The sequence below is a fragment of the Zeugodacus cucurbitae genome, chromosome 3 (genome assembly GCF_028554725.1).
Source record: "Zeugodacus cucurbitae isolate PBARC_wt_2022May chromosome 3, idZeuCucr1.2, whole genome shotgun sequence".
NCBI lineage: Eukaryota > Metazoa > Arthropoda > Insecta > Diptera > Tephritidae > Zeugodacus > Zeugodacus cucurbitae.
This window is the reverse complement of record NC_071668.1, coordinates 15,884,032-16,028,210: the sequence shown is the minus strand read 5'-3', so window position 1 is coordinate 16,028,210 and position 144,179 is coordinate 15,884,032. Positions and strand designations below refer to the sequence as shown.

Below are 144,179 nucleotides of genomic sequence, written 5' to 3'. Positions count from 1 at the left end.
GGATGTTTTTGAAAGCATAAACTATCGAAAAAAATCGATCGTGTATAGCCCCTTTAAAAAAAGCGACAGACATTACTTTGTTTGTCGATTAAGTAGAAGAAACACAGTATCTACTTACATATTTTTGTTTTAGATTTTTGATTCCTTCTTTTTTCAGAAACTACTGAACTTAGAGAATCACAAACCTTTCTGTTAAAAATACCATGAGGATGGTCCTATCATTCAAATTTCAAAGTTCAGCAACATTTTAAGTTTTTCAATCATTTTTTATTAATTGTCAATACTCTTGGGACTATATAACTCAACTATCATTAAGATAGTAGATAGATAGTTAAGTCACAGTGGTTTTAAGTTTAGAACTGACAAAGTTTGTAAAGACGACTAAAGACGACGTGATATGGAATCACGACAGTAGCAAAATGAGAGGTTGTCGTGTGCTCTTTTCAGATTCTTTACATACATACATATATTTAATAGATATTAGGAATATTTGCACTTATAATTTATCATTCTCGTTACATAATATATATTCAAAGGCGGTGGAAAAGGCAAGTACTTCTGAGAAGATTTGGTTATATTATCGATATTGTAAGACTGAACAATATGCCGTTGATTCTGTTACATCTGTCCTATATCAAGATCTTCGGTGTCTATCATATACTGGCTAGACATCTGTGCTAACTCCTCGCATAGCATGAGCTTTCCCCTCGAGAAACTTTTCCTAACTAAGGAGTGCATTTATCTCGACAAAAGCTTATCAAAGAATCCACCTGCTTTTCGATATAAGATTTCTGCTTACACAGCACTCTCTTAAAAGCAATGTCCCCATTTTTCTCTCACTATATTTTAATATAGGTAATCCGATTAACGTGATAACTAAGACAGCTCAGAACTACTTTGAAATATTAGTTTCGAACCACTGAATAACTGTAAAACAACAAATGGTCACTCGAGGAGCGCAAACTATAAATTAGTGTCGCACTTCCACCGCAATATTTACGCATAATCCGGTAGTAAGATATTTTCAGAAAATTTTATAAAATAAAATAAATGAATAAAAACACCACAAGATCATTTTGCCTCCACAGCAATTATTAGCAATAAACAAAAACAACAACAAAAACAACAGAACATTCACTCACACAGCTCCTCGTATGTCCCCGGTATGCGTTGCTTGGACGTGAGGCCATTTTTTCTTGTTCTTGTTTTCAGTTCATTCTTTCTTTTTGTTTTTGTGGTGGTATTTTAATTTGCGGCCCTTCAACAGAGGCAGCAGATATGAGATATGAAAACGCACTTGTCGCGCATATGAACGCGCCAACGGGCCAACAGTTCGGTTACATCGATCCGTTGAGAGCCGACAGACAGCTCACCCCCCGCATTTGTTAAAAATAAAATCACTCGCAGTAACTTCGGCGCGAATGTGCGCTAGTGCTTTGCTTTCTGTGTATTTATGGATATGTAGATATGTACGAGTGCTCCACACATGTTTATGCTGCTCAAGATGCGGAAATGTTTCCAGACAAAAATTTTTTGGTCAAATGCCAAATCAATCTGAGAAGGAGAAGCAGAAGCAGAAGCAGAAGGAGTCGCAGACCGTCGTCTACAAAGGCACACGAGTATATTGTTGAGTGTATGTAGTACGTAGGAGCATACGAAAGGCAATAAATTCCGTGCAACAACAGCAAAAACAACATTAATAATAACCCAAAACATTTGTATGACTAGCAGCAACAACGGCAACAACAACAGCTACTACAAATAACACAACGCAGCCTGTGCATAGCGATCACCTGTTCGATGAAGATCGCGCTCGCTGTTGGCATTTTTTGGGCTCGCCGACAAGTGATTTCACACACAAACACACACACAGAAACTTTCATGAAATATATATGTATTTGTATGCTTGCTACACGCGCGAAGTGTGCTTTTCGGAATTAGGAAGAGGTCAGATGAGTCATCGTCATCAAGAAATTTGGTGTACTTTGTATGCGTGGCTGAAGATCATACATACATACATATGTATGCTTGTCGTTGTTTATGTCGAAAATATTCTTGCGGTATTTTTTTTTTTTTGGAAGGCTGCAGAAGTATATTTAATATATTTTATGAGATGCGGATTAAAATGAAAATGTAATTAATTTAAAATTTATTTTTATAAATTAAAAAATTCTTTATATATAAAGGGTGCTTAAATTTTTACGTGTGACTAACTTTGACAACAAAAAGGTAACTTTTTACAAAAGGTTGTATTTTAGAAGGAAAGATAAATGGGAACATTTTTTTCGCTTTTTTATGAAAGCGTAGTTAAATTATTTTTTTAGCAGAAAACAAGCCTATCAGTTTTTCGGCATTTTTTAATAATATCATCTCATGTATTATAATTTTCAAGCGGTTCTATAATTTTGACATAGTTAACCCGTATTTCCCTATCTGCTACTGTTATAGCTAATAAAATATCCGCGGAAATTACATTTCAAACTAACAATTTCGTTTGAATTAAATCGGGAATTTTGAAATATAATTTGACTAAATAAATTTTATCTTAAATTTTCATTAAATTATATATTTTTATAAATCTATGTTTTATTATTGCATGATATCAAAATAAAGTTAATATTTAAATCTAATAAAAACTATAGTAAGAAATATAACAAGCATGATTTGGGACTTTAAATACATTATGCCACTGCTTTGAAGAACTCAAATAAAAATCTTAAAATCTGAAAATATCTCATCCTCTTGTTATCTCATATTTTTTATCTATTAATAAAATGATTAATAGTTCTCCTAAACATGACAGTGTTAACTTCGGGAATGTGTATGAAACCTATGAAATAAATCGTCTGACACTAGAATACAGATTGGTTCTCACATACTATATAAGTTGGACTAAATATTACGGTTTCGCTTCAACTGACGGATACTGAACATACAGATCAATAAAATAACATAACATTGGTTGATTACATAACTTTTTATCAGAAGAATTATAAAAAACACTGGGAGCACTAGAATTCGGGATATATTCCTAATTTCCTTGTTAGATATAAACAAAAGAAAAAACTGCAAAGTACAATGAAAACTATTTATTTAAACCCAGGTTTACACAGTAGTTACGCGACACAAATGTAAGATAACTGGAGTTCTTTTAGTTCTATTCCAAAGCAAGTTCTTCAAATAAAATTGTCTGCACATTCGTTCTTCAAACCGTAGCAGACAAATCAATCTTCTTATAACTTCATTTCTCTACTTGCTGATTTTTGGTAGAAACTTTGAACTTTTGAGACGAATTCTCTGACCCCAATCCCTCAAAATTTTAGGTTTTTTTCAATCGCACAAGACTGAGATCCAATAAATATAGCCAACAAATCATCGTGTCAATATAAATAACTAAATATGTTTTTAAATGAAACGGTTTTGATGATTTTTATATTAAAAATGTAATTCAATCGAACAATTTATTTGAATATATGCAATATAAAATTCAAATGTCAACAAAATAAATTAAAAATACACATAAAAGAAAAATATCTGCTACTATTTAAAACTTTTTGAACAATTTTCAAGCAAAATATCGTAAAAAACATTATTGTTTTGCTAACGCAGAAGGGTTGTCAAAAAAGAGCGAGAAAGCTGTTTACTTATCAAACCTTTTTATAATTGAATCATGTTTGAAACCTGCATCGACTTATGTCGAAGATTCTTCAGTAATTTTCTGAAGGTTATGGGAAATCAACTAATAATAGGTTAGATTAGTAGGCAGTCTCCGCATATGCATGAAGATCTCACTTGAGACAATTTTGAGTACTATCCTTGGTGATAACAAAAAACTCCAAATGAATGAGAAAGATCCTTACGATTCGACGAAGCGCTTAGAATCCTACCAAAGTGTTTCAACCCCAATCTGGCAAAAGCTGGACATTGGAGTAGAAAATGCTTAGATGATTCCACCTCGCCTTCCTCCAAACAGCTTTGACAACTTCCATCTATCAAGATCCCTAGTCTCAACGCATGTATACCCTTCGGACAATGTCCCATAAAACATCTATGAAAGCACTGAGATTGATCTTGGACAAATAATCGATGATATCTCTAGGAATTTCTCCCCTCTTCATAATTAATAATCCCTCTTCTTCATAATGACGCATCTCAGAGATGCTTAAGTGAAATATTTTTATCATATCTTAAGAATTCTTTGAGAATAAATCTAGTGGGTATCATGCAATGAAAAAGATTTCTCCTAAATTTCTCAGGCAGACTTTCTTCATTCGTCACTATAATCAAGTTCAACATGTCATTAGCCTTATGACGAACTAAACAACTAGATTTCTATGTTGCTTCTTCCGACAAATATACCCCAAAATTTGAGGGTTAATTTTACTTTTAAGCCCATTTTCATATATTTATGTATACATTTCCTCCACATAGCTTCTCTCAAACGCCTTCCAATCTCCCCATCCCAATTAGAATCACTATTCGCCTACAAATTTTCTGAGATTCTCTGAGACAAATATTAGAAACTTCCGAAGACCGGCATGATTTGTGATGACCGTGATTTAGAATCCCCTTCCAATCTATGCCTCCCCCATTAGAATCACTATTCGCACGAAAAATTTCTGAGATTCTCTGAGGCAAATATAAGAAACTTCTGAAAACCGGCATGATTTGTGATGTCCGTGATTTAGAATCCATCACTTAAGTGACTCAAAGTGACTCAGTATATCTCTTTATCTTCTTCTTACACTGTAAGATTCCGATATGATTTTTAAGTACTTGTAACGGTATTTTTTTGAATCGTACTCTACCGTTTCTATAAAGTTGGGTTACGACCGTGACAACTATAAAACTCTTTCAAACTTCGTTTATTTTGAAAATTAAAATGGCAAGATTAAGAATAAGAACTACACTTCACTACACCGCTAACTTTACATACACTCGCACAAGCATGACGCATTATTATGCAAAGACATTACAACATGAGTTCTCTTTACGTTTCCTTAATGGCATATTTAACTTGTGCTGCGCGTTGAATTCTACCAAAAAATTGAAATTCCTGCGGCTTCCGCATTTTTCAATAAAATATGTACGAGAAAAAAAAGCCGAAACAAAAAAACCGTAACTCACATTTCGTTCGGGAATTATGTATTTTAAATGCTAACCGTAAAAATATTCAACGATTTCAATCTCTACCCAACATGTCAACAAAATTTTTACTCAGTTATTTATTTACGTTTATTTATTTCAGCCACATTTCATTTCTATGATTCTTTCCTGCTTCTGTAGCTTCTTGTAAATCACATTTACCACTACAAACGCGTCTATATATATGCAAGTGCTGTGTATGTGTGTGTGTAACCAATAATAATGATAATGATAATGCGTTTGTTATATTATTTACAATTTCGTTCAATTAATATGCGAAGCGTGTAAGTCGAGGTTAGCGCTTAAATGCAAGCGGCAACGCTTCTTCACTCCCTAAAAGATCCGGGTGTACGAGAACCAGTGTTTTCACATGTGCATGCATGGATGTACATATGTATGTATGTATAAAGATAACAACAAATAACAGCAGTAAAGGTGTTGCATACATTCGTAGTTATTGCTTGTTCTATTCGCGCTTGTATTCGTACCGCGATAACACGCGTTGCATGGTTTGCGCCTCAAACTGAATACAAATACTCGTAAATCTGTAAAAAGCTCATGCACTGCGAGAAAAGTTTGTTGGTTTAATATTGTTAAGCCTTTTTCGTACAAAGTCATATACTCCCGTATTAACGAGATTTGATAAAATTTGAGTCACTGACTTTTGCGGGGGTCAAACAAATTAATAAAAATAAAAGCTTTAGAGCTTTTGTAGAAAAAGTTAATTTTCTGATTCAATACAATACAATCTCGGATTTACCGGATTTGACAAAATCGGGATTCCAATTTTTGCAGGGTTCAAACAAAGTAAAATAAAAGATTTAGAATTTTCGCAGAGGAAATATATCTCAATCAATGTAATATAATCCCGAATTTATGGTATTTGACAATTTTGAGATTCCGATTTTGACGGGATTCAAAAAAAGGTCTATCAATGACCATATACCAGTTTTAGTTTTACAATTTCCAATGTCATTTCAAATAAACTTTAAATATCATTTCTTTTAAACTTTCGGACACTTTGTGGTTCGGTCCTCTGTTTCAAAATATAATTTTAGAGATATTAATATCGTTGCGTTGGATAAAATAATATATAAATCTTCTTGTGAGTATTAATTTGGGCCACATATTTTATTTCTAATTATAACATAAGAAACCATAAAAAATTTCGACAAAAAAATAACCGATAATCGTCGATGTGGAAGCAATATTTCTTAAAAGTATAGCTCTTATCAGGAACTCACTTTCATTGAATGATAGAAAAAATTTGTATCCGAAAATGACACAATATAAATAATGAAAAAAGATTTATCAAGTCTTAGTATGGCCCAATGACGTACGTGAAGATTGCTGCCTGACCAATAACGCATATTTTTCTTACTGACGCAGCCATTCAGCCAGAAATGAACCTCATTGTGGAAGATCTTTTTTCGATGAAAATCCGAATAATTTTCAAGTTGTTGCTCAGCCCAATTCAGGAACATACGACGATTATGGTGGTCAAACAGCTTCAGTTTTTGCGTCAATTTGATCTTGTAAGGATGTAGGCCAAGATATTTTCGCAAAATTCGCCACAGCGACGTCACAGAGATGCTCAACGCTTGAGAACGACGTATGACAGACTGAATTGGGTCTTCCTCAATTGAGGCGCTAGCAGCACTTCTTGGTCTCACTGGTACGGCAACATTTTTTACTGTGCCTTTGGATTCAAATTTTTCCTCTACATGATCAATTGTTAATCTGACAGTACGATTATGACGACCATAAATTGGAAGTAGCACTCTTAAAGTTGAGCCCACTGACTTTCATTTTGAAGTTCGAAAAAATACGTTTTATAAATATATAATGGTTATTAATAACATGATATAGTTATTAAAAAATTCAAAATATGGTTATAACCTACACATTCAATGGTGTGTAAAATTTTTCAGCCAAGCTTATATGACAAATGATTCAAGGGGTTCAGTATTTTTCGACATATACAATTTTTTTTTTTTTCAAAGATCTAACCTTGACCCTTTATATCATCACAGAAAAATTGTATACACCATTGAATTAAATGGACAATATAGATTGCATCCATATATTTAGTAACTATATTCAGTAATTAATAATAATTATTTTTATTAAAAAAGGCTCTTTTCGAACTTCGAAATCAAATATTTCGAAAATCGGATTATACACTTTTTCTACTTATGATAATAAACAAGTATGGACAATTGAAATCACGTTGTTGACAGCTCTGGACTTCGTTATAAGAAATGAGGTTCTTTGACTTGATCTGCTCTAACATATTCTTTACATGTGACCTGGTCTACGGAAAGGGGGCTTAGGTGTCAAAAAATCATTTTTCACTTTTTAGTTGATTCGGATGGAAGATGAAAGTTGTTTATTTTTAACAGCTGTTTCCCAGAAAACTAGTTTTCGCACGTTAGCTCCCTTTTCGTAGACCAGGTCACATATGTAAAAACAATATACGGTGCTCTCCAAAAAAGAGTACTCGTGTACATCTGACTGTTTACCAAACAGTTTTCTTATGTAAAGATCCTTCTTAAGATTATGCAACCTATTTGGTTAGTTCAGATATCATTTAATTCATACCTTTCCTCAGTATATAGCGTATTTAAGAGATCCGTTGAGTCATCTCATCACAATTTTTCGGTATTAAATTTTACTATGAATAGTCTTGAAGGGAAGAGCTAGAGCTTGAGGTCATCTCATTCCAAATTTGTCACTAAATTTCGTACAGCGTATTGAAACCACAAGAGCAATGACATATGCCAACAGGTAAACATTGACAAACACACACACACATGTGTGACAATATGCCTCACTCACCTGCAACGCACATTAAAATTAAGATACCGCACACAAACAACAACACACAACACATTTGTATACTTGTTGTTGTCAGAATGCATTTTCATAGCGGTTCAGGGCATTCTTGCACGGTGTAAGAACATTTCGGTCTTACGAATAGAACACAAATGAAATAAACACTTTGTTGTGTGGATTTACATGCATGCATACCAATTGGGTGGAACGTCAGCGGCGATCAAGCGTTGCAGGAACCAACTTGACTTGATATTGACTTGGCTAAGCGCTGATGACGACGACGATTTGTCGGTAGCTGCGAGTTGGAGTACGACGAGTAGCACAAGTGCCATAAGCGCTTAATTGTGGTCATTTCGGTGAAATGTTGGCGTTGGTGTTGGCGTTTAAAATGCCATCACGTGCGCATATACGCGCAGAACAGCGCGGCCCTACGTGGCCTCAGTGGCCTCATGTGGCTTGTGGGGACGGTGGACGGTGGACGCCTGCTTGCTACAAGCCAAACCCCAGAAACGGAATATGACGCGCTGCTGTTGATGACACGCTGCAGCAAGGCGACGTATACAGTCGAGGGATGGGAAATCAAAGTCGAGGATGTGTGCGAGCGGGGTTAAAGACGCTAATAAACGGCGGCATTAAAGATGCACCTTGCACACCTTACTATCACTTTGCTGCGTTTGTACTTAGCTACCTGCTTGACTTGATTACCAACAGCAATCACCCATGGCGGCAAATACACACACACACATTTTGGACGGAACGAACAAGTACCTCGAGGTAACACCGATCCTAAGGTAAGGTGCAAGAAGAGGAAGCAGCAAGTGTAGGGCGAAAAACATGGGGCACGTCGGGCACACCAAACACAATCGGACCGACTAATGAGTTGCATAGGCAAAGTAGCAGTAAAAGCAAGAATCAGAAAGCAGAAAGAGGCAAACAGAAAGAAGAAGGTTGGTCCCCTACGTGCCGCACCACAACACACTACATACAACAACAAAACTAAAAGACACACTCAGTGCACGGGCGCAGTACAAACGTATTGAAAATATTATTATGTAAAAAATGATGTGGCCTCTTGTGTGTGACCTGAATATCAGATTACTTGAACGAGGGCTTACAAACAACAAACAAGACTTACAAACACACCTTACATAGGTGAAAAACCTGAGAACTCGATCGCAATTGACCACAAAAAAACCGTATCCTTTACAATTGCTTATTGTTCTTGCTGTTGTTGTTGCACTTGCCATTGGCCGACGTCCAAAAAGTTTAAGCGACTTGCACTGCACTTGGCGACAATAAACAAGCAAACAACGATCCGGTTGAACGATGATCGGTGATCGTTGATCGGTTGATCGGTGGCGTTGATGACACTCATCAGCAATGCGGCAAAAAGGATAAAATAAGCACTGTGAATTCAGTATGTAAAACAAAAACATGGCAGTCACAACAACAACAAAAAGCAAAAGCAACAATGGAGGCTTATAATAATGCGGAAGCTGATATGAAACCAATATGATTACCCCATAAGTGCAGCGGAGGCGATCACAGCCGACGTAACTGTAGACACTACCAGTCGGGACACCGGACTTCAGCAATTGCACACGAACAAGTTTGGGGCTTGGGTTTTTTGTTTTTGCTTTAATTGGTTTTTAAGGTATTTTTTTGCGTTTCGTTCACAAAAGTGTTTAAGCGACAATTGTGCTTTTGCTGGGAACACAAATCAATTGATATCGCAATGTTGGCTTAAATTTCCTTTTCATAGGCAGCCATTGGCGTGGTGTCTTCATAAAAGCACAATACATAATGTATAATGGACTTCTGCGGAATTCATTCATAATAAACTCTGGTGTTCACCTGATATGACACTAAAAAAATAAATTGGCCTTTGTTCGGTATTGATCGGTTATTTATATGATTTGTGTAGTTTATATGCTTATTTTCTGATTAAACTTTGTTAAGAACAAGTTTCGGTCTCAGGTTAATGAAAGCTTTGTTGTTAAAGGGTTTCCTTAGTTATGAAATCTTTCACAAGTATATCGTCTTCTCCAGTAAGGAGGGAAATAACCAAAATAATAGAATTGCAGATCGGGTCGTATTTTTGATATCGTCATAAGCCAAATCGAGTTTAATATCCAAAACTGAATAATTTTGAGCCTATTCCCACGATCCATATTTACATAAACATAGAAAAATGAATTTATGAAATGATAACGTTCGGTGTTTATGGACTAATCACGTATATTATTTATTAGTACCTCATTGGTTCCAAAGAGATACTTAAATAGATATTTGAAATAAGTCTTAATATTTTTTATCTCAAACCCTTCCGAACTATTAGTCAAATCAAAAATAATACTAGGGTATTCGAAAGTTCAAATCTATCAGGAAAGAGGTGCAAATGGTAAGAACTTAGATGGATGTAAAGGAATTTTCAATAAGAGCGCTACAAATAAAACAAAAACGGGATATCCAGTATAATCAAGAAAATTCTTTATGCCTGTGAAAATACATTCGATGTCAATATGTATGGAACTCGATTTCTTTTGCATGGCCACCACGGGCACACTTGCAGAAGTCCAGACGCAGAAACCTATTTTCGATGGTTTTCAAGCATAAATCGGCCGATACTACTGCAATTTCACGTTCGATATTCGTATAAAGTTCATCAATCGTCGCTGGCTTGTTAGCAAAGGCCATAGACTCGACGTAGCCCCGCAGGAAATAGTCTAACGGCGTCAAATCGCATGACCGAGACGGCCAACTGACTGGGCCATTTCGTGAGATAACACGTTCACCAAAATTGGCTTTCAATAAATCAATTTTGACATTCGCTGTATGGCTTGGCGCCGTCCTGTTGGAACTGCATATTGTCCAAGTCCATATCATCCAATTTGGGCCAAAAATATTCGGTTATTATTAAGCATGGAATAAGTACTGCTCAATGACGTCGCTGACCCATAAACCGCATCAAACCGATATTTTTTTCGGGATGCAATGATGACTCATGGCGTACGTGTGAATTGTGGTGCCTGACCAATAATGCATATTTTGCATATTGACGAAGCCATTCCCTATTGAAACCCCCTTTTAAATAAAATTCTCATTATCCTCATTATCCTATCAACCAATTCTTACACAATACTGCAAGATACCAATCATCTAGCGGTTACTTTTCAATCTTGAATTGGTCTTTCAGTCTAGTTTTCCTCCTACGAATATGGAACGAACAGGATGACGACAATTTATCCAATTTCGTTTTACTTCAATAATATCAGACATAATTTTATATGCTGCAGCATACTGGTCTTAGAAGGCTATACATATTTCAAAAATGATGCGAGATATACTAAAGGTCGCTCTTTAGAAATAGGGTTTATATTTTAAGGAGAGCAGCGGCAGCTGGTCGACGATGAATGAGGTGCTGCTATTCTATCGACCATCTACATGTAGGACTCTAATGAATATCATGCCAATATAACGAAAAAGATTCCCCCAACATATTCTAGCCAATCAGAGTAAAAACTATCCTTTCCGGAGCCAGCCGAAATCAGTAGACCGTTATTAAAGCTTAACTAAATCTGCTATATAAACATAGAAATTTATTCCTCGGAATAAAGTTCACCTGTGTGTAAAATTTCGAGCGAATATACGACTTTCCTACAAATCTAATGTATTTTCCATCGTTATAAAGTTCTTATTAGCACACAACAGTCACATATAAGCATCCGCTCTACAGACACATCCTCATGTGTGGTTTTGCATTAAAGACAGGAAATAAAAACTTTCTCATTTCCGCACAAAGATGTGTAGAGACTGAGTTCGATGTCGGATATCCGGAACCTTTCGCCCACAATCCTTGATTGTGAAATCATCCTTATGCTGCTGGGCTCAACACACTACAGGCACTAACGACGCACAGGGGTGATGTAAGTGGAGAGACCAAATCAAAGCGCACACAAATGACCAACATAATAAGACAAGGAGGCCGATATGTCATGGATATAGGTTTACATTAATGTGCTCGGCTTAGTATACGCACTTTGCGCCAAAGTGAGACACACCGCATCATAACGGACTTTCCTGCCTACTCAACGCACACACCTGACCCACTAATGCTTTATAGCTTGTGCGTCGCTAACTTCAGGCGAATGCAACAGTGCATGAAGGCTATAGAAATGAAGGGGAATCGCAAAAAAACATAACGTGGACGTGAGCAGCTAAGCTGTTGAAGGAGAACTCGACACTAGGCAGTACGGAACACGACTCTGATGCGGAAATGATGCTGAACAATCGATGTTATTACAGCACGGGAATGGGCACTGATGGCCCCTGTATGATTAGTACGAACGCCTACGCGACCCACAGTCACACAGGAAGTACAGCACTATTTAACTGAAAGCACAAGCCTACATATTACACAAGCGAAACTGTGCAAAGTTGCAACAGAGGAAATGGATGCCTGGTCGCCATCGTCGTCGACGTCGTTGTCGTCAGTTTATAAACACATCAACATACGGCATGGCAATAGTATGGTGCGGGTAAACTGTGTGGTGTCTCTTTTCTTTGCAGCGCCTGACAGTCTTCCTGCATGCCTTGCAGATACACAAATCACAAAGGCAAGCCAAGCAGTCAAGCGTCCGACCAAACGGCCGCACGACCGACAAACCGACAGACCGACGGGTCGACCAACTTACCAGCAGCCAGAGTGTTAAGCATGCGACCTCCGACCAAGCAAGCGCTTTGAGCACAGCATACACTCGCCAACTCGCCTGGTAGCTGGGTTGCTGGGTCGCTCGAAAGCCACTAAGCCAATGTGAGCCAACACGTCAGCTATTGAAGCTATGTAAAGCTGCCGAGGAACAAGACGGTTGACAATGGAGTGGAGGGCGCGTGGGTGAGATCGAACATACAGGCAAACAAACATACGCATGACGCCGAGGCGAACCAACCATGCACATTACAGACAGGAAAATCTGAGGGCGACGTACTTTATTTCCTGAAAATGTCCTCGAAAATATGAACATTATATCCCGGAAACAGGAAGTTGAGCGCTTTCAAGGAAGAGGCATTCACAAGCGCATCAGACTCATAGGAATATGAGTATAGCGGCGAGCTGAGGGCGGTGGCAGGGTTGCAGTGAATATTACAGAGTAGCGTCAGAAGAGCCTCAGGCAATTGAACGTTGGCAAGACACAAACAACAATAATACAACAACATAAGGTGTGTGCAGGGATGAGAGAATGAGATGAGTGTAGAAAATAATAAACTCTGCGGATGCGGACGTAATACGAAGGGTGTGAGGTTGTGAAAACACAACTCGACCTCCTAGTAGTGTTAGCGTCAGCAATAACAAAAATACCGCCCCTGTTTGGCACGCACAGTTATGGCGACATGGAAGGAAGATATGAATTTGCTGCAAGCGTGAGAGGGTGGCGGTAAGGGGTAGATTTGTCATACAAAATTCTCCATTGCCAGCAGTCAGCAGTGCAGTGAGGACCGAGCAAAGCTGCAATGAGTTACGTGGTTGCCGTTGTATGTGGCGTTAAAATGAACGGATGTTGAGTAGGTCGCTAACGGGTGTGGGCAAAGTACCGTTGCGGCAGGCTTGAAAGATGAATGTGCACAGCAGCAGCACTTCCTGATGCAACTCAAGTGCCAGAGTGCGCGGTGGGTGTTCTCGGTGTTCGGTATGAGGTATAGCAACATAGCAACAGCCGTTAACTTGATGAAAGTGATGTGGAAAATATTGAAATTCCTTTAGACAGCGGAAATTGCGGAAGTAACAACGTTCGTTCCTTTGACAGGAAATCATCGTCGTGGAAGTAAATTAGATTTCAACAATTTCGCAATCCTCCTAGTAGAGTTAGTATAAACATTTCGCTGGCATATACAAATTGAATTCATTCATGAACGTAGTGCAAATCGTGGTTGTGTTGATAACTTTGTTAAACTATTTTTATATAAATCAAATAAGTTTTTAAAAGTTCTAGACAGTTAGTAATTTTTTTGAACACTGCTCAGTTAATTATTAAAGTAACTAAATCACCCGGTATAGTAATTCTTTCTTGAGTCACTTGAAAACATTTGAGAAAATCGCAAAGTCCTCCATTAATACCCGTTTTAGGGTTACTTGAATAATTCCAAACTCAAAGCTACGGTATGAACTTTTGAACTTTTGTCGAAGCAAGTCTTAATATGAGAAAAAGGAACTAATCTTTACTTTATACCTTGAAAAAGAATTCAAAGAAACTTAGTCATGTCTTTTGACAAAGTCCGCCTCACCGTTTTTCTTTTGGGTATCAAATAAGGATTGAAATACCCTCTACCCTCTGTACTCTTAACTTCAAAACCAGGTGAAGTTAGAAGATCTTTTCGTAAAATGCAATAAGCAACCCGTTTAATGCCCTTGTGGATCCTCTCCGTTGTCATTGAACTGCATAACGCAGCGGTTTGGTTCGCTCAATTAAAAAGCGCAATTTTTAATATAAATCTTCGACACCCACTTGAAACAATGATTTTGGGATGATATAACTGTAAAACACATTTTTTACTTTTTATAAGCAATAGACATGCTGTCCTTTACTCTTGTGGTGATATATCTGTTTATGACCTCAATCGGCATGAGCCCTTAAACGGAGAGGATATTAGAGTTTCAGAAGAAGAATTTTAAGAATAAAAAATATGAAGAGTAAAATCCCTCGCATAAGATAGATTAGGTTAGGTTAAGGAGTAGATCTCCGTTGCCGCAGAGAATCTCACTTATACAGATTCGACTGTCTTTTGTGACACCCGGAAAACTGCTAACGGATCACTAAGACCCTTATGATACGACCAAAACCCTTGGACTCTGTGATAAAGTTCTTCAGTCGGCTAATGTCGATTCCAGTCACTTTACTGGGTTTACTGAAGATGTGACTACCGAGGTGCTTTAACCTAATTCTGGCGAATGCTGGACATTGGAGGAAAAAGTGCTTGGATGATTCCAACAGCTTTGACAACTAGCGTCTGACTTGATCCCTAGCCTCACCACGTGTTTGCATATTGGGCAATGATCAGTAAGCACACCAATGATTGTGGAGAGATGAACCTTATTAAGCCACAGCATCCGCAAGGACCTTTTCAATCAAGACCTCGCGTTTCCAGAAAGACCTCGCTACGTTCTCCCAGGTGTTGGTTGTTCTCAAGCGTTTGGCGAGCTCACTCGATGTCAGTGTGCCCACGATGTCGGGTACTCACAGAAGTCGGTTAATAAAGTAGTAAAGTAGTTCAAAGCTACCGATAACAATGTCAGACACTCCCTTACTAGCTTAGAGCGTAATGTCATCGAATCCAATAAGATAGATAAGTTTAGAACCTTTTTAGAACCTCTACTCGATATGTTTCCTTAAAAAAAAAATATATGTATACGATTTTATAAGACTGTCGAAGACTCGCTTAATACCAAAAAAAAACGGTGTTGTTGTCATTCAACGATTTTCGGGGCATAGGACCAGTCTAAAATTAATCTGAACATATTTTTTGACAATAAACTCTATTTCAATTTATGGTTCATTAAATCACGAATATTGGCATTCTCGAAGCTGTATTTAGCAGTAATTATTAAATAAATTACTTTCAATCAGAAAATAGTCTGGAGTTTCTGAATTTGTCCGGGAGTCAGCTCTAGTAACTGATAGAAAAAGTCATTAGTATAACTTTAAGTTCTGCGTTGGTAAATAAAAGAGTAAACGACCTACAGCGTGGCAATCACGTACACAACAAACGATCTACAAAGGACATTCCTAGCTAATAAACGCCGTCTTTCCGTGGAAATCTGGATAACACAGTTCATATCAAATACCGGCATCGCATTCAACTAAGCGCACAAGCCGAATATGTGACTGATCTAGCACAATTGCGCTATATCAGGAAAGGCAAGGTGACCTCAATTATCTGTCTCACGGACGTGACTATAATCTATAAGATGTAGGACACATTTGACAATAAACTAATATAAAAAAAAATCATTTCATATCTACATCACCTGAGCAGCGCATCTTTTACACACAAGCCGATCTACAGTTCAACTATGCAGCTTAGTGCAGCAAATTCTTAGAAGTGCTAATGCACTAATTGTTTACGGATCTATCCGCAGAGGTCGCACTACCTGCTATTTCTTTGCATTGCATTTCTGTTCTTCTTTTTTGTGTTTGCCGCTCAAACAAAAACCTGTTAGTCAATATTAAATACATTTCTTCCATTTTCTACGCTTCTTCATTAAGAACAAATAATGAGCTGCAACACACAAGCAGACACACAACATAAATTTCCGTCAACAAATACTAGTATGAATGTAATATTATCCGCCACCGCCTGCACCCAACCAAAAACATTTGCCATTACCATCCCATCCGACGGTGTGGCGGTGTAATGCGCAATTGCAACCGCAACAACAACCGCAATGCGGCCCGACCGAAGCGGACTCGGTTCATTCGTTCAGAGATTACGTGAAAGGTGAAAGTTGTATTGGTAACGGCTGCTGACATGCCAACGTCCAACGCCGAGTGGGTTAAACATATACCGAGACGACGACGGCGGCGAATGAGACGCTGAGAACAACCAGTCAGTCGAACAGATGAGCCATTGTGACTTGGACTCTGTATGTACGGTACTGTGTACCTTATGCCACGGCGTAGACGGCAACTCCTCCGGACTGTCGCGAGCAACGTCATCCTCATCAGCAACAACGCCGTCGAGTCGTCATCAACGCAGACCGGACCGGGTCGTGGTCGCGTAGCGCAAATGTGGCTCGCTGACGCGAAAGAACGGTCTGCGCGGACGGCCGATACTGGTGTGGCGTGTGACCGCATCATCATCATTGTCATCTAACGGCCAAATGGGTAGCGGGTTAATTTTTATGGCGCGAAACTGTGGCCGACTGACTGCCAGCAACGGACATAGCAACGTTAATGTGGACCAGTAGTGCAAAAATGTGTGCATTCACCCGCTCTGTTACCGGTTCTTCGTGTGATGCATATCAGATTCAGTTGTTGTGTGTGCGCATCTGCAGACATCCGTTTCAATTTGCCCATATAAGCGTCCATTGTTTTTGTTAATATTGCTGTGTCTTGTCTTGCGATCTTGTTTTTTTTTTTTTTGCTCAGTTTGCTTTCCCATTTTCCTCTTGCAACGCAACGTTCGAATGAGCACAACCGCTATGCCCCAAACGCCAATTCCGATAGGTACCATCGCACGCCGCGCGCATTGTCCACCTGTCCGCCGATCTCGCGACGATCCAATGCGCCAATCGGCAACTCAGCACGTTGTGCGAATTACCGCATACTTGTCCGATTGCGTTGCGGATGGAAATGTTAAGTACTAAGTAGTTTTTAAGACAACTTCAACTAAAAGCACAATACCACACCTATAGGCTACTTTTTGAACGGGTCCATATGAGGACCTTATATAACACCCTCTGGACCAACTCATTGCATATCATTTATAACTATAAATCAAATGAATAGTCTTTTTTTAACGTTTTCTTAATGTCTTTTAGTCTCTTTTTTAATTTTTTTTTTATTTCTCTATTTTTTATACGATCCCTGAGTCATGGGAACTGCTATAAAAAATATTAAATTCACCTTTCAACAATTTTCCACAAAAAATACTATTTCCCACAATAAACAACGCATAGGTGCTAGATATTTTTACACAACAACAAGTGTTTGAAACAATTGATGATTGTTACTTCCTGCATCCCGATCCCCCAGGTTATGAAGGCTCATTAAATTTTGTATTAAAAAATAAATTACAAAAAATAATAATAGAATTGCGTCATACTAGTACAACAACAGCAAAGCAGCACCTACTACAACAAAGTTGCAGCATTTCATTTGAGAAATAAATATATTCCTGGAAACAATCTTCATAGCTTCAATTGTATCAGCAACAGCAACATACGAGCGGATGTTGTGTGTGTTGTTGTTGAGTTGAGCCGAGTGTCGTGGGCATCTTCGAGGGGGGATACATAAATTAAGCGCACTGCGCTGAAAGATATTTAGACTGTATTTACGAAATTATCCTCATTTAAGGATGTGCGTGTTCAAGTGTAACTGTGTAACCGATTTTGTTGTAATCTCTTTTCATTTTTCACTACGCGCTAACGTTAGTGCGCTCGTTTGCCAGCGGCTGCACCTACTCAATTAACAATAAAAGGCATGCATTCTTGAGATTCTTGCTCGCCTCACTTGATTACCCGGACCACAAGCAGTTGTGTGCCTGTGTGTGTGTGTGGACAGACAGAGATAGATTGGGTTAAAGTACACTGGCGGGTGTATATAATTTTTGTATTATTGGAGCAGAAATGCACAAATTCTTCGAAAAACACAGAGTCGTTGTCGCACAGTTTCTTCGTAGAACAATGTCCTCGAAGAAGATTCGAGATCCTAGAGGGGCAGTAGTTGTTGTAATTGCAGAAAACATTTCCAAAATCAATTTTATGACTCCGGTTGAGTAGACAATCCTACGCTATACTATAGTGGTAACGGAGTTCGTCAAGAGGCTCCATTGAAATTTACCTATATTTCCGGAGGTGTAAAAATTTCAATAGTTCGTAAAACAATGTCCTCAAAGAAGGTTCTAGAACCTGGAATGTCAGTTGTTATTGTTGTAATGGCAGAACACGTTTTCAAAATAATTTTTAGGAATCCTGTCGAATATAAAATAACTCGCCGGCCAAAAATTGGAGTAAATTCCGGTTACATAGACTATAGTGGGAGCGGAGTTCTTTAAGAAGCTATCTGGCTCCTTCGAATTGCACCTATATATATTTCCGGAGGAGCACAAATTCCTCGACGTATTTTAATTTAACTTACTGGGCCGGCACACTTTTACGAGATCGAAATGAATTCAGACCTCTTAATAGCTTACAAAAAAAGTAAAAGGCTCTTCTAACCTAACCTAATTTTTGTTCAAGTAAATACCAGATTCGTAAATTTTGCCTGACCGCCAGTGTACTTCAGTCACACACATACGAAACGAGTGCTCAAAGTATTTGCACCAAAAGGATGTATGGATGACACAATATACCTTTACATCCTCTTTGGAAACACGGCGATGAGTCGAATCACTAGTTTTCGACATTTTTTCCAATGAAATTTGAAACCATTCAACAAATTAAATGCCGCAGACCAGAAATAAAAAACAACAAACCAAAATCACAACAACAAAGCTATGAGTGAGACGATCCAACGTCATCAACGCTTTGTTTTTGTTGTTGTTGTTTGATAATGGTTATTTGAAGCTGCTGGTGCAACAGACAGACAGCCATTCACTCTAAGCTATAATGTTGTTGATCCACATATAAGAGCGACGGCAGTCATAAATATTGGGTAACACACAGAGCTCCAACCCCTAAATCGATCGTTCATAATCTGTGCGCGGGCGCAGCAATTACCAGCGATCGCATGGATATTTTCTACCGTCTCGGCTTTGTTTTTGGGTTGTCTAAATTTTTTTTCTTGCTTAATTTTTGAAATTTGCTTTTATTGATTATTGTTGCTGTTGTTGTTGTTGTTTTTGAGTGGCTGCACATGTGCATCCAGCGTCACACCGTTCCATTTGCGCGCGCTCTCTAATGGTTTGTTGCACACGTCGTCGTTCCCACGGTTGCCACTTTCTTTACTTTTCTTCTTGAACGAGCAACAACCACAACAACAACAACAATATAAAATAGGTCCATGCATTCAAGGAGGTCGACATCGGGGAGGAAATGTATTGAAAGGAAATCATTATAACGAAAGAAAAAAATTTAAACAAAATTGACAAAAATTTGTAAAAAGAAAAAGAAAAGAAAGCCAACAACAAGGACCTGCTGCACTGATTTTTAACGCTTTATTAATTGTTGCGCAGACGGCAAAAAAATTAACGTAATATAGGCAGCCATGTGCTCCAGTTTTTTAATATGTATGTAGGGAGCATTGAAGAATGTGAATCAAGTGTAAAAGTGGAGGAAGTTGCTACTGTGGGGGGTAATGTATAAAAATATTTTTTTTGGCATTCTGCGCTACAGAAACATCAGCTCACTTTGAACTTGATTCGTCTCACTTACCACTTCAAAGGTTCGAAGATAGCTAATTCTGAATGTTATAAGACAACGAGATTCAATAACGTTAAGAGACCATTCCTCGAAAAAGAGTTCATCTGTCTTAACTGTCTGGACCGGCCGAAAATTTTTTACTAACAACATCTGTTGAATTCGGTTCTCATGGGGGTCTATGGATTTAAATTATTGAATCCATATAGATTTTGAATCCAAAAAGACTCAAATATAGAACAATCCGTTTGTCAATATCCACCGACTCTCTTCTTCTCTTCATCAGAAATTTCAAATATATACGTCTTACTCATTCGTATACCTCCGCCTTCGAAGTTCTGGTCGTTTACTAGTAAACGGTTCATTAGTTGTGATATTTTCCGAAATTATTGACGAAAATCGGGAAAAATAGCGAGTACTAATTAATTATTTCATCATATAAAAAACTGAACAAAATAGTGAAAGAGCTATCTAATAACTCAAGCCTCAAGTCTGGCTTCGATGGTCTCGCAAAGAACATTTGTATATAAAATGTATTGAAATAAAAGAAGATACATATACTTTTTGTATTCGTATATACTACATCCTAGTATATCGATCCTTTATATCCTTTTATTAAATACCTCTCCATCATTTTCAATAAACACAGTCGTAAATAAATTTCAATACGATAGTAACAAAGCTATTATTGTCATATTGTACATATGTATATATTACATATTGGGCCCACACTACTCACGTATTCTCATATGTCAAATGACATAACGAAACATTAACAAAAATACTCAAACAATTGAAATCACAGGCAAACTGCAGTGAATGAATTGAATCCTTTTTATTGTTTAGCCAATGCAGACAATAAATTAGGTGATACGAGTATATGTATGTACGAAGATCCTTTTAGAGCTCCACAGGATATGTACTTGAACTCTTTTATTGCAAGATGTGCTATATGTGGCGGTAATAACTAATGTTAATGATATAGAAACACATGTCTTTAAGCCAGATTTCTTTAGAGGTTTCAAGAGAAACGAATAAAAAAATATTAATAATTCTTCGTGCACAATTTGTTTGTTATGTTACAATAAAATTATGTAATAGGGAAACTGTGTTCTCAAAGCAAGGCTATGATAGACAAAATGGTATTTACTTTGCATCTCATACTTCTAAGCCAAAGTCTAAGCTAGCATTTGTTGGCAGATAGGCTCCTTCAAAATGTAATTCTTTATACGTTCGAAACCAATAAATCGAAATTCTCAAACGTTCCACTACCACCATCTTAAGTCAATGGTTAGATCAAATAGGCAACTGAGCTTAGCTTTTGAAATAATAGGTTGTTTGTGGGTTTGCTTTCTTTATTTATTAGCTAGTCGAAAACTCCCTCAAAGATGAGATGAGATAATATTAAAGAAGTAGTTGGATCTCTCTAAAAGTTTACTGACCTCTTTAAAATATATACTGTCAACTATAAATTGGGGGATCGTATAAGTTCTAAGCCACCTCTGTCAGAACCACAAATTTAGAGATAATCGTGGTTAGACAGAAACTGATCACGAATAATCAGGAACTGACTCAATTAAATTACTACAGTAGCCATTCATTGAAATTACGAACAAATTCTTTGAAAATAATGATGCACTTCAAACTATTGTATTTTAAAAGGCTCTTATTTGAGGCTCAATATACAATAAACTGTTCCCAATTATCAAAAACGATAAACTGGTCACCTCATTGATATTCTCATCCCATGTGTCCGAACTATTGGTGTTGTTACTTGGCAGTACTTTATAAACCATCAATAAAGAAAAACAACGTTCAACAGGCTAGCATACTTTCAGGCTTAGATTTTGAAATGAGCTAACGTATATAATTGATATAGATACAAATTTCAAACTAAAATTCCAAAAACACAAAAAAAAATATAATAATAAAATTGAAATTAAAAAATTAATTTCTTCGGAAATCAATAAACGATAGTTGATAAGCCCATATTCAGTAAATTTACATATTTTATACGTACGAATTTTGTGTATTTTTTTTTTGAAAATTTTAATACTCGTATAAAATCAAATTTTAAATTTTTATAATTTTTATACCCTGAACAGGGTATATTAAGTTTGTCACGAAGTTTGTAACACCCAGAAGGAAGCGTCGTAGGCCCTATAAAGTAGATATATAAATGATCAGTATGTTGAACTGAGTCGATTTAGCCATGTCCGTCCGTCCGTCTGTCTGTCTGTGTATATACGAACTATTCCTTCAGTTTTTAAGATATCGTTTTGAAATTTTGCATATGTTATTTTCTCTTCAAAGAAGCTGCTCGTTTGTCGGAACTGCCGATATCGGACCACTATATCATATAGCTGCCATACAAACTGAACGATCGGAATCAAGAGCTTGTATGGAAAACTTCCGCAATTTACTACATATCTTCACAAAATTTGGTGTGAGTTATTGTTCATGGAAATAATTTAATCTCCGAAAAAATTGTTCAGATCGGTTCACTATAGCATATAGCTGCCATACAAACCGAACGATCGGAATCAATGGCTTGTATGGAAAATTTTCGCATCTATATATAAAACCAAACGGTTACTCACCTTAACGTTTTTTCTTGTTTAATTATTAATTATTTTAATAAATTATACAATATAATTTTCCACGCAATATTTTCATTATTCCAATTGTTTTTTAAACACACATAAATACATAAAAGTAAACCCTTCGAACAATAATTTAGCAATTTTTAAGTGTCATAAACATGTACCGACTTGTATATTTGAAACATGATAGTAAATATGAAATGTATGCAAGCAATAAGTTCTAAACTGTAATGTACTCACCACTCTTCTTCTCCATTTTTCTCGTTGATTTTTATATCATGAGACATGTGCACTTTTCTTTCACATTTTTCACATTAAACATTATATTACTTAATATTTCACTATTATTACTGCACTTTTATATATTTTGTAATTTCCACATTTTCTATATTCACTTGAACTTTTAACACTTTTTAATTAACACTTTTTATTAGAATATGCTTAGAAAAACTTAATATAATTTAATTTTTCTTAACTACGCATTTTACATTTCAATACAAACACCACGGAGTCTGTTTGTTTACTATGCAGCTTCAACAGTTATTCGTGTGTGCACAATTGTTATATCATGCAATTAATAGAGCCGAATGCATCAGCTATTGTTGCTATATCATAATAATGTGCAATATGATTTTTTCTCCCATGATACATATTTTGTGCATTTGTAACAACAATGCAACAAATGCAAATTATGCTGCATTTACCGATTGCGCACGTATGAATAGGAACTGAAGGTGTGCGGTAAACATTCTGATCATCGCGACTCGGCAGTGCTCGTATTGTAAATAATGCTGCGCAGTGAAGAAAAACTTAAATAATACTATGTGTTTCTAAGGATATTTTAAAAAAGAGTGTTAATTAAATTGTGAAAGTGAATAGTGAAAATTTCTAAAAATGTAATAGTAGTGAAGTGATGAGTGATAAAATTAAAAAATTAAAATAATAAATGAAAATTCCTTGCGTCTCTTAAAACAAAAATTGGTAAACAGCAAATACAAAACAATAGTGGTGAGTAAATTACAAAACAACATGTTGATACATGTTTACGAAATAGAAGAAAACTGTTATGGGTAAAAACTAAACTACAAAATTTCCATAAAATATCACTAAAATATGAGTATAAAACTGAAAAGGATTACTAAAAATTTGAAAATATGATAAATGTAAATATTGAAAATAGAATTTCCAGCTATTGAAAAATAATCGTTAAAAATTTTATCAAACAAAATATTTTATTATTAAACTCAAACTAAAGAGGTCGAAAAATATATATACATTTTAAAAAGGGTTGCCATCAGTTTAGAAAAATAAATTCAATACAGTTTAGTTATTACAATATGGGTATGAAAATATAGATTTTAAGGAAAGTTTCCAGTTGCATAAACTTTAAAAAGGGATGCCACCTATTGAAAAATTATAATTCAATTAAATTGAAATTTGTATAGTTTAGTAAAAATTATCAGAGAGTTTTGAATTATATTTTCGTATTTGAACTTGTAAAAGTTTAAATTTGAGTTTAAATTATTAAAATTTTAATGGAGGACAATTTTTATTAAAATATTGAAGATTTTTGAACAGTGTTTTTCAATAATTTTTTTTTAAATAGAACAAAAAAAGAACCGGTTTGGGAAATTAATGAAATTCTTTATTCCTGTGAAAGTAAATTCGGTGATATTATGTATGGAACCCGATTTCTTTAGCATGGCCACCACGGGCCAAACCCAATTTTCGACGGTTTGCAAGTATAAATCGGCCGATATTACTGCAATTTCACGTTCGATATTCGTACGAAGTTCATCAATCGTCGCTGGCTTGTTAGCATAGACCATATATTTGACGGAGCCCCACGTGAAATACTCTAACGGTGTCAAATAGCACGGACGATGCGACTAATTGACTGGGTCATTTCGTGAGATAACATATTCACCAAACTTGGTTTTCATTAAATCGATTGTGACATTTGCTGTGTGGCTTGTGGCACCGTCCTGCTGGAACCACATATTGTCCTAGTCCATATCATCCAATTCGGGCCAAAAATATTAGGTTATCATTGAGCGCTAGCTATTCTCATTCACGTGCCGGTCTTGATCATCACGGAAGAAGTACGGCCCAATGACGCCGCCGGCCCATAAACCGCACTATACCGTAATTTTATCGGGATGCAACGGTGACTCATATATTTTGTTTATTGACGAAGCGATTCAGCCAGAAATGAGCCTCATCGCTGAAGATGATTTTTCGATGAAAATCCGAATGATTTTCAAATTGTTGTTCAGCCCAATTTACGAACATACGACGATTTTGGTGGTCAAGCGGCTTCAGTTCTGGCATCAATTTAATCTTGTAAGGATGTAGGCCAAGATCTTTTCGCAGAATTCGTCACAACGACGTCAAAGGGATGACCATCGTTTGAGAACCACTTTTCATGATAAAATGGCAAACTTTACTGAAGATAAATGTCAAAAGAAATATGGCGTCGTTTGCTGTGCATATCAGTCTACTTTTAGCGTCCTTTTTTTAAATCTTGGTCTTCCATATAAAGTCAAATACATATTTTTAAATGTTTTTTATTAGATTTTATACTTATGTATATATATTTTTTTTGATATTACAACATCACCACAAATCTTAAACAACTATTAACTAGACTGCATATTTACATGTTCTTTTTCTGTTGTAAGTTTAAAGGTAACGTGGTGCATAAAGGCAAGCATTTTTAATCAAATTTCTTTTCGTAAAAAATATGCACACACAATACCAATGTTTATAAACATTTGACATACATAGTTTGACTAAAAGAATTCTGCATTATCACAATAGCAATCTACACATAGAAAAAACAGGTCTATTAAGTCATATAAATACAAATTACTACATTTTATCAAAAAACTATAATACCAAAAATCTTTAAATAAATTTTGTTTATATGAAATTGTAGAAAAAAATTGCAACACCGCATTGCACTATTTCTTCTTTTGATAGCCCTCCGTAAATCCATAAGTATCCGCCACTGCAAGATAAACATTTATTATAAAAAAATATAAACATATAAAAAATTGCAAAAAATTCCAAGTCTGCCTTGCAGTCATTCAACTGCGTCTTACATTCGTAATCAGCTGAGTAGCATTCGAAGAACTCGCCCAATAGCTTGCCGGATGGCAGTTCCCAAGTGCCAGTGCCGCCGTATTTCACAGGCAGTGCATCCTTATCGATATGCGACGTCAGCGACTTCCAGTCTTTGCCATGGAAGAAAATCTAAAAACAAAGAAGCCGCCGTTTCAATAAAAATTATAATTTTTTTTTTTGTTTTTATTAATGCCTTACCCGTTTCCTCAGCTTCTCGCGTATGAACGGCTTGAAGATGGCAAACAACATATTGAATATATAAGAATTATTCACAATATGCACCGCCTTGAGACGCATACAAATGCATTCTTGCACATAGTCCAACAGCATGGCGGCAAAAGATGGTGTAAACTGCATAATATGACTCATGGGTAGACCCTCCATATCGATAATGACTATGGCGCCACAGATTTGTGACAATGGTTCGGCCATGGAGCCCAAGACCTTGAATTAAGATTTAAAAGTGCATAATTTAAAATCAATATTTTATTGAGATATGTTAATTAGCTTACTGTCAATTGTATGGTGCGGAACAGATCGATGAGAGGTGCACGTGAAGGTTTCCATTTCTCTAAAAAATTTCAATATTTATTATTTTTTGCTTTAGATGATATTTATCGAATATATTGTACTCACTTCCTGCTTCAAGCGCGAGTATACGTCGCCCATGTTGATCTCTGTTGGGAAAGAGTGCCACGATATCCTCTTCAAAAACATTACGCAGCTTGCTGGGCACAATATTCTCACAGGGTGCGCCATATTTCGCTTTCATGTGATAGAAGTTCTTGAGCTGTTGTTAAAAGAGATATAAATATTTTATAAAAAATAAGAATTAAGAGAGTTAATGGAAGTTAGATGTGACTTGATCATAATTCTACCACCACCTACCCTCTTCATCGCCGACTCTGGATAGTAATGGCATGGGCGCAGGAACATTTTCATATATTCATCATCCAAAGGCAGCTTTAAGTGTTTTTCCTCTGTTGAAATATGAAAAATTAGGAGATTATCGATATATATAAAAGCTTTCATTAAACTTTCATGGAAGCTTTCACATATTATGCATGAAAAAGCTTATATTTTAAAATTATTTAAACTTTATTTAAAAATTTGTATTTTAAAAGCTTTGACATACGATTTTTTATATCAGATCTATCTTTGGTCGAAGTTTAAGCTTTCATTCATTTAAATTATAACATTTCAAATTACTTCTGAAATGCACATTGTAAAAGCTTTGGCACATAAAATTGTATATCTGAGCTTTAAATGCTTTAAAAAATGTTTCTTCATTTCCGTTTAGCTTTCCAAAGGTGACAAAACCTTTATTTAAACTTTCATACAAATTTAATGAAAAGAAAGTTTCATTTAAGCATCTAAAATTTAATTGAATAACATTTATATAAGCTTTTGTAGCTTTTTAAAGATTTTTTTTGATTTGATTTAAAAATATTTATTAATTTTACTGTTGCTTTCTTCAAGGAATAAATTCTTTACCTTCCTTAAGCTTTTAAAAATATAACAAGACAAGTTTTTTTCATATATGAAAGCTTTGGAAAATATTAAAATAAGCTTTCAAACAGCTTTCACTCAAGCTTTCACGAAAACTTACTTACCTTCAATTAATTCGCGCAGCTTTTTAATCGCCGGTTCCATTATTTCCGGCAACTCACGTAATTCTTCGCGAGCTTTCTCTAAAGCCCATTCAGGTGCTTCTTCTTTTTCCATACGTATAATCGCTGTACCCAAATCGATATAGGGTATTTGATTATCATCATACTGTATGCTGTCAGCTTTCACCATTTTGTAGGTGAATTTGTTGTATTTATGGTAGTCGAATGAAGTAACTGTAAGTGGAAAAAGCCATTAATTAGTTAATTGTATTTAAACTGGATTATTTGCGATAAAAACAATCAGTGACTCAATAATCGGGGGATTAAACTCATGCAGTGCATTAAGATTTGCAATAAATTCACTTTCTGTAGAGATGCAATCACTAGCTTGAGACTTGCCTGTAGTTGATGCTTTCATTGTCGCGATTTAATAAAAACAAAGTAAACAATTAAATAATAGAACAAGCGAATCCAGTCAACGCCATTATCGGGTGTACACGAGTACTACGTAATAAAATTGATATAATTTGCATACAGAAGCCCATAAAAGAAATACTTGAGTACTGAGTAGCTTTCAAAAATTTTTGAATTATAATTATTTTTACTTGGAAGACGTCTTGAGTACAATTCTCAGAAATTCTTTAGCTCAAATATTTTTATGCATAAAATGAATTAATTCACCTGCCAATATATTCTGTTCATGTTTTATGAGCAACCACACACCACGCTGACTTTTATTGTTATTCTCTCGAAGAAGTTAAACATATGTAATATTTGCACTCGAATTACCGCATTTGAATTGAAATTGCAACAACTATAAATCAAGTCAATATACACGCCACTGTTTGCTTATAATATAATACGCTACAAAAATTGTTTTTAAATATTTATATGTTAAATTGTATTTGCTCGGGTATTTACATACGTATGTATATAGACATGCCTCTTACTCTCGAACAACGAATGCAGCGCAGCACAAACAGTTTCCGTGGGTTCGCTGTTAGCAAACTTAATGTTGAATTAAAGGTGCCATAACCATATCCATATCCAAAACAGCTGATTGTACCTAATTTACGGACAACAATGTGTTCAATTAGAGGTGTGTAACAACAAGACCATAACCATAACTATCAATTGAATTATAATTTTCCGCTGTGATCATAATCTGATAATCAGATTTCGAGTAGTGGTTTCCAAAATAATAACATTACAAGACATACTATGTACTCAGCTGGATGAAAAATTGTGGATGAGGAGAGGCCTACATTCTCTTCGCGTTTCTAGAAGAAGGTCCAAATAGATTTCTTTATGTTCAGGGTATAAAAAAGCAAACATTTCGATTAATTGATTGTGGATGGATATTCGCTAATAGCAAATATCCTTCTTAGCACTCTCGAGACTGACAACGGTATCGAACCGAACTCGACGAACAAAATATAGATTGGTTCATAAGCTGTGTCATTATATAATATGCTACTGAAATCATACAAGATTTATGTTCCTAATTTGAAGATATGAATCAAATTCGGCTATGACGCTTACCCGTTGAGTGAAAATGTATATATATTATGTCGAAACCGTCAAAAGAGTCCTGACTATTCCAAAATTCGAACCGATTTCTTACAGAAATTTTTATTTTTAAAACACAATCATTCAAAAAACCTGAACTAGCTTCTACATATAGGTTTCAATGGGTATTTATACAGGGAAATGTTGGCCAATAGGTAAACTTTCATATTATTTTGGTTTCTTCAAATACGGCGGTATAAAACGATTTTGTTTTATTTAAAAAAAAAGCAACGGGGGTACTTTTTTACCAAATCGTGGAACTCAAATCTCCGAGTATATTTTTCTATTGAAACATTTTCTGATATGATCTGTTAGTCATTCGAAATTGACCTCAATCATGGGTTTGATTTGGGATTTGGGATGAAATTCTTTATTCATGTGAAAGTAAATGCGGTGACATTATGTATGGTACTCGATTTCTTTTGCATGGCCACTACGGGCACGCTTGCAGAAGTCCAGACGCTGAACCCAATTTTCGACGGGTTCCAAGCATAAATCGCTCGATACTGCTGCAATTACATATTCGACATTCGTACGAAGTTCATCAATCGTCGCTGGCTTGTTGGCATAGACCAAAGACTAGACGTTGCCCCACAGGAAATAGTATAACGGCATCAATTGACTGGGCTATTTCGTGAGATAACACGTTCACTAACAGTTGTTTTCAATAAATCGATTGTGACATTCGCTGGGTGGCTTGTGGCGCCGTCATATTGGACATATTGTCCAAGTCCATATCTTCCAATACGTTTATCATTGAACGGTAGCGAAGAAGTACGGCTCAATGACGCCGCCGACTCATAAGCCGCACCAAACCGTAAACCGTTTCGGGATGCAATGGTGACTCATGTTACTTGTGAATTGCTGTCTCACCAATAACGCATATTTTGCTTATTGACGAAGCCACTCAGCCAGAAATGAGCCGACCATAAATTGGGTGTATCGCTCTTAAAGTTGAGGTCACTGACTCAGAATTTTGGTGGTAAATTTTAATAATTTTGACTCGTATGTTCGATCTTATATCCTTCCATGACGAAATGGCAAACTTACTGAAGATAAATGTCAGAAGACAGGAAAAAATCTGGCGTCTTTTGCTGTCCCTATCGGTTTACTTTTGTAGCCGCCCTATTGAAAACCCATTTATATCGATTGATCCATCTAGAGCATAACCTCTATAGAAGCTTCAACAGAATTCCCCACATTAAAAACAAAGCTTTCAATTATGAAATCGACCTTCCGAAACACAAAGTAAAAAAGCACAAATAAAACTCGAGACCTTAATTTTATAGCATTACAAAACCTGATTAACGGAATGTTCCAGTTGACCGTATAAAAATTGTTGTACCTTGCACAACTTAAATCAGGTTAAACCCCATTGAATTGTAATTAAACGTTAAACATTTAATTTCTACTCAGACGCATTGAAAATCGGTAAATATTAATTATATATACTATAATTTAAAGTTTTCATCAACATTGTGATTAATAAAGGCTGTCAACAATTTTAATTGTCAGCAAATTATACAAGCAAACAGGAATATTTAGATGATAAATCATAAGTGTGTCGGCATATAGCCGATATCGGTGCTACAAATGTCGTTTAATTAGGAATTTAAATTCATAATCGTTCATAGTTTGCTTGTATAAATAATTATTCATACATTTTGTAGATTTGTGTAATAAACAGTTATGACTTATCCATACAAATATACATACATATGTAGAAAAACAAATGTGCTTTTTAAGTGCTTTGTACGCCGGCTAATTATACGTGCTCTTTTATTATATATACCCGTGCATCTGCAGCTGTTTATAAATGACTATAAAGAGATTTTTAATTGCCCAAATCTGCATGTTAACTACAATTTTCATTTTATATTTTTTATAGATGGCAATTTCATGCTTAACTTTTTTTTCAATTTCTGCTTAACGTGCTTGTTTTCTAAAGTGCGCATAACTGAAGTGATAAAAAGTAACTGTCATACATTTTTATAGTATATACAAATATACTCACAATGCAGTTGAAAACAAAGTGACGCAGAGAGATTTAGATTTAACTGTCACAATAATAAGCGGCAAAGGAAGACAAAGAACTCTTTGTGTAGTATATATATACCCGTATCTTTATTTACGAAGATATTATTGTACAAAAAGGCTTATGACCTTTCAGGGGATTGATCAAAAGAGAGAATAGTAGTGTGTTTTAACTGTACCAACAAGGTGCATTTACTGAATAAAGCTCACAAAGCAAACGGAGTCGGATCTTCGACTATATATATACCCTGAACAGGGTATATTAAGTTTGTCACGAAGTTTGTAACACCCAGAAGGAAGCGTCGGAGGCCCTATAAAGTATATATATAAATGATCAGTATGTTGAACTGAGTCGATTTAGCCATGTCCGTCTGTCTGTCCGTCCGTCTGTCTGTCTGTATATATACGAACTAGTCCTTCAGTTTTTGAGATATCGTTTTGAAATTTTGCAGATGTTATCTTCTCTTCAAGAACCTGCTAATTTGTCGGAACTGCCGACCACTATATCATATAGCTGCCATACAAACTGAACGATCGGAATCACGGGCTTGTCTGGAAAACTTCCACATTTTACTACAATCTTCACGAAATTTGGTGTGAGTTATTGTTCATAGAAATAATTTAATCTCCGAAAAAATTGTTCTGATCGGTTCACTATAGCATATAGCTGCCATACAAACCGAACGATCGGAATCAATGGCTTGTATGGAAAATTTTCGCATTTAACGTGGTATCTTCACGAAATTTGACATGTATTACTGCTTAAGGTAATAATATAATCTCCGAAGAAATTGTTCAGATCGGTTAACTATATAACCTTAATGTTTCTAGCAAACAACCCGTCTAAAAAGAATTAGTAAAATGTTTTCTTTTTTTACTTAATTTTTCTTACGTCTTTAGATTTGCTTAAACACAGAGTTACTAAAAGAAATGCACCTGTGAAGGGTATATTAGCTTCGGTACAGCCGAAGTTAACGTTTTTTCTTGTTTATATATAAATTTGCTCTATACACCACCATTAACAAACAGCGCCATCTAGCGGATTTAAATTTCACAGCGAAAACGCCGAAATTCATTAAATTATCGTTCCTTTCATATAAGAAACTCTGGCAAACAAACTCTGGCTAAGAGCATTTTTGGACATCAAGGGGTATCTTAATTTCTGTGACACCATTATCGCTAAATAAAATCATAAAATATAGTATTCGAAAAATGAATTTAAAATGTAGCTAAACCATATAAATTATCGAACAAACCCATTAGCAATAATATTTAATCTGTAATTAGCTACTTAGTAGCTTAATGTGCTCGTACTACTGTTTACATATGTACATACATTTAACATTTAGATTACTGATATCAGTACACTTTTATGGGTATTCGTATTATTACAATATTTTGAATGTTTATAGCCGCGTAATGTGCTTAAATAATTATAAAGCAATAATAATGCTTATCGTCATTAGAAAGCAAAATAAAATTGTAGTAATGTTTATGGCTAAAATGTAAATTACACATTTTGTTATTCAACAAAAATACATTGCGAATTTTTCATTACTCTATTAGAATTTAATGTTTATTGTACATTTTATATATTCGAAATAGTCATCTGATGGTTTTAATTTAATTAAGCTCAAAAACTGTCTAAATATTTATTGTTTTAAATTTGTTGTGTAAATATGTCTAAATATTTATTGTTGTATTAAGTTTTTATGGTTAAGTATTTGATACTATGAACCGTACAAAGCGCCGCGGAAAGGAACTCCGGACTTTGAAACGATCGGTATTTTATTTTTTGGAAGTGAAGGTAATCATACATTTACTTCCAGTAGTAATAGGTATCAAGGCTATGTAACAACATTAGGGAGGTACTTATAACTGATAATCTCATTAAAATATTTTTTAATGAGGTAAAGACTCGACATATTTTTTTCTTATTAAATAGTTTTCTTATTAAGTATGCAATAAAAATTTTATTCAACAAGTAAGGAGAGGCTAAGTTCGGGTGTAACCGAACATTTTATGCTCACGCAATTTATTGATGTAATTTTATAAAGATAACACAATTCGACCCATATATTCGGCATAAAGTTCAATAGAATAACGAATATCATCATAAATAGTATATGGGGACTGAGGTAATTCCTGAACCGATTTTACTCATTTTCACCACCAAAATACAATATATCGAAGACTATAGGCTCACATAATTTTATATTACCTATAATTAGGTATATGGTATCTGGAGGAAGTTATGACCCGATTTTAATCATTTTTGGTATAGAGACAAACTGTTATAAGAAAAAAATCAGAGGGAATGAATTACATTAAAATATTTGAGAGATTTACCGATATGTTCGGTGAAAAATTACCCTTAGGCACTGAGTTCTTCATGTTCGATTTTGACAATTTTTCCACAAGTGATGTCACAGTATTTGTGTACAGTTTTATTCCCCTATCTTCATTGGTTCCTAACATACATATATATTATAAACTGAACGATTCAGAAGAATTCAAAATAGAGTTATACGGGAAGTAGGTGTGGATGTGAACCGATTTCGCCCATATTCCACCCGTGTCATCACGGTGTCAAAAAAATGTTATATACCGAATTTCATTGAAATCGGTCGAGTATTCCTTGAAATATGGTTTTTGACCCATAAGTGGGCGACGCCACGCCCTTTTTCCATTGTGTAAAAAAATCTCAGTGAAGCTTCTTTCTGATATTTCTGCTGTAAAATTTAGTGTTTCTGACGTTTTTCGTTAGTGAGTTAACCCACTTTTAGTAATTTTCAACCTAACTTTTGTATTGGAGGTGGGCGTGGTTATGATCCGATTTCTTTCATTTTTGGACTGTATTAGGAAGTGGCTAAAAAAAACGACTGCAGAAAGTTTGGTTTATATAGCTCTATTGGTTTGCGAGATATGTACAAAAAGATGAGTAGAGGGCGTGGCCACGCCCACCTCCCCAAAAAAATTACATCCAAATATCCCCCTTCATAGTGCGATCCTTCATACCAAATTTTATTTCCATAGCTTTATTTATGGCTTAGTTATGGCACTTTATGTGTTTTCGGTTTTCGCCATTTTGTGGGAGTGGCAGTGGTCCGATTTTGCTCGAAAGCAACCTTCCTATGGTGCCAAGAAAGGTGTGTGTTCATTAAGATATCTTAATTTTTACTCAAGTTACAGCTTGCACAGACGCACGGACGGACGGAGGGACAGTCAGACATTCGGATTTGAACTCCACTCTTCACCCTGATCACTTTGGTATATATAACCCTATATCTAACTCGTTTAGTTTTGGGTGTTACAAACAACCGTTATGTGACCAAACTATAATACTCTCAAGCAACTTTGTTGCGAGAGTATAAATATAACGGTTTGCCAACGAGTAACATTTGTTCATGCAAAAGAACTCGAAGTCGAAAAGATGAAGTACAGTGAGGAGTGGCGAGTAAGTGCCCCTTCTTCACATGCAAGACTTTTGAAACACTTAAGCGGGAAAGTGCCTCGAGGTACTTACGAAGCTCTTTCTCAAATATTTAAACGGGGGGCACTTAAGCGGGGATCACTGTATAATGAATATTTGACTACTAACCAATATTTCTTTATTCTGTTTTGGGTTTTCTTTCTCTTGGAAAGAAAAAAAATGTTTTAATATTTTTTTCTGCGTTAAATTGATTATTTATAAAAATTATTGATGGAACCTTATATGGTACATTGTGATTTGTTATTAAAAATCTGGACTAAAACATATGTTTCTAAACTAAACTGTACTGAAAAATAATTTCTTAAAACATAAATATATTTAAAAAAAAACCTTAGTGATTTTAAGCACCCTTCACTATCTCGAACAATTAGATCCAGCCAATTGAAGATGCTGAAAGATATAACCTTAATCAAATCAATCGAAATCGAAATTTATATGATAGACCGGCTTTTTTCTGTAATTTCTGGTGTGCGTCTTAATATTATCTGATAAATGCAAGATTCTACAGATTTGTCTCGCTACCAAATCACTGAAAGTTTTTTATAAAAAGCATTTTCTGTAAAAAATCTATCTTAATATCAGACTTGTTAGAAACTAATCGCCATGAGAAAAATACCTTACAGTATATTAAATTATCCCCCGAAATGGATCTAAACCCACTCATTGCTTTTTAAACACTGATCAAAAACGGAACCAGACGTTTTACAGCTTTCAGAATTTTACAAAAGTAGTTTATAGTTTAGAACAGCCCTAATGCAAATATGCCTCATAAAACTGCCCTTAATTGCACTTCGCTCTTACGCGCTTGGAAACAGTGCCACCGAATTTTGTTTACAACTTTTTATGCAAAATCTGCCTAAAAAATGCCGACTTTTATGAAATTCAGTAAAAAACTAGCGCAAACTTGTTTTCGAAAATCGTCAGCTCAACAAGATACAGTAACTCAATATCAATGCCAACGGACTACCTTCAACTGAAGCCAAAAGCGAAGGTATACAAGACAGACGTAGGCCGGAATTGCTTAAATAGGCAGACAGACATACAAACGAACATATGAATACAACGACTTAATTGTGTATATTCAAATATATATTTTAGTGGTGAGTGTTAAGTAATATGCTTTACTACGTTTGTAAGTCTCATATACACGACTAACTTTTACATAATTAGTTAGGAAATTCAAGTAGTCAAATAAACTTTATGTTTTCATAACTGCTTGAAGCGGCAAAAATTAACAACATCTTAAGAAATTGACAACAACTCAAACACATTTACTTCATATACGCAGTTAACAGCTGCTATAACGGTATCTTATCACACGGGAACAAAGCATTTCGCACACGCAGGTGCATGAAAATATAGCGCGAGCATTCACTTAATCAATGGCTTTTTTAGTTTGTTTATATACATAAGTAAGTATGTGTTGTATATCACGGAGCGCACTTGAATTGCGCTTTGGAACTTCATAAGTGAAAGAATATCGCGCCTTTGATACATATTCACTCACTCGCATTTGCTTTTGATTTTGATTTAAATTTATTTTTATTTTTTTTCGCGTGTATTTGCTATCACCTCACTGTGTTTATTTACATAAATTTTAATGCGAAAAAAAAAACTAAAAATAAAAATAAATAGGAAACAAACAAAACAACGTCAGCGGTCAACAACTTTGCCCACACTCTAGCTAGCACGCACTGAATCACTGCCAGCCACTGCGTCTCCGCAATAGCAAACAGAGGCAAACAAACATAAAAACTTAGGAAAAATAAATTCGATCGGTTTTTGTTTCAATTGACTTGAAATTAGATTATGCTCTAGCAAAGGTTACAAGCATTCCGTATGCAAATTAGTTCCCCATTTAATGTCATCGACTGTAGCTGACGTGTTCTTACACACGCTATTTGAGATAGGTTACAAAGGTGCATATTACTTATATACATTTTATGAACTAAAATTTAAGTTTAAAACGAATAAATTTGCATACTGAAAGAGTTGCCATATGTTTGAAAATTTTTGAGTTAAGGAAATTGATAAAAAACGCTAAAAACTAAAAAAGTTTGATGTTTTTCGGAAATATTTTTCAAATCAATTTCTATACTTAAAAGGTTGTCATCTGTTCGAAATTATTTATTTTTAAATTTAAAGTTTTTCAGAAATATTTTTTAGAAAGGTTGCCACATATTCATAATTTTAATTCAAGAAAATCTATGGCCTTAACTACATAGTTGGTATACTAATATGGATATCAATTTAAAGAAGTTTATGACAGCTAACAATTAAAAAAAATATTTTTATAAGCATGGCAACCCTATCCAACAAATTTAGTTTTTTCTCAATTATGTTGATAAAATCATTTTGTCCCATCAAATTTTGTCAACAAACCACAGTTATTAACAAAAATCTCCATATGAGATAATATTTAGATAGAGTTGCCACTTGTTTAAATTTAGTTTTTTTTACTTCATTTTTATTTACAATCTATCTACATTAAGATATTCAGTAAATTAGATCTAGTAGGTAATGGCAGAGGTAGATTTGTCCTTGAGCAAATCTACATAAATGATTACTTTTTTTTACATATACATAAGTAAAATATAATTAACTTAGGTTATTAAATACATCTATCAAAAATTCATTTTCATTTACATTCTCATTCATTTTTTTTTTTGCCAGACTTAAATCTAAGAGAGTTTTAGAGAAATGGTAAATCTAAGATATGAGAATTTTTAGCCGTATAGTTTCAGAAGTTATATCTAACAGACAAACAGCAATTGGGTTTATATGGTTTGAGAGACGTGCAAGATATCTAGCACTGTATTTTAGGATCTCATTTTTCATAAAGGGAATACCTAGGTCGTTATGGATAGCTTCATTGGTAATAAACCATGGGGCGTTAAGAAGTGACCGCAATGCTTTTGATTGATAACGTTGCAAAATCTTACTGGCAGTACCCCAAAGCTGAATGCCGTATGTCCATATGGGTTTGAGAATAGCTTGGTAGAGCCGTATTTTATTTTCTATGCTAAGTTGAGACTTTCGACCGAGCAACCACTACATGCGTTTAGTTTTGATTTTTAATTGTTGTTGTTTAGCCTGAATATGACTTTTCCATGTAAGACGTCGATCTAAATGCATCCCTAAATATTTAACTTTGTCCCTAGTAGGCATCTGCTTATTATTTAAAAATACAGCAGGACACTCCTCTTTTCTTAATGCAAATGTGACATGAGTAGACTTTTCGGAGTTAACCTTTATTTTCCATTTGTTGAGCCAAACTTCCAGCATATTCAGTTGGTTTTGAAGTAGAGACGAAGCTTCTATAGGGGTAACACTAGAAGCGATAAACGCTGTGTCATCAGCAAAAGTTGCTACCTCTATTTCTCGTAATGTGGGCATATCTGATGTATCTGATGATATTGTGTACAGGACTGGACCCAAAACACTACCCTGCGGTACACCAGCACTAATGCTGTAGATTTCTGATGTGGCATCCCGGTGCCTTACATAAAAGTGTCTGCCACTTAAATAAGATTTAAGCACTAAATAGTAATGTGCTGGCATTAGCCTTTTTCATTTTGAAGAGGAGTCCTGGATGCCATACCTTGTCAAAAGCTTGTTGAACGTCTAAAAGGCTGCAGAACAGTATTTTTTTTCTTCTGATGTTCAGGTATGATTTTTTGATCCTCTATTACTGGTAACATTCTTTGCAAAAATATACTTTCGAATATTTTCGAAAATGTTACCAGTAAGCTAATAGGACGATATGACGTAAGACAGCTTTCAGGCTTATTTGGTTTTGGGACCATAACCACAGTAGCACATTTCCATTGCGTGGGGTAGCCGGGTGTTTTACTATTATTTAATCTACGTACTTCCATAGCAACTTCGCTATTTGATATCTTGCTAATGGGGAGATCCATTTGACATGGCGATTCTAAGAAGAATGAATCCTTCAGTTTGTTTATTAAAAACCTTGAACCCACTAAAAACGATGAGCACAGACTCTGGAAAGCTACCAAGTACCTTAAACGACCAACCAAACGAAACGCAACAGTTAGGGACTCAAATGGGGTATTTTGCAGGAGTGATGAAGCCAAAGCAGAGGCCTTTGCTAAACATCTCTACCAAACTTTTCAACCTAATTCCTTAAGTACTAGTAGTGATGAAACAGAGATACTAAACTTTTTTAAATTTAGTAAGTAAAAAATATAAATTGATTAGAAAAATAAAATGTACTATAAGGTATCAAACTGAAAGTGTTTAAGAAAGTTTAGAATTAAAAAAAAAATTTCGGGAGTGTTGCCACACTTTGAAAGTTGTTCATTCAATTAAATATAATTAAGGATTTCGTGGAGATTTCATATTTTTCCTCAATAAATATCATGCTACACTCCAAAAATCATTCTTAAAACTATGGAGCCGGCATGACGTATGAGTAACCTTTAAGCGGTGATGCCATCTGTTTATGAAAGAGTTGCCACTTTTGATAAGGGATTCAAACTGAAAATATTTATGAAAGAGTCTTTAAGAAAGAGTTAAAAATACTTTTTTTCCAAAGTGTTGCCATCTGTTGAAAGTTTGTCATTCAATTAAATAAAATTAAGGTTTTCTTGTTTATGTAATATTTTTCCGCAATGAATATCATTCTACACCCAATAAACCCCTAATAAAAAGTGCGAAGTCGACATGACGTATGAGTAACATTTAAGCGGTGATGCCATCTATATATAGTGCGAAAAAATGCAAAAAAAATGAGAAATATTAAAAAAAATCTCAAAATCATTACCTTATAACCACCCTAATAGATTTACATATAATTTTTGCCAGCTATTTCCTCAAACTTCAGCTGTAGCAATCGTGACACTCACGAACTCACAAAAATATTTTATATTACCAAAAGAAATCCCCTCGAATGCGCATGCGCAACTAAACTGCCATACCTTATACGCTCATTCAAATAAAATTGAAGTTTAATCGTTAATATTTTGTGGACTTTTCTTTGACTAACGCAAACGTGACGGCGCATTTTCGAAGTGTTAAAAGCCGAAAACGTGCATGCTCGGAGCTACATGACGACAGGCAGACAGACGGTTGTACTAAGCAAACGAAAATGTGTGCCATAAAACTCGTAGTAGACACAATGTTATAGATAGATATATATATAAGTTCATATGTGTGCATGTTAGTATGCCTGAACGTAGGTACTCACCGCCGTAGGGTACTTCGATCATTAATAAACTTAGCAGATATTGTTTTTTCTTTCTTAATAACAATGTGTACTGCGCTTTTTTGTTGTTGTTGTAATGTTGCTATTATTTTACTCGTTTTTTTTTCGATTGATTGAGTATTATTTGATATGAGTTAGATGACTTTTAATTTTTAAAGGTAAAAGTCAAGGTCGCAGTTTAACGCAACAACAAAACAGCAATGAAGTAGATAAGTTGACAGCAATAAATATAAGGTGAAGAGTAATAAACAATAAGATATATTTTTATCATATATGAATATGAAAATATAGTTAGTATATGATATTTGTGCATGTATATGTAAAAGATTTAATTTGTTGCTCAAGAGGCAATTACAAAGTGAAGCAAATGATTTATCATGTGATAAACAAATAGGTGACAACATTATATACTATGTATATAATTTATTTGTGCAATTTTAAAGCGCTAATAATTTCTAATGAACGTAATAAACGCAATTAAACGTGTTAATTAAATTAAGTAAACACTTCATTAACATGTTTATTATTTTCGTAATTCTCTGCAACAATTTATGTATTTTTTGGTGATATAATTTGAATTTGCCAGATCTAAAACACAAAAAACAAGATTTATTGCCAGATATTATGAAAGTTGACATTAAACTCATTCGAGCAGAGGCTAAAAATTAGATTCTTTCAATCTAAACTTCGATAACAACTCTCAGATGTTTTTTGGAGGAGAGACATCATTTCTTAAACTCGAGTTTAGCTCTAATTAGCTTATAAATACTGAAAATGTGAAAAAAACTAACAATTTTTTTAGATTAGAGTTCCAACAAAACATTAAACTCGAGTTTATCGACTTTTGGTGTTTAACGTTAAACTCTACTCTCAAACTCGGAAGTTCAGCCGTCTCTTATCATAAAATTTAGTCAATAATCCGTAATTTACACTCTAATATAAAATTTAAGTTTGAAACAAACCTTAAATTCGAGTTTATTGACTATTTTGGTGTTTAACGTTAAACTCTCCGCTCAAACTAAGGGTTTACAATGCTCTGTTATCAAAAATTTTTATTACTAATCAAGATTTAAGCGTTTAAGTGCGAAAAAAAAACTATAAAACTCGAGTTTATTTGACTATTTCGGTGTTCAAAGTTAAACTCTATAATCAAACTCGGAGTTTACAAAGCACTTTATAACAAAATTTAATCCATAATCAAGGACTAACACTCTCATAGACAATTTAAGTTCAAACAAAACATTGGAATCAAGTTTATTGTTTAACGTTAAACTCTACGTTGAAATTTAGAGTTTACAACGCTTTTTTATCGCAAAATTTATTCGACAAACAACAATTAACCCTCTAATATAAAATGTAAGCTCTAACAAACATTAAACTCGAGTTTATAGACTATTTTGGTGTTTAACATTAAACTCTACGCTCAAACTCGGAGTTTAAAGCGTACTTTTATCACAACATTTAATCAAAAATCAACGATTAACCCTTTAATATGAAATTTAAGTTCGAACAAATATTAAACTCGAGTTTATTTGACCATTTCTCTCAAACTCGGAGTTTACTACGACCTTTTATCACAAACTTTAATCAATAATCAAAGATTAACCCTCTACTACATATAAACATAATATGAACAAAATTACAAATTAAACTCAGAGTTTCGCAAACACCTCAATTCATAAGCTCAAAACTGTTTTATATTAAACATACTGTCAAAAATTATTTAACCTTAACATTAACAAATAAACTAAATTTTTTTAAATACAAAAGAATGTTTAACTCATTTTCTCTACATTTAATTTGTGTCCCTCGAAACATCAATCTTAAAGCTGCATCAAGGTAACCGCAATTAATCAGCTAAAATGCGCTGAATAAAGCAGCGCATATGCTGTGTTGGCTATAAAAATTGCTTTTCCGCTTAGTCAGTTGGTGTCGTAAAATCAATGTCACCCAGAAAGGTGTTAATTATTGAAACGAAAAACCGAATGAAACATCTCAAGTACAGCGTGGCTTGTTTAACCAAGATCAAACACCTGTTACAGCAACAGCAGCAGCACAAAATGACGATCAAGTACAAAGATCAATTTAAGCATACACAATGTGTATTACACATTAATGGGTATGAAAATAAATATAAATAAATATTTTTACACATTTGTAGCTTGTGGTCAAAAAAGATGACCGTGACAAGTATAAATGAAATGAACTGATTTCACAGAAAAAACATTTTTGCTGACCCGTACTGAGCAAGCATAAAAGTGGCAATGAGTTGAGTATTTATTTTATTTTCTTCTTCTTCTTCTTGTTTGCTTGTATTTTTCCGCTTTTCTGTTTAAACAGAAATTTGTTGAACTAAGCAAAAGTATTTGTTGGCGGTAATGAAATGACCTTTGAGATATTATTTAATTTTTTTTTGAGTATTTGAAGTAAATAATTGCCAAAGAGCGTTATTATTTGCCTGGCTTAACTTTTGTTACATAATATAATATACAAATAGAGCTATGAAATTAGTTTAAATTAGGTGAATATTTTCATTTTCTTTATATTCAAAAAAGTTTGAATATTTTCGAAAACAGTTTCGAAATCTTTGGTTACCATTTTTCGTATGCAGGTTTGTCGCTTAAGTTTTTTGTTTGGCATGACCGCCACTGAACTTTCTTAACACCAATTACTCGACTTGTTTGAAAATCAATAACTTCAAAATGTTTTGAATTTCAAAAAATATGTAAAGTGTGGTTTTAGAAAAAAATCTTTTTTTTTTTTAATTCTTATAAATTAAAATAATTTTTAATATCTTCTTACTAGCATGAACACGCAAGCATCTATGAATTGCATGCCTTCTTCTTCTATGTCTGTCAATTTCTAATAATTTTCCATGATAGTTTTAGTTCAGCTTTCGAATCGCATGCAAATAATTATTAAATCAAAGTTCGATTGATATTTGTCGAACAATAATGAGAATTACTAACAATAAAAAAATTTAATTAAAACTTCGAAATTATAGTTTATTAAATCATTATTAAATAATAAATAGTTAAATTAATTGTTTATAATCGAATGCATTTAATTAAATATTTCAATTTGAAATTTCAATAAAAAAATGATGGTGAAATATTTTTATATCCATGCTAGAATAATTATAAAGTTTAATTAATTACCTAAAAGGGTCAACATTTTATGACAGCAATTTGTTAGTTACTTAATTGTTAACTATTTTAAAATGAATGGCAATTATTTTTGTTGTTGTTTCAAAATTTTATATTTTATGATTACACCTCTTTGTGAATTAAACCGTGTTGACATCATCAAAACTATTAAGTTACTTAAAAATTTCCATTATAATCAATTACTAGTAACAACCTTAATCTCAACGTTGCCTTGGGAGACAAAGGACTTTTCATTTATTTTGCAATTATGTTCCAATAAAACCGTGTTGACATCATCAAAACTATTAAGTTACTTAAAAATTTCCATTATAATCAATTACTAGTAACAACTTTAATCTCAACGTTGCCTTGGGAGACAAAGGACTTTTCATTTATTTTGCAATTATGTTCCAATAACTATATTTGTCTATATAAATGAGTAACTCGAATCAAGAAACGTATGAGTGTATGTTCTTAAATTCATTGAGAGAGAGAGAGAGAATGAGAAGGAATTATTATTATAATCTTAGTTGTCTAGACTTAATAAGTCTATTTAATCATTATAAGTTAAATGTGCTCTCCGGATTATTTCTATTTTAATTTACTTGATCGGCAATACAATATGACTAATAAGTCATGGAAAAATCGTATCTTGAATACAATATGACTAATAAGTCGTGGAAAAATCGTATCTTGCACTGCTTTAAATCTCCCTAGATGTTATTAATGTCTCTTTTTCGTGAGTAAAACTACGGTTGGCAAGTCCTATAGTTTCTTTAGACAAAGTAGGGTCACATTGAACGGAAAGATAAACTCATCTACGTCACTCTCTGTATATTACTTGTGAAATTAAAAAAAAAATTGAGAGATGTTTCGTCGCTATTATTCCTACTCCTACTAAAATTTTGAATCACAATGCACAAATTGCAAGAGCAGCACTCAGTAAGGTTGAACACATAGAGAAGTGAATACTAAAACTATATTTTTTTTTATGTTTATATAAATTATATGTATTTAAACGAGGAAGAGAAGAAAAGGAGCAGTAGGAAGGAGGAAGAAATAATTTACTTACCATGTAAGGAAGGGCTAAGTTCGGGTGTAACCGAAAATTTCATTATTTATATTAATTGTATTTAATTAATATACACAATTTGACCCACATATTCGGCATAAAATCCATTAGAGTATCGAAAACCAATATGCATGAGCCGATTTTACTTATTTTTGCTACCTAGCTATATTCCATCCAAGATCACTAAATTTTACTAAGAACCGATATGGTATATGTATAGTCCATTGAAAGTTTGAAAACCCTAACAATAGGTAACTAGGTAAATAGGTAAATAGGGGAAGTAATGACCCGATTTCACTTATTTTTGGCACGGAGACATATTATTTATTAAAACAAAAAATATTTCCTCTGAGTTTCTACGAAATATCTGAGTGGCTTACCTATATTTTCGGTAAAAAAAATATTAAAAGGACTGAGGTCCTCATGTTCGTTATATGGGCCAAAAACTTATGGTCTGATTTCCTCGATTTTCAGAAAGGCGATACCACACTATTAATTTGTATGTGCAAAGTTTTGTTCCGATATTTTCACTAGTGCTTACTTTATAAATTGTAAATTAAACGATTCAGAACGACATCAAAGTTCTGGTATATGAGAAGTAGGCGTTGTTGTGAACCGATTTGGACAATTTCAGAACATATCATTGGTATAGCAGGTAAATATTATGAACCGAATTTCATTGAAATTGGTCGAGTAGTTTCGGAGGTCTGATTTTAGACCATTTTGGTGGCAATGTGCAACATGTTGCGAGAGTATAAAAAATAGTTATTGAGTGTTATTGTCTTTATTTTTACTTTATTCTTTTACTTTCACAAAAGTAAATAAGAATTATCAAGCAAAACTGTCAAAGTAGATGGAGCAATACACTTCATTTGGTTAATTTTTCTCCCTTTTTCATTACCAGCCTAAGGAAATGCGCTTTATTTACTTAAAAATTGTGATCTTTCTTTAAAATAACCTCTAATCTATATTTTTACAAGTCTTTCGTTATCTCCACGCGAGTGTTTACGTACAAAAGTCGAAAGATTATTATAAGAAAACGTGAGTTGTAAAATGAATTGGTTTTTACGGTGGACTTGGTACTCATTTAATGATATGCTTGCAAGATATTTATGCACAAATACATAGAAATTTACCACATAATACACACTCACTCTATATTTATTTATATTTGAGCAATTTACCACATAAAACACACTCTATTTATGTATTTTTATTTTTATTGCAGGTGAGTTGGAAAATTAATTGTTAAACTCACCGTTGATGAACCGCAGCTCAAGGTAAGCGTCATTTCAATTGCCTCAAACAACTATAACGACTAAGCTGAAGTGTGTAATTTTAAGTAGTGTTATTATGTAACACACATACTATATGTGTTATGACAGCTCATTATTATTATTATTATTATTTTAATTGCATTTTCACAAAATAACATACGCATGCAATTGATAAACCACTTCCACGCGTTGATTACACTTGACGTAAAGGAAATGGAAAGAGTGGCAGCAGCAGTCGACTTTTTCCATACCTTCCCTATAAGTTAGTGCATGCTTTAGTACACGCTTAAATACAGTTGCCGGTCAGTTAATTATCACTTTTTAATTGCCTGTTGCATTGTATGATTAAGTTCACGAAGCTGCACTCATTTTGTTTGCCATATGAATCGCGTGTTGCTATTAGTTGTTGTATTATGGTGTTATGTAATGAATACTCGTATATCAAATTGTAATGAAGTATTACTTTTACACCAAACGTATTTGTTGTGCTTTTTTTGTAATTGTATATTTTAGATTTTAAATTACTATTTAGATGGAGTGTTATATAAGGGATTTAATATCATATTTTGTTGATTACTATATTTTTTATGCTTTTAATTTATATGTCTTGCTTTGCATATGATTTTTACGGAAAGTTACTCATAAATGCTCTGAAATTTCGAAATTTATTCTCATAGGTATTAAATAAGGAATTTAGTGTCAGTTTTCCAATGAAAATATTATACAGGGTGATCAAAAAAGTGTAGACATTTCTCTCAAAATTTTAAACTGAAAAAAAAACAGTTCCAATCTCAATACAATTGTGGAAAAATATAATCCCAAAATCTTTTCTCCGCAAAAGAACCGAAAATATTCAAGCAATAATGGATATCTCTTCCGAATCATAAACACAAAATATTAAATATTTCAACAAAAGAAATATTTAAATTGCTGAAAAAAATAGAGAAATTTTATGGTAATACAACCCTTTCTCAGAACTTTGAAGTCATTTTGCCATTAAAAATGTTCGAACCTTGGAATTTAGACTGATTTATGCTAGAATTTGATATTTGAAGAAGTGATCTTCCAAGACAGCTCATGTTTTTTCCTCTTGTAGGTATTATCTTTGGTTCAAAAATGTGTTCCATTCTCAATTCTTAGCGTTTCTCAGTCATAAAACAAACATATTAGAGGGTTACTTTTGGTGTTGTAGACAAACCATCCACGGAGGAATAAAGTTTCAAGAAATCTTTCTTTTAACCGCTGCAACATTATCGTCAACCAATTCAATTAAAAACTTGTTAATTCGATCAGCCTTCTTCCCCCTTCTTTTTATGAAACAACAACTCTCAAATCACTAACTCTTGCAACAAAGAAGCTTATAAAGCAATTTAGTATTTACTTTAAGTCTTTAAGCCTATTCTTGAATAACCACATTCAACTTTTTCTCTTTCAATCAAATACAAGCTTAACTCGTGTTTCGTGACGCTCACCATATTTAGTACGTCCATACTTTGACCTACTTTTTCGCAAAAAATAAAATCAAATGAAACTTGTTTCCACTGACACTTTATTTCATTTGAGTTTGCTACTTTTCTACAGTTGTTGTCTGTTCATTTTGGCAACACGACGCCACACCGAAGGCTAACTAGCCACACTAGTATAAATCTTAAGTTGAAACCATATAATTTTGCCAATTTTGTGGATAAATTAAATGGCCAACAAGTTTGAGCGGCATATTAGCCAATACTAGATAGGCGCATTTTTTTTGAAGCGAAATATTTGCATTTTTACATAAAAGCATACATATATTGGCGGTTTAGGTTCATTGAATATAGATACTCGTATGCTTTGGTATGCTAGTCAATCAGATTTTGTCATTCCCTTTACCCAGCATCAATTTTACAAAATTTTATGAATTAATACTTTGATTTCATTTGGTTTCAACTGTAGTTTAGTGGAATAAATAGTAAAATGTTGAAACTTGTTTATTCTTGGTTTCAAATTGAATTTTCCTGGATCTATTTCAGTATATCCAAGTTTTTTAATATAAACAAGATAAAACAAGAAAAGCAATAATTCATAACGCAATTGGAAACCCTACATCGGAACTCTTCATAAACTCAAATACCTCTCGATAAATTTAATAAATAATTGATGGTTATAAGACGAATGCTAAAGGAGACTAGAAAAAAAGATGTTTCGTCAAAGTAGCATACACGTTTCAATAACTTTTTACTTTAACTTTACTGTGAACTAACGACAACGATATAATACACAATACATATAACGATAGATAAACCCAACATGTCATAGGCTCATGACATCTTCTTTTCACTACTTTTTTACGCGTTAAACCAAATTTTAGCAAGACCACAGATTGGTTCATAGAGTACATATTTAGCCTCCTAAAGGTCTAAGTGCGACGTACGATACCCATTTTACATACTCGTTCCTTCCTACTCGTTAAACCACTCTGATGTTCTAGAGAAGTCCAGCAGATTCGGACAAAATATTTGATTTTTACCCCGATCTCGTGATTATTCTTAGTATATCTAGTTTATCACTATTTTATGATAAAGGGGATTGAATATCCCAGCTATCTTGAGGTTCCAAATCAAATTATGACTCTAAATCTGTTATGAGAAATAGCTTTATAGATTCTTTTAGCGACAAAACGGTCCATCTTTGAGAATTATCAAGGTTATATGATTGTTTTATTTTTTTTAATGATACATACCATAAATTGCTAAGGTGCTCAACGAATAGAAATCATCTTATTCACTAATATAAGTATTGCTAATTTCATGCTTCTTCGTTAGATCCAAAGTAAGTGATAGATTTTCTCCGCATAAGTATGGCTTGAGTTTTATTAGGTTAAAAATCTTACCGGATGCTAGCTATAGAAGCTGCCTGGAGCAAGACGAGGTAAAACCATCTCATCACTTTCTTCAGGAATGTCCCGCCTTTACGAGATCAAGACAAAGATTTATCGGATCTCACTGTTTCGAACAACACGAAAGCACGGATATGGAAGTGAATAATCTATGAAGATTTGTGGTAGGGTAAGGGCGCTTTGTCTTAACCTGATACCTAAGCAAGAGGGGTGGGTCCTGGCTTCACAAGAGACTATCTTTCATTGCCTACGTGTGTTTCCCCTCTGGGGAACAGCCATACAACCTAACCTATGTCTGGAGTTTTGATTATTTTGAAAGACGGAACCATATAAGTAGAAGAAAACAGGGCTTCATTTAAGTGCTTGAAATCGTGACCACTCAAGTTAATCATTAAAATCCAGAGGTTTTCAGTTCGAAAAATATTAAAGATCTTATAAATATAAATCTTCTGCGGTTTATTATTGAAGAAAAAGGCTACTAAGTAGATATCTATGTCTTTCTTTGGCTATATATACACAAAAATATAAATAAATAAATAATAAATTAAACGAAAAATGACATTTGCTATTTGCATAGCGGTTTGAGTCATCTTCAGACTGACGTTGACTTGGCGCGTAATCAGCGTTTGAGCTGTGTGAAGTCAAGTGTGGCTTTACGTGTAAATATATGTATGTGATAAAGTGCATGAAACCAAAACTTTATAAGCATGCATATATATTTACATAAATATAGTACACGTACAACTTTGGCTATCTATATATATATACGTCATATATGTATACTTCAGCTTATTCACATAACTAAATAGAGTTGCCCAAAAATAGGCGGAACGTAAAATTTTTGTACAAGCACACGTGCGTGCTTGTTTAAGAAAACAAAATCGAAATTTTTTTACCTTTTTATGCTTTACATTTTGCCATTCATGCGCTATATAATCGTACTATACATTGCGTTAGTAACAACTTTGTTGCTATTATTGCTGTACGCTTTAAGCTTATTACAACAAATTTGTTGGTAGAAATAATTGCAATTGCTTTTATTTGAAATTTCTTTTGTGTTATTTGTTGTTTTTCGTTCTCTTTTAATTTTTATGTTTCCTTTACGTGTTTGCGACTACATTAAGCTTTGTTTTGGCCACAGCTGTTGCGCATGCGCCTTTTGATTTTTTGCATATTTTGTGGTTTTTTTAGTAGCGTGTAAATATTTGCCCTCACACTTTTAAATTTTTTATTTATTTTACATTTAAAAGTACTTTTCAACATTTTTTAATTTTTTTAATTTATTTTTTTTTTTTTTAATTTTTCTATATTATTATTTTTCCAAATTTTTTTATTTCATTTTTTTTCAATTGTACTATATTTTTATTTTATTTTTCTTTTTTTTCCTCATACATCTATATTTCGCAAATATTTATTTACATGCATAAATTCTTAAAGCTTGCCGCACTGGCCATTCACTTTACTCACCGATAATTGATTTTAATTGTTTACTGTTGCTCCACAACCTCTACGTCGCCTTCGCTCTGTTTTCCTCTGCTCAAAAAACGCTTTCGCACGCCTTTAAACTCTTCACTCTTTCTCACTTCTTTTTTCACACTGCACTTTTTTCACGGCTTTTTAAAACAAATGAATGTTTGTTTGCTTGTCTTTAGTGTTGGAAATTTGCAAATAAAAACTCTTACTCTTGCTATTTCTCACATATTTTGCGCAATTCCGCTTGTAATTAGCTGTGTACCGTCCGTCGTCTTTGCCAATTTACACTGACCATTAAACACTCGGTCTGTTGCCGTTTTAATCCTCAAATCGCTTTAATCGCCAAGTCACAAGCGATAACTTTAATTTTAGTTTCTTAATTTCAACTGGTATTTTATTTAGTTTACCACTAATCTCAAGTGCGACAATCGTGCGACGATAGTATGTTGTCTACGCGCGTCTATGGTGCGCGAGTAACTGGTATTTGGTGGTGACTTGGTCGCAAAAAAAAAACGCAAATTGAATGGCCAAAATGTGCGTACCTACTGGAGAATGTGGCGGCACAGCTTCATGTGTGGCGAAATGCTCAGCGTTGTGGCTTTTTGTGATGCGACTACGCTCCGTTCGGCAGTGTGCCACCTTCGCTTGGTGTGGTTGAGCGCTCAGCAGATGAGTGATTTAAACGCAAGCAATTAAGCTCAACTTGTTACTCAAACTCACGCTCAGTTTGAAAGCTTTTTCGATTGTTTGAGCTTGAGTTTTGAGTGGTGAGCTTTTTGTGCTTTTTTGCTTAAATGTGATCGTCAAGCTTTTAAGCTTAAACTTAGTTGTTGATCAAAGCTCGTTTTAAAGCTCAGCGTTGGTACAAGTACTCGATGACGCTTTTTGTAAAAATAATCTAGGGAAAAGTTGTATTTCGTAGTTTTTAATCATTAAAAGAACCGATTACTTTTCAGTTCACATGATTGCAGTACACGTGGGGTAGCTATTGAATAAGTATATTGGAGAATTGGAAAGTTCAAAAAGGTGACAATAGATGTCTCTTAGAATTACAACGGTAAAAAGTCGATTTACTTATAGGTATTTGAAAAGAATTCAGTAACTTATTTAAGATTTTATTACAAAAAGCTCCAAGGCAGAGAAAATGTATCAAACTACTCCTACTTTTGCTCCGACCATAAATTGTCCTTGGATACAAACTTAAGCCATAAGCTTGGATCCTGGACTATTATCCCTCTAACTATTTTTCGAATTCGTTACCGTTCTCATAAAACCAAGTTTATTAAATATAGTTAAATCTTACTGGCTTAGTCGCACTATTCAGTGGTCATACCTTGTAGTCAAGCTTTCTTACATTTATTGGGTTACTGGGTTTATTACCATCCACTTAAATTGCATTTGGTGCTCCGAAAATAGAAATTATTATTGGCCTTATCGATTACTGAGATTATCGTGATTAGTTGAAGGTTAATTTATGACCTACAAGATTAGATGCTTTGCGAAATATGTGCAAAAATAAAACTTCAGTTTAAAACGAGCTATCTTAATTCAATTTTTATAATAACTAACTTTTTAACCAAAATTATGACTCAAACGGTGTTAAGAATGTATTTATTCTTAAATCTTTTATCACAATTTCTTGTTCTTTATGAAAGTTCCTTCTTCTAGATATTTTGCTGTTTTCGTGTTGATCATAGGACAACTTTATTACTTTATTCAATCTTGAAAAATCCAAATTACGTACAAATTACGAGAGAGAGTCCGATACATAGCCTACAAAAGAAGAATTAAAATTTCGGGAAAATTGGTATTTATTTCTTAACATAATCTCCTTTTACCTTAATCTAACGATGTTCCAACTTTTTTAGCCCGTCTGTAAAATATGTTTTCTGAAAGAATCAATTTTGATGATAACGTCTTCATTCTACCAAAATTTTAGTACAGCTTCGCAGGGTTCAGCCCACTCTTTAGACTGTTTCTTGGCCTCTGGTGCAGTAGATCCATGTTTCTTAAATAGTGTCCAACACTGGTGTGATGTGGTCTGACGTTAGCGCGACACCAACCTCGCTGACGGCTTTCTCATGCCCAATATTTTATGCTGGATATAATCCACTCTGTCTTTTGAGAAATCTGGATGTGTCACATCGAAAACTGACTACTACTAGCCATCTACTTTATCAGCATAGATCCTTGCTTCAACAAGATGTGGTCTAACGAAGCATATCCCTTCCCATGATCTAGACTTATTGCCAGGTTCATTTCATGTAGATCCGGTAATGATTCACCAAAGCTTCGTTCCAGTCCTCCAGGCGAAATTTTGTTAACCAATTCGTGCAGAAGACTTCTCTAAGTCACTAAGGGCATGAAAAGCTACAGTTTTATAATTTTAAGGCAAAATTTATTGTCTTGCAATTTTACTTTAATTAAAATGATAAGAATTTCATTTAGATTCTACGAGGGCATTCACTTGAAAAATAGAAACAAAATTAGCTTTTTTAAGTACGAACATAACAACACGAAGATAGATCGACTTTCATATATTTACTATTTGACACTTTTCCAAACGAAATACGAGTATACATCCATATATGCATGTATAAATATTAATATATAGAATACATACAAATACAGCTCGAAATTCGTTGCTATCGAAAGAAATTAAATGCAATGTTTCTAATCAGCAAAGTGGAGCTCTCAACCTGTTATCAGTGAACGACACTGAATGCACTTGATTTCTTTTGTCGAACAAACATGTATATACTTCAGAGAATATATGGGTATGTATATATATAATTGTAAGAATTTGTCGCGATAATATATTACATGCTTGTGAATGTCACAGAATTGGATCATTGCAATGACGCGACGATAAAACAATGAAACAAAACAATTGGTGCAGCGACAATTGTGATAAGCGAGTTATGAAGGTCTTAGGAAGCAGTGTTCTTAAACAAATTGCGAAAGAAATAATAAATGTTTTGAAGAATCTTTCTTCAAAACCGTCCATCTTAAGACGGCTATTTTTGAAACCATATGAGATTAATCGGTATAAGGAATCTGAGATCACTACTTGTCTTTTAAAAAGTATAAATATGACCTTTATGAAACCATATTTCTTTTCCTTGACACCGGTTTAAAATGAAAGTAGCAACGCGGAACTTCCGGGTTAGATTTCCAGAACTATACTTACCAACTGAACATACAATGAAACGACGAGCCGACCTAAAAATAGGCATTTATAAGACTTTAATGATGCTTCAGAAAAACATTTTTGTCTATTTTTTCTCTCTTGCTATTTTATACCCAAACACTGGGCAAAGAATCCAGAAGAGGAAGATTTTTCCGAAAGTATTTTTACTTTGGGACAGTTCCAGCCTAATGTACGTAATCTAAATATAAAATTTTAATTGAATTTCATAACTCTATATACGGGTAGTTACCATGCGCTTATATATTATAAGCAGAACTTATGGAAATAATAATTTTTGCTGACATTTACTTATCTATCCCTACGCCGCAATAACTTCATTATAGCTAATTAATTTATTACTTGCTTTTCTTTTTGCTAATCACCGCGAGATTTTATAAAACATTTTCAACTGACTAGGCTGTGTAGCATTTACTGTTAGGCAACTTTTGTCGCAGAATAAAAATAATAATTAAGCGTTGTGTAACACATGTAAATATCAAGTTGTCACATTAATTCGTTTCTGAAAAATAACAAGTAAAGATTTCGATGGCAATACGAATAACAGTAATAGCTTAACCTTTACACTTTTATTTGGTTTAATTTTAGTCAGACGCGTTGTCTTGTCGGAAATAAGGATGAATAGGAGGGGTTGTTGGTTTCAATTAGACTAGAGAACTTTGGAACTCGAGTAAAACCAGCTTAAATTAGAAACGGGTTCTAACAAATAAATTCAAGAACTTTAGATCCCGTACAGAACCAGCTTAGAGTACGGTTATAAACAAATAATTTCGAGAACCTTGGATTCCGAAACGAACCAGATGGTTTAAATAAGAGTAAGGTTTTAACTAATTAAATTCGGGAACATTTGAATCCGAACTGGATCGGCTTAAATCAGAGTAGGCTTCTAAAGAAAAAAATACGAGATCTTTGGAACCCCAACCGAACCGACTTAAATTAGAGTAGAGTTCTAAACAAATAATTTCGAGAACTTTGGAATCCGAACCGAACCAGATGGTTTAAATCAGCGTAAGGTTTTAACTAATTAAATTCGGGAACATTTGAATCCGAACAGGATCGGCTTAAATCAGAGTAGGCTTCTAACAAAAAAAAATTCCAAAACTTTGGAACCCCAACCGAACCGACTTAAATTAGAGTAGAGTTCTAAACAAATATATTCGATATCTTTGCAACAAACGAAAAAGGGATTTCGACTCTTTAAATTTACCTCAGCTTCAAGTCAACATTGGGATCGGGTGCAAAAATTTTATTAATTTCTTTTGATAAAACAAACAAAGCTATTAGCACACCCCTATATGACATTTAAGCTATTATAAAATCGTAAATAAACTAATTTGCGATATCCATGATCCAACACAAGCTCCTCTAACTGCATACACCTCTATTACGCATACATATACCGTTATTACGCCATTGACCGTAACTTATCAAGCAAATCGGTTTCTTTGTAAATTCTTTGCTGATATTCTATATTCTACAAATGATATATGCTATTGTTGTTGTTGCTTTTGTATGTTTAAAATCTTTAGTCATTGTTTCAAATATATTTACATATGTACATATTTATACTAAGTACATGCATACACTGGTTGCCTTAAGTTGTTGGACTTTGTTGCTGTTACTTTTGTAATCGATTTCGCCAGCGTTTCGCGCCCTGTTGTTCTGTCGTGTTATTATTTATTATGCATACATTCTTATTATTACTATTATTTATTCGTATTACATGTACTGTTTGTTATATTGCTTTATGGTCAAGTATTGTATTTTTCATTATTGTTATTTTACTTTTATATTGAAACACTAAACTACTTATTTTCAATAGTACATACTTGCAAGCATACATACTTTATTATATTTTGTTCCCCACAATGGCGATATCTTTATGGAACTTTTCAAGTTTATATAAGAATTTGTATGCCTGTATGTATGTGTGAGTTTATTGCTCGATAGTATCAACAATTTTTGTTTTCAATTTGAAAGCATTGTAATCCTAACACTCATCGGGCAAAGTCCAGACAAATATAAAAATACCCATATATGCCATACGCACATACACATTGAAACTATGTACTTTAATAAATACTTAAGAATGTTATATTTACTTATTTTTGTGTTGTTGCTTCTTCGATTTCCATATACTCGTACTTTCGTTTATCAATACATTTTATTAATGATCGTTTTAACAGCTATCGATAAGAGCTGGAGAAATGTTCAAATATCTACATATTATATATAACACATATGATATATACAGGCTGATATCTCAAACTTAAATTTTTTGCTTACATATATTTCATATGTACAGAGGTAGTCAAAATTATTTACACATCGGACGTTTTTTTTTTCAAGTTTCACACAAAAATTTTTCGCTTATTGTTGTTGTTGTCGCAGGGTAACAGAATGATATGTTGTTGTAAACCTTGATCTATTCCCGAGCGAATGAAGTCAGTTTTTTATAGTTATCATTAAATAAGAACAGGATAATAGAGTTCATGTTGTGTGTAAATACTTTTGACGCAAAAAAAATGTGTGTAAATACTTTTGACTACTCCGAGTCTTCACTTCATTTGCTTATTTCTCCGCCATAGTTCTAGTAATTCTAGCCAAACTGACTTCATTCGCTCAGGATTAGATCAAGGTTTACAACAACATATCATTTTGTTACCCTGCGACAACAACAACAACAAGCGAAAGCTTTTTGTGTGAAACTTGTAAAAAAACGTCCCATGTGTAAATAATTTTGGCTACCTCTGTATATTATATTTTTTCTTCATATTGACTTTGCTTCCAAAAATTTGTGGCTTATCACCCACCGCATGCCTGATTACGCTATTAAACAAAATTTCACTTTCTTTTTTATTTTGGACATTTTATATAATCTCGAATTGTGTAAAAAATCAACCAGAAGGCTTTTTTATTAAAGAAAACTAATAATCCAATGGTAACCAAGCCCATCTCCCATATCGGCATTATGTAAAACAACCAGAATGAGGTTAAATCTCCGACGAATAATAATTGATAATCCAAAAAAGGTTGTTGTTATGGAAATACATACCATTTTCTTGGCATAGATCGTAGGTAACTTCCATCGAATATATAAGCACACAATTTTAAGTTCCACAATCCTAAGAAATCTTCTTCTATTGGCAGTTTGACGCCAATTAGAAATACCAATTTCTGCCATGTCACCTGGTCTTCCGCCGGATTGGAGGTCTTCCACTTTCAAAGCTGGAGCGCTTTCGTCCATTCGAACAACATGACCTAGTCAGCGTGCCCGCTGTCTTTTTATTCGCTGAACTATGTCATAGCGTCGTATAACTCATACAACTCATCGTTCCATCGTCTGCGCTATCCGCCGTTACCAATGTTTAAGGAACCGTAAATCTTCCGCAAAACCTTTCTCTTGAAAATGCCTAGTGTCGTCTCATCGGATGTTGGCATCGTCCACTCTTGTTAGGTCACATAATTCGACCCATATCATTATGCTTCTTGCCCATATAATACATTATATGTACATATATTGTTGAAATTTATTTTGACTTTATAATATGAATACATCGTCGTCTACATTAACTAGTCGCTAAAAGTACCAGTCCATTCATAAGAACCACTCATTTATAACCATCATATAATCTCTACCAGGTCTTCCAAAGTGTAAATCTTTCCATTTCCTTAGACCCAGTCGATCTCCTTATCAGCAAGACATAACCTCAATGTGCTCAATGTGCAGTTTTTGAATATATTTTTCCCAGGGCTAATTCTTTATAAGTCTGATAATTTTAGCTCTTGCTATATGCGACGTCGTTTGTCAGTAAAGTATTACAATGTCTGTACAAAACAAAATCTGACGAAGCAATATTTTCTCTTCCTTCAAAATCACATACATAAACGATTTTAAAAAGTTCACGATCTCGCTGATCATCACACCCAACTTACTCCCTCTGATAACACCAACTGTTACTGCATAGAATATTTTCCGGTCCACTCGATCGATATATTCTACTCAAACTATATATGAACTAACAACTTGAACACATCGATATTTTTTAAATACACCAATACCAGTGTTCCATAACACATTAACCGATTAATCGATTAACCAAAAATATTTCGAAAATTTTTAATTAATTTTCTATTAAAAAATCGACCATTTCAATACAAAATTTTGTTGCCATAGTTCTTTAACTTTTTTTTTTGTTTTGTATTGAGAAACGTACTTTAACCCCTTCTTATCGGCGCGAGGCACACTTTGTTATCAAAAATAAACATTTGTGAAAACAAACAGCAACCAACCAGTAAATTTATGTACATACGTTTTAAATAAATAAATAAAATATATATGAAATCAAATACTGGCACTTCGTAGAGACAAACATATTGACTCATATTACAAGCAGCAAATGCAGTGTAGCTACGAAACATGCAATTGAACTCTGGACATTTTCACATATACTAGACATATGTGCGTGAAGAACGCTACAAGTGACGCATACCCTATATACTACTCGTTTAATCGACTCTGTACATTATGAACAAAGAAACTCTGTCGTGATAATACGAACTAGTTACAGTAACAGTAATAAGTAGTAAAACAAATAAATGAGAACTGTGTACCGAGCTGATTATTTCCTAAGATCATAAGGAGATATGAGACACTTTTTAAGTTGAGTTCTCCAACACAACTGATTCAAATCAAGACGAGTCGATGTCTTTTCAATTACCGAAACTCTAAAGGATCTACAACCGATGACTATATTTATTTTCCACTCCTTGTCATCTACCTGAGGGTCATCGCTTTGAAAATTCCTAATCCGTCAAGAAATCAAACCCTGAAGACTATTCGATTATTTGCCTAATCATTGCTAGACTAATAGGCAAAAGTTTTTCTGATGTCTCTGTAAATTCGTTTTTCCGTCTCGAAAAAGAGATCTAGCAAGATTCATATCCACTCTAACGAAAGTGGAAATATGTCGAGCCTCGAACCTTTGATTAGACAGAAGTATCAAAGGTAATATCTGGAAAGAAGACTATGTCTCTTAGGATGAAAAAAGTGCTCAGTGTGGAAAGTCTAGTCTGGTCTAGTAATGGATCTCTTTTAAGTTGATTTTTGATGTTTTTGGAGTTGGAAGAAGCCTTGAAGCGGATAGCTTGACAATTTTTTACTTGTCTCTTAGGATGAAAACTTGCCGACGATATGGAAATTCTAGCTTAATCTAGTAATGGATCTTTGTGAATTGATGTTTGATCTTGATCTGATTTGGAGGAACATTGAAATATTACAAAATTCGCATGGGTTAAATAATTCTTTGGATAAGTTTTTTTATGAGCTTCTACCAGTTCATTAAATAAAAATAATGGAAGACTTTGGGTTTTGAGTCTAAGGCTTTGAGTTTTGAGTCTGAGGCTTACAAATTTCAGACTGTAAGGTTATGTCTTCTTCGGTTAATAAAAACAAAACCGAACTACTTGAGTTTATTTAGAGCTAATCCGTTTTACTACGAGGTACATAGATTTATTCGCAACAACACCAAATCTATTTCTTACGGACTTTGCCGTAACAGCTGAAATTTCGTGAGTGATTCCCTTCACGATGCGACGTCAGCGTCGATAGCGGCAATAATGAGTTCGATAGCGAAATTACTGCTAAATAAAGGTGCAAAGTTCTAATTTATTGTTTTCCAATTATTTCACAATTAACCAAAGTTAACCTTTGAAACACCAGCAGCGACACTCAGTAGTCAATGAAGGTGTAGGAGGTGAACAAATTAATGTCGAGGCGTAAGTAAATGTAGTTCAGGAAGCTAAGTGAACTTGAATCAAGAACTAATTTAGTTAACAACGCAGCGAACGTTTTAAGAAAGCACAACCAAATACGAGCTGCTGTATTTTGGTGGTAATACATCACGAACGGCAACTGCGCTGCAGTCACTTTCGCTGTTGCTGTTGCTGTAGCTCAGAATGCTGCTTCCGACACGCTGTTGCGTATGCGTTGTGTGAGCGCATTGATAACAGTGCGCGTCGCGATAAGTGATCGACAACAATACTGTGCAGTAGCGTTTGTATTGCGTTGTATACATTTTTGTTTTTTGTTTTAACTGGGAAAGTCAAGTGAAATGAGAAATGGTATATACATAAATAGTAAGCGTCAATAAGTACACACAAGCAAATCTTTCATATGCGTTAAGCAGATAAGCTTTGTCGCTTATTTGCATTTGTGTTTGTATTTCTTTACGATCGACAAGCGTGATCGCTTGATGTACAGAACCCAATAAGCATTCAGTTTGGAGTATTCGTATTTTGGAGTTGAGCGAGAGATAATTAAATAATTTATTATGAAATATAAAGATTATGGAATAATTCGGTTTAAAATTATCTGGATAAATGGATATTGATATATCCACTATTTAAGAGATATCAATGTTTCAAAACAATTTTGACGATTTTTAGTGATTTTTAGTATTTTCTCGATGAAAATGCCTCCTCTTTATATTTCAACATTATACACAAGCTGCATTACCTCTTTGAATGTGTTCCATTTTTTACATGATAAAAGAACCACAATTAGAAAACCCATAAATGCACAGTTCTTTTTAGAAAAGAAAACGTTATAAGATCAACTTCCCTATTTATATCATGTACCAGACATTATGACGAAGATCCAAGTACACTATAATCGTTTGGAAATCTTTCTCTTACTTTACTTATTAATTAGAGTATCGATTTAATTTTAAATACCGTTATATTGATAGGAATTCATGTCATAAATTTATTCAAGAGATTTATATAGTCTAAAAAATGGTATTATTTTCCGAACAAAGTGGTCAAAAATGGTTAAATTGAATCTTAATTTGGATACTAGCATTACATAAAATTAAAAAAAAACGTCGCACACTATGGTGAACTATGCGTACACTCATTATTTTTTATATTCAATTTTTTAATATATTTTTAATTTTTTTCGAATTACTGTCGACATATTTTTCTTAAATACTTCATGGAAACTACATCAACTATGAGAATCATCTTAAATTTGAAATGTTTACCTAGAGCGCCCAAATGTAGACTACTTCAATGCCATTTATGGTATTTAAAACCGTTAAAAGCAAATACAAAATGTATTTCACCTAAGCTATAAATGAATAACGAGTCAAAAGTATCGTCGAAATGTATGCACTCCTCGTATAACGATATTTAGTCTCATAATCGTGCATTCTTCAGATATTGATACTTTTACGCTTTCGAAAACAAATTTTCCTTGCCCCAAATACTAATTTATACAATCTTTTTTCGGTATTGTTTTGTTCGAAAAACAAGAGATACGTGGACTAAATACAGTGCCGTATTAGTCACATAACAAAGGTAGCAAACGACACGGGCCGCACGTCCAACACCTGTCCGATCGTAAAGATATAAATTTTTCGTAACAATATTTTTCTAGACAATGTACACTTTACTCTCACATAAAAATCTCAAATTCGAATCACGTTCAATCTTATCTGACATTAAAAGGTTATATTTAAAATATTAAAAAAAAATAATTATTTATTAGATAGGAATTTATTTTATTAACAGATTTGGCACAATTTAAGTCTCGCAACCCTATAGAAATGAATCTAAAATCTGAACTACATATGTATATCATTCCCCTCTAGAGCGGAGTAGGATATGTGAAAAGTGGACAAAGATTCAGTGATAAGTATCTACACGGACGGGTCAAAACTAGACAAACGAGTTGGAGGTGGGGTATTCTCAGAAAAACTAGATACCAGAAACGCCTTCCGGCTACCGGATCTTTGCAGTATGTTAAAAGCAGAAATCACTGCAATTAAAGAAAGCCTTCTCGTTCTGTCAAAAAGGATGTTAGCGACCAGACAAATATTCATATTCTCGGATAGTCAAGCGGCTTTAAAATCATTAAAGTCTCATAGAATATCTTCTAAGATAGTGAAAGAATGCTTGGATTTATTATTGACAATGACAACGTCATATTTTACGATACACCTACAATGGGTTCCAGGACATAGTGACATCCCTGGGAACTGTGTGGCAGATGAACTAGCCAGATTGGGCACCACACTGCAGTTGGAGGCCGATAAAGAGGCAATCTATATACCTCTGGCAAACTGAAAAAACTTAATCGATAAACATGCAGTAGATATGGCTGAATCACAATGGAAACAAGTAAGGACTTGGCCAGAGTGGAATAAGAGCCGTACTTGTCGCTTATTGAAATTTAAGAGGAATGATACAAGAACCCTTGTAGGGGTGTTAACGGGACACTGTCTGATTGGGAGACACGCCAGCAGACTAGGGCTACCTTTCAATGATTACTGCAGAAGCTGCCAAGAAGAAGAAGAGGAAGAAACGATTACACACCTTCTTTGTGGATGCAAGGCTCTGTACAGAAAAATAATCGCAACCATTGGACGTGGTTTTCTCGAGGATGTGGGCGAAGTTGCTCATGTCAAATTGTGTGAACTTTTTCACTTTGTCAGGACAACAGGGTGGTTCAATGATGACTCGATAGTGTGAGAATCTCAATCCCAGTGGTAACACAATGGGCCTCGCAAAGGCCTAGGTGCGTCATTTGACAGCCACTTAACCTAACCTAACCTAAGTCTAACAATGAACACGTTCATGTAAAAATTAGACAACAAATTAAACAGCTCATTATTTTTCGGTATAATTCTAATCGATTACTATATAAATGTTTTAAGGACGTGTTAATTGACTGCTTGTTTTTAAATTAAGTCACGATCTGTGGTTGCTTGATTCGTTATAAAAAAAATAGATACATTTTATGAGCAATTTACCAAATTGTCGCGTTCCTGGTAATCGTAGAATTGGGATGAGTGCATCATATGTAAGCATTTTTATGACTCAACATATTCGAAGTCATGCTAATCGAAGAAAAGGATATACATACGTCATATTTATCAAGAAATAACTTGTGAGAAATTTGTTCATCTGATTACATCAAAGATACTGGATCAAATTATTTGCGAAATTAGGGGATATAAATATTTGCTAAAATTGACAGTGTTATCTCTAAATTTGCGCATATTAAATCCATTAAGCGCTGGCTAAATGTAAGTAATTAATATTGCATTAAAAATTCTATGTATAATTAAGTATCTAATTTTTATTTCAGATAAGAACTGAAATCGAATACCAGAAATTATGGATGTTTCAAAAGAAATCTACAATGAAAACAGAAACAATTTCGGTAAGTTTGTTAAACTATTTTATTTATTAAAAAACTATATTACTGACGGAATATACCCATATCTCCTTACCACCTATTTTATGCTGTCAAAAAATTCCAAAACTCGAATTTGGAGTGATTTGAAACTGTTACAGAATTCTTTTATAGAAGGAAATCAAATAATTAATTTGTATATTATAAACCTTGGAGTGTCTTCTGCGAGGTGTGTTCAAAAAATAACGGGAATTTTTAAATCTCCAATTGTCAAAATTTTATTTTTTTATTATTTTGATATCAATTCCCCTGAAGTAACGATGACCCAGCCTATATATATTCGATGTAAACTCCCGTTATTTTTTGAACACACCTCGTATAAGGATCAGTAAATTACTGACAAAATCTACCCATACCCTGTAACACGATTGCAAGATTCGAATCATTCGAAATGGTTTCAGATGTATTATATAAATTGGAATTGAATGATTCGATTCGAATCGAATTTTACCACATATTATAAGTTCTTACAAAATTTTGTACTGTCCCGAGGGATCATATAAATGTATATATCACCATTGAAGCATAGGATTCAGTGATTTGAGTATCTCAAAAGACTAATAGATCAGAAAACAATTTTTTTGTAATTTATTCGACAATAGTTTTGAAACATTCACAATAGTTTTGAAAATTATTATTTTGCCGAATATGAATAACCTTTCACGTCTATTGTTTATTTGTTTGTCAATAATATTTTCGGTATTTTTTTATATAAAATTGCCTGTTTTATTTAAATTTCAAATAAATTTGATTGTTTCGTTGAAATAATAAATTCTTAAAGTCTAAATTAAACAATTTATCGCCGCTGGCTCACTGGGTTATTACTTAGTAAGCACAACTACTAACAGCAGAACCAATTCGAGCGCGTCAATAACTTAACACTACGCTCTAGCCGCTATCAGTGAAAAATTCGGCGTTCAACGCCTCTAAGACCGGGCGCCTAAAAGAGCAGCGATCAACGCGACATTGTTATCAACAACAATAAACGCGCATAGCGTTTAACTAAGCAGCGCGTCAGTCAGTTATGCTGCGCGGCAGACGACGGCGCCGCTTGAACGTCGATCGTTGATCGTCTTTTAACATATGTACATCAGCGCGAAGCGAAGCGAACTTGCAAGGCTCCCAAATAGCAAAGTAAAATTCAGTTGACTCAAATGTGCTGTCGGATGTGGAAGTGTGTGAATACGCCATACTTGTTGAGTATCGTTTAACCGTTGAATTTGAAAAGACATCAATTGGAGTGTACTAACTTAGAAGAAAGAGTGCGCAAAAAACAAACGAAAATTATTTAAAATTACAGGTGATTACTTTTTGCACACGCTGAACAAATACGCAATAACACGCACGCTTTTGATTAAAGTGATCCGCAGTTGTAACGTTTCCGTAAACAAATTATGGACGATCTTCAAAACGCATGCATTTGAGTGACTCCATCTTGATGATTAGAGACAAATTTTAATAATTCAATTAATTTTCCAACTTGCATCGTGCATTTTGAATAATAAATTTGCTTACTGCAACGTCGTGCGTGCGCTATAAAAATTAAAAAATAAACAACTCTGCGTTCATAATAAAAAAAATTTCCGATTCTCCGCAGTTACCCACCCACCAGCAACACAAACAGAACATGTCGAACGTGAACAACGAGGAAGCGTTCAATATACGCATTGATTACTTGCAACCCGAAACGATAGAGATCGCCAAAAACGAACTGCGCGAAACGCCCGAAGTTAAAGAGGCCGCGATCAAGGAGTTGCGCGAACTGCTGCACGCCGCCAACGATATACATTACAAGGATGACGATGAGTTTCTAGTGATATTCCTACGCGCTTGCCATTTCTATCCACAGAGTGCGCTCGAGAAGGTAGGTCAAGTGAAAAACCAAAAAAAAAAAAAATCCCAAAAAAAAATCAAAAAAAACCCAAAAACTTTAAGGACAGTGCGTTCTGTGCTAAGTAGTGAGCTGGCGGTGCAAAAGAACAATCAACTAGAAGCAAAAACAGAATTAAAATACATAATACATTACTTTTCAATTGTGTGGCAAAAACAATTGTCAAGCATAATAAATCACAGAAATGCCGAAATTAAAAATATGCAAATTTTTTGGTAAACGTTATACTAGTGTACTATACTAAACCGGGCGCATGTGCGTACATACTAAGTAGTTCTCGTTGGCATACGAAGGTGACGGCTGATAACTCAGCAAGTTTAAGGCACAAAAGCAGAGTATATATACTCGTACATGTGCATTGCATAGCATCGTATATTTTGTTATACTTAACATTTTCTTTGAATGACAATTAATACGTTACTAAAACATACTCGAACATATATGTATATACATATGTATGTACAGTGTGCGACGAAAGTGTGTAAATTAAACTTAAAATTGCGATTTTTGTTTAATATATCCATAGAGGAAGTTTAGAACTCAGCTCATTTGTTAAACAATTTAAGTGTAAACGCAACAACAAAGTTATATAGTTGAATGCAAAAACCAAGAATTTGTAAACACCTCCTTCAAGTGATACAACTACTTGCTATTCTATTTCGTCTGGTCTGTTTATGCCAGTTTGTACCAGTTTTTTTCGATTCGCCACTCTCCAAGAACTGAGCTTTACTATATTCTTAATATTCTCTCACTAAGACGCTTAAGGGTTTCATAGGCTAAAAACAAGGATATTTTTACAATTTTTTTTTAAATATATACAATCATATATTTCATTTAAACAATTCAAGATCGAAGATATATGTTTAAAAAGTATTGTGTGAAATTTTTATTAAAAAATTCCGAAAACACAGCCGTTGGCACCTCATCGCCCATGACGTGTCCAAAAAAAAAGGATTTGAGATGGACATCATAACTCATGATTGGTTCATCCATAATAAAGAAACTAAAAATATTTCGATAGTATATGGATAAATCTAGTTAATGAACGAAATGATGGAAAAATAATATAATGAAATTTAGACAGACTTTTAACCAAAAATCTTTTTTTTGGTCAAATTTTCGCCATATATTTTGGCTCGAAAAAAAATAATAACAATATAAAAAATCTTTCGTTCATTAACTAGATAATGTTATTCCAAAGATGTGTGCAAAACTTGAACAAAATTGCTTCATATTGGTTTACAACTTTGCTTCCGCCGTTTTTTTGTAAATTTAAGGCTTTTTTTGTATAAAAACGGTTACTAAAATGTTATTCAAAATATTGGCCGTCGCTAGCTACTACTTTTGACCATCTTTCTGGCAGCATGCGTATTTCATGCAAATGTCGAGAATTCGGCTCAAAAAGTGACATTTTGACAGTTGAGAATAAGTTTGGGATGCACACAGATCTCTGCAAATATTTTGTTGGGTTAATGTTGGCACAAATGTCCAAGATCGATATAAAATGATTTAATCGATTTAATCGACCAGTGCTTGACCCTAGAGACATCTATTGGAAAACGGCGGAAGCAAAGTTGTAGCAAATTTTTGAGATGTCGTGTCCACCGATACGATAAAAAAAATTTAAATTGAATTGAAAAATTGAGTTTTTAGATAAATGCGATTAAAGCTTGTCATTCGTACTAACGTGGTCTGATGGACGGATTTATAATATTTTAAATATATTGCACTATTTCATAAGACAATCATTTATTTTTTTATTTATTTATTTATTTTATTTGATTTTTTTATTATTTTTTTATTTTATTTTATTTTATTTTATTTTTTTATTTTTTTATCTTATTTTATTTTATTTTATTTGAATTTAATTTAATTTTTAATTTTGTAATGTTATCTGTAATTATTAAGAGCAAAAAAAGTTAAAAATGTAAAATAATTTATATATCATATTTTATATATTCTTTTATTTTATTTTCATATAAAGTAGTCTTTTTTGGATGACATTTTGCGGAAGTTGTTACATTATATAAATAATCAACATTTTTCCTTTTTAATTGTATATTATTTTTTTTTAATATATTTTTCTTAACTTTTTTAAAATTTTTTAAAATGTATGTAAATGATGTTTTATAATATATTTATTTTAAATAATAAATTAAATAGAAATTATAGAAAAAATACATATTATATATTATTTGAAAAAAAAACATACATTTTTTATTTGCAATTTAGGTTTTTTCTATAATTTCTATTTAATTTATTATTTACGCAATATATTTTACTGTTTTATGTTTTAATTATTTATTTATTTTCTTTAGAAGTATCTTTTTTGTAATTCATATGTTAACTTCATTATTTTTTAAGTAAAAATATATAATATAATATTGATTGAATTATTAAAATATTTATTTTTTCATATTTTGTTATAGTTTATTTTCAATCAGTTAAATGTATACATATATATTATTGTTTTAAGTTACCAATTATTCTTAAACTAGCCTTTTGTAGTATTTGAATTATTAATTTAATTATTATTATTTTATTACTTTATTTAAATAGTAATTATTTTTTTTTTAAGATTATTTGCTTTTATTTATTTATTTTCTTTTGCTTCCTCTTTCTATTTTTTTTTTATAAAATTTCCTTATCACTTTCTTTTGTAAAATATAAAAACAATAGATCATTTTCACAAAAAATAATTTTAATGTCAATATTGCTTTGCTGTTCCAAAATGTTTCCATTTTATGACTAATTAGCCTTTAATACCTTTATCCCGGATCCATTTATATATTTATTTAACCCAATTCTTTTACTCTATATACATATACATTGATGCTGATAAATAAACGTTTTTTAATAATAAATCATAATATTTGAGAGATCAAGGAACTAGCTTTATCATCTTACGTAGCTTTTAGTATAGCAAAAGACTCCAAAAACATGTAAAGTATTAAACGAAACAAAAATATATAAATAAGTTTAAAGGGTTATCTGTCCGTCTGTCAGTCTATAGATAATGTAGCGATCAGCTCGGAACACAGTCGGTATTGTTAATTGAAATGGAAGATCTTCTACATAAGCAAATCAAAAGTAAACAGCAACGGCGAAGCGTGTCTTCAGGTCTGTAGGCTACGATAACAGTAATTTTCCAATCAATTTTTCAGCTTTTAAACAAATCTGCTGTACAGTTTTTTCTTCCTTGATTACTGCCGCATGTGTAATATAAACTGATAAGCTGGTGAATTGTAATATAAAAATATTATTTATATTTATTATTGTTTACTTTGTTTTAATTACATATGGAATATATACATATGTATATAGTCATCCCTGTAGGAATTTTACTTGGTTTAAAGGAAGTACACTTTTAGATCTAAAATTATAGAAATTATGTATTTTCTGAAAGCCAACAAGTGTATTTTGACCATAAAGAGATTTTCATAAAATTTGATTGAGGTTCGGAGTCCCTTTATTTTGTAGAATATGTCATTTATTAAATATATACACTAAAAGTATCCAAAGAAACGGAATTAAATATTTAGCAGATTTTTATGCCATATTTTTCCTAAAGGGTATCAATGCAAAAAATAAAAATAAAAATATTTATAGCAAAAAATAATTCCGCAAAGCTCTTGCTGTCCGCATTTCGAGTTAAAACCACTTCTTCTTTAAATTATCTAGATTAACTATATATAAGCTTATGGGAATTCAATATGAGAAAAAGGAAAAAAAAACAATTTTATTGCTTATTCTTATATAAAATAACGGCATAAATATATTAATTAATATATTTACAAATTTTTATTAGAGCATTACGTTCAAAGTACTTGCTGATTATTGCATTATACTAAATATTATATATAAATGTTTGTATTAATCATTGCGATTTTCAATTAGAATTATACTCGCACATACATAAATATATTTGTATAATACATATATACATATGTACGAAATATGGGTTGACAAAACTTATTAATCTTTGAAAAACATCTTGTTGTTAAGTACGTCTAGTATTCAACACGATCGAATTTTGCTAATAAACAGTTTCAAGCTGAGGTTATTGAGTTCGTTTTTATACAAAAATACGTATGTGTATGTATGTATGTATTTATATACTTATAAGTACGAGTATGTGTGTACGTACTGCATTTGCTGCGTGAATTACGTGCACGGAATGTTTGTCAGTTGATTTGAGCAACTAAGTAATCGCATTGATAATTCATTATTTAAGTACCATGGTATTGCAAGATTTTAAGAGGTTGTGTTAGCAAGGGGCAGGGGTACATATGTATGTAGAGTGGTTGAAAAATTCGCAAAAATTTTATTTATTTAAATGTTTGGGTTGTAATTGAGGTACAAATAATTATTTATTTTTCTAAAAACTAGTTCAAATGCAATGTAAAATTGATTACTGAATTCAAAGATTCATATTAATATTAGGTCTACAACTTTGCTTCCGCCGTTTTCCAATAGATGACTCTAGAGTCAAGCACTGGTCGATTAAATCGATTAAATCGTTTTATATCGATCTTAGACATTTGTGTCAACATTAAGCCAACAAAATATTTGTAGAGATCTGTTTGCATCCCAAACTTATTCTTAACTGAAAATGTCACTTTTTGCTTTTCTTTTATAATTTCAAGAAAAGTGCGGCTGAGGCTCATCGACATTTGTAACCGTTTTTATACAAAAAAAAACTTAAATTTACAAAAAAACGGTGCAAGCAAAGTTGTAGGCCTAATAGCTAAACAAAAATCGTCGAACAATCTTAAAAAATAAATGTTACCGTTATTTAATAACATTTCGAAAATTGTACTCAATTTTATATACGATATAATTTTAGTCCCAGTTAACAGTCCCTTTTAAATTTCCAAAACAATTTCGGGATCTCCTTGTAATTCTAAAATAACAGAAATTAGAAATCAATATCTGAAGTTGTTATGATTGTGAACGGGAAAACTGGATTATGTTATAAAATAGTGAGAACTTTTCCATAACTTCGGCAATTAGATATTAAAAGTCCCAGTTCCTTAAGGGACCAGTGCATCCCATGAAAAATTAGGCGATTTTCGTGTATTTTTTTTTAAGAAAGTAGTCGACCGAATGTTTCGAAGTTTTTCGGACATAATATCTTTTAAGAATTATTTTTACAAAAATATATAATTGTGGTTATTGTATAGTAAATATTTTCAACAATACTCAGTTTCAATTTGAGGTCGATCGATCAATTTCTCGTTGAAGTGTAAACACTAGCTCAGCCTGAGTCAGTAACGAAATAAACGACAGAACTTAGTGTAATAAAACCCAAAGTAATGCAGAATTATATTAACTTCATTCCATCTACAATGATCTCCTAGTGATATAGATTACTAGATGTCATACTTCTCAAGTGGATCTGGTTGTTTTAAGACTTACATAACGAAGTATAAACCGAACTGTAAAACCTGTCGAATAGATTTTACCGATCTTTGTTTACAATCTATCATTGGCTAATTGCTTTCAAAGATTTACTTTGAGTAGTAGTAAACCTACCTAATAAGTGTGAAATATGAAGTGATCTACCATTGGTGGGGTTTAACCCGCACTGAGATTCGATGAAAAAGAGGAAGTTATTATAATAAATTCGGATTTTTAGACGAAGCCAAAGAATACTATAGAACATTTAATTTTGGTGGGAAACGAACTCAACTTGCGCTGATTTCAAAGAATCGTTTGAGTATATTTAACATATTACGCTACCACTGCACTTATGAAAAATCAAGCAAGAAAAAGCATTAACTGCGGCTGTACCGAAGCTAATATACCCTTCACAGGTGCATATCTTTTAGTAACTATGCGTTTAAGCAAATCTAAAGACGTAAGAAAAAGTAAGTAAAAAAAGGAAAACATTTTACTAATTCTTTTTAGCCGGGTTGTTTGCTACAAACATTAAGGTTATATAGTTAACCGATCTGAACAATTTATTCGGAGATTATATTATTACCTTAAGCAGTAATACATGTCAAATTTCGTGAAGATACCACGTCAAATGCGAAAATTTTCCATACAAGCCAATGATTCCGATCGTTCGGTTTGTATGGCAGCTATATGCTATAGTGAACCGATCTGAACGATTTTTTCGGAGATTAAATTATTTCTATGAGTAAAAACTCACACCAAATTTCGTGAAGATACCACGTCAAATGCGAAAATTTTCCATACAAGCCATTGTTTTCGATCGTTCGGTTTGTATGGCAGCTATATGCTATAGTGAACCGATCTGAACAATTTTTTCGGAGATTAAATTATTTCTATGAGCAATAACTCACACCAAATTCTGTGAAGATATGTAGTAAAATGCAGAAGTTTTCCATACAAGCCCATAATTCTGATCATTCACTTTGTATGGCAGCTATATGATATAGTGGTCCGATATCGGCAGTTCCGACAAATAAGCAGCTTCTTGAAGAGAAAATAACATCTGCAACATTTCAAAACGATATCTTAAAAAATGAAGGACTAGTTCGTATATATACAGACAGACGGACGGACAGACAGACAGACGGACATGGCTAAATCGACTCAGTTCAACATACTGATCATTTATACATATACTCCGACGCTTCCTTCTGGGTGTTACAAACTTGGTAACAAACTTAATATACCCTGTTCAGGGTATAAAAAGCCCATGACCGCTAGCGCTCCTTATAGTATTATGTAAGACCCATAGTTATATGAATTTAGAGCGTTTAACTGCTAAAGTAAGGGTCATAACAGTTAAAGGGTGTCGTGTACAGAGTTTAATGCGCCGTTAATCTAAATATATTTTATATATATAAATAAATACGTACATACATACATATGTATATATGAGCATAATAAATATGTATCATAAGCACATTAGACGCTTATGAATTGCATGATATCGAAAGCTTTATTAGCGCGTAACCCGCTAACGCGGCGGCTCACCAAAGACGGTTTACGACGCGATAATAAAATTACAAACATACATACATACTCGTAAATATATATTAGTTAAAGTGCGCCGATGGATAATACATCAAAGCTGACCAAGGTGTACTAAAACCAAAAATAAAATTAAAAAAAAAGTAATTAGCCATTGACCATTGACCGCAAGCGTACGTATGGTATACAGGCATATAAGTATTGCGTGTCATAAATATTTTGATAACACAATTTTTGGCCTTTATACATACACACATACATTCATATGTATGTAAATAAGTGTATGGCCCCCATATATGGGCCATCAATTACCAGCTTCTTTGCCAACAATTAAATGTGACGGTTGGCCATATTATATTATATGCTATATATACACTCATACATACATACATACATACATACAAAAGGTTAAACCAAATTTTTTACCGTTTTCACGCAAATTCACAACGCTGTTTGTACTCGTATGTATGTATGCATGCGACTAAGTGCGCGGAAGTGTCTCAAAGCCGTTAATTCGGCGTTGCGTCTGCGCGGAAGCTAATCATTCATACAAATATAACTATCTATAGTAAACGTCATACTCTGTATTGTTCTTGACCAAGACCTCAATTAAAGCGTTTTGTTGTATTTGCTTTTTTGTCTAGCAAAAATAGCATAAACTCTCGCTCGTACGTATGCTTCAAGCGGATTTGATTGCACGCGTTATACATACATATTTGCATATTAAATATCAGTACTTTTGTATATATGTATGTTTGTACGTAAGCATGTAGAATATTATCATTCTAAATTCCGTTGGTGATTGCCACTTCATCTGTATGTATGAAGTGAAGCGCCGTGCATATCAGTTAGTTGTGTCATTTTGTCGCTTGCATAATGCAGGCCAATTGCCTTGCCTGTGACAAGGCAAACAACCATTGGCAAGGCAGTGATTTATATATTATACATACATACATACATACATACATACAAGGAAGATGAACTGTGAATTGCTAAAAAGTGCCAATAGAACCATTAATTGAGCAGATTAACTGTCAAAAGATAGAGCATGTATTGTATGTATGTATTTAGTGTGTCCATAATTAATATTAAATAATCAGAAAAAAATTTATTTCGAAAAAAAAACTAATTTTAATTATTTTCAGTGAAATTTTTTTTTCGGGACTTTGAAAAATTAATTTCGGGTTCCCGAAAAAAACTGAGACCTTAAAAATTTTTAACACTAAAAACAAAACATAAAAAATAAGGGGATTCATTTTAACAAACCTAATAGGATATGGAGATCCCGATCTATATCTATAGACAAAATATTATTAAAAAAATAACAATTTTAATTTGAAAAATAAATTTAATTTCAAAAAAAAAAATATTTTAGTAATTTTTAGTGAAATTTTGTTTTCGGGATTTTGGAAAAAAAAATTCGGGATCCCGATAATTTTTGAAACCTTATGAGTTTATAACAGTAATATAAAAATAACAAAAAAATATTGAGATTTATTTTAAAAAACCTAATAAAATTTCGGGATCCCGATCTATAACTAATATTAAGTACTCAGATAAAAGAGGTTTATTACGAAAAAAAAAATAATTATAGTTAATTTTAATTTTTTTCATTTTTTATAGACTTATAATTTTAGTGAACAATTTTGTTCGGGATTTGGAAAAATAGATTTCGGGATCCCTATAACCCTATAAGGTTACGGGATCCCGAACCATAACTAATATTAAGTACGAAAAAAAATGATTTTAGTTTTTTTTAGTGAAATTTTTTTCAAGATTTTGAAATATAAATTTCGGGATCCCGATAAAAAATCAAGACCTTAACAATTTTTAACGGGTTTATTTTAACACATCTAATAGAATATCGAGGCCCCGATCTATATTTATAGAAAAAATATTATTAAAAAAAAATAATAATTTTATTTAATTTTTTTTTCGGGATTTTGAAAAATAAATCTCGAGATGCTGAAAATTTATTGAACTTCATAGTTTCTTATCACTAATATAAAAAATAACAAAAAACAAAAAACAAGTAAGAAAGGGCTAAATTCGGGTGTAACCGAACATTTTATACACTCGCAATTTATTTATTTAACTTTATTAATATTAATAATACACAATTTGACCCACATATTCGTCTTATATATTATATAAAGTCCATCGAAAGTTGGAAACCCTAATATTAGGTTAGAAGCACAGATGTCCTCATGTTCGATATATGGGGCCTTGAAAACCTATGGTCCGATCTCGGCGATTTTTAGAATGGGGCTGCCACACTATAAACGTAGTATTTGTGCAAAGTTCTGCATCGATATCTTCACTTATGCTTACTTTATATATTGTAATCTAAACGATTCAGATTGTTTTCAAAGTTCTGGTATATAGGAAGTAGGCGTGGCTGTGAAGCGATTTGGCCTATTTTCACAACATCTCATTGGGATGTAAGGAAACTATTACAACCCAAGTTTCATTGAAATCGGTCGAGTAGTTCTTGAGATATGTTGACCCATAAGTGGGCAATGCCACGCCCATGTTCCATTTTGAAAAAAAATCGGAGTGCAGCTTCCATCAGCCATTTCTTATGTGAAATTTAGTATTTCTGGCGTTTTTCGTTAGTGAGTTAACCCACCTTTGTATGGGAGGTAGGCGTGGTTATAATCCGATTTTCCCCATTTTTGGACTGTATAAGGTAGTACCTAAAAGAAACGACTACAGAAAGTTTCCTTGATATAGCTTTCGTAGTTTGCGAGATATGTACAAACAACTTAGTAGGGGCGGGGCCACGCCCACTTCCCCAAAACAATTACATCCACGTATGCCCCTTCATAGTGCGATCCTTCACACCGAATTTTATTTCCATAGCTTTATTTATAGCTTAGTTATGGCACTTTAAGTGTTTTCGGTTTTCGCCATTTTGTGGGCGTGGCAGTGGTCTGATTACGCCCATTTTCGAACTTAACCTTCTTATGGTGCCAAGAAATACGTCTTCCAAGTTTCATTAAGATATCTCAATTTTTACTCAAGTTACAGCTTGCACGGACGGACGGACAGACGGATTTGAACTTTTCTCGTCACCTTGATCATTTTGATCTATATAACCCTATATCTAACCCGTTTAGTTTTAGGACTTACAACCAACCGTTATGTTGACAAAACTATAATACTCTCGTAGCAACTTTGTTGCGAGAGTATAAATATAAAATAAAATAATATTAAACCCTATGAAATTTCGGAATACCGAAAGTTTTAGGGACTTTAAAACATTATTAATGAAATAAACACATTTATTTTTATAAAAAAAAAAATTTTGATACACCAAAAATTTTCGGGACCCTGTGAATTTTTGTTATTATACAGTTGTCGAGTTCCTTGAACTTGCATAAGCTGCTAGATCATTAAACCTTATTGCCACTCTTATAAGTCAAATACTCAGAAATAAATACTATTTTTGTACTTGACTTAACACTTGATTTCAAAAAATCTAACCTAAAATTTTTACTTTCTTCCGTCCAAGGCTTGACCCAACTCCTTGTTGAGACCAATTTTAATACTACACCCTCTTCAATATCTACTCAAACATATCGCTTCATAAAATACCAGTTCTAAAATACAAATATTTCCCCCATTCCAGATGCGCACCACCGCCGCCTTCCGCAAAGATAATGCCGCCCTCGTCCATGGCCTGCTCATCGAACAGCTCAAGGATAAATTCATACAATACGGCATTGTGAATGTGTTGAAGAATTGCGATCAGCATGGACGACGTGTTATGATTGTGAATTGTGGTGAATTATGGGATCCCAATTCGGTACCGTCCGATGATGTCTTCCGTATGCTGTATATGGTGCACATCGCCGCCCAGCTCGAACCGGAAACACAAGTGCGCGGTGTTGTCTGCATAATGGACTTTGACGGGCTGTCAATGCGACAGGTTAGAGCTTTGTCGCCGAGTTTCTCGAAACGTCTGCTCACCTTCATACAGGATGCGATGCCGTTGCGCATGAAGGAGGTGCATTTTGTGAAACAACCATTCATCTTTAAAATGGTGTGGGCGCTCTTCAAGCCATTCGTGCGCGAGAAGCTCAATAAGCGGGTGAGTAGGGGGGTGCATGATGTTGGTTTAATGGCAGAAAAAATTGCCTAAATAATATTGAGAAATGCTGTCAAGTTGACAGTGCTTGGCTGGGTAAAAATACGGCTTCATTCCTGTACGTAGACCCGTCTGTCGTGGGCGCGGAAGACAACGTTATTATTGTTGTTGTTATTGTAGCGGCATAAAGCATTCCCGAAATAATTTTGGGGAACAATTTGAGACGGTTTGACAGTCCTTGGACGTATAATCTAGGTCCGTTCCGGCTACATAGGAGCATCTGTAGGAAGCCAACGCCGAACAGTGTTTGCTTGATTCTCAAATCAATTTCATTTAAATAATTCTCTTTTTTTTTGATTCCACAGATGCATTTCCACGGCAGCGATATGAAGTCACTGCAGAAATTCCTCTCCCCCGAAATCCTGCCTGAAAACTACAAAGGTACACAACCGAAAATTGATTATGGCGGTGCCGATTGGTTCCCCGCGCTGGAGAAACACGCCGATTTCGTTAAAGAGTGGTCTGAGCTGGGCCCGGCGAAGTGGTAAAGTGGAGCGCGCACACAAATTGCTACAGAACCAAAGGCTGTACTACATTCCTTCGCTCTCACGCTGTTTTCGCGCTGTGTGTGTGAAAAGCAAAATGCACATGTCTATTGAAGAACAAAGAAAAAACCAAAAAAACAACAAAAAAAATTAAATCCAAATTTTTTTTTGTTGAAAAAAAGTTACATAAAACGCCGACTTCCGACTTTTTTTTCGCAACTCGCGTCTTTCACCTACACACACCTGTAGTTTCTAAGCATTATTCCATTTTTTTTATGAAACCACTACATTTTAGTGTAAATAAAAGTGTTAAAAATAATGACAGACGTCTTTCATTTCTCTAATTGTGTATTTCCCTTCATACTCTTTTTCTGTGTGTTTTTTATACATTTCACTACATTTGCATTATTTAATTTAATTACAACAACAATGCTGGCTTGCCAGTTACCTTAAGAACCAAGTATACGCGTATAACGAATATTTATATACTTATAATTTGATATTTTCATATTAAATATGCACGAAACGAAAGTAAGAAAGAAGAAAAGAAAATAAGAAAAATAAAAACTAAAAATATTTTATAAATTATTTGAAAAGAATTGTAGCAATAATGCAATAAACCTACAATTAGCCAAACATGCGCGGCATGCGTGCGCCGATTCTTCCATTCATACACATGCTTACGCATAGTGATGGTCATAAATACATACGCGTATGTCGTCTGACTGTCGCATATAAGTAATATTGTATGTATTTGTTGTACTGTCGCCTTATCTCACATTGACAAATGATTTATTATATTTAAATATATGTATTTTAACATCCGATTTGGCGCTTATATTGTAACATGGTAACACATGAGTAAGATTAGTGAAGCAATGAAGAAACATGTTTTTCTTTCTATTACTTATATATTTTCTATAGAATCTTAGACGGCAGTTCTTTTGCTCTATTTTCAATATCATGCTTTTCTTTGTGGTACACCAACAAGTCTATTTTACAAATTTTTTGTGTTTTCTTTGCTACTATATTAATTGTCTTTCTAATTTAATTAGCAAAACAAAAAATAAAAACAAAAGAAAACGGAACTAAATTAAATTAATCAATCACATATCAGCTGATTCTCAAAACCAATTAAGTAATAATAATTAAAAATAAAGCAAAAAAATCAACTCCACATAAACGCGCGTAGATTTCACACACAACAACAATAACAAAGCCTGCCACGTTGGTAATTTCATTTCACTTCAGCTGCTGTGGGGACCAAAATGTTGCGCACAACGTCATATGAATGTTACTGATGGCCGCCGGCGTTGTGCGCTTATGCCGTTATTTTTCTTTTATTTTTTTTTTTTTTGACAGCTACTTTATACATTCGTTGGTCATTTTAATGGATTACGCTTAACTGTATGTGGGTGGTGGTGGTGTGTCTGTGTATTTATGAAGGTAATATTTTTTGGTGCTAAGCTTAAAGAATCATTGTTTGGGGATCCTCTATGAAGTCACGGAAGTATTGCAGCCATTTGGCAGCAACAGCGCCATCTACAGTCCTATGATCCGCACTCAAAGTCACATTCATTACGCTAACTTCGCGGAAACTATAAGAATTATAAAATTAAATATTATTAGAAGCATTTCTTATATTAAAAGCTATACTAGCTTACCCTTTAAGGCTATCGGGATCGAGTATCAGCTTCTTTGTGGTGGCGCCAATTGCCAAAATGCAGGATTGTGGCGGATTTATGACGGCACAGAATTGTGAAACGCCTAGAAAACAAATTTAATAAAAATTTACAAAATCAAAATGTATTTGGTGTACGCACCCATCATGCCCAAATTGGATACGCAAACGGTGCCGCCTTGGAATTCTTGTGGCTTCAATTTATTCTCTCTGGCCTTGGCAGCTAATGATTTGGTTTCTTTTGAAATATCAACAACACCTTTGCGATCGGCACCAAAAACAATTGGCGTAATTAGGCCAGTATCGGTGGAAACAGCCATTGATACATCAACATTGTCGAATCTGTGAAGAAAGTAAAAGTTTTTTTCTGAAAAAACATAATCCATGCCAAAGGCAATGCTACTCACTGTCTTATCACGCTCTCCATCCAATATGAATTGGATTCGGGCACTTTGCGGCATGCCGTGGCAGTGGCTTTAATTATGAAATCATTGACCGATACACGTACACCCTGTTTCTCATATTTCTTATTCACCTTCTCACGCAATTTCAGCAACTGGCGTATAAAAAAGAAATAATTTCACATAAATATAATTTATGTAAGAAATGACACTGCACTCCACAACATACATTGTCCATTTGACATTCCATGGTCACATAGTAGTGCGGTATTTGCTGTTTCGACTCCTTGAGACGCTTCGCAATCACACCGCGTACATTCGAAACCGGTATATCAATGTAGCCTCCTTGTGGTGCAGCTGGTGCGGCTGCTGCGTGTGCGCCGACTGCTGGTGCAGCTGCTGCCATGCCTGCAAGATCACTAGATTTTATTGAGCCGTAGATGCCACTGCCTTTACCTGCATGCGGGTTGTACAATATAAAAAAAAAACAAAAGCCGTTTAGTAAGCAACCAAGCACGGTATTAGATTTTTAACAAATGGATGTTGGTGAACGAAACCTTGCAATCGGAGACTCTGTGCTTCGGCCAGCCGCTTTGCCATTGGACTGGCGTACACACGTTCGCCGCGTTGCTCAACGGCTGTCAAGGGCTTACCACCGACAGGGGCGGCGGCTACAGGTGCTGGCGCAGCAGCTGGTGGCGGTGGTGGTGGTGCTACTGGTGCAGCAGCTGCTGGTGGTGATGCGGCGGCGGCAGCAGGTTTGGCCACTGCTGGCGCATCGTCGACAAAGTCCTTGAATGCGGCGACATCTTCTTGATTTTGCACAATAATGCAAACCAATTTACCGATGGCAACATCCTTAGTACCAGCTGGTATAACAATTTTAGCCAAATAGCCCTCCTCTGGTGTTTCGAAGCCCATAGTAGCCTTGTCGGTTTCGATTTCGGCCAACAGATCACCTGCAAGTATTCAAGTGTTAATGTTGTTGCTACAAATACACTTGCTTGACAATTATGTATTTACCTTCGTTCAATTTGTCGCCCTCTTTTTTCTCCCAGCTAATAATGGTACCCTGTTCCATAGTGGGCGATAGTGCCGGTAGTGGCACTTTGATGTGCGACGGTAGATCGGCGTAGTTTCGTGCGAAATTCGTACTCCACATGCCCAATGGCTTTGGCACGGTGGCCACATGGTTCTTGGGTGCAAACCTGTGAAAAAATATAAGATTTTTTTATAACAAATTTGACTTGGGCATTATTTCAAACAGCTTTACTTTAATAATCTATATTAATTTATTTGCATATATATATATTGCATATACATATATATATTATTATATTTATATTCATTATATTACTATTTCTATTTACTCAAAATAAATAAAAAATATAAATAAGCCATATAATTTTTTATTACTTATAATAAAAACTTTCCATTCTAATAATAATCAGGTATATTAAAAGTAAGAGTAAATATTTTCTTTGGAGTGTATATATTATATTTATCATTTTAGAACTACACGCTGAGAAGCTCCCTTACTTACTCACCCCTACAAAAGCAACTAAACAAATTCCACAATTAAATGTTTATATCATAAGATGTAAATATATACATACATATGACACATACGCATGAAAAGTATACTATTGACGTAGAAAAAAAACTCGAGTGTGCTATTATCAGCAGCACATCGTGACGACATTAATTAGTAGCAATAAACTAACTTAAACACCTTGCACCAACGACTGCTAACTAGATTCACATATTTCCTTATATTTATTTTCTAATTAGTTTAAAACACACAAAATATTAATTAATTCATTTCATTTATGCGAATGTCAATTTTGCATTTGACATTCTCTACATTTTTTTCGGTTTTTGCAAACTAGCACAAATCAGCCGACGTTACACAATCAGCTTTCTAACCTTAAAACGTCATTGGAGCACCACCAACTCCGTTTGATATACTAAATGAGACGCACCTGAGTGTCTGTAGCTTCCTGGCCGTTTGTGCGCCCATAACACGTACGGCTTCACGTGCTGGTCTTGCTCGTGCCAGCGCTGTTCCACGCAGCATTATGAGTTCGTTGCGTGCTGCAATTGTCCTCAACATCTTGACGCACTAAAAAGTTAACACGCAAACAAATTGTTGAACAACTTTCGATATTTAAATCAATTCAAAGGAAATACAGCTAATGTTTCCACACTTTTTAGCCGCACAAATTCGTTGCAAAAAGAACTGTTGAACAGTTTTTTTAGATCGAAATTAATTTAGTAATAATTGCGCTACACACACCGACCTTTCTAGGAAGGTTACATACACACCGCAAATCGAATCGAACTGAATTTCAAGAATGTGCAGAGAAACGTCAAATTAGAAAATTTATCAGCAGTGTTGGTAAAAAGAGTTGCCAATATTTGCCAATAAGTACAATGACATTGAAATATGCATTGTTGTAATTAGACGTATTGGTCTTATTAAATATATTTTAATATTTTTGTTTTATTAAAACAAATAATAATTAATTAATTTAATAATACATATAACATATATATAACGAAATATATAGTTTTGCATAATATAATATCGGTTGAATATAATCTGCTATGCACATTTATTTGAAATTATAGCAATAATTAAGGGATTGAAATTTATATTTTATGGCAATATTTAAAGAACCACTAATTAAAAAAAAAAAACAATTATAAACAAAAATTGATAGCTGCTATTAAAAAAAAAACACTAAACATAAGCCAGACTATTTAATGTCTATGATTTAGTTGCTCTTATCAATCGCTTCTGAAATCACGCATATAGTGATAAAGTGTGCCTCGCGCATATGGTTGTTAATTACTTTCCATGCATATTAGTTAAGGTCACTCGTTATCAACGTGTTTCACACAATCACAAATATAATTAGAAATCATAATTAAATCTTGGAAACCACGCGACAAATGACTTTCAAAAGTTTTTGATAAATAAACAAACAGTTTTCTGATTGGCATTTATTATAATATAATGCAATAAAAATGCTAAATTAGTGCAATATACTAAAACTATGGTTATATTAATATGATTAGGCATATTTATACATTAGTATGTAATTTAGTTCGAGTTTTCTATTAATTTCTGGTAAAACTAAAGCTCTTTTGCAGCTGCAAACATAATTAGTACTGCAATTTTGGCATGTTTCAAGTACTGCTTTTAAATAAAACATTTAAATCGTTTGTGCAACTGACTCATTTTATACCTGTACAGGAAACGTTCAATATCTGTAGTGTATGAAATCATATTATCGTGTGCCAAAATATAATGTTATTATATAATCCCAATTTATTAGATCATAAAACACACTTTGGGTTCCAAGTGTATACGTACAATGGTATCGAATGCAGTTTTTAAACTATAACGATTCTCTGTATTATACAAACGATTGTCTGTCCTATAGACACCAGCTCGCCGACCCAGGGTAATCACTAGCATGCAGCTATGGAATAATGATAAAGAAATTCCTGCTCTCGCTTTTTTACCGTTATAATACACTCATGTATTATTTTCTGCACATTTTTGCGTTTCATCTTTACAACTAGCTGGTGGTTTCGGTTTCTTGCCAAAAGAAAAATTCCCACTTTGTTTAGATACCACGGGTAGTAGATTCTCAGCTGTGCGCGTACTGTAATGGAGACAAGTTTTGTTAATTTTGTTCCTTAACGAATACACATATTTTTTAAACTTACACTGTCTTTAAAACCGCTAATTTAGGAATATTTTTGGTGAATTTCTTTTCTCCGGAAGCCTCCAAAGCCGCCAGCTCTTCGGGATGTGACTTTCTTTTGTGAGTACGACAATTGGAGCCGTTGGCAAATGTTTTGTCGCAAAAGTCACATGAGTATGGCTTTAAACCACTGTGTAGTATCAAGTGAGTTTTTAAAGTTTTCGCACGTTTGAATTCACGCCCACAATAGTCACACTTATGACGCATCTCATCCGAATGTACAAGCATATGACGATTGAGCGTTACACGCGAGTTCAATTCTAAACCACATTCACTGCAGATATGTTTGTGTGAGCTGTGCATCTCCATATGATTCTGTAAATGAAATATATATATTTTATACATACTTTCTTACGCATTTCTTACATACCTTCAAACGTGCTTGATTTTTAAATCCTTTCTTACAAATCTCACATTCAAATGGTGCATAGTCGGTATGTATAAGCATATGTTCACGCAGTGTAGTTTCCGTGCGTGTACACTCACCGCATTCCTCGCAAATAAATGGACGTATATCTTCATGTACGAATTTAATATGTCGAAATACATAATCTTTAGTTTGGAATTTTCGATCACATTGTGGACATGGAAATATACGCTTCTCCGCTAAGGGTCGATGTATTTTAATGTGACGATTCAATTTGAATCTTGATTTGAAAGTCCTGGCACATTGGGGACAAGAAAAGCAACTTGGAGGATCCCGTTCTATGTCAACACCATGTTTTTTCTTCATATGTATGCCATAATTGCTAATTCTTTTGAAATGTAGTGCGCATTCGTTGCAGTAGTATTTGGTTGCTTTTGATTCTGGAGCCGAAGAATTTGTATGCTTTTTCAGCCGTTTTTTGCATTCTTTACTAGTTTCCTCAGTTTCACTGTCATCCATACTATTACTACTCTCTACTTCGTTAGTAGCATTTTCAATTGTATCACCAATGGGATCTTGAAATTCACTATTATATTCGACGTCATTCAGAAATATGCCACCTTGTATTTCGTCCGATATTATTTCACTCTTTACTATATGCTCCAATGATTTATGTTCAATTATTTCTGGTGCATCAGCAACAAAAATATTTTCAATAGCTGATTTTGTATCTGACATATTAAACATAAATAACTCATACTCAAGTAAATTATACTTCTCGCGTATAACTCGAAAATCCAGCGCTTCTCTAGCACCAGAACTTTGTATTTCATTGTACATATTTTGTACTTGCTTAACTTGATTTGTGAATTTGGACAAAGATGAAACCAAGGAAAAGCATTGTGCACAAAGCCAATGTGGTAAATCCTCATGCTGCCGTATCTAAATAAGATATAAGTATACATAAATTATTTACATAAATTTTAATTATTTAAATAGTTACATGAACTTTAAAGAACTCCGCTATGAAATCTATGAGCGTAGCATTTGTGTGAATTGGAGTTTGGTTTTGTTCTGGATATATATTTATATTTCGCACATCGTCTTTAGCACAAAGTCTACACCAAAATTGCCATTCGGCATCAGCAAAGTTACTTCTGCAATCCTCAAGTGTATTGGACATATTTTAACATTTAATATGTTTTAATTATGTTGATAAATAAATTTACAAATATTTTATACGTGATAGAGTGATAAATCTTGATATTTACATTGAAGGTTTTGACAAATAACTTTTGCTCAATGTTGTATTTTGGTAGTATGCGAGAAAGGGGAATAAGAAAATCCCGCTAATGGAAAAAGTACTATATTCTATATTGCTAGTAACTAGAAATAAGTTCAAATTTAATAACTTTAGAATTAACAAACGAAATATGTTAATCAAAAACTGTGTTAATAATAAAACTGTTCATTGTTTATATGCACTTTATTAATTGGACATTTTATATCAATAATTTAAAAAAGTTAACCAAACACTGATAAACGTAGTTTTTCGCAACAAACCTTTATCGGTTCTATATACATATATCCAACTATCTAAGTAGAGACCGTCATAGCACATATTTATGTTTTATTTTCTATACATTGTTGTGTTTCATCTTTACAACTAGCTGCTGGTTTCGGTTTCTTGCCAAAAGAAAAATTGCCACTTTGTTTAGATACCACTGGTAGTAGATTCTCAGCTGTGCGCGTACTGTAATGGAGACAAGTTTTGTTAATTTTGTTTCTTAACGAATACACATATTTTTTAAACTTACACTGTCTTTAAAACCGCTAATTTAGGAATATTTTTGGTGAATTTCTTTTCTCCGGAAGCCTCCAAAGCCGCCAGCTCTTCGGGATGTGACTTTCTTTTGTGAGTACGACAATTGGAGCCGTTGGCAAATGTTTTGTCGCAAAAGTCACATGAGTATGGCTTTAAACCACTGTGTAGTATCAAGTGAGTTTTTAAAGTTTTCGCACGTTTGAATTCACGCCCACAATAGTCGCACTTATGACGCATCTCATCAGAATGCACGAGCATATGACGATTGAGCGTTACACGGGAGTTCAACTCCAAACCACATTCGCTGCAGATATGTTTATGTGCACTGTGCATCTCCATATGATTCTGCAAAAAAAAAATGTTGATAATACTTCAGGAATAAACAACAATATTTTATATTTTATTTACCTTTAAACGTGTTTGACTTTTAAATCCTTTCTTACAAACCTCGCATTCAAAAGGTGCATAGTCGGTATGTTTGAGCATATGCTCACGCAGTGTAGTTTCATTATGTGTACCTTCACCACACTCTTCACAAATGAACGGACGTATTTCTTCATGTACAAACTTAACATGCCGAAAGACATAATCTTTAGTTTGGAATTTTCGATCACATTGTGGACATGGATATATGCGCTTCTCCGCTAAAGGTCGATGTATTTTGATGTGACGATTCAAATTGAATCTCGATTTAAAAGTCCTCGAACATTGCGGACAAGTAATGCAACTGGTAGGTGTTTCCATGCCATGTTTTTTCCGCATATGTACAACATAAGTGCTACTTTTTTTGAAATGTAATGCACATTCCTTGCAGTAGTGTTTGTTGGCTTTTGTTTCTCCATCTGAAACACTTGTATTAGTTTTCAGCCGATTGTGTTTTATATACGCTTTGCTAGTTACTTCTGTTGTACTGTCTTTTACGCTACTGTTCAGATATTCAACATTATGTAGTGCGTTAGTTGCACTTTCAACTGTATCTCCAATGGGATCTTGGTACTCGTTACTAAAATCAACGTCCTTTAGAAATATGCCACCTGGTATCTCATCCGTTATTATTTCACTTTTTACAATACCATCTAATGACTTTGGTTCGATTATTTCTGGTGCATCGGGTACAAAAATATTTTCAATAGTTGGTTTGGTATCCGATATGTTAATCACGAATACTTCATACTCAAGTAAATTACACTGTTCTCGCATACTTCGGCAGTCTAGCGCTTTGCTCTGGCCAGTACTTTGTATTTCATTGTACATACTTTGTACTCTGTTTACTTGATTTGTGAATTTGGACAAGGTTGAGATCAGGGAATAGCATTGTGTACAAAGCCAATGCGGTAAATCCTCATGCTGCCTTATCTAAATAAGATTTAGGAATACAGAAATTATTAAAAAAAAATTAATTAATTAAATAAAATTTAATTATTTAAATAGTTACATGAACTTTAAAGAATTCCGCTATAAAATCTATGAGCGAGGCATTTGTGTGATTCGTAGTTTGGTTTTGTTCTGGGTATAAATTTATATTTCGCACATCGTCTTTAGCACAAAGTCTACACCAAAATTGCCATTCGGCATCAGCAAAGTTACTTCTGCAATCCTCAAGTGTATTGGACATATTTTAACATGTAATATGTTTTAATTATGTTCATAAATAAATTTACAAATATTCTATACGTGATACGAGTGATAAATCTTGATATTTATATTGAAAGTTTTGACAAATAACTTTTGCTCAATGTTGTATTTTGGTAGTATGCGAGAAAGGGGAATAAGAAAATCCCGCTAATGGAAAAAAGTACTATATTCTATATTGCTAGTAACTAGCGGAAATATATTTAAAGTAAAATTTAATTTTATAAATTATTATTAAGAAATATATATATATATATATAGACAATAACTTTAAAATTAACAAACGAAATATGTTAATAAAAACTATATTAATAATAAAACTGTTCATTGTTTATATGCACTTTATTAATTGGACATTTTATATCAATAATTTAAAAAAGTTAACCAAATACTGATAAACGTAGTTTTTCGCAACAAATGTTTATCGGTTCTATATACATACATATATCCAACTATCTAAGTAGAGACCGTCATAGCACATATTTATGTTTTATTTTCTATACATTGTTGTGTTTCATCTTTACAACTAGCTGCTGGTTTCGGTTTCTTGCCAAAAGAAAAATTGCCACTTTGTTTAGATACCACTGGTAGTAGATTCTCAGCTGTGCGCGTACTGGAATGGATGCAATTTAATGTATTTCGTTCCTTAACAAATTAACATATTTTTTAAACTTACACTGTCTTTAAAACCGCTAATTTTGGAATATTTTTGGTGAATTTCTTCTCACCGGCAGCCTCTGAAGCCGCCAATTCTTCGGGATGTGACTTTCTTTTATGTGTACGACAGTTGGAACCACTGGCAAAGGTTTTATCGCAGAAGTCACATGAGTATGGCTTCAAGCCACTGTGTAGTATCAAGTGAGTTTTTAAAGTTTTCGCACGTTTGAATTCACGCCCACAATAGTCGCACTTATGACGCATCTCATCAGAATGTACGAGCATATGACGATTGAGCGTTACACGCGAGTTCAATTCCAAACCACATTCGCTGCAGATATGTTTGTGTGCGCTGTGCATCTCCATATGATTCTGCAAAAAAAATGTTGATAATACTTCAGGAATAAACAACAATATTTTATATTTCATTTACCTTTAAACGTGTTTGACTTTTAAATCCTTTCTTACAAACCTCGCATTCAAAAGGTGCATAGTCGGTATGTTTGAGCATATGCTCACGCAGTGTAGTTTCATTATGTGTACCTTCACCACACTCTTCACAAATGAACGGACGTATTTCTTCATGTACAAACTTAACATGTCGAAACACATAATCTTAAGTTTGGAATTTTCGATCACATTGTGGACATGGATAGATGCGCTTCTCCGCTAAAGGTCGATGTATTTTTATGTGACGATTCAAATTGAATCTCGATTTAAAAGTCCTCGAACATTGCGGACAAGTAATGCAACTGGTAGGTGTTTCCATGCCATGTTTTTTCCGCATATGTACAACATAAGTGCTACTTTTTTTGAAATGTAATGCACATTCCTTGCAGTAGTGTTTGTTGGCCTTTGTTTCTTCATCTGAAGAAGTTTTATTACTTTTCAGCCGATTGTGTTTTATATACAATTTGCTAGTTTCTGCTGTTGCACTGTTTTTTACGCTACTGTTCAGATATTCAACATTATGTAGTGCGTTAGTTGCACTTTCAACTGTATCACCAATGGGATCTTGGTACTCGTTAGTAAAATCGACGTCCTTTAGAAATATGCCACCTTGTATCTCATCCGTTATTATTTCACTCTTTACAATACCATCTAATGACTTTGGTTCGATTATTTCTGGTGCATCGGGTACAAAAATATTTTCAATAGTTGGTTTGGTATCCGATATGTTAATCACGAATACTTCATACTCAAGTAAATTACACTGTTCTCGCATACTTCGGCAGTCTAGCGCTTTGCTCTGGCCAGTACTTTGTATTTCATTGTACATACTTTGTACTCTGTTTACTTGATTTGTGAATTTGGACAAGGTTGAGATCAGGGAATAGCATTGTGTACAAAGCCAATGCGGTAAATCCTCATGCTGCCTTATCTAAATAAGATTTAGGAATACAGAAATTATTCCAAAAACAATTTAATTATTTAAATAGTTACATGAACTTTAAAAAACTCCGCTATGAAATCTATGAGCGAGGCATTTGTGTGATTCGTAGTTTGGTTTTGTTCTGGGTATAAATTTATATTTCGCACATCGTCTTTAGCACAAAGTCTACACCAAAATTGCCATTCGGCATCAGAAAAAATGTCTTCGCAATTTTCAAACGTATTTGTCATGTTAGAACACATAATTAATTTTATTTATTTTGTTTATAAATATTAAAACATTTTACAGATTTACAATGGTAAGCAAATTGCTTTTGTTTTGTTTATAATTGAATAATGAAAGGGAAATAGTGATAAATATTGATATGTGGAAACGAATGTTGACATTTGTTGTTGCTGAACTCAATGTTGTATTTTGGAAGTACGTGACAAAAGGGAATGTGAAAATTACTTTGATTAAAATAAGTGCTAAATTCCATATTCACTCAACAATTGAAATTTTATTAGCAAAATTTTTATAAAACAATTTTTTGTTTATTTGTATATTCTTTACTATTTCTCCACTCTGTTTGTTTATATATATACACACACGTATAACTAAAAATTGCAGCACAGCTGATTCATATTTTTCCTTCAGCTGCTATTGTGCTTATAAGTTCATCGTGTATTATTTTAGTTGGTAGTTTTAAATACCCACTACTATTCCAGACGATTTGTAATAAACAAATAATAAGCCAAACATTTTAGTACGTAGTTTAATCAAAGCAGCAAGTATATTTTTGTTTGTTTATGTAGTATCGAAATTGAACGTACGGTTTGCGGTACTTCAACCAACAAACATACATACATACGTAGTAAGTTCAAGTAAAGTTAATGATTAATGCGAACAAAAAAAAATGTTTAGAAATAGACTTCACAATGTATTGGCTTAGTAATCCATAAGTTTGTTCCAATATTTCTTTGAGATATTCATCTAACACATGGTGTTAACCTAAAATTAAAAATACATAAAATTAGCATAAAGTACATAGCGAGGAATGAATTCAAGTGGTTACTTACAATATCATCAATCTTGAGAATAGAACGCACTGTTTCCGTAGACAATGAAATTGCTGAAATACTGACCAACAGTGGTTGTAATACATTCTCGGCCAGTATATCGGTAATAGCACCCTTGCGCACATTAATACCAGCATTCTTTTCACCTTGCGCATGACGATTTCGCAACTCAGTTACCGTTGCAATCGGATTAAGACCAGCATTCTCAGCTAAAGTTGATGGTATAACCTCTAAAGCATCGGCAAATGCACGGAAGCAATAAGCGTCAACACCTTCAACAGTTTGTGCATAGGCGGCCAACTGTAAAGCCATTTCAATTTCAGGTGCACCACCACCAACAATCTGTGCACGTTTCTTGACCAAACAACGCACAACACACAGCGCATCATGCAATGAACGTGCTGCTTCCTCAAGCACCAATTTGTTGGAACCACGACACACAATGGATACTGTGCGTCCGGGATTTTGTATGCCGGTAATTTTTACGAATTTCGTAGTACCACTTGGCACTTCCTCGACCAAATCGGCGTTTATCAAGTTCTCAGCAACAAAATGATCCAACGATGCAATGGGACGACAATTTAGTGTTTTGCAAACAAATTCAATATCTTCACGTTCAACATCCTTGACAACAAGGCACTTGATTTTGTCCAAGAAATGTTGCGCCAAATCCGAAACAGCATCCCTATACAAAGGTACATAGAATTAAATAAGTGATACGATTTCAAATAATTATGCTGCAAATTATATACCTCAATATGGATTTTTGTACCAAAAGTACGTTGCAACCGGCTTTCTTGATTTGCTTTACAATATTTAGAATGTATGCACGCTCCTCTTTCAATACACGGTCCATAGCAGCATAATCGGACACGATAACATTGTGATCCATCTAAAATAATATAAATGTTTATATTTTTTAAATTAATATATTATTGTTTAAACAATAGCCTTACATCAGTTTTTGGCGCCGAAATGCAGAATTGTATTAAACCGATCTTTGCTTTCTCAATGCGTTTTGGTGCATTTGTACCGGCCGAACGCGAAGTGAATACCAAACCATCAATCAATTCGGTATCCTCGACAGTGCCACCAAGACTGCGTATAACCTTAATATTCTTCAAATCGACAGCACCCTCCTTGCCTGGTTCTGTCACTTTGATGACAGCATCTACAGCGAGAGGAGCCAATAGACTGCTCTGTTGTGAAACTACTTTGGAATTCAATGAAGTGGATGCGCTCTTAATGAGTGTGTCTCTATCGGACAACTCGATTGGTGTAGACATATCCGTAAGAATTTCAATAGCTTTGTTTGCGCAACGTTGGAACGAATCGGAAATTGCTGTGGGATGGATACCCTTGTGCAATAGCTTTTCACACGCCTCCAATAGAGCACCAGCAATGACAACCACAGAAGTTGTGCCATCACCGGCCTCTACATCTTGAGCACGTGATAGTTCGACCAACATTTTTGCAGCCGGATGGAGCACATTCATCTGTTTTAGAATGGTAGCACCGTCATTTGTGATCGATACTTCACCATTGCCGGCTTGAATCATTTTGTCCATACCGCGTGGACCTAAGCTGGTGCGTATGGCATCCGATACGGCTAAAAAGAACAAAAGAAAACAAAAAAATTTTGTTGGTTACAATGAGTAATGCTATTAAAGAGTGACGTCACTAAAAACTAAGAAGGGAAAATGTTGCATACAATTTATTTATTTTTAAATTATACATATTAACTTAATTTTTCTACTCGTCTGCGTTTGGTATGAATCACTTGACACACACACCCGCTTCGCCATAATAAGAAAAAAGGAATTTTCTAGACAGCTGTGTTTCGGGTGCTATGACGCCGCCATTGCATTTTTTGTTTGCTCCACAGACCAACAACTGTTTTAATTTTTAATAAAATAAATAAGTTCTACACACATTTTCTACACAATTTGCATATCATTTCCTTCGTAATTGTAAAATATACGTATGTGCGCTAAATTAATTATGATTTTTGCTGATTTCTAACCTTTTGCTGCCTGAATATTCGATAGACGCACATCAGCCGGTTTCGATTTATCTTTAAAGGCTTGACCTTTGGGTTTAACCGGAACGAAGTTTGCTTTCGGTGCCATTATTGTTTTGGCTATATGATTTTGTACACGTTTTAATTGATTAATAAAGTTTTATTTACGATTTTCACGGATTAAAATCACTAGCTAACACCGAACAAAAATCCAACACAGAAGACAGCCTGATTTCAGTTTTTTCGCTTTTCTTCACGGTTGACTGTAATTTTGACACCGAAACTGTCAATAAAGCAAACAACATAAAACATGTTGCCAGAGTATCTTTATGTCTCATTTATGTAAAATAAAATTATATAAAATTAATTTAATTTTAAATATATAGACTTGAATATAATAATATACTAATGCTTTAAATTATCAAATATATGTGTAATTAATACACAATTGAAATCAGCGTTAAGTCGAAAAACCGTTTACAGCCAAACATTAAATGAACGTAATAGATTTCTTCACTAACGTAAGTTCTTTGTGCAACTCTGCACACACATGTCAAATTATACTATATTTCTTTTCCTACTATCTTCTCATCGACATAATAAGAATATTAGTTCTTTTGTGAGAAATACAAATTAATTCATGTATAAAATTCTCATTGGAACGCTAGGATCAAGCACATGACAACCAGAAATTAACAAGCGCATTAAATTCTGCTGCAAATTTTAGGATTTCAAACTGTTTGCTGTCGGAATTGTTGAGTAAGAAAACAGAGGTAAATATGTATGCAGGCATATGCATTCTTTCCGCCCAGTACACCGGCTCCGTCTACTTTTTGTTGCCAAAGGAAAGAAAAATCGATTACTAACTTTTGTTTTTGTGATCTTGGGCGCGATGTTGCAATAAAAAAAATTAGCATTAACGTGATTACCAGTTTCTTATCTACACACCATACTGATGTAACGCAAGGGTGCGAATGCGCTAAGTGCGTTACGAATTGTGTTGTTCTTCTGCTGCTAGTGAATTTACTGAGACATATTATAAAATTCAAATATATATTTTATATGTTTTAGAGTAAACTGTATTGGTTTTTCAACACTAAAAAATAAATATGGCATATCGTTACGGTTCAATAAGTTTAACGCGATGGCAATTGGCGTTGCTGATAGGCACACCCGTCGCCGTTGGTTTAGGTGTCTACATATACCGGAAATCTGTAGCAGACAAGAAACCGATAGGCGATAACGATGCAATTGAACGTAAAAAAGGACTCACCGCCAAGGACAAAGCGCAAACACTATCTATTGACGGCACAATTGAAGATAAGGAATTGGAACGTAAGAAAAAGAATGCCGAGCTGGAAAGTGAAAAGTTGTCACCTCTCAAGGAAGCAACCATGTACAAGAATGAGGGTAATGTTTGCTATCGTAATGGCAAATACGATGAGGCGATCTCATTCTACGATAAGGCCATAGATAAATGTCCAATTGAAAATCGTGCTGACCTTGCAATATTTTATCAAAACCGTGCTGCATCGTATGAGATGTTAAAAAAATGGAATCGCGTCAAAGAGGATTGTGCGCGTTCACTTGAATTCAATCCGCAATATGCAAAAGCCTATTATAGACGCGCTAAAGCACACGAAGCCACAAATGATTTAATGGAATGTTTAGATGATGTGACCGCAACTTGTATATTGGAAATGTTCCAAAATAACAGTACAATAATGTATGCAGATCGCATACTGAAACAAACTGGTCGCGAGGATACAGACCGTGGCCTCAAGGAGCACGTACCAGTGTTGTCATCGAACAACTTCATACAAACTTATTTGCGCTCATTTGTTGCGGATCCTATCGATGGTATCACCATACTCGAACCGACGGAAGGAGTGGCATTAAAAGGATTTGCGCGCGCCAAAAAAGCTTTAGAGCAAATGAAATACGAAGATGTGATTGCAGCTTGTACGGAAGAAATCGAAACTTCCGAGTCAGAATCACAATATAAAAGTGAAGCTTTATTATTACGCGGTACATTTTATCTGCTATCGGGTAGTTTCAGTGCGTCCCAGCAAGATTTGGATTCTGTGATAAATAACGGTATGTGATATATATATATATATTATATAAATTAAATTCTTTTTCATATGCATATTTTTTAATGCTATTTAGCCGATGCTGGTGTTGCGTTACGTGCCGCTGCTCTTATTAAACGTGCCTCGTTATACATACAACAGGAAGAGAAGGATTTGGGTTTAGCCGATTTCGATGCCGCTTCCAAATTGCAACCGGATAATCCCGATATATATCATCAACGCGCACAAATTTACATATTGATTGATCAGTTACCAGAAGCTTTGAGCGAGTTTGAAAAGGTCGTCAAGATGGCACCAAATCACGCCATGGCCTACATACAGAAATGTTACGCGGAATATCGCATGGCATTAATGTCGCAAGATCAAATGCGTCTCATGATCGTAATGAATGAATTCAAGAATGCCATTGAGAAATTCCCCGACTGCGTTGAATGCTACAGTCTGATGGCACAAGTTTTGGCCGATCAACAACAATTCCAACAAGCTGATCAATTTTATGAGAAAGCCCTCAAATTAGCACCAGAAAATGCATCATTATATGTACATCGTGGCATAATGCTATTGCAATGGAAGGGTGACATCGACAAAGCGATTACGTATATTAATCAAGCACTTGAAGTGGATAATAAATGTTTATTGGCATTTGAAACGCTCGGCACAATCGAAGTGCAGCGTGCAAATCTCAATCGTGCCGTTGAACTTTTCGAAAAAGCAATAAAATTGGCAAAGAGCAGATCGGAAATGGGTCATTTGTATGCTTTGCGTAATGCGGCGGTTGCTCAATTAAATGTGACACGCAAACTGGGCATTGATATGTCAAAAATATCAGCGTTAGCACAGCAGGGTATGATGCCGGCGGCTGTATAAACCACATAGTGTGTAGAAATGGTTCTTAAGATACTACAAAGTAGATCCTGTTTAAGTCAACTTTCTTGCAATATAGCTAACTAAATATACATATAATAGTTTTTAATGAGTTTAAGAAGAAAACGAAACAGCAAATATGTATGTACATATGTATGTCTACTTGCATTTCTCCAACTTAAAACAAAGTGTACAATCTTTGCAGTATTTAAAGTTGCATGTATAGATTGCTTGTAAAGCGTTGACGCTTTATTCTCTTATCTATATATTAACTTTAAATATTTGCTAAAGTTAGTTACAATTTGTATGTGCGACATAAAAGTATATGCGTAATCTAAGTAATAAGTATGTAACAATCATAATTACAATTATTCTACAAAATTATGGCATTTTTGTTGTTCGTCTCTTGGGCCTTGTTTATTATTATGGAAAGTAATTATTATTTTAATATTTGTTATGAAATTCAATGTTTTGTACATGCCATACAGGACAACTTGTATACAGTGAGAACTAAATTAACCCATTAACTATGTACGCTTAGACATCATTGTTATTGATAAAAACTAATTAAATAAATTTAATGCTAATACGTTAGCACACATTACTTCAGTTTATAAAAAAAAATCGTTTAACTTAACTTTGGTTTAATTGAAAATAGTTGTGCATCACTTGTGTGAAGAGAATAATGCTTGTATAGGTAAGTTGTTTTGATGCAAAAGTGCGAATTTATATAATTAAACATTCATTTTATATAAATTAATTATGAAATTGGAGACTGTAAAAATTGTAAAAACTCCATATATTCTTGAAAATTTCGAAAAATTGTCAATCTCTTTTGTATGTGTATGTATGTATTTCCGTTGCTGCAAATATTTGTACCAGCTGTTTAATGTAATAGATCGCAAATTACTTGACATTCTCGTACAATTTTGCAACTCCATTTAATGCAATAATTATTGGCAACTCTGTTTATAACTGTAAATTATATTGCGCAAAAGAACGCGATTTAAGCGCGAGCGGAACTTGAAAAACTGCGAAAATCATAGAATCGTGCTAAAATAAGTAAAATTTACATTATAAGTATTTAAAATTTATTAAAAGTTATGCCACAACCAAAGACGTAAATATAAAACAGTGAAAGTGATGAGTTTGCGATTGTTACGTGTGTGCGAGCATTTTGTTAATATTTATTTATTACTGGTGTAAACGTATTTCCTAATTAGTGAATATTATAAAGTACATTTTACAACGTTGAAAATCTATGTAAAACGAACTTAATCCAACTAAATTGTTACAAGTATTGAGTGGAGATGTAGCTTTATCAACATTAGTAAATGTAGCTGTGGAGTTATACCTACATTAGTGTATGTAGCCGTGTAGCCATTTTTTTTATACGTAAATGGCATCAATTAATCCTTCTTGGCCGGCTCATTCCAACCTTGTACTTCTGCTGTGCCCCATATACAAAATGGTATTGTTGGTACAGTTAAGATAGCAAGCGCCAACCAAAATACTTGCTGCCATTCAGATAAGACCGTCTATATACACAAGTAAATTAGCGAAATTTCAATATATGTAACTTTCATATTAATTTATACTTTACATACCTTTTTAGTAATCCAACCGACAGAATATGGTGCAAGTACACCAGCTATGCCACCCAAACCGTTTACAATGGCCATAACAGTAGCCGAATAATTGGGGGTCATATCGTTGGCAGTTAGTTTTATGCCAGCATAATAGCCGCCCATGAGCGCCATTGAGATGGTGAAACATAAAATTATCCATACTGTCTCACAACCTATATATACGGCTATAACCATAAAGAGCCCAGAAGGTGTTGCAGCTAATTTGAAAAGAATTTGTAGGATGATATATGCTTTAAATGAAGGTAATTGATGCAAGAGCTTAATTAAATATCGAAATACAGTAACGCAACGGTTAATTAGAAAATATTATATCTTAATGCAGTAAATGTGTTAGTTGTTGCTTAGGACATTATTAGTTTTAAAACAAGCTGAAAGACATAGCAATCTACACATTGGACTTACCAATGAACGTCATCCATTTGCGTACACATGTTGCACGTGTCACATCACGTTTAATTATACAATCGGCTAATGCGCCCAACAATAGCGAAGATAACCAAAATAACAAGAACGGTATCGAAGAATATATGCCGGTTTTAAGAATTTGCAATTGCAACACATCATTTAGGAATTTCGGAAAACATGAAGACATGACATAAAAACCCCAGTCGTGCGCAATTTGTGCGGCAAGCAACACCCACATTTCTTTACTCTTAAATACGGGCCCCCAAGGGAAGGGGGGTAAATTGTGATCACGTCCAAGACGACCAATATGTTTCATTAGATACTCCTTTTCCTTGTCACTGATATAGGGATGCGAATCGGGATCACTGAAACACATAATTATCTGCAACGGTTTTATAGTTCTTATTTAGACATTATAGGTAAATTTAATGAATTGATTTTAGACTTTATATGACTTACGAAAAAGAGAATCCACAAAGTGGCCATTACACCAAATGTATAAAATACCCAAGGCCATGTAGTGTAACGCAGTAAAGCACCCGACATACTATTACTCAGCACGGTGCCCATTTGACCGCCGCCCATTATAAAAGCGCCAAGTAAACTACGCTCATGTATGGGTACCCAATGCGCTAGCAATGAGCTACACGATGGATATGAAGCGCCTGCGCCGAAACCCATTATAGTACGTAGCCCAATTAAAGCATATGGTCCGAGTATTGTTATGCATAAGGGTGTTAATAGTGTTAAGATCGTTGCTGTCGACATGCCACACACCAACACCCACTTAGCGCCATATTTTTCGGATAGCAAACCAGCTGGTACATGTCCCAATATGTAGCCGATATAGAAAGCGCCAAGTATATAACCTTGCAGTTCTTGTGACCAATCATATTCACCACCTGGTACCTATGCGAGCGAAATATTTACTTTTATATTTACTTCATTGATATATGCATTTCTATATTCTATATTTACTTTTTCTTCTTCAACGGATACTTCTGGTTTGGGACAAACATCACCACTCGCTGTTGTTTCATTGGAATACTTGCGCTCTAAAACTAAGCGTGTAATTGTAACGGAAATACAACTACGTAGCGTATAATTGTTAATTATCGATAGAAATCCCATTATAGACATGATGACCCGTTGCGGTATCGGCACAACTAGTTTGAAAGTGTTTATAAAAGCATTAATATTTTTTTGGAAAAGCGATATTTTTTCTTTACAAACTTACGTTGCGATAACTTTTTTCCCCACTCCGGTCTTTTATCTTCGCCAGTATCCATTTTATTTCTTTAATCTTTTATTATAATTAGCTTTATTTCTTCTTTAGGCTATTTGAAAGCGCCGTTTTTTTGAGTTTGACAAAATTTTCAATTTCGTAAAAAAATGTTTCAAAAACATTTTTAAAAAATACTTGGATAAAATATTGTTATACTATCGCAACAAAGTTGCTAAGCGAGTATAATAGTTTTGTTCACATAACGGTTGTTTTTAAGTCATTAAACTAAACTAGTTAGATATAGGGTTACATATATCAAAATGATCAGAATGACGAGAGGATTTAAAATGTCCGTCTGTCCGTTCGTCCGTCCCCACAACGGCTAACTTGGGTAAAAATTGAGGTATTTTGACGAAACCTTGGCACTGTTGACTATTGAAAATAAAATTTGGTACAAAGGATCGCACTAGGAAGGTCATATTTGGCTATAATTTTTTTTTTTTAAGTGGGCGTGACCCCATTTTTTGATACTTTCATTTCTTTTACGTACCCGATTATACAACATGAAAGTAGGTAAAATCGGATAATAACCACACCCTCCTCCCATACATAGGTTATGTTGAAAATTACTAAAAGTGCGTTAATTCACTAACGAAAAACATGAGAAACACTAAGTTTGCAGAAGGAAGCTACACCCAGATTTAAAAAAAAAATGGAAAATGGGCATGACGTCGTCCACTTATAGGTCCATAAACCTTAACTCAGAAACTACTCGGCAGATTTCAATGAAGTTCGACTTATAATATTTTCTTGACACCTTGATGACATAGATAAAAGTCGGAGGAAATCGGTTCACAACCAGGCCTACTTCCCATATAACTCAAATTTGAATTCCAACTGAGTCCTTTATTTTATTATATATAAATTAGGAACCAATGAAAATAGAGGAATAAAACTTTACACAAATACTGCATTTGAGCTGTGTCATCACTTGTGGGATAATTTGTCGACATCGGACTATAACTTTTCAATGCCCCGGCGAACGAACACGAAGAACTCAGTGCCTGAGTGTAGTTTTTCACTGAAAATATCGGTAAATATCTCAGATACTTTAATGTAATTCAAAGGGAATTTTTTTCTTGTAATACTGTGTCTCCGTACAAAAAATAGTTAAAATCGGGTCATAACTTTCCCTAGCTCCCATATACCTAATTATGGGTTTTTCAAAAAATACGATGGGCTTCATTCATTCCACATATTTCGGTTAATATGTGAGATATCTTAGCAAAATTCTTGAATATAGTGTACCTTGGTGGTGAAAATGAGTGAAATCGGTTCAGGAATTACCTCAGCCCTCATATACCATATGTGATGATTTTCGTTATTCTATTGCACTTTATGCCGAATATATGGGTTATCTTAATAAAATTACAACAAAAACAAAAACAACAACAAAGTGCATACTTAACGAAATACTTTGCTACAAATACAAATTTCAAATCATATCTTAAAGGCACACTTTTTAGCTTTTAATTGCTTTTTTAGTAATTAGTACAACAAAAACAATCGCAAAATTTATTCAATTTTATTCTCTGACTCGGTGGTCAAAGATATAAGTTGATCAAATGGTTGTATTTCAGCCGATATCAATAGCGTAGACATTAGCCATAAAAGAGCGCGTACAATTTTAAATTGTGACTGAAAATAAATAGTAATAATAATATTAAGATTTCAAACAATACAAAATGAATGCAACGTGTACCCACCCAACCGCCGAACGAGTGCTTGATAAAGGGTGCAACAATACCCGTAAGCGAACCTAAACCATTTGCAATACCCATTAGTGTGGCGGCGAAATTCGGACTCATATCTAACGGTGTCAGCTTAATGCCAGCATAGTAACTCCCGAGCACATTTATAGCACAATGGCAGAAGGCAAATAAATTTGCGGGTTCACTGCAACTGAGACAAGGCAGTAGGCTATCATAGAGATTTGGCGCCACGGCAGCTGTGGTAGAATAAGAAATTATTTATTTATTATATTTAAATTATTTTCTATTTTATTATTATTTTTTTATATTTATAATTTTTGTTTTGTATTTATTATTAAATTTTTTTAATTTATTTTTTAATTATATTTATTTTTATTTTTTTATATTTATTTTTTTATATTTATTTTTATTTTTTTTATATTTATTTTTGTTTTTTTGTATTTATTATTATTTTTTTATATTTATTATTATTTTTATATTTATAATTTTTTTTATATTTACTATTTTTTTTATATTTATTATTTTTTTATATTTACTTTTTTTTATATTCATTATTTTTTAATAAATTTTTTTATATATATATTTTTTTTTTTATATTTACTATTTTTTTTTTTTTTGTATTTATCATTTGGTTTTTTGTATTATTTTTTTATATTTATTATGACTTTTATATTTTTTATATATTTTATTTTTTTATATTTATATTTTATTTAAATTATTTTTTTATATTTACTATTATTTTTTGTATTTTTTGTCATTTTTTATATTTATATATTTACATTTATTATTATTTTTATTTATTTTTTTTTTAATTTAATCTAATTTTTTTAATATTTATTTTCTTGTTTTTCAGTTCGCAACACTTTACCTACCTACGAATGCCATAATTTTACGCATAACTGTCACAGAGAATATCTCATAGTTCACGAGCAAATCCGAGATCACACCGGACAGCACAGATAACAGCCAATTCATCATATAAGGCAACTGATTCTGCATACCATTGATGATATTTTCAAAAAACGTTTGCTGCTTGGCATCTCTGATGAACTGTGGCACTTCAGCCGCATGTTGCAGCTGTGTCCAGTCATACTGTATGGTAGCCGAGATGAGTGCCCACATAGGTAAATTTCGAAAAATCTCCTTCCAAGGCGTTTTTGTCGTTTTATGCCGACAACGCGCTATTAAACCGATTTCTTTTTGCAGATATTGCTTTTCCGTAACTTTGATAAATGGATTTTCCTCTGGTGTATTGTAACACATGTAGGTCTAAAGTGGTTGGGTTAAACAATAATTTTTGCTTTTAAAGCAATACACTTGTCGTACTTACGAAACCAATGAACCACAGTAAAGTGCATATACCAAAGTAATAGAAAATCAACGACCAATCGTAGCGATGCAATAGCAAGCCCGCAATAAAATTACCCATTGAAATGCCAATTTGACTGCCACTTAAGACGAGTGAGCCGAGTGTAGCACGCTCTTTGCCCGGCACCCATTTGGAGAGCAATTCACTTAATGCCGGATATGTGGGTCCCGCGCTGAAGCCAATTAGCAAGCGTATTGCTATAAGCGCCAAGGGACCACCCCATTTCACCACAGTTGGTGTGAGTAATGTAAGCAATGCGGTTATGGCCAAACCAATTGCCAACACCCACTTGCCCCCATAACGCATAGCAAGTTGTGCACTGGGTACATGTGACAAAACGTAGCCCACATAAAAGGAGATCAGTATGAAGTTTTGCAGCTGCTCGGACCAATCGAAGTTGCCAGCTTTATCGTGTCGCCTATTGCCAAAACTCATTAAAGTGCCATTGCGATGTTGTTCCATGCGTTCATACAAATTAAATGTACTCATCTTAATCGTGTCGAGGTTACGCATGCGCGCAAATTTCCGTTTGGGTGCAACGATATGCGCTAGAGCGATATCCAAACAGTGACGCATTGTGTATGCATTGACAATGGCGAGGAAGCCGAAGAAGCATAAGATGTAACGTTGCGGCACAACATTTACTACATCGAGATAAAGAAAAGGAGGAGAAAGGTAAGTGCATGTTTCGATTATTTTTCTTATATAATTATAACGAAATTTGTGGCTTCATAATCACAGATTTTTGATCGAAAAGTCCTGCATTACTTACATATGTTGAAGAAATGCTCTTGCATTGAAAGAAACCATGGAAATTGTTTTTTTATCCATGCTCTTATTACCGGTCTTTGTTGTGCTAGCCACAAATTTTCTGTAGCTGTGGCCATACAGCAAGGCTATTCAATTTTAATTGTTTTGTAACTGAAAAAATCACTTTTATATAATTGCCAATAAGCCTGGAAATTTTTAAAATAAGAAACAGCAAAAAATCAACCGATTGCACGTAGAGATTTTGAGTAGAAAATATCCAATGAAAAATAGCACAGCTTAGAAAAGTAAATTTTGTGGAAACGAAATTGTATACGAGCACTTTTTTCGAAAATGCAATGAAATTCCAAAATCTCATTTGTTGAAACATTATAGCAGGTCACAAGGGAATATGCTTTGGTAAATTATAAAATTCATATGTCTGAATATTGATTGATGTTGACTCCTCATTTTATCAAAACACAAAAAATAACAACATTCTTCTTGCGATATATGTACGCCATATACTCGGAAACATAATTTTTAATTTTATGATTTTTTTTAATTTTTAATTTTTTAATGTTTATTTTTTTAAATTTTTTTTAATGTTTATTTTTTATGTTTATTATTTTATATTAATTTTTTTTTAATGTTTATTTTTTTTTTTAATTTTTTTTTATGTTTATTATTTTATATTAATTTTTTTTTTAATGTTTATTTCTTTTAATTTTATTTTTTTTTTTAATTTTATTTTTTTTTTTTATTTTTAATTTTTTTTTTAATTTTAATTTTTTTTTTAATTTTTAATTTTTTTTTGTAATTTCAATAAAACAGCGAAATTTTGGTTTAAATAAATAATTTGTTCATGATCTATATTTTCTATAATATTTTTCAATTTACACAGTAAATGAAATTAGTAAATTCACAAAATTATTATCAGTCTATCTCACACATAATTTTTTTAGAAACTAGATAACACTATGAGACTAAGTTCTTAAAAATATAGATTAAAGTATAGAGTTGCATTTCTATTATCAACTAGCTTAATCTACTTCCTCAACGGTGGGTCCAGTATGTCCACCATTGAATCCGCCCGCTTGTTGACCACAAGACGCTCCTTGTGCACCACCGCTATGCAGTTTTGTCATGAGTGGTGTACAAAGTTTGGTGAGTGTGTTCATTTTGTCCTCGTACTCTTCTTTGTCGGCCAACGTGTTGGCATCCAGCCACTTGATGGTGTCATCACAAGCCTTCAACGCTTCACTCTTCTCCTGAGCACTCAATTTATCACCAGCACCGTCCAACGCTTGCTTCACGCCAAACACATAACTCTCCAAGTTATTTCTTGCCGCGATCTTATTGCGTTGTCGTTCATCTTCTTCGGCATAACGTTCCGCCTCGTTCACCATGCGATCGATTTCGGATTGTGAAAGACGTCCTTTGTCGTTCTTGATGGTGATGTTCTTGGCATTGCCTGAACTCATTTCCTTCGCTGTTACGTTCAGAATACCATTGGCGTCCAGATCGAAGGTTACCTCAATCTGTGGCACTCCACGTGGTGCAGGCGGTATGCCGGACAAGTCGAAGGTACCCAGTCGATTGTTATCCTTGGTCATCACACGTTCACCCTCGTACACTTGGATTGTGACACCAGGTTGGTTGTCGGAGTATGTTGAGAATGTCTGGGTTTGTTTGCATGGAATTCGGCAATTTCGTTCGATGATCTTCGTCATAACACCACCAGCCGTTTCGATACCCAAGGACAATGGTGCTACGTCGACCAATAGTACATCCTGAATTTCACTGCTCTTGTCACCACTTAGGATAGCAGCTTGAACGGCTGCACCATATGCAACCGCCTCATCGGGATTGATTGAGAGATTCAGACTTTTGCCACAGAAGAACGACTGTAGTAGACTTTGTACCTTTGGAATACGTGTGGAACCACCAACCAATACGATGTCATGTATCTGATTTTTGTCCATCTTCGCGTCTTTCAATGCTTTCTCTACTGGATCCAACGTCTGACGGAATAGGTCGGCACACAATTCTTCAAAGCGGGCTCGTGACACTTTCGTGTAAAAGTCAACTCCTTCGAATAGTGCATCAACTTCGATGGTGGCTTCGGTGCTCGATGACAATGTACGTTTCGCACGTTCAGCTGCTGTACGTAGACGACGTAATGCTCTTGGATTCGAACGCAGATCCTTTTTGTACTTTCGTTTGAACTCATCAGCCAAGTGTGTAACCAGTCGGTTGTCGAAGTCTTCACCACCAAGATGTGTGTCACCAGCAGTTGCACGCACTTCGAATAATGAGCCCTCGTCAATGGTCAAGATGGAGACATCAAAAGTACCACCGCCCAAATCGAAGATCAGAACATTACGTTCACCTTTCAGATTCTTATCCAGACCGTAGGCTAAGGCGGCTGCTGTGGGTTCATTGATGATTCGCAGTACATTCAAACCAGCTATACGACCGGCATCCTTTGTGGCCTGTCTCTGTGAGTCATTGAAGTAAGCTGGTACTGTGATGACGGCGTCTGTCACTGTTGTGCCCAGATATGCCTCAGCGGTCTCCTTCATTTTGGTCAACACCATTGACGAGATTTCTTCTGGTGCAAAGCGTTTGTTCTCACCTTTGTACTCCACACTGATTTTTGGTTTGCCACCATCGCTCACCACTTTGAAAGGCCAATGTTTGACATCTTCCATAATTTTCGGATCGTCATACTTGCGTCCAATCAATCGCTTCGCGTCGAATACTGTGTTCTTTGGATTCATGGCCACCTGATTCTTTGCCGCATCGCCAATGAGTCGCTCCGAATCTGTGAAGGCAACATAACTGGGTGTTGTGCGGTTGCCTTGGTCGTTGGCGATGATCTCCACTTTGCCGTGTTGGAAGACACCAACACAGGAGTATGTTGTTCCCAAATCAATACCAATTGCTACCATTTTGACTTGTGTTTTTCTTATACTTATTCTTCACTTGAAACTTTTTAATACTATACTTTTTAAAACTTTTAAAATTATTTATATCACTTTGTGTGTTAAAAACACTTTCACGTTTGTTTATTACAATCTCTTGAAGAGTTGTTTATACTTTGCTTGCTTATTGATTTCTGAAACGAAGAGCATTCACGGCTGGTATTTATACCAAAATCACTCTTCACAGAATATTCCGGATGCTCTTTCTCGAAGTTTCCACACTAATCTACCAGTTGGATGAGGTTGGGTTTCAATGTGACGAATTTCTCTTCATGCTTATGACTGCGAGTATTTGTGTTGGTAAAATTTTTAGTTGGAGATACATAACTTGCCTATTGATTCTCTTTCGTGCTATATTTTGTATGCATAATAGGGGAGCAGTGTTTGTATGTTTCTACATTCATATGCGTCTAATTAGCAGAGAGTACAGTGACATACAACGCTCTCTAGCTTTATTTACCTGTGCGCTAATTAAAGAGTAAGAGCGGCAGTGAGAAACTCTGAGATACTTTAATGACAACAAATCATACATATATATAAATATGTACGTACGTTTGTATGTACTATTATTATATGTGTATGTATATAGAAATAACGAGAAAATTTATCTGGAAATTTCTTCCCTAGTTTACTAAAAGAGAAAGCATAAAAAACCAAACAAAATAAATTTGACTTATATTTTCTGATAATTATGTATGTTTCTATTAATAATTAAATTTAGAACTCTGCAGATTTTTCTCTTCGTTCGTAATTTATTGGAAAAGTACTGTTTATACATTCATATATAGACTAATGTGGTAAATGACAGTATTATCAGGAAAAATTTCAATATTTCATTAATATTTAAATACAATTATATATCACAAACTAACTAATATTTACGGCATAAAGTTAACCAGATCTTAGTTAATTATAGTCCAATTTTGAATTTTATGTTAGAATTGTCAAAATTAGTTTAGGTTAGTCTGTTAGGCCAATAAGCCAAACATAGACAAGTTTTAGATCTATCACTTTACACATGATTTTTAGCAGTTTTGCATCTTTCAACGCGTTTTGATTTTCCTTGTCATGCTCCTGTCCAGTTCATCGTATAGACAGTGCATGGGTTTGCCAATTTTAAACACGTTTCTAGATGACAATTGTATACCATCTTTGGCAATCCCGTCTACTATCTCTGCTGCTTTTCCAACAGCAAATAACTCCTCTAGAAATATACTGCAGTGGTCCATTAGTTTGAAAGGCTAGTTTAGCAGTATATTCCCGCACCTACTCTGTCCTCCATTTTCAAGGCATGTATAATGTGTTCCGTGCAGCTAACATACATACCTTTACTCCAACCATATTTTTCTAAGTTTACTCGAAATATTATTTCCCAGTTGAAAAGTGAGTTCTGTTTTAATCAGCGAAAAACGCTTGCGTTGCCCAATTGATTGAAACCGTATTGAAAGTGTTGGTCATAATGTTTCTAATGATGTCCAGTTACCAAAAGTGTTGTTCGCATATGCTACTACAGTGGAACTCCTCTAACTCGATTCACCACAATCCACAAAAAACTTCGAGTTAGAGAGACATTGAGTTATAGAATTTTCATTAAAACATAATAATTTTTTCAATTAGCTGTAAAATATAGATTTATACACTGTTTTTTTATTTACTTCGCAAAAGTCATACGTTAAAAGATGTTTTTTGTAATTTTATTTGTTGCAATTTGGTATTGTTTGGCTCTTCACGTCTTTTTTTAAATTATGTCTCGATAGTAAAATTTTAATTTTGTATTATGCCTGACCAAAAAGTTCGATTTATTTAAGGAAATTTGTATGAAATTTGCCTTCTATTGCCACTTCAAGAGTTCGAGTTATGATGAACTTCGAGTTAGGGAAGGAAATTTTTATGAAATTTGGCTTCTAAACGCTATTGTCAATTCAAGTGTTCGAGTTATGGAGATCTTCAAGTTATAGATGTTTGAGTTATGGAAGTTCCACTGTATTTTGGGGGCTTTGCCGTTTTAGTTCCTTACCAAAGCAGTCATCACCAGTGTCCTCCATTTAAAAATCTCTATTTATCCAATATTAATGTATGCTTAGTTTATTGTAATGTGAACTAATCTGTTGGAATTTAAAATGGTGTCAGATGAGAAGTAGGCGTGACTGTACAAGTTTTCTCGTTGTCATGTTGTAATACATATAGAGATTTCAATGGATTGTTTTCACTAAATTTAATTTGAAATGGTCTCTCCAGAAAAATATATCTGGAAATCAATTGCTAACACCATTCTGATCATTTTGATACATAAACGTCTATATATATATACATATATATTATTCTTTATTATACATATTATTTTATTACATTATATTTTAATCTCATCTACAAAATTATTATTCGACGCATATTGCAAACATCATACAGACATACTATGTACATATATTAAAGGTTATACAAAAGTGAGGTTGTTGACTTACGATTGTAGATCGAATTATATACATACATACATTATACATACACAGACTTTTACATATGTAGACGTAAATGAGAATGGTCTCACTGATCAGGTGAATGAACTAATTTCGATTCTACTACAAAATATGAACAACTACATATGAATGTACATACATAGTTTGTATAGCGAAAGCTCCCACAGACGGTCGCTCTAATAAGCGGCATCTCTTAAGGGGTTGCATGGGTTTTGTCGCGTAAAAAATGGCCTTTTTTCAATATGTTTTTTCCATGTAAAAAATTATTTATTCAAACTTTTTTCTGTCTTATAGATACATATGTATGTATTTAAAGAATAATTTCTGAAAATTTCAAAAAAAAAAAGTAAAACTCCTCCATTGCGACGTCCGCGATGTCAGCATAACTCCTGACAGGATCATTCAAAATGAAACAAAAAAACAAAAATAGGTGTTTTAGGTAAGACCATAATCTCGTGCTTGAACGAAGGAAAGACAAAAAAGTGAAAATTGGAATTTTGGCAGACATTTTTCCCAATAAAATAAAAATTTCGGTCAAATTTGCTTGACATTTTGTTTTTCTAAAATAGTTTTAATTGAAAAAAAAAAAATAAAATCCTTTGTTCAAGCACGAGTAAATTGTATCTCGAATACCTGTTCAAAATTTCATCAAGATCGGTTGAGCAGTTTCGAGAAAATTTGACAACCGACTTTGAAAACATGGTTCCGAGAAAAACGCGTTTAAAGCTTTGAGTAACAATAGTACTTGACTTGGAGCGCACACCTTCCAAAGGCTGTATCTCCGAAACTATTATTCCGATAGACTTGAAAATTTAGGATAATATTCGTGAGATGTTGTAGAAATTAATAAGCAAAAAAAAAGAAATCGATTTTTTGAATCCACGAAACCCCTTAAAATCTTAAACAAATTGTTAGTTTTTTTAGACACCGTGTGAGGCTCATAAATATAATGTGCGCTTAAATTTATTTGAACACAAGAAATTTTTAAATATGGAATTCTGAAATAAGCATATTAAATTTTCGAATATCCCTCTGAAATATCGAATCATCGATAGGTTTGTATTACAAACTTTTTTGTAAAGTAATTTCTAGAACATTCCCATATAATATTTAGTGGCATACACCCTTATATACATACATATATGTACGTACATAAGTATTTGATTCTTGACCTAGACAATCCATACTATACGTATCTTATATTTCTTATGAATGAATTTTCGTTAAAAAAAGAGAGTTCTCTCCTGAGTATTTAACTTGTAAAAAACACCATGAGCACTCTAGTGTATACTCTTAATTGTATAAATGCCAAGTATAAATATACTACACACACATTATACACTCATTTGAATGTAGTTGATACATATGTATGCACATATGAACAGACAGTCAAAGAGAATTCGTCACATTGAAACCCCACATCATCCAACTGGTAGATTAGTGTGGAAACTTCGAGAAAGAGCATCCGGAATATTCGGTGAAGAGTGATTTTGGTATAAATACCAGTCGTGAATGCTCTTCGTTTCAGAATTCAATAAGCAAGCAAAGTATAAACAACTCTTCAAGAGATTGTAATAAGCAAACGTGAAAGTGTTTTTAACACACAAAGTGATATAAATAATTTTAAAAGTTTTAAAAAGTATAGTATTAAAAAGTTTCTACTGAAGAATAAGTATAAGAAAAACACAAGTCAAAATGGTAGCAATCGGTATTGATTTGGGAACAACATACTCCTGTGTTGGTGTCTTCCAACACGGCAAAGTGGAGATTATCGCCAACGACCAAGGCAACCGCACAACACCCAGTTATGTTGCCTTCACAGATTCGGAGCGACTCATTGGCGATGCGGCAAAGAATCAGGTGGCCATGAATCCAAAGAACACAGTATTCGACGCGAAGCGATTGATTGGACGCAAGTATGACGATCCGAAAATTATGGAAGATGTCAAACACTGGCCATTCAAAGTGGTGAGCGACGATGGCAAACCAAAGATCAGTGTGGAGTACAAAGGGGAGAACAAACGATTTGCACCAGAAGAAATCTCTTCAATGGTGTTGACCAAAATGAAGGAGACCGCTGAGGCATATCTGGGCACAACAGTGACAGACGCCGTCATCACAGTACCAGCTTACTTCAATGACTCACAGAGACAGGCCACAAAGGATGCCGGTCGTATTGCTGGTTTGAATGTACTGCGAATCATCAATGAACCCACAGCAGCCGCCTTAGCCTACGGTCTGGATAAGAATCTGAAAGGTGAACGTAATGTTCTGATCTTCGATTTGGGCGGTGGTACTTTTGATGTCTCCATCTTGACCATTGACGAGGGCTCATTGTTCGAAGTGCGTGCAACTGCTGGTGACACACATCTTGGTGGTGAAGACTTTGACAACCGACTGGTTACACACTTGGCTGATGAGTTCAAACGAAAGTACAAAAAGGATCTGCGTTCGAATCCAAGAGCATTACGTCGTCTACGTACAGCAGCTGAACGGGCGAAACGTACATTGTCATCGAGCACCGAAGCCACCATCGAAGTTGATGCACTGTTCGAAGGAGTTGATTTTTACACGAAAGTGTCACGAGCCCGCTTTGAAGAATTGTGTGCCGATCTATTCCGTCAGACGTTGGATCCAGTAGAGAAAGCGCTGAAAGACGCGAAGATGGACAAAAATCAAATACATGACATCGTATTGGTTGGTGGTTCCACACGTATACCAAAAGTACAAAGTCTACTACAGTCGTTCTTCTGTGGCAAAAGTCTGAATCTCTCAATCAATCCGGATGAGGCGGTTGCATATGGTGCAGCCGTTCAAGCTGCTATCCTAAGTGGTGACAAGAGCAGTGAAATTCAGGATGTGCTGTTGGTCGACGTAGCACCATTGTCTTTGGGTATCGAAACGGCTGGTGGTGTTATGACGAAGATCATTGAACGAAATTGCCGAATTCCATGCAAACAAACTCAGACATTCTCAACATACTCCGACAACCAACCTGGTGTCACAATCCAAGTGTACGAGGGTGAACGTGTGATGACCAAGGATAACAATCGTCTGGGTACCTTCGACTTGTCCGGCATACCGCCTGCACCACGTGGAGTGCCACAGATTGAGGTAACCTTTGATCTGGACGCCAATGGTATTCTGAACGTAACAGCGAAGGAAATGAGTTCAGGCAATGCCAAGAACATCACCATCAAGAACGACAAAGGACGTCTTTCACAATCCGAAATCGATCGTATGGTGAACGAGGCGGAACGTTATGCCGAAGAAGATGAACGACAACGCAATAAGATCGCGGCAAGAAATAACTTGGAGAGTTATGTGTTTGGCGTGAAGCAAGCGTTGGACGGTGCTGGTGATAAATTGAGTGCTCAGGAGAAGAGTGAAGCGTTGAAGGCTTGTGATGACACCATCAAGTGGCTGGATGCCAACACGTTGGCCGACAAAGAAGAGTACGAGGACAAAATGAACACACTCACCAAACTTTGTACACCACTCATGACAAAACTGCATAGCGGTGGTGCACAAGGAGCGTCTTGTGGTCAACAAGCGGGCGGATTCAATGGTGGACATACTGGACCCACTGTTGAAGAAGTAGATTAAACTAATTTATTATAGAAATAGATCTCTACATTAATGTAAAATTTCAGTATCATAGTCGTGAGTTGTTACCTAAATTTTTAAGATTTAACAATTTAAATTAGTTTGTAAAGAAAATAACATGTAAAATCAAAAAAGACTGAAAATATAGAAAATGAACAAATTATTTATATAAAAAAAATTTGTTTCAATAACTAAAAGAATTTATTTGATTAGATAGCATAAAGAGATTTTAAGGAGTTGGGTGGGTTTCAAAATTTGGAAAATATTACTTTTGTGTCTTTTTAAACACTATAATATGTTAAATATATATAAAAAGAATTATATAAATACCCTTGTTTCAAATCCACCTATCCTCATAAGCTCTAAATCGATTTATAATAAAATTATTTGAGCTTGACCAATTTCAGCAAGGAAAAAATTTGTTTATTTTTATGGATTTTCTTAATTGGGCCTATATTTAATATCATTTATTATATTAGACTTAGCCGAGCGAATGAAATACAATTTTATCCACTTATTCAACTTACTTTTTCGATAATTCAATTTCGAAAGTGATTTATTTGTTATGTGATAAGTGATTCTACAATAAGAGGTTTCAATTGCATAGAGAAAACGGCCAAAGAGAAACTTGTTTGATTTTTGTCCCTTTTATTTACCTTTTCACTTAAGGGCAGTTTAGTTTATAAATATTTTATTTTTTTTCTTTTTCGACGGCCAGGGTAAATACTTCGTCCAGGGGAGAGACATAAGGTTTACGGTAGATAATTATTTTAGCAAATGCCAAAAATAAATTTAAAATAGTATTAGAAATTTAAGATACTCTCTTTCCTAGATGAATAAACCATAAAATTAATGTAATAAATCAATAAATTCACTCTCTATCCTAAATAAACGAAACAAATATTAAATATAAAATCTTAAGCTATCTCAAAAACATTTACTGACTTTTTAAAGTATTACTTCTTCCTCTGCCCTTTTAAAGGAAGATTTGGCATGGGGAGAGTCTGGCCAACCTGATATTATTTATATATACATGCATATATATATTTGGCGTATGCACCGCTTAAGCGATTATAGGCGAATATATTTGAGAACGCTATTAAGGCAGTAGTCTGCTTTAGAAGCCGAATGCGTTTTATTTAGCAATTTTTTTTTAGGGAAGGAAATGATTGCGGTAAACGGAATTTTAAGACGATAGTGTACTATATTTAAGGCTTCAAAAACAATAACTAAAAAACTACAGAACTACAGCGTTCAAAACGATTTCGCGATTAGTATTATTAACTTCAAGCTGATATATGCTCTTGAGCACTTTTTTCAATGCGACCGTCTTTAAATTGATGTCGTACAAGCGGAACAAAATTTGTCAGGGTAGATACATAAGAGAAGTGGTACAGAAGTTAATTTTAAAAATTATGTTAAATAAACAATATATATATTTTTTTTTATTTAACAATACTTAATTTCAATTATTTTACTTCCGATTGAACTTAGTTTAGGTTTAGCATCTCATACAAAAAATATATGTATTGTCCAAAAGTTATATGAAAAGTAGCAATGGGACAAGCCAGGGGAAGGACTTTTTTAGACTTTGAAAGGAATTTTTGTTTTAATTGCATTAATATGATGTGATTCATTTAAAAAAATAGCAACATAAAGGACAAAAACAATACTTTATGCTGATTGCCGCACAAGTTACATCTTATCGTAGAATCACCCATGTATTGTAATGTCCCCATCTCCAAATATTTAATTATTTCTTTAGTGTATCACAGCTTTGTTTTTCATAACTAGCTGGAGTACAAGAATTAGTCCATTATTCTTATTACCCTGTGAGTTGGCTCGGTCTCTTTCCACATTTGGTTGGTATAAAACTTATGATTGAGTCTCCGGCTTTTCCAACTCCTTTGTTGTTTAGTGTTGTATCCCAGAATAAAGCACGTGTTAATTTCAATCACTTTGAGCTGTGGTAAATTCGGGGGTGATTCTGAAGTGTTGTTTGATCAAAATTTCACTCTTTCGAAAATCTTTTTTATCTTCCTACAATTGTAAACCTCTGTCAGATGATCAGTTTGTTCATATTTGCTTAAATTTTCTAATAACAAGAAACTTTTGCTGGAGTATTTTGCATATTTTTATACTCTCGCAACAAAAGTTGCTAAAGAGAGTATTATAGTTTTGTTCACATAACGGTTGTTTGTAACACTCAAAACTAAACGAGTTGGATATAGGGTTATATATACCAAAGTGATCAGGATGAAGAGTAGAGTGCAAATCCGAATGTCTGTCTGTCCGTCCGTCCGTCTGCGCAAGCTGTAACTTGAGAAAAATTAAGATATCTTGATGAAACTTGGCACACTTATTTCTTGGCACCATGGGAAGATTGCTTTCGAAAATGAGCAAAATCGGACCACTGCCACGCCCACAAAATGGCGAAAACCGAAAACACAAAAAGTGCCATAACTAAGCCATAAATAAAGCTATGGAAATTAAATTTGGTATGAAGGATCGCACTATGAAGGGGCATATTTGGATGTAATTTTTTTGGGGAAGTGGGCGTGGTCCCGCCCCCTACATATCTCGCAAACCAATAGAGCTATATAAACCAAACTTTCTGCAGTCGTTTTTTTAGCCACTTCCTAATGCAGTCCTAAAATGAAAGAAATCGGATTATAACCACGCCCACCTCCCATACAAAAGTTAGGTTTAAAATTAGACGATCTGATTCGTTTACTTTACAATATATATATAAAGTAAGCACTAGTGAAGATATCGGTGCAGAACTTTGCCGCAATCGGACCATAGATTTTTATGGCCCCATATATCGAACACGAGGACCTTGGTGCTTCTAACCTAATATTATGGTTTCCAACTTTCAATGGACTTTATACAATATATATGACGAATATGTGGGTCAAAATGTGTATTATATAATATAAATAAAGTTAAATAAATAAATTGCGAGAGTATAAAATGTTCGGTTACACCCGAACTTAACCCTTCCTTACTTGTTATATTATAATAAACTTTTAACATAATAAAAAAACAGACATCTGTTGACTGACGACACGAATTGATTACGCGATTTCCAACTGTTCGTCCGTCTGCCATGAAAGTGATAACTTGAGAACTCAGAATCTGAAAAAAATTGGTACGAGTGTTCCTTGGTACTTGAAAGAGTTTTGCATATGGTTTGGTTTGTGGAGACCTGTCCTTTAATAGGTGTAGTCATATTTCAGTACAGCTTTTGATTGTAAATAATTAGGACTTGAAGGTGTAATTTAGCTACAAGGATGATACAGGAGCGTTATATCTAACTCATATCAGAAATGAGACGCGTCTTATAGCCTACTTTTAGGTTAATACTGCTCAACCAATTTGACTCAAATTATAATTATAAAAGTCCTCGCATAGCCTGATCCAGAAATACTCCTCCTATTCTCATTTACCGAATAAGAGTTTTTCCAAACCTCCATTTCACTTTATATTGCATATATCAGACAATTTGTACACATACATATGTATGTATCTGAAAAAAAGTGAGTTGATTCCAAAAAATATGAAGACGCTTTACACATAGGGCCTCAATAAACAAATTATAATTAATCTTATATAATTTGAATTTCCCTCCAAGAATAACCGCTTTATATGCGTCTGCTTCGACTTTTCTATTAGTACCGGTGTGAGGTTTTCGCAAAGTGTTGCCGATCCTCTTCCATTTACGACGTCGAATTTCGATATGGATCGGTAGTTGTTTTGTTACGGGCCACAGGCCTGTGTTGCTAATAACGTTGGACCAGAATATCCACATAATCTTTCGAAGACATCGATTGATAAAAGATGGTAGCGTTTGCAAGACAATCACTGCAATATTCCACGTCTCATAGCCATATAAGACAATAAATTTCACGCTTGAATCGATTACTTTTAGCTTCATACGTCTGGATACCTATACATATGTATGCGTCGATCTCCAGACTTTATCCAACATGCCGAAGGTAGCGGGACTTTTGGATATAAGATTACGTATGGATATCAATTACTGATCCAAAATTTTTTCGGTTTCGGTAATCAAAGGATTTAAGATTATTAGGTGATTCGTTGGTGCTAAAGTTATACCGCCTCTATTCGGTCGTCAGAGCCTCGTTCGTAAAGAATAGCGGGTACCGCTCGAAGGTAAGGTTGACGTTTGGGAGCGATCACCAACCCCATTTTCCTATTTTTGATATTAGCTGAGTGGGCTCCTCCTATAATTCCTATAGGGCTACTTTTTTGAAGTCCGTGTTCACCGCCATTTGAAAACTACTCGACCGATTCATTTCAAACTTTGAACACATTTTCTTCATATAAAATACCTCCCCCCTACGTTTAGTAACAATTTTTTAACATTTTTAGTCGAAAATAAACGTTCACACTTTAGATGGCCGCCAAAAATTTTTAAATAAAAAAATAATAATCAGAGAACGTTGGGTGGAAGATTTGTTTAAAATTTAACTAAATTTTTATGGTTTTTCATTTTCGGATAATTTCCGCCCGAGTTACAGTGAACACCGCTAAATTGATTCACTTTTTTCTCAAGACGTCCTAGGGGAAGCTCTGTCACGGGCTAATGGTTTAATATTTTTGCATGAAAAATTTACAGAACATAGTCAAAACTATGCTCAATAATGTATAGAAGGTTTGAATAAAATTGCTTAATCGATATTTGAGATAAAAAATCACAAAAAAGTGATTTTTTTACGCTGAAACCCTACCCCTCCCTTAAACTTAGGCCATAGGCCATACAAGAATTTCTTATTTGTGTATAATATTCATTTTTAATATTTTATTATTTTATTTCCAAATAATGATCGTTAAATTGCAGAAATTTCTAGAACGTTAATTTTCTTTTGCCCCAGCAAATAACAATACGTCTATACATACATATTTACATTTAACCTACATATGTATGTTACATATATACCTAAATGTTCTAGAATCTAACAGATGTCGGCATAGTATTATATACATATGTATCAGAAAATGTGTGCGATGCACCTTTATATACGCAATATGTTATGAAAAGAGTATGTACTCTTCAAAGAGAACTCAAAGCTCTAGAGACTTTGTCTTCACTATACAAAACCATGCATTTAATTCGTTAAAAGTATCTACAACTTTTTGAGTATTTTTGAGCTATCATCCCTCTTATATGTATATGAAAATGTCCATTTCTAAATACATATAATATAAAAATTTCTAGAATAATATTTAAGAGTATTTTGTATCATTTCTTTTATTTTGATTCCTTTTCGTAACAAACAAATAAGCACAGTGTCATATTTCTGTGCAATATACTACTTTCTCCCTAGTATATAACAGATACATACATAGATGTCTGGTTGAACAAATATTTCCAACAATTATTTTAAATTAGCTTTTCTTCAAGTTCTTCGTAGGTTTCCTATGTAATAGTAAAATGAACTCATTAAAAATATAATTTACAAGCTGATCAAAATCCTTACAGTTATTTTAAATTATTTTTTTATTGTAATCGCTATCCTATTAAATAAATTTCTTATTCTTATCATTCATTTATTTATCACGATAAATTTATCAGCTTTTTAAATTTTCTGATGAATTATCTCAGCTCGTTTGGATTGGTATAACCAATATGTTTTAATGACAAACCGTTATTATTTAGTTTTAGTAAAAAAGTTATTTATTTTAACTATAATAGTTTTACCATATTAATTGATAAACCCCACTGTGCGACATTAAACAGCTGTGGGAGAAGAGAGTTATTGTTGTGATTCTCTCATACTTAAATTGCCGGCTACAAAGTCAAAATACCTGTGTTTGTATGTAGAATTGATAATAATATTAATGCAGAGCATGCGAGAGCGACAATGCGCATAGAAATTTCCACCCAACTAGTAGATTGCTGTGGAAATTTCGAGAAAGAGCATCCGGAATATTCGGTGAAAAGTGATTTTGGTATAAATACCAGCCGTGAATGCTCTTCGTTTCAGAATTCAATAAGCAAGCAAAGTATAAACAACTCTTCAAGAGATTGTAATAAACAAACGTGAAAGTGTTTTTAACACACAAAGTGATATAAATAAATTTAAAAGTTTTAAAAAGTATAGTATTAAAAAGTTCCAAGTGAAGAATAAGTATAAGAAAAACACAAGTCAAAATGGTAGCAATTGGTATTGATTTGGGAACAACATACTCCTGTGTTGGTGTCTTCCAACACGGCAAAGTGGAGATCATCGCCAACGACCAAGGCAACCGCACAACACCCAGTTATGTTGCCTTCACAGATTCGGAACGACTCATTGGCGATGCGGCAAAGAACCAGGTGGCCATGAATCCAAAGAACACAGTATTCGACGCGAAGCGATTGATTGGACGCAAGTATGACGATCCGAAAATTATGGAGGATGTCAAACATTGGCCATTCAAAGTGGTGAGCGACGGTGGCAAACCAAAGATCAGCGTGGAGTACAAAGGTGAGAACAAACGCTTTGCACCAGAAGAAATCTCGTCCATGGTGTTGACCAAAATGAAGGAGACCGCTGAGGCATATCTGGGCACAACAGTGACAGACGCCGTCATCACAGTACCAGCTTACTTCAATGACTCACAGAGACAGGCCACAAAGGATGCCGGTCGTATTGCTGGTTTGAATGTACTGCGAATCATCAATGAACCCACAGCAGCCGCCTTAGCCTACGGTCTGGATAAGAATCTGAAAGGTGAACGTAATGTTCTGATCTTCGATTTGGGCGGTGGTACTTTTGATGTCTCCATCTTGACCATTGACGAGGGCTCATTATTCGAAGTGCGTGCAACTGCTGGTGACACACATCTTGGTGGTGAAGACTTCGACAACCGACTGGTTACACACTTGGCTGATGAGTTCAAACGAAAGTACAAAAAGGATCTGCGTTCGAATCCAAGAGCATTACGTCGTCTACGTACAGCAGCTGAACGTGCGAAACGTACATTGTCATCGAGCACCGAAGCCACCATCGAAGTTGATGCACTATTCGAAGGAGTTGACTTTTACACGAAAGTGTCACGAGCCCGCTTTGAAGAATTGTGTGCCGACCTATTCCGTCAGACGTTGGATCCAGTAGAGAAAGCGTTGAAAGACGCGAAGATGGACAAAAATCAGATACATGACATCGTATTGGTCGGTGGTTCCACACGTATTCCAAAGGTACAAAGTCTACTACAGTCGTTCTTCTGTGGCAAGAGTCTGAATCTCTCAATCAATCCGGATGAGGCGGTTGCATATGGTGCAGCCGTTCAAGCTGCTATCCTAAGTGGTGACAAGAGCAGTGAAATTCAGGATGTGCTGTTGGTCGACGTAGCACCATTGTCTTTGGGTATCGAAACGGCTGGTGGTGTTATGACGAAGATCATTGAACGAAATTGCCGAATTCCATGCAAACAAACTCAGACATTCTCAACATACTCCGACAACCAACCTGGTGTCACAATCCAAGTGTATGAGGGTGAACGTGTGATGACCAAGGATAACAATCGACTGGGTACCTTCGACTTGTCCGGCATACCGCCTGCACCACGTGGAGTGCCACAGATTGAGGTAACCTTTGATCTGGACGCCAATGGTATTCTGAACGTAGCAGCGAAGGAAATGAGTTCAGGCAATGCCAAGAACATCACCATCAAGAACGACAAAGGACGTCTTTCACAATCCGAAATCGATCGCATGGTGAACGAGGCGGAACGTTATGCCGAAGAAGATGAACGACAACGCAATAAGATCGGGGCCAGAAATAACTTGGAGAGTTATGTGTTTGGCGTGAAGCAAGCGTTGGACGGTGCTGGTGATAAATTGAGTGCTCAGGAGAAGAGTGAAGCGTTGAAGGCTTGTGATGACACCATCAAGTGGCTGGATGCCAACTCATTGGCCGACAAAGAAGAGTACGAAGACAAAATGAACATGCTCACCAAACTTTGTACACCACTCATGACAAAACTACATAGCGGTGGTGCACAAGGAGCGTCTTGTGGTCAACAAGCGGGCGGATTCAATGGTGGACATACTGGACCCACTGTTGAAGAAGTAGATTAAACTAATTTATTATAGAAATAGATCTCTACATTAATGTAAAATTGTAGTATCATAGTCGTGAGTTGTTACCTAAATTTTTAAGATTTTTAGTTAAATTAGATTGTAGAGAAAATACCATATAAAATCAAAAAAGACTGAAAATATAGAAAATGAACAAATTTATATAAAAAATTTTTGTTTCGATATCTAAAAGAATTTATTTGATTGATTGCGTAAAGAGATTTTAAGGAGTTGGGTGGGTTTCAAAATTTGGAAAATATTCAGGGTTGTTGTGGAATCTGACAGTTGTCGGAATCAGAATTCAAACAGACAAAAAATTCTGGTTCCTCTCATGAATTCTGATATTATTGGTTTGATGTTCGAATCAGAAATTCTATTGGTTTTAGGTGTCATGGAAACCAATTTTATCGGTTTAACTATCAGAAACAAACCAAGAGCTTCAGGGCTGGCAGATTTGAGACATTTTGTTCAAATTTATTCTGATTTGCCGTTAAAATTCTTTGGAAAAAATATAATTACACTGTCCAACAAATGAAGACTTTTTGAATGGAACAGAATAGCGACCCTATAATTCTGAAAGGGTATGTTGAGTAGATCATTTTTGTAGAACAAACTTATGGTCCAGTACGTCTGAGTTTTTTTTTACAGTGGGTCAAAGTTTTCATTTTTTGGTCGAAGGGAGCATTATACTATATGAAAAAAATGTTGTAAGTTAATGTCTGAGAGAATTCTTATGGTCAGAGTTGTATTGTGGAATTGCATGAGGATTATTTTTGTGGAAGATCTTAACCCTCTAACTGGTTTCTTTATGGGTCAATTTGACCATTTTTTCGAGAAAATCAAAAAATATCCTTTAAAAAAGGACATTTATGGAGTAAAATATTCTACGGAAATGTTTGGCGGAAAATTTCAGTGGGGGTCACCAAAGACACCATTGTTGTAAATAAAGCTCTTTACGATTGATAAATTATAATTTTGTTTTAATAGTGGTTTATTATAGTATGTACATATTTATTTTTTTGCTTCAGCAATAGTAGGACAATGGATTAAAGATTAAACTTAATGTGCTTTCCTGTATTTAGCTTGACTTGAATGTTCCGATGTGTCAAGGTTTCTGTACAAGCCCCATACGTATTCAGCAAGCATTACAGTTTGGGATTTCCCTTTGAATCTTTCTTCCAATACCTTTATATCCTGATGAAACCTTTCACCGTGTTCATCTGAAACCGCTCCAAGGTTTTCTTTAAAAAAATTGAGATGAGAGTGCAGAAAATGCAGCTTTAGTGACATCTTTACGCCAATATTGTTAAAACCGATTAGCATGCTTTCAATATTTTCTGCATAGTTTTGTGCTTTTGAGTTTCCAAGGAATTCTGATATAACCAGCTGCATAAAGTCAAATGCTGTCTTTTGCATATCCGACAGATGACCATACAATTTTTCATCTTGTAATAATTTTCTTATATCGGGTCCAACGAGTATTCCTAGAAAAGGTAGTTTACATTAAATGAAATAAATTATTTCTTAAAACCGTATTTTACCTTCTTTTAATTTTGCTGCAGATAATCTGGGGAAAATTGTTTGAATGCGTTTGAAAGCATATCCTTGTGTATTTAAGCTTTTAATAAAATTTTTCACCACGCCCAACTTAATATGCAGCGGTGGAAGTATGACCTTATCTTTTGGGACAAGAGATTAGTGGATTACATTTAAGTCACCAATAATATTTTCTTTACGTTCTTCGAAATATTTAATATGATAATGGCTGCTGGTAGCACGTGAATCCCATTTACAAAGAAAGCACATATATTTTGTGTATCCTGTTTGCATTCCAGTCAATATTGCAATCATTTTGAAGTCTGCGCATACTTCCCATTTATATTTATAGTATTCAATTGTATTTAAGAGATTTGAAATATTTGCGTATGTTTCCTCCTTTTTGTGGAATACGCAACCGGTATTGATGGATGCTGATTTCCATTGTGCAGTAAAACTGTTGTGCTGTGTTTTGAACTATCTATAAATAGTCGCCAAGCGGAAGAGTCCAGTGGAAGCTTTAGATATTTTAGAACCTCTTCAATACTGCAACAGTACACAAGTTCTTCTGATTTTTTAAAATAACTTTCTAAATCGGCGTGTCTTTTTCTTGGCGATGTAACTTTTACATCGGCTTTTATCAAATTGCTGTTTTTCAATCTGGAACATAATATTTCAGCTTTCTATTTTGTTAGTCCTAAATCTCTTACAAGATCTTCAAAATAAGCTTGGTCTATCAAATTAGGACATATGTTTAAACCACCAGGAGGCAAGTAACTTATATCTGATATGTTTTCAACCGCCGTTGTTATTTCTGTATTGGCGTATGTTATATTTTCCGAAAATGTATGTGTAGGCGGTTGAGGCACCGGAACACCTTCACAGCGCACTTCTGGTAAAATGACATTATTTGTTGCTTCGTATGTCATTATCGCGTGGTGCCTTTGGCTTCTACCAAATTTGTAATTTACGCAGAAATAGCATGTATCTGATTTGTGATTTTCAGGTTCAATCCATATAATAGGCGCAGAAAATGGCAGCGCCTTAGTACCGCCTTTGTACCAGGTCAAAAGACCACTTTCGCAAGTAGTACATACAGTTTTTGGTATCCAAGTTTCACATAAAAATCGTATTCCAAAGAAAAGAAAATATGGTTCTTCAATTGTAGGGAATATCTTTCTTCTGCATTGAAGGTGCGTAAAATGTCCACAAATAAAACAAAACCAATCTCTTAATTTGCAAACAGAATCCGCCATGCTTATTTAAGCTTTAATTGTTCTTTTTTATATTAATTTTAGTAAAAATCACACCCGATATGTACTGCTTAGTAAGTCAATTATGCCTAATTTTATCACACCCGATTTGTAAGTCACAGCTGACTAGACGCGAGAATTCAGTGTTTGGCCCGGCCGAACTTGACGTTTTCACCTACTTTGTATATGTTGGCGTGTAATTTTGCCAATTAATCGTAAAGAGCTTTATTTACAACAATGGTGTCTTTGGTGACCCCCACTGAAATTTTCCGCCAAACATTTCCGTAGAATATTTTAACCCTTAAATGTCCTTTTTTAAAGGATATTTTTTGATTTTCTCGAAAAAAGGGTCAAATTGACCCAAAAGAAACCAGTTAGAGGGTTAAGATCTTCCACAAAAATAATCCTCATATAGTATAATGCTCCCTTCGACCAAAAAATGAAAACTTTGACCCACTGTAAAAAAAAAAACTCAGACGTGCTGGACCATAAGTTTGTTCTACAAAAATGATCTACTCAACATACCCTTTCAGAATTATAGAGTCGCTATTCTGTTCCAAAAATGCTGTTGGACAGTGTTATTATTAAAAAATAAGATAAGAACTCTAAATGACGTAATTATTGAATTCAACGGAAAAAAATAAAATATTCTAAAAAATTTACAAAATAAGTAATTCAGATTAGATCATGGAAATATCTATCTTTTTATATAAAAGTTAAACAATATACAGTGGAACTTCCATAACTCGAAGATCTCCATTACTTGAACTTTTAAATTGCAATAGCGTTTAAAAATCAAATTACATACAAATTTCCTTCCATAACTCGAATTTCTATAACTCGAAGTTCTCCATAACTCGAACTCCTGAAGTGGCATTGAAAGGCAATTCCATACAAATTTCCTCAAAGTTGTTTTTGTGGATTATGGTAATTTGAGTTAAAGAAGTTCCACTGTATATATACACTTAAATATATACATTTTTACATAAAAATAATTACTATTTTTGACTTCCTTTGAGCATAAAGCGTTCTACTGTGATTCCTTAAAACTTTCTTTTTTTCCCGCTACTTTCATTGCCAAATAAAATAAAAGCTGAAATAATTTCTCATTTTAATTATATTTTTTGTGTTTAATGAATATTTTGAACTAATTATATGATTACAATTCCAAAAACATGTCTTGCTAATTTTTCCCCATGAATAAATAGCAGAACAGCTGATTCGAATATTGGTTTGCTTATCCTATCCAATCAGATATATGTTAAATGTATATAACAATAATTGTAAAAATACCCTTGTTTCAACTCCTGAAATCCACCTATCCTCATAAGCTCTAAATCGATTTATAATAAAAGAGCTTGACCAATTTCTTCAAGAAAAAAATTTGTTTATTTCATTTAATATATTAGACTTAGCAGAGTGAATGAAATACAATTTTATCCACTTACACTGGTCGACACAAAAAATGCATCAAAGATCAGACAATGATATTCTTATAGGATTTTCATCGCTGAACACGAATATTACCTCCAAAAGTGCCTATCACGTCGAGATTTTGAGCAAAATGGACTCAAAGTCTCAAAAAATCCTGTTTTTGCCCTTTTTTGATCACGTTTAGAGAATTATGCTGACGTGCTAGAAGTCTTGCACTCATAGAGCGGTACACTAGGGCACTACGGCGCGCACATGAAGTTGTGCTATATGAAAATTTTTGACTGATTCAAAACTTTTTCGTTTTGACTCTTATAGTTGACAGTTTAAGCTTCAATTTAAGCCTAATTAGAGACTTCTAGCACGTCAGCATAATTCTCTAGACGTGATCAAAAAAGGCCAAAAACAGGGTTTTATGAGATTTTGAGTCCATTTTGCTCAAAATTTCGACGTGATAGGCACTTTTGGAGGTCATATTCGTGTTCAGCGATGAAAATCCTATAAGAATATCATTGTCTGATCTTTGAGTTTTTCTTTCTGAGTTTTGCATATGGTTTGGTTTGTGGGGACCTGCCCTTTAATGGGTGTAGTCATATTGCAGTACAGCTTTTGAATGTAAATAATTAGGACTTGAAGGTGTAATTTAGCTACAAGCATGATACAGGAGCGTTTTATCTAACTCATTTCAAAAATGAGACGCGTATAGCCTACTTTTAGGTTAATACTGCTCAACCGATTTGAATCAAATTATAATTATAAAAGTCCTCGCATAGCCTGATCCATTTCTCTCATCTCATTCAACCTCCATTTCACTTCATATTGAATATATCGGACAATTTCTGAGACTCATATGTATGTATCTGAATAAAAGTAAGTTGATTCTAAAAAAGATGAAGACGCTTCACACATAGGGCCTCAATAAACAAATAATAATTAATCTTATTTAATTTGAATTTCCCTCCAAGAATAACCGCTTTTTATGCGTCTGCTTCGACTTTTCTATTAGTACCGGTGTGAGGTTTTCGCAAAGTGTTGCCGATCCTCTTCCATTTACGACGTCGAATTTCGATATGGATCGGTAGTTGTTTTGTTACGGGCCACAGGCCTGTGTTACTAATAACGTTGGACCAGAATATCCACATAATCTTTCGAAGACATCGATTGATAAAAGATGGTAGCGTTTGTAAGACAATCACTGCAATATTCCACGTCTCATAGCCATATAAGACAATAAATTTCACGCTTGAATCGATTACTTTTAGCTCCATACGTCTGGATACCTATACATATGTATGCGTCGATTTTCAGACTTTATCCAACATGCCGAAGGTAGCGGGACTTTTGGATATAAGATTACGTATGTATATCAGCTACTGATCCAAAATTTTTTCGGTTTCGGTAATCAGAGGATTTAAGATTATTAGGTGATTCGTTGGTGCTAAAGTTATACCGCCTCTACTCGGTCGTCAGAGCCTCGTTCGTAAAGAATAGGGGGTACCGCTCGAAGGTAAGGTTGACGTTGGGGAGCGATCACCAACCCCATTTTCCTATTTTTGATATTAGCTGAGTGGGCTCCTCCTATAATTCCTATAGGGCTCTTTTAGTAAGGGCGGGGTAAGGGTTTTCACTTTCGAAAAATCGTTTTTTTTTATTTTATCTTATTGTTTAACATTTCAAGAATATGTCCTCAAAATTTTAATCCGATCTAAGCAATATTCTTGAAGTTATTGTTTAATTAGCCTCGGGGCCTCCAACGCTCTAACTCTAACAGCTACGGCTTTAAACGCGTTTTTCTCAAAACTACTTTTTCGAAGTCCATGTGCACTGCCATTTGAAAACTACTCGACCGATTCATTTCAAACTTTGAACACATTTTCTTCATATAAAATACCTCCCCCCTACGTTTAGTAACAATTTTTTAACATTAAGGGTGTTTCCCACCCTGAAAATGGCAGAAATTTTAGTCGAAAATAACGGTTCACACTTTAGATGGCCGCCAAAAATTTTTAAATAAAAAAATAATAATCAGAGAACGTTGGGTGGAAGATTTGTTTAAAATTTAACTAAATTTTTATGGTTTTTCATTTTCGGATAATTTCCGCCCGAGTTACAGTGAACACCGCTAAATTGATTCATTTTTTTCTCAAGACGTCCTAGGGGAAGCTCTGTCACGGGCGAATGGTTTAATATTTTTGCATGAAAAATTTACAGAACATAGTCAAAACTATGCTCAATAATGTATAGAAGGTTTGAATAAAATTGCTTAATCGATATTTGAGATAAAAAAATCACAAAAAAAGTGATTTTTTTACGCTGAAACCCTACCCCTCCCTTAAACTTAGGCCATAGAAGATATCACAAGAATTTCTTATTTGTGTATAATATTCATTTTTAATATTTTATTATTTTATTTCCAAATAATGATCGTTAAATTGCAGAAATTTCTAGAACGTTAATTTTCTTTTGCCCCAGCAAATAACAATACGTCTATACATACATATTTACATTTAACCTACATATGTTACATATATACCTAAATGTTCTAGAATCTAACAGATGCCGGCATAGTATTATATACATATGTATCCGAAAATGTGTGCGATGCACCTTTATATACGCAATATGTTATGAAAAGAGTATGTACTCTTCAAAGAGAACTCAAAGCTCTAGAGACTTTCTCTTCACTATACGAAACCATGCATTTAATTCGTTAAAAGTATCTACAACTTTTTGAGTATTTTTGAGGTATCATCCCTCTTATATGTATATGAAAATGTCCATTTGTAAATACATATAATATAAAAATTTCTAGAATAATATTTAAGAGTATTTTGTATTATTTCTTTTATTTTGATTCCTTTTCGTAACAAACAAATAAGCACAGTGTCATATTTCTGTGCAATATACTACTTTCTCCCTAGTATATAACAGATACATAGATGTCTGGTTCAATAAATATTTCCAGCAATTAATTATTTTAAATTTGCTTTTCTTCAAGTTCTTCGTAGGCTTCCTATGTAATAGTAAAATGAACTCATTAAAAATATAATTTACAAGCTGATCAAAATCCTTACAGTTATTTTAAATTATTTTTTTATTGTAATCGCTATCCTATTAAATAAATTTCTTATTCTTATAATTCATTTATTTATCACGATAAATTTATCAGCTTTTTAAATTTTCTGATGAATTATCTCAGCTCGTTTGGATTGGTATAACCAATATGTTTTAATGACAAACCGTTATTATTTAGTTTTAGTAAAAAAAGTTATTTATTTTAACTATAATAGTTTTACCATATTAATTGATAAACCCCACTGTGCGACATTAAACAGCTGTGGGAGAAGAGAGTTATTGTTGTGATTCTCTCATACTTAAATTGCCGGCTACAAAGTCAGAAATACCTTTGTTTGTATGTATAATTGATAATAATATAAATGCAGAGCATGCGAGAGCGACAATGCGCATAGAAATTTCCACCCAACTAGTAGATTGCTGTGGAAATTTCGAGAAAGAGCATCCGGAATATTCGGTGAAGAGTGATTTTGGTATAAATACCAGCCGTGAATGCTCTTCGTTTCAGAATTCAATAAGCAAGCAAAGTATAAACAACTCTTCAAGAGATTGTAATAAGAAAACGTGAAAGTGTTTTTGACACACAAAGTGATATAAATTATATTAAAAGTTTTAAAAAGTATAGTATTAAAAAGTTCCAAGTGAAGAATAAGTATAAGAAAAACACAAGTCAAAATGGTAGCAATTGGTATTGATTTGGGAACAACATACTCCTGTGTTGGTGTCTTCCAACACGGCAAAGTGGAGATCATCGCCAACGACCAAGGCAACCGCACAACACCCAGTTATGTTGCCTTCACAGATTCGGAGCGACTCATTGGCGATGCGGCAAAGAACCAGGTGGCCATGAATCCAAAGAACACAGTATTCGACGCGAAGCGATTGATTGGACGCAAGTATGACGATCCGAAAATTATGGAAGATGTCAAACACTGGCCATTCAAAGTGGTGAGCGACGGTGGCAAACCAAAGATCAGTGTGGAGTACAAAGGGGAGAACAAACGCTTTGCACCAGAAGAAATCTCGTCCATGGTGTTGACCAAAATGAAGGAGACCGCTGAGGCATATCTGGGCACAACAGTGACAGACGCCGTCATCACAGTACCAGCTTACTTCAATGACTCACAGAGACAGGCCACAAAGGATGCCGGTCGTATTGCTGGTTTGAATGTACTGCGAATCATCAATGAACCCACAGCAGCCGCCTTAGCCTACGGTCTGGATAAGAATCTGAAAGGTGAACGTAATGTTCTGATCTTCGATTTGGGCGGTGGTACTTTTGATGTCTCCATCTTGACCATTGACGAGGGCTCATTATTCGAAGTGCGTGCAACTGCTGGTGACACACATCTTGGTGGTGAAGACTTTGACAATCGACTGGTTACACACTTGGCTGATGAGTTCAAACGAAAGTACAAAAAGGATCTGCGTTCGAATCCAAGAGCATTACGTCGTCTACGTACAGCAGCTGAACGGGCGAAACGTACATTGTCATCGAGCACCGAAGCCACCATCGAAGTTGATGCACTGTTCGAAGGAGTTGACTTTTACACGAAAGTGTCACGAGCCCGCTTTGAAGAATTGTGTGCCGACCTATTCCGTCAGACGTTGGATCCAGTAGAGAAAGCGTTGAAAGACGCGAAGATGGACAAAAATCAGATACATGACATCGTATTGGTTGGTGGTTCCACACGTATTCCAAAGGTACAAAGTCTACTACAGTCGTTCTTCTGTGGCAAGAGTCTGAATCTCTCAATCAATCCGGATGAGGCGGTTGCATATGGTGCAGCCGTTCAAGCTGCTATCCTAAGTGGTGACAAGAGCAGTGAAATTCAGGATGTACTATTGGTCGACGTAGCACCATTGTCCTTGGGTATCGAAACGGCTGGTGGTGTAATGACGAAAATCATTGAACGAAATTGCCGAATTCCATGCAAACAAACTCAGACATTCTCAACATACTCCGACAACCAACCTGGTGTCACAATCCAAGTGTACGAGGGTGAACGTGTGATGACCAAGGATAACAATCGTCTGGGTACCTTCGACTTGTCCGGCATACCGCCTGCACCACGTGGAGTGCCACAGATTGAGGTAACCTTCGATCTGGACGCCAATGGTATTCTGAACGTAACAGCGAAGGAAATGAGTTCAGGCAATGCCAAGAACATCACCATCAAGAACGACAAAGGACGTCTTTCACAATCCGAAATCGATCGTATGGTGAACGAGGCGGAACGTTATGCCGAAGAAGATGAACGACAACGCAATAAGATCGCGGCAAGAAATAACTTGGAGAGTTATGTGTTTGGCGTGAAGCAAGCGTTGGACGGTGCTGGTGATAAATTGAGTGCTCAAGAGAAGAGTGAAGCGTTGAAGGCTTGTGATGACACCATCAAGTGGCTGGATGCCAACTCGTTGGCCGACAAAGAAGAGTACGAAGACAAAATGAACACACTCACCAAACTTTGTACACCACTCATGACAAAACTACATAGTGGTGGTGCGCAAGGAGCGTCTTGTGGTCAACAAGCGGGTGGATTCAATGGTGGACATACTGGACCCACTGTTGAAGAAGTAGATTAAACTAATTTATTATAGAAATAGATCTCTACATTAATGTAAAATTATAGTATCATAGTCGTGAGTTGTTACCTAAATTTTTAAGATTTAACTATTTAAATTAGTTTTTAGAGAAATTATCTTGTAAAATCAAAAAAGACTGAAAATATATAAAATGAACAAATTATTTATATAAAAAAATTTTGTTTCGATATCTAAAAGAATTTATTTGATTGATTGCGTAAAGAGATTTTAAGGAGTTGGGTGGGTTTCAAAATTTGGAAAATAGTCAGGGTTGTTGTCGGAATCAGAATTTAAACCGACAAAAAATTCTGGTTCGTGTCATGAATTCTGATATTATTGGTTTGATGTTCGAATCAGAAATTCTATTGGTTTTAGGTGTCATGGAAACCAATTTTATCGGTTTAACTATCAGAAACAAATCAAGAGCTTCAGGGTTGGCAGATTTGAGACTTTTTGTTCAAATTTATTCTGATTTGCCGTTAAAACGCTTTGGAAAAAATATAATTATGTTTAAAAAATAAGATAACAACTCTAAATGACGTAATTATTGAATTCAACGAAAAAAAATGAAATATTCTAAAAAATTTACAAAATAAGTAATTCAGATTAGATCATGGAAATATCTATCTTTTTATATAAAAGTTAAACAATTTACAGTGTAACTTCCATAACTCGAAGATCTCCATTACTTGAACTTTTAAATTGGCAATAGCGTTTAAAAATCAAATTTCATATAAATTTCCTTCCATAACTCGAAGTTCTCCATAACTCGAACTCCTGAAGTGGCATTGAAAGGTAATTCCATACAAATTTCCTCAAAGTTTTTTGTGGATTATAGTAATTTGAGTTAAAGAAGTTCCACTGTATATATACACTTAAATATATACATTTTTACATAAAAATAATTACTATTTTTGACTTCCTTTGAGCATAAAGCGATCTACTGTGATTCCTTAAAACTTTCTTTTTTTCGCGCTACTTTCATTGCCAAATAAAATAAAAGCTGAAATAATTTCTCATTTTAATTATATTTTTTGGGTTTAATGAATATTTTGAACTAATTATATGATTACAATTCCAAAAACATGTCTTGCTATTTTTTCCCCATGAATAAATAGCAGAACAGCTGATTCGAATATTGGTTTGCTTATATTCGAAAGGACGAAAATCAAATCAGATTCTGTGACACCAATGAAAATCAGAATTGGTTTGCCATTCTGACATTCAGCAAATCTGTCTTGGATTCCACAACACCCCTGATTATTTTTGTGTCTTTTTAAATACTTTAAATATGTTAAATATATATAAAAATAATTATAAAAATACCCTTGTTTCAACTCCTGAAATCAACCTATCCTCATAAGCTCTAAATCGATTTATAATAAAAGTATTTGAGCTTGACCAATTTCCTCAAGAAAAAAATTTGTTTATTTCATTTAATATATTAGACTTAGCCGAGGGAATGAAATACAATTTTATCCACTTATTCAACTTACTTTTTCGATAATTCAATTTCGAAATCCATTATTCTTATTACCCTGTGAGTTGGCTCGGTCCCTTTCCACATTTGGTTGCTATAAAACTTATGATTGAGTCTTCGGCTTTTCCAACTCCTTTGTTGTTTACTGTCGTATCCCAGAATAAAGCACGTGTTAATTTCAATCACTTTGAGCTGTGGTAAATTCTGGTGATTCTGAAGTGTTGTTTGATCAAAATTTCACACTTTCGAGAATCTTTTTTATCTTCCTACAATTGTAAACTTCTGTCATATGATCAGTTTGTTCATATTTGCTTAAATTTTCTAATAACAAGAAACTTTAGCTGGAGTATTTTGCATATATATATATATATATATATATTTGGCGTAGGAACCGCTTTAAGCGATTATAGCCGAATCCACCGGAGCGCGCCACTCATTCCTCCTTTTTGCTGTCGTCGTATAAATCGTACAGCTCATCGTTCCATCGTCTGCGGTATTCGCCGTTGCCAATGACCATAATCTTGCGCAAAACCTTTCTCTCGAAAACCCCAAGAGTCGTCTCATCGGATGTTGTCATCGTCCACGCTTCAGCGCCATACATCAGGACGGGAATAATGAGCGACTTATAGAGTTTGATTTTGGTTCGTCGAGAGAGGACTTTACTTTTCAATTGCCTACTCAGTCCAAAGTAGCACCTGTTGGATTTCAAGGCTGACATTGTTGGTGTTGTTAAAGCTGGTTCCCAGATAAACGAAATTATCTACAACTTCAAAGTTATGACTGTCAACAGTGACTGTTTGTTTGATGACAGGAGATATTTCGTCTTGTCCTCATTCACCACCAGACCCATACGCTTCGCTTCTTTATCTAGTCTGGAAAACGCAGAACAAACGGCGCGGTTGTTGCTTCCGATGATATCAATATCATCGGCATACGCCAGGAGCTGTACACTCTTGTAGAACATTGTACCCTCTCTATTTAGCTCTGCAGCTCGTATTATTTTTTCCAGCAATAGATTGAAGAAGTCGCACGATAGTGAGTCACCCTGTCTGAAGCCTCGTTTGGTATCGAACGGCTCGGAGAGGTCCTTCTCGATCCTGACGGATCTTTTGGTATTGCTCAACGTCAGCTTACATAGCCGTATTAGTTTTGCAGGGATACCAAATTCAGACATCGCGGCATAAAGGCAGCTCCTTTTCGTGCTATCGAAGGCAGCTTTAAAATCGATAAAAAGGTGGTGAGTATCGATTCTTCTCTCTCGGGTCTTTTCCAAGATTTGGCGCATGGTGAATATCTGGTCCATTGTAGATTTTCCAGGTCTAAAGCCACACTGATAAGGTCCAATCAGTTCGTTGACGGTGGGCTTTAGTCTTTCACACAATACGCTCGACAAAACCTTATATGCGATATTGAGGAAACTTATACCACGGTAGTTGGCGCAGATTGTGGGGTCTCCCTTCTTATAGAGGGCAGAGCAGAGCACACTAAGATTCCAATCGTCAGGCATGCTTCCTTCCGACCATATTCTACAAAGAAGCTGATGCATGCACCTTATCAGTTCTTCGCCGCCGTATTTGTATAGCTCGACCGGTAATCCATTGGTCCCCGCCGCTTTGTTGTTCTTCAAGCGGGTAATTGCTATTCGAATTTCTTCATGGTCGGGTAATGGAACATCTATTCCATCGTCATCGATTGGGAAATCGGGTTCGCCATCTCCTGGTGTTGTACTTTCACTGCCATTGAGCAGGTCGGAGAAGTGTTCCCTCCATAATCCCAGTATGCTCTGGACATCCGTTACCAGATTACCTCCTCGGTCCCTACATGATAATGCTCCGGTCTTGAAACCTTCTGTAAATCGCCTCATCTTGTCATAAAATTTTCGAGCATTACCCATGTCGGCCAGCTTTCCAAGCTTTTCATACTCACGCATTTCGGCCTCTTTCTTTTTAAGTCTGCAAATGCGTCTCGCTTCCCTCTTCAGTTCTCGATATCTATCCCACCCCGAACGTGTTGTGGTCGATCGCAACGTTGCGAGGTAGGCAGTCTGTTTTCTCTCCACTGCGGAACGACAATTCTCATCGTACCAACTGGTTTTTTGGCGTTGCCGGAGACCAATTGTTTCGGCTGCAGCGGTATGCAATGAGTTTGAGATGCCGTTCCACAGCTCCCTTATATCGAGATGCTGATGAGTGCTCTCAGAGAGCAGGAGTGCAAGTCGAGTAGAAAATCGTTCGGCTGTCGGTTGTGATTGCAGCTTTTCGACGTCGAACCTTCCTTGTGTTTGTTGACGGGCGTTCTTTGCTGCACAGAGGCGAGTGCGTATCTTTGCTGCTACTAGATAATGGTCCGAGTCAATGTTTGGTCCTCGGAGCGTACGCACGTCTAAAACACTGGAGACATGTCTTCCGTCTATCACAACGTGATCGATTTGATTGCGCGTGTTTCGATCAGGGGACAGCCACGTTGCTTGATGAATTTTTTTATGCTGGAATCTGGTACTACAAACAACCATATTTCGGGCCCCAGCGAAGTCGATCAGCTTCAGGCCGTTTGGCGATGTTTCGTCATGGAGGCTGAATTTTCCGACTGTTGTGCCAAAAACACCTTCTTTACCCACCCTGACGTTAAAATCGCCAAGCACGATTTTGACATCGTGGCGGGGGCAGCGCTCATAGGTGCATTCTAGGCGCTCATAGAAAGCATCTTTGGTCACATCGTCCTTCTCTTCCGTTGGGGCGTGGGCGCAAATCAGCGATATGTTGAAGAACCTCGCTTTGATGCGGATTGTGGCAAGACGTTCATCCACCGGGGTGAATGCCAGGACTCGGCGACGTAGTCTCTCTCCCACCACAAATCCAACACCAAATTTGCGCTCCTTTATATGGCCGCTGTAGTAGATGTCACAAGTACCCACCTTCTTCCGTCCTTGTCCCGTCCATCGCACTTCTTGGACGGCGGTGATGTCAGCCTTTGGTTGTATGAGGACATCAACCAGCTAGGCAGAGGCACCTTCCCAATTAAGAGTCCGGACATTCCAGGTGCATGCCCTCAAATCATGATCCTTAGTACGTTTGCAGGGGTCGTCATCAAAACGGGGGTTTCTCATCCGAGGCTCGGTGTTTGTTTTCATTGGGGAATATTTTTTTATGTGGTGGGTCCCAAGCCCTACGCACAACCGCAGAAGCGGGCTTCGCCTTCTCACTTTAGCTCGCCTCCAAACGGATGTCTGTTAGCTACCCAGGGGATACTTGGTCTAAAACCGGAAGTCGTGAGCTGCTTGAGTCATATGCAAAAGAATCGTTCCTGGCCACTCCCAAGTGAATGGCAATCAGAAACTTTCCTCACTTGCGTGAACTTCTACATATGACCCCATCCCCCATATTTTTGCATATTCTTATATAATATTATAATAAACTTTTAACATAATAAAATAACAGACATCTGTTGACTGACGACACGAATTGATTACGCGATTTCCAACTGTTCGTCCATCTGTCATGAAAGTGATAACTTGAGCATTAACTCAGAAACTGAAAAAAATTTGGTACGAGTGTTCCTTGGTACTTGAAATAGTTTTGCATATGGTTTGGTTTGTGGGGTCCTGCCCTTTAATACGTTTAGTCATCAGCATCAGCTTTTCAATGTAAAGAATTAAGATTTGAAGGTGTAATTTAGCTACAAGGATGATACAGGAGCGTTATATCTAACTCATTTCAAAAATGAGACGCGTCTTATAGCCTACTTTTAGGTTAATACTGCTCAACCGATTTGAATCAAATTATAATTATAAAAGTCCTCGCATAGCCTGATCCAGAAATACTCCTCCTATTCTCATTTACCGAATAAGAGTTTTTCCAAACCTCCATTTCACTTTATATTGCATATATCAGACAATTTGTACACATACATATGTATGTATCTGAAAAAAAGTGAGTTGATTCCAAAAAATATGAAGACGCTTCACACATAGGGCCTCAATAAACAAATTATAATTAATCTTATATAATTTGAATTTCCCTCCAAGAATAACCGCTTTATATGCGTCTGCTTCGACTTTTCTATTAGTACCGGTGTGAGGTTTTCGCAAAGTGTTGCCGATCCTCTTCCATTTACGACGTCGAATTTCGATATGGATCGGTAGTTGTTTTGTTACGGGCCACAGGCCTGTGTTGCTAATAACGTTGGACCAGAATATCCACATAATCTTTCGAAGACATCGATTGATAAAAGATGGTAGCGTTTGCAAGACAATCACTGCAATATTCCACGTCTCATAGCCATATAAGACAATAAATTTCACGCTTGAATCGATTACTTTTAGCTTCATACGTCTGGATACCTATACATATGTATGCGTCGATTTTCAGACTTTATCCAACATGCCGAAGGTAGCGGGACTTTTGGATATAAGATTACGTATGTATATCAGCTACTGATCCAAAATTTTTTCGGTTTCGGTAATCAGAGGATTTAAGATTATTAGGTGATTCGTTGGTGCTAAAGTTATACCGCCTCTACTCGGTCGTCAGAGCCTCGTTCGTAAAGAATAGGGGGTACCGCTCGAAGGTAAGGTTGACGTTGGGGAGCGATCACCAACCCCATTTTCCTATTTTTGATATTAGCTGAGTGGGCTCCTCCTATAATTCCTATAGGGCTCTTTTAGTAAGGGCGGGGTAAGGGTTTTCACTTTCGAAAAATCGTTTTTTTTTATTTTATCTTATTGTTTAACATTTCTTGAAGTTATTGTTTAATTAGCCTCGGGGCCTCCAACGCTCTAACTCTAACAGCTACGGCTTTAAACGCGTTTTTCTCAAAACTACTTTTTCGAAGTCCATGTGCACTGCCATTTGAAAACTACTCGACCGATTCATTTCAAACTTTGAACACATTTTCTTCATATAAAATACCTCCCCCCTACGTTTAGTAACAATTTTTTAACATTAAGGGTGTTTCCCACCCTGAAAATGGCAGAAATTTTAGTCGAAAATAACGGTTCACACTTTAGATGGCCGCCAAAAATTTTTAAATAAAAAAATAATAATCAGAGAACGTTGGGTGGAAGATTTGTTTAAAATTTAACTAAATTTTTATGGTTTTTCATTTTCGGATAATTTCCGCCCGAGTTACAGTGAACACCGCTAAATTGATTCATTTTTTTCTCAAGACGTCCTAGGGGAAGCTCTGTCACGGGCGAATGGTTTAATATTTTTGCATGAAAAATTTACAGAACATAGTCAAAACTATGCTCAATAATGTATAGAAGGTTTGAATAAAATTGCTTAATCGATATTTGAGATAAAAAAATCACAAAAAAGTGATTTTTTTACGCTGAAACCCTACCCCTCCCTTAAACTTAGGCCATAGGCCATACAAGAATTTCTTATTTGTGTATAATATTCATTTTTAATATTTTATTATTTTATTTCCAAATAATGATCGTTAAATTGCAGAAATTTCTAGAACGTTAATTTTCTTTTGCCCCAGCAAATAACAATACGTCTATACATACATATTTACATTTAACCTACATATGTTACATATATACCTAAATGTTCTAGAATCTAACAGATGCCGGCATAGTATTATATACATATGTTGTTATATTATAATAAACTTTTAACATAATAAAAAAACAGACATCTGTTGACTGACGACACGAATTGATTACGCGATTTCCAACTGTTCGTCCGTCTGCCATGAAAGTGATAACTTGAGAACTCAGAATCTGAAAAAAAACGAGTGTTCCTTGGTACTTGAAAGAGTTTTGCATATGGTTTGGTTTGTGGAGACCTGTCCTTTAATAGGTGTAGTCATATTTCAGTACAGCTTTTGATTGTAAATAATTAGGACTTGAAGGTGTAATTTAGCTACAAGGATGATACAGGAGCGTTATATCTAACTCATATCAGAAATGAGACGCGTCTTATAGCCTACTTTTAGGTTAATACTGCTCAACCAATTTGACTCAAATTATAATTATAAATGTCCTAGCATAGCCTGATCCAGAAATACTCCTCCTATTCTCTTTTACCGAATAAGAGTTTTTCCAAACCTCCATTTCACTTTATATGGAATATATCAGACAATTTGTGAATAAAAGTGAGTTGATTCCAAAAAACTGTGGCCGATCCTCTTCCATTTACGACGTCGAATTTCGATATGGATCGGTAGTTGTTTTGTTACGGGCCACAGGCCTGTGTTACTAATAACGTTTGACCAGAATATCCACATAATCTTTCGAAGACATCGATTGATATGACATATGTATGCATGGATCTCCAGACTTTATCCAACATGCCGAAGGTAGTGGGACTTTTGGATATAAGATTACGTATGTATATCAGCTGCTGATCCACAATTTTTTCGGTTTCGGTAATCAGAGGGTTTAAGATTATTAGGTAATTCGTTGGTGCTTAAGTTCTATCGCCTCAGAGCCTCATCGGTCGTCAGAGCCTCGTTCGTAGTGAATAGGGGGTACCGCTCGAAGGTAAGGTTGACGTTTGGGAGCGATCACCAACCCCATTTTCCTATTTTTGATATTATCTGAGTGGGCTCCTCCTATACTTCCTATAGAGCTATTTTGTTAAACTTAGGACATATAAGAGATTATAAGAATTTCTTATTTGAGTATAATATATCATTTTTAATATTTTATTATTTTATATCCAAATAATGATCGTTAAATTGCAGAAATTTCAAGAAAGTTAATTTTCTTTTGCCCCAGCAAATAACAATACGTCTATACATACATATTTACATTTAACCTACATATGTTCATACATACTTATATACTTAGATGTTCTAGAATCTAACAGATGCCGGCATAGTATTATATACATATGTATCCGAAAATGTGTGCGATGCACCTTTATATGCGCAATATGTTATGAAAAGAGTATGTACTCTTCAAAGAGAACTCAAAGCTCTAGAGACTTTGTCTTCACTATACAAAACCATGCATGTAATTCGTTAAAAGTATCTACAACTTTTTGAGTATTTTTGAGCTATCATCCCTCTTATATGTATATGAAAATGTCCATTTGTAAATACATATAATATAAAAATTTCTAGAATAATATTTAAGAGTATTTTGTATTATTTCTTTTATTTTGATTCCTTTTCGTAACAAACAAATAAGCACAGTGTCATATTTCTGTGAAATATACTACTTTCTCCCTAGTATATAACAGATACATACATAGATGTCTGGTTGAACAAATATTTCCAACAATTATTTTAAATTAGCTTTTCTTCAAGTTCTTCGTAGGCTTCCTATGTAGTAGTAAAATGAACTCATTAAAAATATAATTTACAAGCTGATCAAAATCCTTACAGTTATTTTAAATTATTTTTTTATTGTAATCGCTATCCTATTAAATAAATTTCTTATTCTTATAATTCATTTATTTATCACGATAAATTTATCAGCTTTTTAAATTTTCTGATGAATTATCTCAGCTCGTTTGGATTGGTATAACCAATATGTTTTAATGACAAACCGTTATTATTTAGTTTTAGTAAAAAAAAGTTATTTATTTTAACTATAATAGTTTTACCATATTAATTGATAAACCCCACTGTGCGACATTAAACAGCTGTGAGAGAAGAGAGTTATTGTTGTGATTCTCTCCTACTTAAATTGCCGGCTACAAAGTCAGAAATACCTGGGTTTGTATGTAGAATTGATAATAATATTAATGCAGAGCATGCGAGAGCGACAATGCGCATAGAAATTTCCACCCAACTAGTAGATTGCTGTGGAAATTTCGAGAAAGAGCATCCGGAATATTCGGTGAAGAGTGATTTTGGTATAAATACCAGCCGTGAATGCTCTTCGTTTCAGAATTCAATAAGCAAGCAAAGTATAAACAACTCTTCAAGAGATTGTAATAAACAAACGTGAAAGTGTTTTTAACACACAAAGTGATATAAATAATTTTAAAAGTTTTAAAAAGTATAGTATTAAAAAGTTTCTACTGAAGAATAAGTATAAGAAAACCACAAGTCAAAATGGTAGCAATCGGCATTGATTTGGGAACAACATACTCCTGTGTTGGTGTCTTCCAACACGGCAAAGTGGAGATCATCGCCAACGACCAAGGCAACCGCACAACACCCAGTTATGTTGCCTTCACAGATTCGGAGCGACTCATTGGCGATGCGGCAAAGAACCAGGTGGCCATGAATCCAAAGAGCACAGTATTCGACGCGAAGCGATTGATTGGACGCAAGTATGACGATCCGAAAATTATGGAGGATGTCAAACATTGGCCATTCAAAGTGGTGAGCGACGGTGGCAAACCAAAGATCAGCGTGGAGTACAAAGGTGAGAACAAACGCTTTGCACCAGAAGAAATCTCGTCCATGGTGTTGACCAAAATGAAGGAGACCGCTGAGGCATATCTGGGCACAACAGTGACAGACGCCGTCATCACAGTACCAGCTTACTTCAATGACTCACAGAGACAGGCCACAAAGGATGCCGGTCGTATTGCTGGTTTGAATGTACTGCGAATCATCAATGAACCCACAGCAGCCGCCTTAGCCTACGGTCTGGATAAGAATCTGAAAGGTGAACGTAATGTTCTGATCTTCGATTTGGGCGGTGGTACTTTTGATGTCTCCATCTTGACCATTGACGAGGGCTCATTATTCGAAGTGCGTGCAACTGCTGGTGACACACATCTTGGTGGTGAAGACTTTGACAATCGACTGGTTACACACTTGGCTGATGAGTTCAAACGAAAGTACAAAAAGGATCTGCGTTCGAATCCAAGAGCATTACGTCGTCTACGTACAGCAGCTGAACGTGCGAAACGTACATTGTCATCGAGCACCGAAGCCACCATCGAAGTTGATGCACTATTCGAAGGAGTTGACTTTTACACGAAAGTATCACGAGCCCGTTTTGAAGAATTGTGTGCCGATCTATTCCGTCAGACGTTGGATCCAGTAGAGAAAGCGTTGAAAGACGCGAAGATGGACAAAAATCAGATACATGACATCGTATTGGTCGGTGGTTCCACGCGTATTCCAAAGGTACAAAGTCTACTACAGTCGTTCTTCTGTGGCAAGAGTCTGAATCTCTCAATCAATCCGGATGAGGCGGTTGCATATGGTGCAGCCGTTCAAGCTGCTATCCTAAGTGGTGACAAGAGCAGTGAAATTCAGGATGTGCTGTTGGTCGACGTAGCACCATTGTCTTTGGGTATCGAAACGGCTGGTGGTGTTATGACGAAGATCATTGAACGAAATTGCCGAATTCCATGCAAACAAACTCAGACATTCTCAACATACTCCGACAACCAACCTGGTGTCACAATCCAAGTGTATGAGGGTGAACGTGTGATGACCAAGGATAACAATCGACTCGGTACCTTCGATTTGTCCGGCATACCCCCTGCACCACGTGGAGTGCCACAGATTGAGGTAACCTTTGATCTGGACGCCAATGGTATTCTGAACGTAACAGCGAAGGAAATGAGTTCAGGCAATGCCAAGAACATCACCATCAAGAACGACAAAGGACGTCTTTCACAATCCGAAATCGATCGTATGGTGAACGAGGCGGAACGTTATGCCGAAGAAGATGAACGACAACGCAATAAGATCGCGGCAAGAAATAACTTGGAGAGTTATGTGTTTGGCGTGAAGCAAGCGTTGGACGGTGCTGGTGATAAATTGAGTGCTCAGGAGAAGAGTGAAGCGTTGAAGGCTTGTGATGACACCATCAAGTGGCTGGATGCCAACACGTTGGCCGACAAAGAAGAGTACGAGGACAAAATGAACACACTCACCAAACTTTGTACACCACTCATGACAAAACTGCATAGCGGTGGTGCACAAGGAGCGTCTTGTGGTCAACAAGCGGGCGGATTCAATGGTGGACATACTGGACCCACTGTTGAAGAAGTAGATTAAACTAATTTATTATAGAAATAGATCTCTACATTAATGTAAAATTTCAGTATCATAGTCGTGAGTTGTTACCTAAATTTTTAAGATTTAACAATTTAAATTAGTTTGTAAAGAAAATAACATGTAAAATCAAAAAAGACTGAAAATATAGAAAATGAACAAATTATTTATATAAAAAAAATTTGTTTCAATAACTAAAAGAATTTATTTGATTAGATAGCATAAAGAGATTTTAAGGAGTTGGGTGGGTTTCAAAATTTGGAAAATATTACTTTTGTGTCTTTTTAAACACTATAATATGTTAAATATATATAAAAAGAATTATAAAAATACCCTTGTTTCAAATCCACCTATCCTCATAAGCTCTAAATCGATTTATAATAAAATTATTTGAGCTTGACCAATTTCAGCAAGGAAAAAATTTGTTTATTTTTATGGATTTTCTTAATTGGGCCTATATTTAATATCATTTATTATATTAGACTTAGCCGAGCGAATGAAATACAATTTTATCCACTTATTCAACTTACTTTTTCGATAATTCAATTTCGAAAGTGATTTATTTGTTATGTGATAGGTGATTCTACAATAAGAGGTTTCAATTGCACAGAGAAAACGGCCAAAGAGAAACTTGTTTGATTTTTGTCCCTTTTATTTACCTTTTCACTTAAGGGCAGTTTAGTTTATAAATATTTTATTTTTTTTCTTTTTCGACGGCCAGGGTAAATACTTCGTCCAGGGGAGAGACATAAGGTTTACGGTAGATAATTATTTTAGCAAATGCCAAAAATAAATTTAAAATAGTATTAGAAATTTAAGATACTCTCTTTCCTAGATGAATAAACCATAAAATTAAAGTAATAAATCAATAAATTCACTGTCTATCCTAAATAAACGAAACAAATATTAAATATAAAATCTTAAACTATCTCAAAAACATTTACTGACTTTTTAAAGTATTACTTCTTCCTCTGCCCTTTTAAAGGAAGATTTGGCATGGGAAGAGTCTGGCCAACCTGATATTATTTATATATACATACATATATATATTTGGCGTATGCACCGCTTAAGCGATTATAGGCGAATATATTTGAGAACGCTATTAAGGCAGTAGTCTGCTTTAGAAGCCGAATGCGTTTTATTTAGCAATTTTTTTTTAGGGAAGGAAATGATTGCGGTAAACGGAATTTTAAGACGATAGTGTACTATATTTAAGACTTCAAAAACAATAACTAAAAAACTACAGAACTACAGCGTTCAAAAGGATTTCGCAATTAGTATTATTAACTTCAAGCTGATATATGCTCTTGAGCACTTTTTTCAATGCGACCGTCTTTAAATTGATGTCGTACAAGCGGAACAAAATTTGTCAGGGTAGATACATAAGAGAAGTGGGACAGAAGTTAATTTTAAAAATTATATTAAATAAACAATATATATATTTTTTTTTATTTAACAATACTTAATTTCAATTATTTTACTTCCGATTGAACTTAGTTTAGGTTTAGCATCTCATACAAAAAATATATGTATTGTCCAAAAGTTATATGAAAAGTAGCAATGGGACAAGCCAGGGGAAGGACTTTTTTAGACTTTGAAAGGAATTTTTGTTTTAATTGCATTAATATGATGTGATTAATTTAAAAAAATAACAACATAAAGGACAAAAACAATACTTTATGTTGATTGCCGCACAAGTTACATCTTATCGTAGAATCACCCATGTATTGTAATGTCCCCATCTCCAAATATTTATTTATTTCTTTAGTGTATCACAGCTTTGTTTTTCATAACTAGCTGGAGTACAAGAATTAGTCCATTATTCTTATTACCCTGTGAGTTGGCTCGGTCTCTTTCCACATTTGGTTGGTATAAAACTTATGATTGAGTCTCCGGCTTTTCCAACTCCTTTGTTGTTTAGTGTTGTATCCCAGAATAAAGCACGTGTTAATTTCAATCACTTTGAGCTGTGGTAAATTCTGGTGATTCTGAAGTGTTGTTTGATCAAAATTTCACTCTTTCGAGAATCTTTTTTATCTTCCTACAATTGTAAACCTCTGCCACATGATCAGTTTGTTCATATTTGCTTAAATTTTCTAATAACAAGAAACTTTTGCTGGAGTATTTTACATATTTTTATACTCTCGCAACAAAAGTTGCTAAAGAGAGTATTATAGTTTTGTTCACATAAGGGTTGTTTGTAACACTCAAAACTAAACGAGTTGGATATAGGGTTATATATACCAAAGTGATCAGGATGAAGAGTAGAGTTCAAATCCGAATGTCTGTCTGTCCGTCCGTCCGTCTGTGCAAGCTGTAACTTGAGAAAAATTAAGATATCTTGATGAAACTTGGCACACTTATTTCTTGGCACCATAGGAAGGTTGCTTTCGAAAATGAGCAAAATCGGACCACTGCCACGCCCACAAAATGGCGAAAACCGAAAACACAAAAAGTGCCATAACTAAGCCATAAATAAAGCTATGGAAATAAAATTTGGTATGAAGGATCGCACTATGAAGGGGCATATTTGGATGTAATTTTTTTGGGGAAGTGGGCGTGGTCCCGCCCCCGTGGTCCCGCCCCCTACATATTTCGCAAACCAATAGAGCTATATAAACCAAACTTTCTGCAGTCGTTTTTTTTAGCCACTTCCTAATGCAGTCCTAAAATGAAAGAAATCGGATTATAACCACGCCCACCTCCCATACAAAAGTTAGGTTTAAAATTAGACGATCTGATTCGTTTACTTTACAATATATATATAAAGTAAGCACTAGTGAAGATATCGGTGCAGAACTTTGCCGCAATCGGACCATAGATTTTTATGGCCCCATATATCGAACACGAGGACCTTGGTGCTTCTAACCTAATATTATGGTTTCCAACTTTCAATGGACTTTATACAATATATATGACGAATATGTGGGTCAAAATGTGTATTATATAATATAAATAAAGTTAAATAAATAAATTGCGAGAGTATAAAATGTTCGGTTACACCCGAACTTAACCCTTCCTTACTTGTTATATTATAATAAACTTTTAACATAATAAAAAACAGACATCTGTTGACTGACGACACGAATTGATTACGCGATTTCCAACTGTTCGTCCGTCTGCCATGAAAGTGATAACTTGAGAACTCAGAATCTGAAAAAAAATTGGTACGAGTGTTCCTTGGTACTTGAAAGAGTTTTGCATATGGTTTGGTTTGTGGAGACCTGTCCTTTAATAGGTGTAGTCATATTTCAGTACAGCTTTTGATTGTAAATAATTAGGACTTGAAGGTGTAATTTAGCTACAAGGATGATACAGGAGCGTTATATCTAACTCATATCAGAAATGAGACGCGTCTTATAGCCTACTTTTAGGTTAATACTGCTCAACCAATTTGACTCAAATTATAATTATAAAAGTCCTCGCATAGCCTGATCCAGAAATACTCCTTCTATTCTCATTTACCGAATAAGAGTTTTTCCAAACCTCCATTTCACTTTATATTGCATATATCAGACAATTTGTACACATACATATATATGTATCTGAAAAAAAGTGAGTTGATTCCAAAAAATATGAAGACGCTTCACACATAGGGCCTCAATAAACAAATTATAATTAATCTTATATAATTTGAATTTCCCTCCAAGAATAACCGCTTTATATGCGTCTGCTTCGACTTTTCTATTAGTACCGGTGTGAGGTTTTCGCAAAGTGTTGCCGATCCTCTTCCATTTACGACGTCGAATTTCGATATGGATCGGTAGTTGTTTTGTTACGGGCCACAGGCCTGTGTTGCTAATAACGTTGGACCAGAATATCCACATAATCTTTCGAAGACATCGATTGATAAAAGATGGTAGCGTTTGCAAGACAATCACTGCAATATTCCACGTCTCATAGCCATATAAGACAATAAATTTCACGCTTGAATCGATTACTTTTAGCTTCATACGTCTGGATACCTATACATATGTATGCGTCGATCTCCAGACTTTATCCAACATGCCGAAGGTAGCGGGACTTTTGGATATAAGATTACGTATGGATATCAATTACTGATCCAAAATTTTTTCGGTTTCGGTAATCAGAGGATTTAAGATTATTAGGTGTTTCGTTGGTGCTAAAGTTATACCGCCTCTATTCGGTCGTCAGAGCCTCGTTCGTAAAGAATAGCGGGTACCGCTCGAAGGTAAGGTTGACGTTTGGGAGCGATCACCAACCCCATTTTCCTATTTTTGATATTAGCTGAGTGGGCTCCTCCTATAATTCCTATAGGGCTACTGTTTTGAAGTCCGTGTTCACCGCCATTTGAAAACTACTCGACCGATTCATTTCAAACTTTGAACACATTTTCTTCATATAAAATACCTCCCCCCTACGTTTAGTAACAATTTTTTAACATTTTTAGTCGAAAATAACGGTTCACACTTTAGATGGCCGCCAAAAATTTTTAAATAAAAAAATAATAATCAGAGAACGTTGGGTGGAAGATTTGTTTAAAATTTAACTAAATTTTTATGGTTTTTCATTTTCGGATAATTTCCGCCCGAGTTACAGTGAACACCGCTAAATTGATTCACTTTTTTCTCAAGACGTCCTAGGGGAAGCTCTGTCACGGGCTAATGGTTTAATATTTTTGCATGAAAAATTTACAGAACATAGTCAAAACTATGCTCAATAATGTATAGAAGGTTTGAATAAAATTGCTTAATCGATATTTGAGATAAAAAATCACAAAAAAGTGATTTTTTTACGCTGAAACCCTACCCCTCCCTTAAACTTAGGCCATAGGCCATACAAGAATTTCTTATTTGTGTATAATATTCATTTTTAATATTTTATTATTTTATTTCCAAATAATGATCGTTAAATTGCAGAAATTTCTAGAACGTTAATTTTCTTTTGCCCCAGCAAATAACAATACGTCTATACATACATATTTACATTTAACCTACATATGTATGTTACATATATACCTAAATGTTCTAGAATCTAACAGATGTCGGCATAGTATTATATACATATGTATCAGAAAATGTGTGCGATGCACCTTTATATACGCAATATGTTATGAAAAGAGTATGTACTCTTCAAAGAGAACTCAAAGCTCTAGAGACTTTGTCTTCACTATACAAAACCATGCATTTAATTCGTTAAAAGTATCTACAACTTTTTGAGTATTTTTGAGCTATCATCCCTCTTATATGTATATGAAAATGTCCATTTCTAAATACATATAATATAAAAATTTCTAGAATAATATTTAAGAGTATTTTGTATCATTTCTTTTATTTTGATTCCTTTTCGT

At 34.6% G+C, this 144,179-nt stretch overlaps 16 protein-coding genes and 1 long non-coding RNA gene across 21 annotated transcripts in view; 7 read left to right on the top strand and 10 right to left on the bottom strand.

Annotated features, from left to right (window-relative positions):
- The window catches only part of LOC105220120 (ets DNA-binding protein pokkuri), a 99,466-nt gene extending 76,314 nt beyond the window's left edge, over positions 1 to 23,152 (bottom strand). Inside the window, exon 1 of the mRNA XM_054227341.1 lies at positions 22,897 to 23,152. The gene's annotated coding sequence lies outside the window, so the exon portion shown is untranslated. The remainder of the gene's footprint in view (positions 1 to 22,896) is intronic.
- A 2,055-nt stretch (positions 23,153 to 25,207) lies between these two features.
- Ttpal_17 (alpha-tocopherol transfer protein-like) lies at positions 25,208 to 50,169 on the bottom strand. The gene is made up of 8 exons (XM_011195936.3): positions 49,553 to 50,169; positions 27,396 to 27,626; positions 26,671 to 26,762; positions 26,419 to 26,572; positions 26,295 to 26,353; positions 25,981 to 26,226; positions 25,761 to 25,911; positions 25,208 to 25,666 (listed from the first exon to the last, which is right to left on the bottom strand). The coding sequence occupies exons 2-8, from the start codon at positions 27,580 to 27,582 to the stop codon at positions 25,620 to 25,622; spliced, it is 936 nt and encodes a 311-aa protein (XP_011194238.1). The 5' UTR covers positions 27,583 to 27,626; positions 49,553 to 50,169; the 3' UTR covers positions 25,208 to 25,619.
- Positions 50,170 to 62,779: 12,610 nt separating this feature from the next.
- LOC105219654 (retinaldehyde-binding protein 1) lies at positions 62,780 to 75,819 on the top strand. The gene is made up of 4 exons (XM_011195935.3): positions 62,780 to 63,325; positions 63,623 to 63,889; positions 74,496 to 74,957; positions 75,320 to 75,819. The coding sequence occupies exons 2-4, from the start codon at positions 63,653 to 63,655 to the stop codon at positions 75,500 to 75,502; spliced, it is 882 nt and encodes a 293-aa protein (XP_011194237.2). The 5' UTR covers positions 62,780 to 63,325; positions 63,623 to 63,652; the 3' UTR covers positions 75,503 to 75,819.
- Positions 75,820 to 76,828: 1,009 nt separating this feature from the next.
- Positions 76,829 to 80,004, bottom strand: LOC105219653 (dihydrolipoyllysine-residue acetyltransferase component of pyruvate dehydrogenase complex, mitochondrial). 5 transcript variants are annotated; one of them, XM_011195932.3, is made up of 9 exons: positions 79,882 to 80,004; positions 79,564 to 79,703; positions 78,605 to 78,789; positions 78,139 to 78,540; positions 77,811 to 78,037; positions 77,588 to 77,736; positions 77,323 to 77,522; positions 77,164 to 77,266; positions 76,829 to 77,097 (listed from the first exon to the last, which is right to left on the bottom strand). In XM_011195932.3, the coding sequence occupies exons 2-9, from the start codon at positions 79,692 to 79,694 to the stop codon at positions 76,968 to 76,970; spliced, it is 1,527 nt and encodes a 508-aa protein (XP_011194234.1). In that variant the 5' UTR covers positions 79,695 to 79,703; positions 79,882 to 80,004; the 3' UTR covers positions 76,829 to 76,967. The 5 variants fall into 5 exon arrangements, with proteins under 5 accessions (XP_011194234.1, XP_011194235.1, XP_028901047.1 ...); XM_011195933.3 differs by having other exon boundaries at positions 77,811 to 77,989; positions 79,564 to 79,932; XM_029045214.2 differs by having other exon boundaries at positions 78,235 to 78,540; positions 79,564 to 79,931.
- A 338-nt stretch (positions 80,005 to 80,342) lies between these two features.
- On the bottom strand, positions 80,343 to 83,024 carry LOC105219650 (zinc finger protein 85). The gene is made up of 4 exons (XM_054227345.1): positions 82,728 to 83,024; positions 81,728 to 82,666; positions 81,320 to 81,672; positions 80,343 to 81,255 (listed from the first exon to the last, which is right to left on the bottom strand). The coding sequence occupies exons 1-4, from the start codon at positions 82,905 to 82,907 to the stop codon at positions 81,126 to 81,128; spliced, it is 1,602 nt and encodes a 533-aa protein (XP_054083320.1). The 5' UTR covers positions 82,908 to 83,024; the 3' UTR covers positions 80,343 to 81,125.
- Positions 83,025 to 83,195: 171 nt separating this feature from the next.
- On the bottom strand, positions 83,196 to 85,273 carry LOC128920285 (zinc finger protein weckle-like). The gene is made up of 4 exons (XM_054227344.1): positions 84,985 to 85,273; positions 83,958 to 84,905; positions 83,542 to 83,894; positions 83,196 to 83,477 (listed from the first exon to the last, which is right to left on the bottom strand). The coding sequence occupies exons 1-4, from the start codon at positions 85,162 to 85,164 to the stop codon at positions 83,348 to 83,350; spliced, it is 1,611 nt and encodes a 536-aa protein (XP_054083319.1). The 5' UTR covers positions 85,165 to 85,273; the 3' UTR covers positions 83,196 to 83,347.
- A 231-nt stretch (positions 85,274 to 85,504) lies between these two features.
- On the bottom strand, positions 85,505 to 87,795 carry LOC128920284 (zinc finger protein weckle-like). Its single transcript, XM_054227343.1, is given in 4 exon segments — positions 85,505 to 85,794; positions 85,858 to 86,210; positions 86,272 to 87,219; positions 87,282 to 87,795. Coding segments are annotated over 4 exon segments (1,623 nt in total). The 5' UTR covers positions 87,474 to 87,795; the 3' UTR covers positions 85,505 to 85,664.
- Positions 87,796 to 87,971: 176 nt separating this feature from the next.
- LOC105219652 (T-complex protein 1 subunit delta) lies at positions 87,972 to 90,592 on the bottom strand. The gene is made up of 5 exons (XM_011195928.3): positions 90,313 to 90,592; positions 89,246 to 89,898; positions 89,042 to 89,181; positions 88,290 to 88,974; positions 87,972 to 88,221 (listed from the first exon to the last, which is right to left on the bottom strand). The coding sequence occupies exons 1-5, from the start codon at positions 90,416 to 90,418 to the stop codon at positions 88,204 to 88,206; spliced, it is 1,602 nt and encodes a 533-aa protein (XP_011194230.1). The 5' UTR covers positions 90,419 to 90,592; the 3' UTR covers positions 87,972 to 88,203.
- A 275-nt stretch (positions 90,593 to 90,867) lies between these two features.
- Positions 90,868 to 93,275, top strand: LOC105219649 (mitochondrial import receptor subunit TOM70). The gene is made up of 3 exons (XM_011195925.3): positions 90,868 to 91,082; positions 91,381 to 92,406; positions 92,479 to 93,275. Exons 2-3 carry the CDS (start codon positions 91,419 to 91,421, stop codon positions 93,267 to 93,269), a joined length of 1,779 nt encoding a protein of 592 aa, XP_011194227.2. The 5' UTR covers positions 90,868 to 91,082; positions 91,381 to 91,418; the 3' UTR covers positions 93,270 to 93,275.
- A 1,391-nt stretch (positions 93,276 to 94,666) lies between these two features.
- On the bottom strand, positions 94,667 to 96,718 carry LOC105219647 (putative inorganic phosphate cotransporter). The gene is made up of 6 exons (XM_011195923.3): positions 96,558 to 96,718; positions 96,299 to 96,486; positions 95,780 to 96,229; positions 95,318 to 95,702; positions 94,874 to 95,112; positions 94,667 to 94,804 (listed from the first exon to the last, which is right to left on the bottom strand). The coding sequence occupies exons 1-6, from the start codon at positions 96,607 to 96,609 to the stop codon at positions 94,676 to 94,678; spliced, it is 1,443 nt and encodes a 480-aa protein (XP_011194225.2). The 5' UTR covers positions 96,610 to 96,718; the 3' UTR covers positions 94,667 to 94,675.
- Positions 94,675 to 100,328, top strand: LOC114804972 (uncharacterized). The gene is made up of 3 exons (XR_003753076.2): positions 94,675 to 94,816; positions 94,882 to 95,157; positions 99,171 to 100,328. It is a non-coding gene; the product is annotated as an uncharacterized LOC114804972 (long non-coding RNA).
- Positions 98,053 to 100,798, bottom strand: Picot_16 (putative inorganic phosphate cotransporter). Its single transcript, XM_054227346.1, has 5 exons — positions 100,459 to 100,798; positions 99,648 to 100,330; positions 99,190 to 99,586; positions 98,312 to 98,553; positions 98,053 to 98,243 (listed from the first exon to the last, which is right to left on the bottom strand). Exons 1-5 carry the CDS (start codon positions 100,571 to 100,573, stop codon positions 98,121 to 98,123), a joined length of 1,560 nt encoding a protein of 519 aa, XP_054083321.1. The 5' UTR covers positions 100,574 to 100,798; the 3' UTR covers positions 98,053 to 98,120.
- A 477-nt stretch (positions 100,799 to 101,275) lies between these two features.
- On the bottom strand, positions 101,276 to 103,570 carry LOC128920091 (heat shock protein 70-like). The gene has a single exon (XM_054226486.1). It carries the CDS (start codon positions 103,385 to 103,387, stop codon positions 101,477 to 101,479), a length of 1,911 nt encoding a protein of 636 aa, XP_054082461.1. The 5' UTR covers positions 103,388 to 103,570; the 3' UTR covers positions 101,276 to 101,476.
- Positions 103,571 to 107,407: 3,837 nt separating this feature from the next.
- On the top strand, positions 107,408 to 109,675 carry LOC128920090 (heat shock protein 70-like). Its single transcript, XM_054226485.1, has one exon. The coding sequence runs from the start codon at positions 107,590 to 107,592 to the stop codon at positions 109,498 to 109,500; it is 1,911 nt and encodes a 636-aa protein (XP_054082460.1). The 5' UTR covers positions 107,408 to 107,589; the 3' UTR covers positions 109,501 to 109,675.
- A 5,825-nt stretch (positions 109,676 to 115,500) lies between these two features.
- Positions 115,501 to 117,741, top strand: LOC128920089 (heat shock protein 70-like). Its single transcript, XM_054226484.1, has one exon. It carries the CDS (start codon positions 115,679 to 115,681, stop codon positions 117,587 to 117,589), a length of 1,911 nt encoding a protein of 636 aa, XP_054082459.1. The 5' UTR covers positions 115,501 to 115,678; the 3' UTR covers positions 117,590 to 117,741.
- A 7,642-nt stretch (positions 117,742 to 125,383) lies between these two features.
- Positions 125,384 to 127,622, top strand: LOC128920238 (heat shock protein 70). Its single transcript, XM_054227134.1, has one exon. It carries the CDS (start codon positions 125,560 to 125,562, stop codon positions 127,468 to 127,470), a length of 1,911 nt encoding a protein of 636 aa, XP_054083109.1. The 5' UTR covers positions 125,384 to 125,559; the 3' UTR covers positions 127,471 to 127,622.
- Positions 127,623 to 136,787: 9,165 nt separating this feature from the next.
- LOC128920219 (heat shock protein 70-like) lies at positions 136,788 to 139,039 on the top strand. Its single transcript, XM_054227055.1, has one exon. It carries the CDS (start codon positions 136,961 to 136,963, stop codon positions 138,869 to 138,871), a length of 1,911 nt encoding a protein of 636 aa, XP_054083030.1. The 5' UTR covers positions 136,788 to 136,960; the 3' UTR covers positions 138,872 to 139,039.
- Positions 139,040 to 144,179: the final 5,140 nt, after the last annotated feature.

Bases quoted from the DNA above. Each gene is read 5' to 3' on its own strand.
- Picot_16 (XM_054227346.1), bottom strand. From the start codon at position 100,573: ATGGCCACAGCTACAGAAAATTTGTGGCTAGCACAACAAAGACCGGTA. The intron at 100,331-100,458 runs GTAAGTAATGCA...ATCTCGATGTAG, and splicing joins AGAGCATTTCTTCAACATAT to TAAATGTTGTGCCGCAACGT. The intron at 98,244-98,311 runs GTGGGTACACGT...ATTTATTTTCAG, and splicing joins AGCACTCGTTCGGCGGTTGG to TCACAATTTAAAATTGTACG.
- LOC105219654 (XM_011195935.3), top strand. From the start codon at position 63,653: ATGTCGAACGTGAACAACGAGGAAGCGTTCAATATACGCATTGATTAC. The intron at 63,890-74,495 runs GTAGGTCAAGTG...CCCCCATTCCAG, and splicing joins CACAGAGTGCGCTCGAGAAG to ATGCGCACCACCGCCGCCTT. The intron at 74,958-75,319 runs GTGAGTAGGGGG...TTGATTCCACAG, and splicing joins GCGAGAAGCTCAATAAGCGG to ATGCATTTCCACGGCAGCGA.
- Ttpal_17 (XM_011195936.3), bottom strand. From the start codon at position 27,582: ATGGTGAAAGCTGACAGCATACAGTATGATGATAATCAAATACCCTAT. The intron at 26,227-26,294 runs GTAAGCTAATTA...TCTTAATTCAAG, and splicing joins TCCGCACCATACAATTGACA to GTCTTGGGCTCCATGGCCGA. The intron at 25,912-25,980 runs GTAAGGCATTAA...CTTTGTTTTTAG, and splicing joins GCGAGAAGCTGAGGAAACGG to ATTTTCTTCCATGGCAAAGA.
- LOC128920285 (XM_054227344.1), bottom strand. From the start codon at position 85,164: ATGTCCAATACACTTGAGGATTGCAGAAGTAACTTTGCTGATGCCGAA. The intron at 84,906-84,984 runs GTAACTATTTAA...AATCTTATTTAG, and splicing joins CGGAATTCTTTAAAGTTCAT to ATAAGGCAGCATGAGGATTT. The intron at 83,895-83,957 runs GTAAATAAAATA...TTTTTTTTGCAG, and splicing joins AAAGTCAAACACGTTTAAAG to AATCATATGGAGATGCACAG.
- LOC128920091 (XM_054226486.1), bottom strand. From the start codon at position 103,387: ATGGTAGCAATTGGTATTGATTTGGGAACAACATACTCCTGTGTTGGT.
- LOC105219652 (XM_011195928.3), bottom strand. From the start codon at position 90,418: ATGGCACCGAAAGCAAACTTCGTTCCGGTTAAACCCAAAGGTCAAGCC. The intron at 89,899-90,312 runs GTTAGAAATCAG...TGTTCTTTTTAG, and splicing joins GAATATTCAGGCAGCAAAAG to CCGTATCGGATGCCATACGC. The intron at 88,975-89,041 runs GTATATAATTTG...ACCTTTGTATAG, and splicing joins GTACAAAAATCCATATTGAG to GGATGCTGTTTCGGATTTGG.
- LOC105219649 (XM_011195925.3), top strand. From the start codon at position 91,419: ATGGCATATCGTTACGGTTCAATAAGTTTAACGCGATGGCAATTGGCG. The intron at 92,407-92,478 runs GTATGTGATATA...AATGCTATTTAG, and splicing joins GGATTCTGTGATAAATAACG to CCGATGCTGGTGTTGCGTTA.
- LOC105219653 (XM_011195932.3), bottom strand. From the start codon at position 79,694: ATGTTGAGGACAATTGCAGCACGCAACGAACTCATAATGCTGCGTGGA. The intron at 78,790-79,563 runs GTGCGTCTCATT...ATTTTTTCACAG, and splicing joins AGGAAGCTACAGACACTCAG to GTTTGCACCCAAGAACCATG. The intron at 77,737-77,810 runs GTATGTTGTGGA...TTTATACGCCAG, and splicing joins TGGAATGTCAAATGGACAAT to TTGCTGAAATTGCGTGAGAA.
- LOC128920238 (XM_054227134.1), top strand. From the start codon at position 125,560: ATGGTAGCAATTGGTATTGATTTGGGAACAACATACTCCTGTGTTGGT.
- LOC105219650 (XM_054227345.1), bottom strand. From the start codon at position 82,907: ATGTCCAATACACTTGAGGATTGCAGAAGTAACTTTGCTGATGCCGAA. The intron at 82,667-82,727 runs GTAACTATTTAA...TATCTTATTTAG, and splicing joins CGGAGTTCTTTAAAGTTCAT to ATACGGCAGCATGAGGATTT. The intron at 81,673-81,727 runs GTATGTAAGAAA...TTTCATTTACAG, and splicing joins AAAATCAAGCACGTTTGAAG to AATCATATGGAGATGCACAG.
- LOC128920089 (XM_054226484.1), top strand. From the start codon at position 115,679: ATGGTAGCAATTGGTATTGATTTGGGAACAACATACTCCTGTGTTGGT.
- LOC128920219 (XM_054227055.1), top strand. From the start codon at position 136,961: ATGGTAGCAATCGGCATTGATTTGGGAACAACATACTCCTGTGTTGGT.
- LOC128920090 (XM_054226485.1), top strand. From the start codon at position 107,590: ATGGTAGCAATCGGTATTGATTTGGGAACAACATACTCCTGTGTTGGT.
- LOC105219647 (XM_011195923.3), bottom strand. From the start codon at position 96,609: ATGGATACTGGCGAAGATAAAAGACCGGAGTGGGGAAAAAAGTTATCG. The intron at 95,703-95,779 runs GTAAGTCATATA...AAACCGTTGCAG, and splicing joins CTTTGTGGATTCTCTTTTTC to ATAATTATGTGTTTCAGTGA. The intron at 94,805-94,873 runs GTATGTAAAGTA...TTGTGTATATAG, and splicing joins TCGGTTGGATTACTAAAAAG to ACGGTCTTATCTGAATGGCA.